We start from the raw sequence: 119,897 nt of genomic DNA on the forward strand, positions 1-119,897 counted from the left end.
AAGCCAAATGATGCAAGTCAAAGTGGTCGGTCCAACCACAAAAGGGTACGTTCATAAAAAGACCGCGTCAATGTTTGATCAGATGCTGCATATTAATTCTAGTTGTTGACTCACTCAAACCATCACGTGGTGCATGTGGACCGGTTCCAAGTAAGAGACTCATAACAAAGATAACAGCATGTACCATAAGCTCATAACTCACGTCTAATACTGTCATTAATTATCCCAAACCACTATCCTTTACATGATCATTGATGATCGTGCTGATTCCTGGCTGCTAATTATGCCCTTTAACTTTCGCTGTTTCTTTATGATATCCCCATATTTACGACTACAATGTTCCAAAGTTTCCTATACCGCTTTTGTCTCTTTCAACAAAGGATATTAGATATGATTTTTTTTCTCATAAGTAGTTAGTACTGTTTATTTTTATTTCTATAAATTTATTTTTCTAATTTTAATTCCTATAAATTAGTATTTTTTTTTTAATTTGATCTCTATAAGATATTTAGTTTATTTTTCATTTTATAAGTTTATATTTTTTTAATTTTAGTCCTTATAAGATTATAAATTTTTTTATTTATAATCTTTATAAGTTCGCATTTATAACAATTTAAATTTGAAAAAATATAAATTAAATGAATAAAATATTTTATAAAGATCAAAATTGAAAAGACATAAATTTATAAAGATTAAAATTTAAAAAAAATAAACCTATTGGAACCAAAAATTAAAATAAAATAAAAAAACCCTAAATGTATTTAAACTTTTAAGATAAACACCACAACCATTTTTCATCTCGACTAAGATGGGCTCTAATGGTAAGGTACTTAAGACGAGATCAGTTCACCACATAAATATGGACCAATAATCCCTTCCAAACGCAGCTGTAGTGGACAATGATCTTCACCGGTAATCTCTAACCCTATTAATAAGTGAATCTAGACCAACACCTTCTGTAATAAATATGTCACGAACTTCCCAGTTTTGTTGGTTAAGAAAATAAGTATTAATTGTTATAATCAATAGTCATCCCCGGCACTTGAATCAGATTTTCTTAGCTTAACAAGTGGTCTAGGTTTGGATCTGACTATATAAAGTTACACTTAAAAAGAAAATTGTTATCCTTCATAATAATTCTATCGTCTGAAACAAAAAAATTTCTGATAAAAGGTATTTCTGATTTAAAAATAATAATAATAACCAATAGTCAACTCTACAATATTGTATGTCCCAAAAAACCCATCGCTGGCTGAAGCAAGAAATTATGTTAACTTTGTGGTGGTTGAACGACCATGAATTATTAAGCCATTTACAAGAAAACTTTTAAAGTCAATGTTTTGAAATTTGGAGGGGACGACCAAGTCCAATTTCTAAAAAACCAAAAATGCACCCATCTCGTGCTGAAGCAGAAGCAGCATCACAACCGTGCTTTAATGGCTGTTTCCCATCTCCACTCCTTGCCTCTGAGAGGTCCCATAGAACTACTTCCAAGCCCAAAGTCAATAATGATGCAACTTCATCACACGATGACTTCGTCGCAGCCACATCTTCCACCCTTCACCCACACACAAATTTCACAAACCACGAGTCCCTCCCATCTTTGCAAGACTCATACATCAGCTTCACCAAAGTATTCCCTCAGTTCTCCACAACTTCTGAAGTTGATCGAATTCGAGCCCGAGAATACCATCACCTGAACCACTCCTCCAACTCTTGCTTCGACTACACTGGATATGGCCTTTTCTCCTACGATCAGCAACAAAGATCTTACTCTTACCCCACAGTTGCTTCTTCTTCTTCGTCATCATTGCCTTACTTTACATCAGATGCATCTTTCTTTGATATATCATACAAGTCAGTGAACTTGCAGTCACAGGTTCTATACGGTGGACACGAATCAGAACTAGAATCCAGAATCAGGAAGAGAATCATGTCTTTCATGAACGTCTCCGAGGCTGAATACACCCTTGTTTTCATTGCCAATGAGGTATCTGCTTTTAAAATTGTAGCTGATTCTTTCCAATTCCAAAACAATAGACAGCTCCTCACAGTGTATGACCACAGCAGCGAGGCACTGGATGTGATGATTGAGAGCTGCAAGAAGCAAGGGGTGCATGTCTTGTCAGCAGAATTCTCCTGGCCGAACCTCGGAATGGAGTGGAGGAAACTAAAGAAGATGGTAACGAAAAACAAAAGGGAAAAGAGAAAAGGAGGTTTATTTGTTTTTCCACTTCATTCGAGGGTCACAGGAGCACCATATTCCTATGTTTGGATGTCCATGGCACAAGAACATGGGTGGCGTGTTTTGCTTGATGTGTGTGGGCTCAAACCTAAGGAAATGGGCACCTTGGGTATGTCACTTTTTAAGCCTGATTTCATGGTTTGCTCGTTCTACAAGGTTTTTGGAGAAAACCCTTCAGGTTTTGGGTGCTTGTTTGTGAAAAAGTCTAGTGTATCTGCTTTGAAAGATCCTGGTAATGCCATAAGCATAGGAATCATAAGCCTTGTCCCAGCATTTAGACATGAGACCAATGAACAAGTAGTTATTGAAACTGAAACGGAACATCATCAGCAAGTAGAAATTGAGGAGCTAAGCATACCCTTTGACTCATCTACAGATAGAAACAGATTAGGTACTAAAAATGAAGGCTTAGAGATTCATTGTAGAGGATTAGATCATGCAGACTCGGTGGGGTTATTACTAATTAGTAGCAGGACCAAGTACTTGGTCAATTGGCTGGTTAATGCACTAATGAGTCTTAAACATCCACATCATGAAGATAGCATTTCCCTAATTAGGATTTATGGGCCTAAGATAAGTTCATTACGTGGACCCGCTGTGGCATTTAATATATTTGACTGGAAAGGGGAAAAAATTGATCCTGCACTTGTGCAGAAGCTTGCTGATAGGAACAACATCTCTTTAGGTAGCTCATATTTGAGAAATATAAGGTTCTCTGACAAGAATGAAGAGGAGAGACATTATTGGGCCTTGGAAACAAGAGGTGGTTCTGAGGTTGAAGGGTTGGGCCTGTCCAAGAAGACACGTAGCCAAGAGCCTGGGATTTTTGTTGTGACTGCTGCACTGGGCCTCTTGACAAACTTCGAAGATATCTACAGATTATGGGCTTTTCTTTCTAGGTTTCTGGATGCAGATTTTGTGGAGAAAGAGAGGTGGAGATACATGGCTCTAAATCAAAAGACTATTGAAGTATGAATGCGTTGCTTCGCATTGTTGATCACCTCGTTATTTTTCTCAATAATTAACATTTTTATAGTTACATTATTTTAGAATCATGTTGAGCATTTGTACCAAATTTTGTATGCTAAATTTATCTCTACATTCACTTTTTATCAAAGAATTTGTAAGATCAATATTTTTTTTTAATATTTCACGTAACTTGAGGGTATTGTTTCGTCTTTGGTCTTTATATTCTCTTATTTTTTCTGTACCAAAAATATAAGTTTGAAAATGCAATTTTTACAACAAAGTTATCAAACCCATTCACCCACTTGAAACTCGTGATCCCTTCGATGCCCATCTGCAACAACTTTCATATGTGTTTGGGCCTTCAGTAACTTCTGATGAAGTAAGGTGAATACAACCTCTCGTTGACTAAGCAAGTCATCAACTGCTTCCACCTTGACCGTGCCTGTGAGATATTGAGGGAAAGTGGGAGGTTTGCATCCAAACGTTACTTCGAAGGGTGTCATTCCCGTAGAGGAATGGACAGAAGTGTTATAGGACCACTCAGCCCATAACAAGAAGCAACCCAAGGAATTTGGTTTACGGTGAACGAAAGCTCTTAAGTATTGTTCAATGATCCTATTTGCCACCTCCATTTGGCCATCTGTTTGGGGATGGTAGGCAGAACTCATTCTTAGTTTAGTGCCACTCAAACAAAACAAAGCCTGCCAAAACTTGCTGACAAATAGCGGGTCACGATCAGAGACAATACTTCTGGGCATGCCATGGAGCTTGCCTACTAATTCCATGAAGAGCTGAGCAACGCTTTGTGCCGTATAATGGGAAGGAAGCATGCCGAGGTGTACCCCTTTCGAAAAGCGATCAACAATCACAAAGACACAGGTGTTGCCGCGATGAGCTAGAAGTCCCACGATGAAGTCCATGGAGAGGTCCTCCCATGGCTGCAATGGAACTGGTAACGGGCATAATAAACCCCAAGGTTTTGCAGGTTCATACTTCATGAGTTGACAATCTACACATTGGGCCACAAATTTACGAGTGTCACTACTCACGGTCTGCCACGTGAAGTTTTCTGCTACACGATTCAAGGTTTTTCAAAAACCCATATGGCCTCCTGTTAGTGTTTGATGAAATTCCGTGAGCAAAGCTGTGATGAAAGTACAGTCTGAGGGTAACCAAATATGCCCTTGATACAAAATAAAGTTGGGTGTTAACACATGATCAGGGTAGGTGGCTGGGTCTGCATGGACCTTCTCCCTTAAGGTTATAAATTCATTATGCGACTGTAATTCCTTAGACAAATCTTCAAGAAACGCAAAGTGAGGCATTGAGAGGATGAAAAATGAGGCACTTGGTTCCTCTGAACATCGTGATAACGTGTCTGCAACCATGTTAGTTTTGCCCGTTCTATATTGTATAGAGTAATCAAAACCCAACAAACGTGCCAAATATCGGTGTTGCTCTGGCATTTGAACAACCTGGTTCATTAATTCTTTTAAGCTTCAATGATCTGTCAAAATTACAAAGTGGTGCCCCAATAGGTATTGCCTCCGCTTCTTAACAACAGTGGTAATGGCAGCTAGTTCACAAACATAGGTGGAGGAGCTGAGTAACTTAGGGCAAAATTGTTTGCTGAAGAAGGCTACTGGGTGTCTTCCTTGTGATGGCACTGTGCCCATTCCCGAGCCAGAGGCGTTTGTTTCCACCACGAAGGGTTTGGTGAAATCAGGAAGTGATAATATTGGAGAATTAGTCACGACATTCTTCAAGTTTTGGAAGGCAACTGTAGCTTCAGGAGTCCATGCAAATCCTTCCTTAGTTAAAAGTCACAAGAGTGGTGCTGCTAAGGTAGCATAGCTTCTTACAAATCGTCGATAGAAGCCAGCGAGACCCAGAAACCCATGGAGTGCTCGCGCCGTGCGTGGCTGCGGCCACTGTTGAATGACTTGTACCTTATCCAATAAGGGTTGCACTCCTTGGCCAGAAACCACATGACCCAAATACTCGATTTGTTGCTAAGCAAAGGAACATTTGGAAAATTTCAATGTAAACTTTCCTTCCATTAAGACCCGAAATGCAACCTCCAAGTGTTCCAAGTGATCCCTGAAGGAACGACTGTAAATCAAGATATCATCGAAGAAGACGATGATATACTTGCGTAGATGCGGCTGGAACAAGCGGTTCATTGTTGCCTGAAACAAAGAAGGTGCGTTACAAAGTCCAAAGGGCATTACACGAAACTCATAGTGTTCGTGGTGAGTGCGGAAGGCTGTCTTGCTTGTATTGGATTCTTTCACCAAAATCTAATGATATCCTTGCATTAGTTCGAGCTTAGAAAACCACGTTGCTCCTCCCAGTTCGTCGAGTAATTCATCCACCGTAGGTATAGGAAAGCAACCACGCACCTTGATAGCATTCAATGCCCTATAATCCACGCAAAATCGCCATGTTCCGTCGCGTTTCTTGACTAATAAAACTGGTGACGAGAAGGGACTTGAGTTGTGTTGTATGTGCCCATTGCGAAGCATCGAAGCCACTTGTCTTTCAATCTCTTGTTTCTAAAAGTATGGGTAGCGGTAGGGTTTTACATTTACGGGTGTTGAGTTAGGAAGGAGGTTAATGGAATGGTTTGTGGCTCGTGATGGAGGAAGGGTCATTAATGGTTGGAAGAGAGAGGAATATTTGGTGAGTAAGGTTTGAATTACCGGTATCGGGTGAGTCAAGGGTAAGGGTTCGGGATGATGAGAGTCAAGCTGAATGTGAAAATAGGTACTAGTGTTACCTGTGTTCACAGGGCGTCGTAGTTGTGATGGTGATATCTGGTCAATATTGGTATCGCGATCACCCTTGAGCTCAATCAATTTATCATTATAAATGAATTTCATGGTGAGAGTTGCGTAGTTTGTTAGGACTGATCCTAGTGACTTTAGCCATTGTACTCCTAGCATTACATCAGCTCCACAAATTGGAAGAATATGGAAGTCAACCAAAAAGGTGTGTGCCTGAATGTGTCCCGCAACTTCCGAACAAACTTGGTTGCACTGTAATTCCTCGCCATTCCCCACTGTTACTCGTAGAGTAGAAGTTGTTTGTGGTTGCAAGTTTAATGTTGTAACCAACTCTTGCTGTAGGAAGTTGTGTGTGCTTCCTCCATCAATGAGAATCTGAACATGGTGGTTTTCAATGAGGCCCGTGACTCACAAGGTTTCCGGGGCTCCGTGATCGAAAAATGCATGAAGACTTATCTGAGCTGGTGATGCCTCCTGTGAAGCTATAAGAGCTGTTGGAGACGGAGGATTGGGATCAAAATCCTGCAGACACTCCTCATCCTCTATAACAAACAGGAACAAGGACGGGGTGCACTTATGGCCACGTGAGTACTTTTCGTCGCAATTAAAACATAATCCCTTCTCCCTTCGAATAGCTAATTCTTCTGGGGAAAGGCGTTTAAAAGGAATGGTGGTTGTGGCGGGTTTAGCTGGTGACAAAGTTAAGAGCAACTCAACTGGTTTAGTGACAACCGGTGGTGATACTCATGGCGGCAGACTGTACGACGAACTAGGGGAGTTTCAAACTGAAGATCGTCGCCCATCTAGCATCCTTTCCTCATGTAGTCTAGCAAAGGAGATTTCCTGAACCAATGAGTGAGGTTGCATAACTTGCACCTCCCGTCGAATCGCTGGATTCAGTCCTGACACAAAGCAGCTTAGCACAAACAGTGTCGGCAAACCAATTATACGGTTGGCAAGAGCTTCAAATTCCGAGAGGTAAGCGGAGACAGTTAATCGCTGCGTCAATTTATAGAGCAAACCTGTTAGATCTTCATAGGTTGAAGATGAGAATCTTGCGTGAATGGCGTGTAAAAAGGCGGACCACAAAGACAATTAACCATTCCTATGCATCCATTGAAACCAGGCTAATGTTGAGCCTTCCATGTAAAAAGATGCTACGGTGAGTCTTTCATGATCTGGAGTTGCATGATACTCGAAGAACTGTGTGATCTTGAATATCCAACCTTCTAGATCGGAGCCATCGAAGCGTGGAACTTCGAGCTTCATACAGTGAGTCGAGTGCATGGTTGTCACACCTAGAGACGACGATGACACTCGCGGCGAAGCGTGCGCTGTCTCTAACTAAGTCATACGGTGCAGGAGCTCGTCGAACTTGGAAGACATGGAAGACGAGAGTCCTGCAAATGCCTCTTCCCAGCGATCAACACTTGCCTTTGATCGAGTAGCTTCAGCCATGGCGTGAGCAATGAAAGCACCAATGATAGCATTTGGTATTCGAGGCCTAAACAGTCCTCTTGAGAAAAGGGATAGAGAGAGAGAAAGCTTGAGAACGAGAGAGAGAAGATATTTTTTCCTTCCTTTCCACAAAGCTTGTTTGTACATTTATAGCCACTCGTGGTGGTTACAACAAAAAACTAACTTCCTAACAGAAATCCTAACCTACTGATTTATTCTCCTTTATTCTTTATTCCTTCTAGAATATTCGAGCGCCCTCCTGCGCACGTTCATGTCTTCATGGCCTGTTTATTACGTAGTCTTTCAGATGCATGGGTGTGCTACTATGCCTTTTGGGCCTTGCTGCTTGCACCCCTACTCTGTTATTCGTATCATCATCTCATCTCTCTAATAAGTATAGTTTTCTCCATTGAAGGTTGGAGTCCTCAACAAGGATGCTTTTTTCTGGGATATGAGTTTATTCCATCATAAATCCTTTATAACCATATAAAGGATATGAGTTTCCTGCATTATACACAACAAAAATTTTCAATGTCATATTATTATTTTAATCTTCTACAGTCTTATATTCTTGATGTAGTTTTCACCTTACTGCTTGTATAACACTAGACATACCCACCAAAGCCAACTTGATGATATTTTGCTGTGTTTGCTTCTTTTGTGTTAAGTGTTAAATAAGACTTTGTTGTTGAGGACTAACTCTGTCATTTTCAATTTGACAGTAGTTTCTTCACTTCTTGAAAAGTATGCGATTGATCCTAAACAAATTGGTCGTCTGGAAGTAGGCAGTGAGACTGATTGACAAAAGCAAATCCATCAAAATTTCATCATGCAAATCTTTGAGGTATCCTTTCAGGGTCATACTTCATGGATAGATGATTCTCTTTGTCAAAGTAAACTGACTTTCTTCACAAGGTGATGGTAGTTTAAAAACTAAACTGATATAAATTTGTATTATGCAATTATACATATGGAATGATTAAACCTTAGATTCAAGTATTTTAATGTTGGATTGGAGGTCTTTAGCAGTCATTGTTGGGTATATGAAACAGAGTACAATTGAAGTGGTTCATAATTATCTGGACTCTTTTCATTTTTTATTCTATACCTGGATTGGATACTAGCTTCTTCACTGGAAAGTCATTAAGTAATGTTCCACTCTCTTAAATATAACAAGTATTGTTAAAAATCAGAATTGTTTGATTCTGTTAATGACTTTGAGGATCAAATTATCTATTTCTGTAGCTTTTGAATACAATATTCATTTACTTGTCTGAAACACGCAGAAATATGGAAATACCAATATTGAGGGCGTTGATTCAACTAATGCATGCTATGGAGGAACTGCTGCCTTGTTCAATTGTGTCAATTGGGTTGAGAGCAGCTCATGGGATGGACGCTATTGACTTCTTGTCTGCACTGACAGTGCTGAAAGATCATTTCCATATTCACGACCTTTGGATTATACATTTATGAACATTATTCACATTCCCTTTTAAATGTGCAATTCTAAGAACAACTACAAGTTATAAACTTTGATGCATATGCTAGATTTTGTTGTACAATGAGGTTAGTCTCAGCTCAAGCATGTGTCACTGATGGGTCCTTTCTCAGGTCTATGCTGAAGGACCTGCTCGGCATACTGGTGGAGCCGCTGCTGTTGCCATGCTAATTGGTCCCAATGCTCCCATTGCTTTTGAAAGCAAATTGAGGGGAAGTCAATGGCTCATGCCTATGATTTTTACAAGCCTAATCTTGCCAGTGAATATCCAGTAAGTTGTTCAGTCTCTTTGCATTTTGTGTCAGAGAACTTTTGACTGGATCCTATGTTTTGAAAGCTAACTTCCATTTCCCCCACTAATGTGAAAGCAATCATTGCAATTTTCTTTTGGTTTGAGAAAGTGTTGAGGGATAGCATTCGACAGTGTCCATTCTTTACTTTTGAGTTTTGACTAACTACAATTAATCCGCGTAATGTATGTTTTATAGGTTGTTGATGGGAAGCTTTCTCAAACTTGTTACCTTATGGCCCTTGATTCTTGCTATAATCACTTAAGTCACAAGTAGGCTTCTACTGTTAACTTAGTTTTCTGAAATTTGGTTTGTAAGTTTAAACCAGGCACCTTATGACATCGCTTAATTACAGATATGATATACAAGAGGGAATGCAATTTTCTATTTCTGATGCTGAATACTTTGTATTTCACTCTCCATATGACAAGGTAATTTAGGCTATAAGCATCTCGTTTTAATATGTTAACAACCCCCACCCCCCAGTTAAGAATGCTTTGTATAATAATCATTCATGAATGTATCTCCCTTAATTGATATCTACATGTGTATTTTTTCGTCTGTTTATATATATCTTTAATACTTTGAGTTACTGCAGCTTGTACAAAAAAGTTTTGCTCGTAGGTGTTCTATGACTTCTTGAAAAATCCCAGGTTCTTTATATTTTTTCCATTATCTGGAAACCTTTTCATTTTTAATTGTTTCATGTATTGGCATTTAAAAGTTTGTTATGATTACAGTTTTGTGGATGAGGCTGCCAAAGAAAAGCTGAAACCTTTTGCAACATTATCTGGTGATGAGCCGGGATCTAGAAAAGATTTGAGAGTAGAGTTCTAAGTATAGTTTTGGAAGTAAAACAATATTCTTCTGTTTCTTGTAGTCACTCATTTATTTTTCATTTTTCATTTGGGTCGGAGAGCAAAGATGCGATTTCCTATTTATGTAACTATTAAAAAATGGAAAATTTGAAACTTCTGCTAATGGTGTGAAGTAGTCTTGATTTGCAGGCATCCCAACAACTTGCAAAGCCTCAATACGATGCAAAGGTGCATCCAACCACCTTGATATACCGAAACAAGTTGGCAACATGTACACCGCATCTCTTTATGCAACCTTTATTTCACTTATTCACAACAAACATAGCACATTGGTGAATATTGTAAATACTATCTTACTCAATTATAATCTTCTTCTCAACAAAGGTTCATGTTTTCTTATAAACATTTACATTTTTCAATTTTCAGGATGGTAAGAGGGTAATATTGTTCTCGTATGGAAGTGGCTTAACTTCCACAATGTTCTCTTTGCAATTACGAGAAGGTCAACATCCATTCAGCTTGTCAAACATTGCTAAAGTGATGTTTCTAGCAAATTGAAGTCAAGGCTTGAGGTATTTATCTTTGAGAATCTTTCACTAATACAAGTATTCCATAGGTGCTGTCAGATTTAAGATTTACTTTGAATATATAGCTACATGCTCCAGCAATACATTAACGCATCTTTTATTGCCATAAAGATTAAAGCAAGCATATGATTTTTTTTATATAAATATTTGATCAACTAGTGTCTAAGTTGATAAAGATTCAATTTTTGGAAAATTTCTTTGTTTTGTTCTTCAATTCATTTTTTTTCGCAACATTCTTTTGTTCTTCATTTTAGTTGTGTTACTCGTGTACTCAAGTAATTTTAATGACTTGGGAATATTCATCTCTTTAAACCCCCTGGATTTTGGCTTGAGGATTAATAATGATAACATAATTACATATAAGCAACTGAAGTTTACCAATTTTTCTTTTTTACCATATTGTTTTAATGCTCAACAAGATGCTGAAAGCAGAACCCTTTGTGGGTTATACAATTTATTAGACTTTTGATAAGTGTAACTCTTTATGCAGTTTCCACCAGAGAAATTTGTTGAAACCATGAAGCCAGGAAGTCAACTGTGCTTAGCAACATTTAGAAGGTTGTTTTTGTTTGCAATAGTTTCTTCTTAAGGGAGGACAGATGAACAATTATGAAATCCGTAGAAGCCAGGTGTTGTTAGTTCAAATATTTTACGATGTAGTTACTCTTCAAGTTTAAATGATTCCATCAAAATTTGTTTCTAGCAACCATGTTTTTGAAAATGTATCACTGTGAAGGATTGGAAGTTATAAATTTGAGAACTCGGTATACTGTAAAATTAAAAAGGACATTTTTTAAAAAAAATTGAACGACTAAATAAGTAATTTTAAATTTGGAGGAAAAAAATGAAAATGACTTAAATTTAAGGATAAAAAACATAATTAAATATAATATTAACTATTACTTTTGGAATTATGTTATTATTCTTTTTTTATTTTATCAAAGTTATCTTTCTTAGTGTCAAACATTAAATATAAATATTTTTCTTAATAAAAATTTGAATTTTCGTTGACACGTCACGAGTGACCAATCTTTTTTACTAGATCTAATCTTGTTATTATTATTCCTATTTAATTGTTAAATACTTTACATAATTATTATAAATGGGAGAAAAAGAATAGTAATGAGAGTAAGAAATATTATATGTTCTTATAATTATTCTTAATTCTTTGTAAAATAAATATATTTAATACTTTAAAATATATTTTAAAAAAATAGTATTTTTTATTTAACAGTTTTCGAGTAACGAGATACTAACAAACTTAATTACACTAATTCTTTTATACTATTTAACAATTATTATATTAAAAAGTTAAAAATAATTTATTGTCAATTTTTTTTAGATTATTTATCTTTTCTGTGTATTTTCTTTTTAAGTGAAAAAAAAAATTAGAAATGCATGTTGCTAAGGCTCAACTCTTTTACATTAATTTTTGTACTTTTCTGATGGTGTATGAACCACATAAATCAGTAGTGCCTACCAATGAAAACCATTTATTAAGCAAGAAAGCCCAACTTTTCAAGGCCCTCCCTGACATCATCCTGTGGCCTTATTGGTCTAGAAATAAGACCACCCGTCCCAGTGGTCCACGAATGAGATGGGTGACAAATAGTGGAACCCACCATGCAGCTTTCAACACGTGTCACCTCATTATTTTACCTTGACCCATTTGATCTAGCTACAATCGTGTGATGATAAGGATAAGTTTCCCACTTGAACATTTATATACCTCGTCCCCACCCCCCCTCCAAAATTCTTAATTAATAAAGGTTATTGGTATAAACTATTCTTTAAAAAAATTTATAAATACGACGAATTATCAAAATTACACGTAACAAGAACTCCGGATGATCAACTAACAATTTGATGTTATCAATGATATTATAAAGTAGAAACTTTACGCTAATCAACAAACACATGAATATTATCTTTTAAATTTGTTTTTAGTGTAATTTATAAGTATAGTAAAAAAAATATTACACTGTTTATTAATTAGAAATTATGGTCAGTATGTTTTTAAAGTGATTATTATTAACATACAATTATTCTATTAAAAATATTTTTCATAAAAATACATTAGAGAGAGAGAGAGAAAAAAATGTAATATAAATTTACTGTTCGAATAAGAAGTAGTATCTTACCTTTTTATCCGTGTATTTAATAAGCATTATTTATATCACATTCCCTTTGTTGTATTGCACTTGGGTGTTCTAGCCAGCACACCGAAAAAAAAATTCTGGGCTCTTTCCTTGAATTTCACTGAAGCCATAAAACCAAACTCATTCACTAGACTTTTTATACACAAATCAAGAAAAAAGCAGTTCCAATTCCCTCTTGGTGCTTCGTGCTCCATCTCTTCCAATTGATGGATCAAGACGACGACGAAGCAGGAACAACGAACCTCAGCACCAGCGACGCCGACGTGGCAGAGAAAGAAACCACAAACAACCTCAATGGAGTCCCCAAACAGAACAACGCGTTTGAAGAAACAACAGGTTTTCAAGTCTTGCCGCTGAAAAAGGAGGAGCCAACATATTCGGACCCTGACACGGAGATTGTTCCGGTCAAACTGCCAAAGCGCTCCTCCACGAAGGACCGCCACACCAAAGTGGAAGGGCGCGGCCGCAGGATCCGAATACCCGCCACCTGCGCCGCGCGGATCTTCCAGCTCACCCGAGAGCTCGGCCACAAGTCCGACGGCGAGACCGTCCGGTGGCTCCTGGAGCACGCCGAGCCGGCCATCATCGAGGCCACCGGCACCGGCACAGTTCCGGCCATCGCGGTCTCCGTCGGCGGCGCGCTCAAAATCCCAACCACCTCATCCAACTCCAACGAGGAAGCCGCCGCCGCCGCCGCCTCCTCCAACAAGAAGCGGAAACGCCCCTCTAACAGCGAGTTCGTGGACATAAACATAAACATAAACGACGCCGTTTCAAAGTCGTCCGGTCTGGCCCCGGTTCATGTGCCGCAGGGCCTGGTCCCGGTCTGGGCCGTAAGTAACCCCAGCATGGTGATCCCCGCTAACACTTTCTGGATGATCCCTCAGGCCGCGACCACACCTAACCCCTCGGGTGGAGTAGCGGGCCCTGCAAGCCAGCAGCCTCAGTTATGGGCCTTATCTCCCTCCGTGTTCAACGTCGCCGCCAGGCCCATATCGCCTCTGGTTACAACCAATATTCCAGAAGCCCGGCCCGTTATGACGGCCTGCAGTAACGGTTCCAACTCCGCCGTTAGCACGAGCACGGTGGGGGCTAAGCTGGCAACGAAATCCAGCATGGCACCCAGTGTTAGTTCTAGCGGAACCAAGAGTGGCAAGACTCAAATGTTAAGGGATTTTTCGCTTGAAATTTGCGATAAACAAGAGTTACAGCTCTTGGGCCGCTCTGGGACTCACGCGCAGAGTTAGATGCTAATCCACGACTAGGAACCTTTGTTTTTTCTTTTTTTTTGTGACAAATTTCTCTCGAGTTGAATAAATGTGACGGTGTGCAAATAAACGAGAGTCACAATTGTTTGTGAAAAATTGTGCTGGATTTGCAACTTTGGTTCAATTTTTAAACTCGGTAGTCTACTTTGATTAGATTAATATACTCTTACCTGCTGCATATGGTTTTGTGTGAGAGATATGATATGATATGAAAAATGCGATAGATGTTGCGTATAATGTGATAATATCCGTTGGAAATGGAAATGAAATAGTATGAGTCCGCAACTGCTGTGGCTGAATATTTGCAGATTATGTACGTGTCTAGGATGTGGAATGGAATGGACGATTATTTAGGTTTATTAATCTTTCCACCACGTATAAGAGAATAACGAATGAATCGGAAAACGGAGGTTCCGGAACGGAATGGAAGAGAGTTGTTGGAAAGAATGTCTCGGTTCTGTTACGCGATAATATTTAAAAATAAAAAAAAGATAAGACGGTAAAATAGTCATTCAAACATAAAATATATAAATTTAATTCTAAATATAAAAAAAGTTTCATAAATTATTTTATCATTAAATTATAATATTTATAAATCAATTTGATGATAAATTATATTTTTAATGATGAATTTAATATTAAATTATAAATTTTAATAATTAAATTATCTTCAGATTAATTTTTCATACTTTTTATATATTTAAAGATTCAAAATAAATTTTTAATTTTAAAAAAATAATTTAATTAGTATCTTACACTTTGAACTTTCATGACTAAGGGAGTGGGAGTGGGAGTGGGAGTGGGAGGAGTACGGAGTACGGAGTGGAGAGTATGAGCTTTACGACACGTGAGTGGAAAGTGTGACACGTGTGGTGAGGGGGGAATGAGGGAGTGGGGAGTGTGGCCCACATAGAAATGGAGATGGTGGATGCCGGATGGATCTCCCCTCCCAAAAAAAGCACTTCTTCATATTTCACTGTATACATACATATAATAATAAGGCAATATGAATTTCCTCTTATTTCAGATTCCAGAATAGCGATGAAAATAAGAAAATTTATTTATCAATATATTTGCATTTTGAAAAGATTTTCAGATCTGGATTTATTTATCCATTAGGTATTGATATATTATTTGAATTTATTATTGATGTTTCATTTAATTTAAATATAGGTTGTGAAATTTTTATAAAATAAAAAAGTTATAGAAATGAATGGTGGGGTAGCCTTGAAGGTGTCATCTCCTGGATCACAAGAAACGGCGTTCTTTATGGACGACTAGGGTGGGGTCCAATCACCCCCAACTTAACTTCTGCTACCTCTTCGTTTTCTTTCATCATCATCATCCTCCACAATTTCCACACGCACTACACTATCAAATTAGCCAAAAAAAAATTATTTAAATCAAAGCACGCATGCAACTTGAAATAGATGAGCAGCATACCCAAATAATCACAATCAAGACATGAAATTCTTGGATCTGGATGTTTGAAATTTCAATCAACTTTTATTAAGCGCATTATATTCAAGTTTCCTTCTGTACTTTTTTTTATTATTATGAAATTTGTGCGGAATATTTACCACTAAAATTAGTGATTAATTTTTTTTCAAAAAATCTAATTGAGGACCTTTAACAGAATTTTTTCTTTTAATCATTTTTTTAGCCACATAACTTACTTAAATGTAAAATTTTACTTAGAGAAACCAAACTAAGACCACTCATACCAACTATTTGTTGGTATTTCCTTCTCTTTTTAATAGCAGAGAGAATCCTCTTAAGAAATTCTTGCATGTAAAAGTTAGTCTTCTTAAATTGATACGATAAACAAGTATTATTAATTTAGATTTATTTTTTGTAAAGTGAATAAATAAGTAAAATAAAAATTAAGAATGTATTCATGGCCGATTTTTTAATTAAATATAAATTAATGATAGATATAATTTATCTTTTTGTACATTTATTTATTCCGAAAAAGTTAAATCTTGTTAATTCACAAGACTCGTAAAATAGTTTCTTGTAAAACAAAACAGATTTTTTTTTTCTTACATATAGAAAAGGCGTGGATTTTTTTTCATCACTGACATGTTATTCTTTTTTTATTTTTTACGAGCAAAACTATTCTTACTAAACTTTTATTCAACAAATGTTTCTTCAACACAAATTAAAAGTACAAAATGTTGTCTATTTGATTTTATGATCATTTTTAAGATATTAAATACAGTTAAGATATAAAAAATAAGAAAAAAATAAAAATAGTTAAATATGTTATATATAATATCAATTTTTATAATAAAATAAGACTTTAAGTTTAATACATTATAAATATATAAAAAATTTAAAAAAAATAATTAAAATTATTACAAAAACTAACAATCATCCGAACAATATAATTCAATAAAAAAATGTAAAAAAAAAAACTTTACTTTCAATGTATTATAAAAAAGATTCATAAGGGAATGCAACTCGTTGTCCAATACACTGTTTGTTTTTTTTTTACAATACATACATCTTCCACCGTGTTAAAATTTTTCCTTTAAATATTTAAGATACCTATATATTTAATATTCAAACTCAAAACTATTCGTACCAGATTATTCACACATTTAATGGTCTAATCAACTATTTTATTCCTAAGAATCATGATTTTTGAGAATGTACAAAATACACTTAGTTTGCCTTAAAATGTTTACTGGGAATTAAAAATTTAAAACCTTTTCCACGTGAAAAAGTTGAATTCCTATATCTTTTTTGGGAATGTTTTAAAGTGAAATGAGTTAAAATTGATTCTAAAAATCATGATGTCTTGATAATTTTTTTTATTAATTACGTATTAAACATGAGAATCATAATTTTTTATTTTAAATTTTTGGAAAAAATAAAAACTTTTTGTCTATCAAATACCCCTAAATGTAATCAACCTAATTCCGATTATTAGAATCTTTTGTAATCAACCTAAATCTTTCGAAATTAGTTGGATTAATGCAAAAAGAAAATTAATTTGATTTCTCTTTTAAAAAAAAAGATAAATAGGATGTTTGATTTCATATATTAAATGTAAATTTTTACGTTTTAGAAGCTAATGATTATAACTTTCACGTCTCAAAGGTGATTTCTCAATTCCCAACATGTTTTTAAATATGTTAAAAATGAAGCTCTAGTTAATTGTATCTTAGAAGAAAAAGTTATTTTAAAGTAAAATTATTTGCTAAAAAATCTGTTAAAATTTGTTCTTTAGGTTAAAAGTTTTTGAGATGTAAATTTTGACAAGTGAACATCAAAACTAGCAATAAATTAAACAAATTAATACTATAATAATACTTAATTTTAATATAATTAACATTTTGACAAGTGTAACCTCTTTCAAACATGATAACATATTTGAAATCGAAACTTTTATTTACTCATGAACATGAGAAGAGAAGGTCAATATGAAAGGGAGCGGATTCGATGACTTAGTGGCGTGATCAAACTGCATCATGCAATTGAGAAGATTTGTGTCGTTCAATTAGTTTAATGACTCTGATTTTAACACATGGCTTTTAAAAGTTTGTCTTCTAAAACATCCATTTTTGCACGTAACGCTTTCACACTAGGCAAAAACATAGATGCCTCCATTCTCAACCATCACACTGTCTTCGTGTTTATCTGATTGATTTTAGACTGGCGTGCCTGCAGAGTAAAGAATAAGAATTGCGAGTTTTCTTGTTTCAATTCACAATGGTAGTTGATGTCCAAACTTTTGAAAACTTTTAAGCCCAACGAACTTGATGAAAGTGCGTGGTGAAACGTAAAAGATTTTGGAAACATGTGGAGTACATAAGTTTCGTTGTTATCATTTTTAAAATTTTTAAAAAAATCATTTAAGAACATGTGACAAAATCTAAGAGATTTACAAAATCAAACGGCTAAAATGTTCTTAAGTGCATGATGAAGTTAATATGCTCCCCAATATGAAATAGGGGATGCCTAAAAAACTTGGACCCACTCCTTCACCCTCTGCATTTATGAGAAGACCAAAATGAAATAAATCCAATGCCTAAACAAGTTTACTTACATTAATTATTTTTTTTAAAAAAAAAACACTAAAAGGAGGGGAAAGGGGCATAGCCCACGCCTGGACCACTATTAAAAATCACTACCGTTGGCATAGCAACTACGTTGTGGCTTTAAGGTTTTAGGAAAATAAAGTCAAAATATTGAGTTCAGGAGCCAAAGAAAAATAGGACCAGTCACTCACTTGACTTGTGCTAGCTGGGACCAAAACCCCTGCCAATCATCATAACTACAAACAATTCAAAGACAGGTCCTTCTTTACCCTGCTGCAAGAACGAGAGTACATTAATTTTACATTCAGTGAAGATGAACGCACGGTTGCAAATTACTGTATTAGACATTAACGGATTGTATTTTTTTGTTTAAAGGGTATTGTTATTTTCTATGTAACTATTAGGTATTTATGATTCACATTATACTTATTTAGTATTTCAATTGAGAATTCATGTAATGATTATAGGTTATTCTATATAAAGAGAGGATCAACTTACTATGTGCCTGTGTGGCAAAGTAATAGAATATATATATATATATATATATATATATATATTCTCTTTAATTTCTAAAAAGTGGTTACATAGTTTAGGATACGAGAATTGAGAGATATATTTAGTGAGTTATATATACTTATTGAGAGATGAAACAATGGTTTGAACTTTTTTCAATTTTTTTTGTCTTATAAATGAGAATTATTATGATTGGTGCACTATTAAAAAATAGTCTTATTACGACACTGGATCAAGGACGGTCCTTCCAAAATGTCGTTATCTTCAATAGGATGGTATTTTTGTAAATATAATAAATATTTTTAAGGCGGTTTGTACGAAAACCGTCTTTGTACAATTAAAATAACAAAACAAAGGTGATTTTGATATATGACCGGCGTTGTTATCAAATATTCAAAGACGGTCCATTTGAAAAACCGTCTTTGAATGAAAAGAATTTTTATTTTAATTTTAATGCTAGTTGTAGTACCGAAGGTTCTAGAGAGAGAGTACGAAGAGGAAAAGTCGTCGTACCTCCCCCTCTCCCTCTTAGTGTATCTGAGTAATAAGACGGTCCTTCTCCCTCTCCCTCACCCTCTCCCTTTTCGCTGGTCCGGCACTCCCAATTCCCTTTCGTGAGTTTCCACTCAAGGAGGTAGCTCCGCTTCTAAACGCGGCCTAGCCGGTGGTAGTACTGCTTCGACTTCAGGAACTGGTCCAGATCGGACTTCACCTTGTTCTTCAGCTCCGCGTCCATCGCCACTCACTGGCGTCGAAGTTCACGTACAGCTTGATATCCTTTTTTCTTCGTTGCTCAATCTCGTCAGCGACAGAGAGAATATGCTAGAAGTACTGCCGGAAGACTCTGTGCTTGTCTTTCTTCTTTAATCGAAGAACGAGCGCGTCGTCGGAGGCGTTGGTCCAGGAGAGCCTGGCGCCAAGGAAGGTGTCATGAACGGTGTGGTTAGGGTCGAGGTGGAGGAAGATGTCAAAGGGATTGGGGTAATCAGAATCTTCAACAGAGGGAAGAGAATCGAGGTAGGTGAGGATTTTCTGGTAGAGGCTATTGTCCTTATTGTTGTATGCTCTGTTATTTTTAGATTGTCTCTTTATTGAAGAATGACTATACATTTATCCAAGAGTTGTTTGCTAGGCTAAAATCACCAACCACCTCTCAAGAATCAAAGAAGAACTTGGTATCCAGGCTGCTTTTCTCTGTTTTATAATATTTATGTATTTATAATGATAATCATCATAAGTAAAGTTAATTATGACTAACATAACTGGGTTGGTATGTGGGAGGGAGTAGATGTTTTAATTTGTGTGAGCGTGTGTTTCTTAGCTGGCAATTGCCAAACTATAGGTACCAAAAATATTTTAGCTGGCATATTATTAATAAGAAAAGAATCTCAATACAAGCTTTATATATATATAAAAAACTCAGTACAATTTGTTGTTGAAAAAGTTATAAATTTCATTTTTCTTAGAATTGATAACTTGGCCACCACCAAGCCATAAACAATTTGTAGTACCATGTAAGCTTGACTAGAGGATACCACATTGCCACTTTTTGCTGATTAATTTTGTCTATTCTGCAACATTAACAATGCAGGGGTGAATTTGCTCGATTTGTTGCTAATAAAAAGATCCTCAAAAGCCTCAAGATGGAAGATTGTTCTAACCTGGGAGGTTTTGTTCTTTGTTCGTCTAGTCTTTTTACCCTTTGACTGTCTGTCTCTGTCTAAAATGGTGATTAACTTTTCAAAAGAACCATATATAGATGGTGAAACTTTTTAAATAATAAATATTGGAGTTCAATCCATATAATTAAATATAAGAGGTTTGGTGCTTGTAACCTCCTGATCTCGCTCAGTATTTAGTCAACTGAGTTATCTTACTAAAAAGGCAATGCTATTTTATGTTTTAGAGTTATGATGATAAAGGGCCTGCCATAGATGCTGTTGTCTGGTATGATGGAGAGGTTTGGAGGGTTGCTCTTGACACACACAGTCTTGATGATGATCCAGATTGTGGGAAGCTTGCTAACTTTATACCCTTAACCAATTATAGGTACATTTGGTTGTTGATGTTATTTCTTCTAAAATTTTAATCTCAGCCGATTGCTTTTGTGCAGAGAAATATTGTGAAATTGGTAGATACTCATTTTTGGTATATACTTATGTTTTTTTAGCTGCTATAAGTATAATTTAACTAAAGTTTTTATGGTCGTTAATTGATAGTTGACAAATAATAATAACAACAGTTTACATTTATGTGTATTGATAACAAGAGCCACGTGGTGATTGCAGTATAGGATATAATAGTTATAGCAGAAGTCTACTTCCTATGAATATATTATCTTTTTTGGCAAATGTCATTTGCGTATGATTCGGAGACCGAATAATATATTAACATAATTAGTATATGCTAATATATGTTATTTTTAATTATTTATATTTTTTCTGATGGGATATGAACCAGAAAAATATCAATAATTAAAAATAATATTGAATTCAAGGACGGTGTTTACATCAGTAACGTCTTTGAATGTCAGCATTTTAAGACGGTATTTACATCAGCACCGTCTTTGAATGTCAGTTTACTAAGACAGTGCTTACATCAGCAACGCCTTAGAATGTCTACATTCAAAGACGATGCTGAGGTAAACATCGTCTTTGAAAGTTGCTTACTTTTTAAGACGATGCTTTCATACACGTCATTGTAATTTATAACCTTCAACGACGTTACATTCTAAGACGGGCGAAAAACGTCGTTGTATCTCACTTTAGACCGTCGTTGAAGTCCTTTTTTATAGTAGTGGTGTGTTGTAGTATTACAAAAAAAAAAAATATAAAGTCTTACACTCCCTAAATTAGCTTTAGTTGAATCATTTATATATCAACTTATGATATAAACTTTAAAAATAATTAACATGAAAGTTTCACACACGTGAATTTGGGATTTTGATTTTGTCGATGTTAACAAATCACTAATTTATTTGACCACTTTATTACAATCATTTTGATTTTATTTACAATAATCACATTAAATTATCTTTATGTCTTTGTCTGTAACTGTTTGAGACACATTAAAAACTTCTCTTCTTTATTCTTTTTTATTTTCTTTCTTTGTTCTTGGATCCATGTTTGAGTCTTGATAGATCTGTAGCCTCAAGAATATTATTTTTTCTCATATCAAGAATATTTATTTATAAACATAAATTCCTAATCTTTTTTAAAAAGAGAAAACCAATTCATAATATATTTTTTATTCTAAATAATATCTTAAAAATTTCAAACAAATAACAAATTCTTAAAACATAAACTAAATTATTTTTTTTTAAACTAAAAATATCAAACATATTTTCAACACCTGCTCTTTAACCACAAATTTTATGGTCTGTACAATTAAAGAGTCTAAGTATTTAGATTCGATCTCCGAGGACCAATCATGGGTTCACTTTGTGCATATGAAAAAAGGCTCGAGAGAATACATGATAAGCCTTTGGAGCAAGTCCCCAGAGTCAAAGGGTAGATGAAAGAAAAATGAAAAAGAAAGAAATAAAAAAATCGTGGTCGTGAAAGAGGAAAAGAATGTGCGTGCCCAACCAAGAAAAGACCATGGCAATTTTAAGGAGTCAACAATCCATTAGAGGTCATGGAAAATGAAAGGCTATAAGCAATTTTAGTAGAATAAATGAAAATATTGATAAAATAATGTTAAATATTATATTTGTCATAAGTATGATCATTTTTGTAGGAGTGTAGAGCCAATATTGTCAATAACGAAGAAAGTGAAAAGCCAATACTATTACTAGCATTAATAATGAAGAGAATAATGATACTTGTTTATGGAATCTTAATTAACAATGCAACAAGTGATCACATGTGCAATTACAAGAAGAAAATTGTAGAACTTCAAGATAAGGTAAAGGTAAATGTTGTTTTGTGATGATTCTTCCAATGGACAAATAATCATACTTCTACTTATATTCATATAAATTAAAAAAAAATCCATTATTATATTATTTTATTTACAAGTAATTTGTTATTATATTTTACCTTTTATTATTATATTAGTGTAAACTTAAAACACATATTACAAAGTAATCATTTTAGAAAATTATATGAATATTTGTAAATAAAATTGCTTTCTGTTTTATTATTTTACTTGGCCTATTAAACTTTTGTAATTTATAAAATAAATTTTTAAGTAATTATTATTATTATTATAAAAATATAAAAATACAAACAAAAACAAAAGTAAATAATATTTTTTTGGGGTTAAATAATATGTGTTGTCATCGCTTATGTAGTCTTCAAGTTCAATTTCTGTCATATCAATATATATACCCATAGACCATAGTTATGCATAGAGAATATATTCTGTGGATATCCAAATTCTAAAATCATGCTTAGCGAATCCGATTTTTCTTTTTCTTTGAGGTACTCTCGATTATATGCTGTATTTCTGTTAATTATTGTGTAACGGAAGCATTGTCCATGTTTTTATACTCCACAGTCAATTGCAGTGACAATACTGAGCGTAATAAAATAACTCGTCCGCGTGTTTTTAAGTTGCTAATGGAAACTGGGCCCAATTGATGGGTTGTCTTCCTTCTCCTAAGGGGTGATGCTGGATGCAGCCGTTTTATTGCTTGTGCACTTAGCATTTTTTGTTAATTCCAAAATTATTCTATGATTGATCCGTATGATTTATACGGATAAACTTGATCCGTAAATATAATTTAAACATACGGATCAACTTGATTCGTATAAAATTCGTATGATTCATACGGATCAATATGATCCATATGAGTCGTACATATCAAGTTGATCCGTATGAGTATGGATTAAGTTGAACCATGTGATTCATACGGATCAAATTAATTTATATGACTCGTACGGATCAACTTGAGTGAAGAGCATTTTCGCCCATTCACTTAAAATGCTGGGTGCACCTAGTATCACCCTCTCCTAAGCCTAATATTGGGCTTCTCTCATAAATGAAAAAACGTTGTACTCTTTTATCCAAATCATCAATTTTTGGTCATTAACTTGTTGGGAATAAAAATATAATGCAACCACCATAGCTTGAAATCAAACTCAATTTCTGAGCTTTGTTTTTCCCATGAATAAAAAAACTCAATTTATGAAAAATATATATACATATAAGATATTTAAGCTTGACTTGTGCATTTAAATAAATTAAATTTATAGTTTGGGCTTGACTTATTGAAAAAAAAAATCTTTGATCTTAACTTGTTTATAACTAGATTATTTTTTTTCAATTATCAAATATACTATAGTTGAGTGTTTTTTTATTTTATTAATTTGATATTTAATAAACATTTTTATGATAGAAGGAAAGATAAAAGTAAAAAGAAAAGATAAAAGAATACTTGAATATAAAAATCATGTAATAACAATTTTTAAAATAAAACTATAGTTTACAAAGTATATCTTTCATATCTAAAATTACTTTGTTTTTTCATTGCACAAACAAAATTGTGAGTCCCGCATTTTATTTTAATGAATCTCTTTAATAATTTTGTAGTTTTAAATAATTTTTAATCAATAGGAGATGATGTACTTAAAAAAGGTGTTTGAGAGTGTGTTTCACTTCTTTTGTTTATGTAAGAAATCCTTTTTCTTAGGCTTCACGTAAGAATTTGATGTAATTTACACAACAAAATCCCCCTTTAAGCTAAGTTCTCCAGTATTAAACTTTATCTGGAAACTCTTTTTGGTCTTCTCATTATTTTATTCTTTACTCTTCTATGTTCATATAAATCCCTCCTGAAGTGGCTTCCAAATAGAGAATGTGCTTTTCGTGTGTTTAATAAATTATGTGTACTAATATATTTTTATTTAATAATTAATTTATATTGTTAATAAATTAAATTATATGATATAGGTTGGATTGGATTAAAAAAATAAAACTCATTATCCAATCCGTTCATGATTGGATCTTAATCAGTTTAAGTCAAATTTAATCCAAACATTTTAAAAAAATCCAAAATTCAACTGAATTATATTAAGGTGGATTGGATCATGGATTAAGTTTAAACCCATAACATTGGTATCCTTTAATTCCTTGGGTGATATACAAAAATGGAATGACTTCATAAAGGATAGAATAGAATCACCATTTTTTTTAATCCTTACAGGAGTAAAAATCTTTTAATGTGAATAAAGTAGCCAAGTATGCCTTCGTTTCGTCACATGGTTTTCGAGAGCATTTAATTGCATTTTTAAAGATGATTTTTTTTCTTTAATTTATTTTCAAACACGTGCATCATACATTCAAATATTAATACAAGCCAACAATTACAAGTGAGAAAAAAAAAAAAAAAAAGAAGATCTGCACAATGTTGAAAGTCAAAACTGGCGAACATATACGAATGTGTTTTGGTTGAAAAACAAAGTTTTCTGAAAGACGTGACCTTTGATTTGAGTTTAATATTCCTGCGTATAGAGAAACAAAAAATTTGGTGATGACCCTGATTTTAACTCCTTATGATACTGAAACATTAGTCTCTCTCACTATAGAAATATATTTGGGAGCGAAAAAAAACTAGAGTACATGTTTTAACTTAAACAGTACCAAAAATTGGTCTTTTTTCTTCGTCTTGATTCAGGAGTGGGAGTGCAGAAAGGGGTATGAATGCCCCCAAGTGAATTTAAATCAGGAAATGGCCGTAACCTTGCAAATGAGAATGTAAAAAGAATGAAGTGTGGATAAAATTAGGAACGAAAATCGTTGACTTATGGTGACGGGTTAAAGCATGTTATCATTGGCATTTGAAAATGGGCTTATTTGGCGTGAACTTTGAACTGATAAGTGATCCTGATAGCCAAATACAGTGAAAAGCACTATTGAACATTAAGGTGTGCAGGGCGCGACTTGGTTACTTTTTGAATGGTTTGTCCTTTCTCAGCAACAAACCCCGTGAGACTGTCCCAGCAAGCATCGTATCACCACCCTTATGGAACACAAAAGAATAAAAAGATCATAAGAATAGGTATTTTTCACTCGTCATGTTGTGTTATGGGACTGAAGATTTCCAAGTCTTACCGCAGAAAATCATATTCCACTTGGTTTATAAGCCTCAAGTTTTATGGGCATTATCAACTAATTGTTTTTCTATTTTTAAAGGCAGTAGCATCGTTCACTATGATTGCAATCCTTAAGTTTGTGTGTTTGACATCTACACAAAATCCACACACTTAAATCAATGAGGACAATGGTAATAATAAAAATGGGAACCTTAAACAGTTAGACCTTTACACTCAAGCTTTAACCTTCTGGTTTGGCTCGAAGACATACTTAATAAGAGAATCCTTAATAGACAACAGCTCTGGAAATTCCTTCTTCAATTTGGCTGCGTCAAGCTAATTAATTGTTGCTCCTGGGAGCAACAATCACCTTCGCCTGTTCCTCAAGAGTGAAGTTCTTCCAAGTGAAATTGGGGTCAACATAATCCCTGTACATCTCCAAGATTTCATTGTGACTAACCACTCCAGGGTTAGTAAAGTTCCAGATCCCAGTCAGATTCCTCTTCCCCATCTCAATGGAGATAGGAAGCAGTTCATCCAATATAGTCATCGAATTCGGAATGTCGGTTTCTTTGAAGCCGATTCCGGATCCAAGGGGGTGATCGGAGTCGTACTCGAAGATGCAGTCGGTGGCGTAGTTGATGAGAATGAGGCCGTGGTCGCGGCAGACGTCGGCGAGGGTGAGGGTTCCGATGACGTTGGTTCGGATGGTCTCGACTTTGTGGGATTCGCACCAATCGACGTTGGGGCGGCCCGTGACGCCGGCGGCGTTGAAGACGTGAGTGGGCTTGAGCTGGGCTATGTCGGCTTGGAGGGAGGCGCGGTTCTGGAGGCGGCCGGAGCCGTATTGGAAGGGGATGCCCTGGGCACGGCAGAGGGTGCCGAGGAGGCCGCCAATCCAGCCCGCGCGGCCGTAGATGAGGAAGTTGAGGGAATGGGCCGCGGAGGCGCCGTTGGCTGGGAAGTCCATGATGTCTCTCTCTCTCTGTGACAGTGAAAGAGAGAAAAAGAAAGAGCGAGAGAATACGCTAGATCTCTGCTATCTATCTAATAATACTAAAGATTCGTTTACTGGCTCAATTGAAAAATCATTACAATGAGATTTGATGAGGTGATACATATGAATGTCTGTGTCACTCTCAACAACAGGGAAAAGAAAGAAATTATATTTATATATAATAAGAAAGAAAACAAGTTTGACAATTAACAGAAAAAGAAAGAATAAAAGTCTAGAAAGTCTCATGCGTTTTGAATGTGATTGTTGAATGTGTATGGTATTTGTACATCTTACAAAAAAATTACACAAATTCCACTTAAATTCATCCTAAAAATAATTCATTGAAGTTTGTATATTTTGACTTATTGAGACTTGTTATAAGTTATAAAGAATTTTAATAAATATCATCATTTTTTTATCTAGTCCTAATTAAATACCACATAACTTCATTATAAAAATAAGTTTTTTTAAAATTATTTGAAATATTAATCCGGTACACAACCTAACATATATGTTATCTATCACCTATATCATCACTATACAAAGGAGATGCTTTTTATTTTACAACTTTATTAGACCCTTATTATACCTTTCAAATGTCTTCAAAAACTAGTTACTAAAATTATCTACTATTTCTTTACATTTTTTATTTTCAATTTAACCTCTACTCTCTCTTCCAATTTCATTTTATTTTATAAAAATATAGAAAAAAAGAAAGATAAACTCTAGTGAAACAAAATACCTAAATTGATAATCAATATTTGCATGTTTTTGTTTATTTGCCTTTTCCTTTTAATAATAATTCTGATGAAAGAATATTAAGAGACACAGTTTATCGTTTCTTTAAAAGAAAATCAAAATAAGAAAAGTTATATTTTACAAAAAAATTTCCAAAATAGGAAAATAAGAAATGATTTCTGTAAATATGCCTCATCACTTACGGCATATTTCCAGTTGAAAACGAGAATCAGCTGAGTAGGCGAGTAGCTTTACTAGTAAGCCAAAGAGGAATGACGATACACACAGTACACTGGTAATCTTTGTTTCAATTTTCTGGTTATGTGGATTTGAGGAAGGGGATGTAACAACTAGCTAGGGCTTGCAACTTCAGATATGTCGTAAGTTTATTTTAATTTGCTAGATGATACCAAAAGAAAAGAAAATTTGCTAGTGAAGGAAAATCATTGAGTGCTGATGTTAATTTTCCTGACTTACCAATTCACCCAAAGTAGCCTCAACCAGTCAACCTACAAGCACTTGCTTGGTCACTGTTAATGGCTCCTAATTTTGTCATTAATAATCATATTCATATATTTGAATAGTAGTTCTACTTTTTCTTTCACCTCATTTTTTTCTCTCTTATCTTTCTCATGTTACATCTCATTACCTGTTTATATTTCTCACTTTTTTCTCTTTTATATCTCTCTGTTGTTTTTACATCATGCATCAAACGATGGAGTGTTAAATCGACCAGTAATATATACACATCAAACATGTGTTTGTAATAGCAACAGTAAAATATACACATCAAACATCAACCACAGAATTAGGAACAAGTAGACCAAAGCAGCAGTGCCATAAACCTGAGAATCACATTCTGTTGTTTCCACCGACAAACCCCAGTGGTTGAAATTACTGTCATCAAATTGGGGCCATATATATCCCATCAAACGAAACATAAGAAAACCTGTTACCAGGCACAGTAATATATATTTATATTTTGGATCCACGTTATTATCTTTGTTTGTCTTTCTATCTCTTATTCGTTTTACATCTTGTATTCCATAGGAGATAGTTCTTTAACTTTTGTCACGAAAGAGGATCAAACTTGGTAAAAGTAATCTGCATTTCCACCTTTTAGATCTATGTTTACTGTCACTTGACTAACAATTTCCTGAATTTTAAAAGCAGAATATTCCATCTTTAAATTCTCAAATATCTTCTTTTTCACCCTCTAATTCTTCGTAAAAGTTTAACCATGCTTAATTGGTTGTCTTGGCTTTTTACATATCTGATAAATATCTGTATCTCAATGTAACAGCTGACCGGGGAAGCCGAAACACTTTGATTTCATTAGCCAATTCGTCCTTAAATTCCTTTTTGCATCCTTACAAATTACAGTTATCTCCTCCAAAGGATGGAGATGTTAGTACTTGTAAATTTAACTGATATCAAGTACAACACAAAATTTACATAATAGTACATGTAAGCAAATCAAGTATAGGAAACACTTGCAGCCTTTCAGCTGCTAAAAATACTTCTTCGGCCAGTCAAATCATAGCAAACAATTTACATATAAAAAACACTTGAAAGAAATGGAGGCAACCATGCACAACAAGAAGAATAGTTCGTATCCGTTATGTATTCCATGAATTTACAACCATCACTTTTGTAAGCCATCTTATGTTATAGTGCATCACCTATTATCTTCTGCACCAGACTGGAATCCTTAGTGGGCATACTCTCTGTCAGCAATTAGCATAAAGTAATTAAAAGTCCATAAACATATATAAATGTTGCTATATCTGTTCCAACCCGAAACTAAATCTCTCTACCTCTTGCGCTTGGACTTCAGAGAGGTAACTGATTGAGAGTTGCTGTGCCAGTTGCGTTTCCTTTGATTGATGAACCAATTATTGATTTGCTTCAGCTGCAACCCTGTCTCCTCCACAAGTTTTGCCTTGTCATCTTCCTGAAAGAATAAAAAATTTAGTGACAATCTAATTAAGCCAGAGCCCAGAAGTACCATATCATCAAATGATCAATGTGTTGCGAGCTAAAACCTAAAAGATACTATGATGTCGTTTGCACAATGTCAATAATATTAGTAACCTTCAATTATAAAGCATACATAGTCACACTAATTAGCTGGATCTTAATAGAATGAATTCTTCACAGCATAATTTATCGCTGGTTAGCTTACAAGAAACAACTCTGCATATGGTTTCATAGTCAGTCCCAAGCCCGGCTTAAGGAGAAGGGTTGATTTAGGCCCTTGACAACCACTATAAAATTTGGTCACGGTCAGCATGTTGAACATGAATCACCCACGACAGATTTTTACTAATTTTAGGTCATTACTTGGAAGTAAATCGTATGGCTCAAGTACAATGTCAAATGAGTTAGAGCTACCCCATCGGCTAGCTGACTTCACTCAGTGGGATAAGGATTTCGTTGTTGTTATTCTTGTTGTTAACTAACAATAAACATGCTTTTGTAAATATGTATGCAGCAGCAATAATAAACCTTAATAGTCTAGTTTTGGTTTCACCAAAACACAGAAATAAATTATAAGATTGATGAAACATAAAGGGACAGAAATTAGTTAATTTGCTTACACAATGAGTGATGCTCAATTGCTCACGAAGAAGATGGTTTACACATTACTTACAGTTGGGTAGGGCCACTTAGCATGTTGCTGCCACCAGGCCTTTAAAACCGATGTTGTGTCGCCTGGCAATTTCCCAGCTCTCCGTTTTCTTAATATTTCCTCCCTAACATCTTCAATTCTAGACTTAAAACCCTGCAGATATTAAATCTGGATTGTGATTCAAAGCCAAGGAAAAAAGAAATTGTCAATGACACACTTGCACTAACAGCATGCACATTGATTGTTGACTTTTTAAGAATAACCTGCTTGAGCTCAATCTTAAGCTCCTGACGAACTCTTTCCATCAGGGACCTTTCAGATTCTGTAGGAAGCAATGGACCAAATCCCATTAAGTCATGTCCCTCAGCGCTAGACTGGTCTAAAGAGCCATCCATCTGCAAATCATCTTCATCATCTGACATTGTTGCACCTGTTCCTTCTCCCAAACTGACTCCTGAATCACATAGTGAATCAGATAGAATGTGTTTGAAAAAGCTTAGGGGGAAAAGGTGTTTCATTTTTTATTAACTAGATTTGAGCACATACATACTTGTATGATTAGCATTAACTAGCCGTTGAATATTAAGGATGAATTATTGATGTAACTAATCTCAATACTAAAGATCCAGCTGCTAGTTCTGTGGTAATAAACACTACACATTGCACGAACTATAACAATTTCACCTCATTTTCTTTGCTTCTATCTTTATACTAGTATTAAAGACAGTGTAAAGAATGGTATGAAAGTTACAATCATTGTTACAAGTGAGACAACTCAGAAAGAGGTCTTCATAACGAGGTTTCAAACTACTCACGCTAAGAAAGAATCCAAAGAGGTTTTAAATACTCCTGCCAAACTATGAGTCAACTTTGAACCATTTATAACTTACTTTAATTTACATTGTCAATTAATTTTATTTAAAAATATTTAAAGGCAATTTTTGAGACGAAATTATCCTAATCTCTAATAGCCTTAAATGAGACTTGAGACTTCCTCGTATTCCTAGTAGTGGAAGCGACAATGATTGAAGACGTAAGTAGATGTTACCAGAGGCTTATGGGGTCATTGGGGTTGCCTATCTAGGGTACTAGTGACCTTATTATCAGTTATTACCTCAGACTTTTCCACATCTCACAAGAGTGAAGAGTCTCACGCTTCCTCCAACACTAGTCCCAATCAAACTAGTCTTCAAAGATTATTGAACAAGTGATGATGAAACTTCTTATAATAATAAAATGTATCAAACTTTTTCCATAAATTAAAATTAATTTACATGCCTTTAACTTTTTTAAATTATCTTATTCACACAAAGCAGTTTAATTTATTTTACCTACTTATTTTCTTCATGGATATTTGTTAAAAACTTTACCAAATTAAACCCATATCAATTAATATAAAATTATAATAATATTTTCTCTCATCCTATTTATAAGACAATTAACTAATTTATCGTAAGTAAAGTAATTAATTAATTTAATAATAATAAATGTCTTAAATTTATATTTTTTTCAAAATTATAATTATTATTAATACTCCCTTTTTTCCTCTCTCCTACTTGTTTGTCATTATAATTTTTTTTAACCGACGATATTTTAATTTAAAAATAATTAATGCAAGAGACATTATGAATTTGAAGTGAATCTAATAAAAAGAATCAAACATTACCTTTTAATTTTGGTCTTATAAATAAAATTCGAGGAAATAATAAACAAATCCAGTTCCAATTCTCAATGCAAGCTAATGAAATGTGTGTTAAGAAATTGGAAAATCTGATCTCATATTTTATTAAAATTATTAATACTACTTTCTTTTTTCTAATTTGTCACTTTTTATATCTTTATGAAAAAATTTAATATTTTTCAATTCTGTCTTTATCTGAAAAGAAAAAAAAATAGTGTATGAAAAGTTTCTCTAAATTAAACTTATATGAAATACAAAATTATAAATAACTTTAAAACAATAAAAAATTAATTATATTTTATCTATGTATTATATACATGAAGAAAGTGAGAAAATTAAGACTCAAACTAACATCTTACTTTAGACATTTGATTTTAATTCCACTAGCACCAACGTAATGTTGATGATTTTTTTATTATTAATGCAGTTCCTCCTGATTAGTAATATTTATCTTCGAGAAAAAAATAAAAGTTATAATTACTAAGAAAATATGTTGATTAACATATAAATAATCATAAACAAATATATTTTATTGCAATCTTAATTACAATATTTTAATTAATTATAATGACTTTATTATAAAATGAACAATTTCAAAATCTTCACACTCCAATTTTAGATTCCTTTTATATCATTTTCTATTGAGTAAACCACCATTTCCATTCTTAAAAATGTGAGGCCTCGCATAAAAGCATGAAAATGGCAAAAACATCCCCAAAATTACATTTTATCAGTCCAGTTAATCAATCGTAAGGATCTTAGTGTCTCTATTAACAAATGATGAGGTGACGTGTTAAGTGTTATGCCATGTACTTGTTGATCTGTCATGTTGCGATCACGTCAGCATAAATCAAAATAAAACTTTTAAAGTACAAAATGATAATAATATTTTATTTATTTATTTCCTCTCGCATCCCAAGATGACAGTGAAGAAAATAATTTTTTGAGACCGATAATTCTAACATACACTATTGACTTCAGATTATAAAGTACTGTTCAAATATGAAATTTAAATGCTATTCTAGACCAAAATCTGAAAATTACCAAAATTTCCCTCATGCATCAAACTATATTGAATCTCATTTTAAGACAAAATACAATTGGAAAAATTATAAAAGCTTTATTTTAAACTTAGAAAATTACTATAATATTTGAATTTTTTTCTACAACTATCTAGATTTTTGTTTAAAATTATCAAAATACCCTGAGCCTTTTGATCAAGAGTATTATTGTCTTTAGTTATTGTCGAAAATATTATCAATTGACAGTATAAGTTTAGTCACTATTTTGATTAAATATTATACTTTTTTTAAGGATTAATTATTATACTTTTATAACTTAATCCTTTTTATTATAAAATGAACAATTTTAAAATCTTCTCACTCCAATTTTATACTCACTTTATATTCTTAATAATATGTTGTATGAGCAGAACTAAACTGAAATTCCTTAAAAAGAAAGTCTTGATATTGGTATGAGTCTTGTGAATAAAAGAATTGATTGAGGGATTCCACTAAATCTTGCCACTGACTTTTTATCATTGTCTATTTTTGTTTCAGAAATCAAATCAGTATATATACTTTTTTATCTGTCTATGGGTTGTCAAAGAAAATATTTTTCCAGAATGAATTTGCTTGTGGCACTAGTTCCAAGTTTTTAATACTAGAAATTTTTCAGCAATATAACGGTTGAGTAATGCTATATTCTCTCAGGCTCCGTTCGGTAGTGAAAAGAAAAATAAAAGTCACATGAGATTAAAGTTTTTGAATTAAAATATAATATAAAAATATGAATGTTACATCACTTTATTATTTATTTATTTATTTTCTTTTTTCACCATTTTCTCTGCAGACAAAGGGGACTTTACTATCTTTTATGAAATAATGAATGAAAAATAAAAAATATTTAATGCTTTTAGAGATATAAAACACATCTAAAGCCTACTAGTAGGAGAATTTGTGCTTTTGTGGAAAGATGAAGTATGAGGATTTAGAATTATCCATAACGGTTGGATTTCTGAACCAACAAAGAAAAGTTACGGCATCAGAGGTTGTTGCCAATGGCAGCATGGTGGGCGAGAGTACCACCCTCCACCAAACAAACCCACTCTCTATATTCCTATTTCTGTATACTTCTCTAGACAACGTTAGTAGTAACACAACCACTCTCATTAGCCTTAACCGACCCAGAGAAAACACGCATCGGTTAATGCTATTCCTTTCTCTGAAATCGCTTCGAAGACAAGAAAAGAATTAATAACCAAAAGAAACCGCACCTCATACCAGAAATAGCTTACATGCCTAACGATTTTCTTTGCTTTTAATTAATACACAAGTGATGCCTTTCTCTTGTTCGCATAATAATAATTAAAGCCAACGAAAGAATCAGACAACAAATAAATTGAATTCCTGAGACGATGTTTAGAGAAGAAACCAACGAAGGAGAGAGTACCTGTCAGAGCTTGCAAGGTACTTTCAATATCACGGCAGGCCATCACAGCCTCCACGGCATGCACCCTCACATGTTGCTGAAGCTGCTCTTTAAATGTACACAACACAATCAAATACTGTGCCTGCATAAAATAATTAAATTGTCACACTAATCATAAAATTCACATCAATTCGCGAATTTTTATTATTGGCATAAACAAATAAATTCTTAAGAATTGAAGCTAAATATGAAAATGTACCTACAGAGATAATTGGCAATATTCTAAGTAATAATATTTTTTTATAATATCACATTTAATTCTTAGAATATTTCTTATATAAAATTAACTCATAAAATATTTTTTATACACAATTAAGTTTTTTTAAACAAAAAATTTAGGTGAATCAATTTAGAGTAAGTCTCAAGGTTCAAAAATGTTCATTCAATATTCTCAAATCGAAAAAATATTCAAATTCATTTTCTTATAAAATATGAGTCTAATATTTGTAAAGTATACTAATCATCATGCAAAAATAGTTTCTAAAATTTAGAAAATTTGATCGGTAAATATATAGAGTATAGACCAGATTTGCTCATATTTAAAAAAAAAAAATGAAATTAGAGTCTCAAACTTTATAATTTTATAAAAATTACAAATAGTAAGGACAAAAAGGAGATGAGAAATGGGAAAAGAAAATGTACCATGAAGTTGTCAAGTTCTTGTCGGTCATGGGGCGAGAGGGAATGGGAATGGTGTGAGGCATAAGAGCGGAGGAGATGGTGGGACTGCGATAACTGACCGTCGATGAGTGGCAACTGATCGATGGGTGTGGCCACGCGGAGGCATGACACGTGTGCAGACAGAAGCTGTTCATAGAGTGGATGGGTGGCTATCTCCGCCTTCACTTGACGGTGGTGGTGATGGTGGTCGCCGGCGGCGGACACTTCTCCGCTCACCATTCCCATTCCCAACCCTGCTTCTTGCATTCCCACTCACGCAAGGGGTGTTCGGAAGCAAAGAGCAGGCAAATTCAGAGATTATTTATGATTGTAATCTCTCGTTTTCGGCGTGTTTTATAACCCCCTGAGATAGGAACAACGATTTTACATAGACGGAGACATAGGGAAGCTAAAGCAATGAAAAGGATATCTCTTTCGGTAAGAGACGAGAGAAGGGGTATTTGATTTTGGGTAATGATGTTCTCACTCCGGTTAAATTAATTATTTGGTTTACTGGTGTCAATTTTGTCTCTGCATTTTAAAAACTACTAATTTAATTCACGTAAATAGTATGATAAAATTAGTTTTAAAGAGCATTAATTCTTTTAACATTAATGGTAATGTGATATGTCCTTGTTGACGAGAAAAATCATGTGTAGAAACTTGAACTACACATGTTGGATTAGGAAAACAATAAAAATGTTGTGAAATTTTAATCCAGAAAATTAATTTATTAAAGAATTTAAATTTTTTTATTCTAAACTTTATTATTTGGATGTTTTTTATGAATAATTTAATTTTTTTAGATTTTAAAATAGAATTTTAAATAATTAAAAATATATAATTTTAATTTTCTTCTAAAATATAAGAAATTGAATTTTTTTTTTTTATATTTCAAAACGTTCTTGTGTTTTCTTTATCACTTTCATCCTCTCTTCCACTTGAAAGTTTTCGAAATCTTATTTTCAAACTCGTAACTCTTTCCTCACTACATGATCCTTTTCTTTAAGAATTATCGTCCAAACTCGTGGAGGGTTGATCGGGTGCGGGTGTAGGGAGCACATAAAAATGCACCCGCCTGTTAGGGGATCAGTTGTCGCTGTCCATCATGCGACAGAGATACTCGTTGAGGCGGAGGACTTGGGTCATGTCTTGCGTCGTAGACTGAATGTTGTGGTCGAGAGTGTGGTGGTGTATGTTGTCGTGTCTTGGTTCCCTGTGACTCCCCATACCGCATTAATATTATCTTCTTTGAAAACACACCAATCATATATTTTTTTCTCTTTATATTCATTTTCTTTCACCCTCACATTTTTTATTTTTTTTATCCAAACACAAAAATTTGAAAATAAAATAATTTCAATTGAAATATTTAAAATTCTTAGAATTTAAAATTTATCATAATTTTAAATTCTCTCATCCAATCACACTCTAAATATTTTTTTTACCTTTTAAATTCTTAGAATTTAAAATTTTTCAGAATTTTGAATTCTCTCATAATTTTTTTCAACCTATTTCATCTCAATTTTATATGTATTTATTGTTTTGTGGGATCCACATTTAAAAAAAAAAAAACTTTCATATCATTTTCACCCTAACCAAACAAGTTTACTTTCATTCTTCACATTTTCACCCTAACCAAACATAGCGTAAATACTTATCTCTAGTGTTTAAAAAAAAAATTTGTCCTTTATAAGAAAAGTTATATAAGGAGATGTAACCTTCCAAAGTTAAAATTAGACATCAAAAAAATCTCAAACTTGCATAGAAATTTGATTAGATTATGAATATTATCCAATTTTAAATGTTGAGGAGAATGACAATAAGTATCTAACTATGTAGCTAGTATATTCCTCTATAATTTTTGTAAACATATATACAAACTATAAAGATTTTATTAATTGTTATATTTTTTATAATTTTAAAATATGAATTAATTAGTTTAATAATAATAATAATAATAATAATAATAATAATAATAATAATAATAATAATAGTGATAGTTATATAACAGACTTAAAAATACACATTTAATTAAAAATATAATTTAATTGATAACTTTATATTTTTAATTTATTCATATATTATTTGAATTAAAATAAAATTAATAACTTAATATATAATATATTAACTAAAATTGTAAGAAAATATTGAATAAAATTAATAGTAGAATACACAATATAAAAAACATGAAAATTAAAAATAGAAATATAGTTAAAAAATTTGGTCAATAAATAAAAAATTAAAGAGTTTAAAGTTAATTAAAAAATTAAAACTATAAGTATCCCAAAAATGTAATATAATTTTTCTATGGATGGCGTAAAGAACTTTTTTAAATTATAATATAGCATTAGAAGCAAACGACAAGTACTAAGGTGGCAACTAGTTTATTGATGAGGTATCCTATTTATTTGGTTTCATCTAAAACCATTTTGAGGACCTTAACTGTTGTTTTTGCTGGTGCATGTATTTTGTGAGATCCTAATTTATACTACAGTTTTTTTAACCCCTTTGTTGAGTGTAAATATGTGACATAGATTGCTAACAAAATTTTAATTAAGCAAAGTTTAGTATATATATTACAGTTTTTTTAGTTTATAGCTATTAATTATTACCAACTATGAAGTCGTGAAGATTTAAATGTAGACGATTGTGGTTCAAAAGTCAAAACAAATTAATCAATAAACTTTAAAGATTAGGTTTAGCATTAAGTATCTATATTATGGGTGAGCTATGAATCTATTGAGGATAAACTTGATGACCACATAATTTATTGATAGTTAGTTGCACCAAAAATAAAACACAGAGGTTTAGCGCGACTTGAATATAAAAATATTTTAAACATCCGCACCCAGCAATGCTTCCAGTTCCAAAGAATACGCTCTAACAAAATTATATAAAAAGAAAAGAGATCTTAACCATATAAGATGCACCACTGCACACCATTAATAAAATAGGATAAAGAAGATAATGATATGTAGTTTGATGGTTTTTTAGATAGTTGAGCTGTCAGTGTTTCATCTCACTTGTTGGTGCTTTTCAATTTTTCATGATCTTCTATTTATTTAATTAACTAATTATTCTGGTACCTAATTTTCAGTGCTCTTGTTATCAAATTTAGTATTTGGAGCTTACGTACTGCCATTATCTTGAGATGCATTTGGAAGGAAGGAAACCACGTTTTCTTTGCTTTTCTTCTCTCTCTCTCTCTCTTTAAAAAAAACACTATTGTATATCATCTTTGTCTTATATATCTCACATTAGTTATATCATATGATGAAATAAGAATATATATGTATGAAAAATGAGAAAAGACTAACCACAATTTAAAAATTATTTTGTATTGAAGAACTTATATGATAAACTTTGTTAGATTTTTTTCTATAGATTTTGTTAAGCTGTAAGTTAATATTGTGATTTCTTACGTGATACTTAAAGTTCTTTAATATTATGATTACTTGGTAATGAAATTTGAACATCTAATATTAACTTATATGGGAAATCTGTAGGTCTAAATGCTAAAATCATGATGAGAAGCGTCTAAGATAAATAAATGATATGACTAAATTTATTTTACCATCATAACTTTCAATTGCTCACTCTATGATTTGTCTCATTAATAACCTAGAAAATGAAGCCTGAGAATAGGCCGAGGAGGATTTAGCATCTTGATTCTAAGAAATCGTGCTAGGCGATTTCGAGTTTTTTTTTATTTTATTTCTTCAAGAATTAAATATTTTAATTGGTGTTTTAATTTCATATAAAATATGTTATTCCTGGAAGAATATTTTTTACATTTCGTATTAGAATCAATTCTATATGATTAATCACTTGATTGTTAAATATTTTTATGGATCCAAATTTTTGTTTATATTTGATATTTAACTAACAACAAGAGATTTAAATATTTTAAGGACTCAAAAGATATATATATATATATAAAATAAAATTTTTGTTTTATTAAGATCAACCTTAATTATTTTAATTAAGAATCCAAAATATTTTTTTTAATTTATTCTAAAGTCAAAATATATCTAAGTCTATTTTAATTTACCAAAGAAATGTTTGCTTTTTAATACCTTTGAAAAAAAAAAAAAGAAGAAATGTTAATGCGTCGAGGTAAACTAAAATTTTGTGGGCTGATATACTGTCGGCGCAGTCCAAGTGGGCCACAAGTTTGGAAAGCGGGGATGAAGAAGCTGACCGGCCCCAAATCTAGAAAAATAGAATCTTACTTGGCCCAAATGGTTGAGGAAGAGCCAAGAGCCCAAAGTGGTATTGGCAGCAAAATTTCAAAGTTAACAACAAAAAGAGAAAGGCTTGACATGCAGATTAAAATATGAAATATTGTTCTAGACTAAAATAAAATAAAAGTATTTTCACACATCTTGCTTACAAATATAAGAATTCCAAAGAAGGTAATAACGAGCGTGAACAGTGTTACGGAGTCCAATTTTTTATAGTATAAAATAAAAGTTAGCTTCTCTTTGTGCTAATGTGTTCTCTCATATGTCCACAACACTGAAAAATCAACAATTAATAAATATATGTATAGTGTTTACGGTTTCTCATAGGATTTTGTTCAATGGTACCCTACTGGGCCATCCTCCCAAGACAAAGAAAAAAAGGCGAGGGGACCAATTTCTCTGCTTCTTTTCATTGAAAAGCTGGGAGAGATTAAAAGGATCAAAATCTGGAGATTAGTTCCATTAATAAAATGTATGCTGTATATACATGTATTCCTCAATTCTCGTAAAAGGTTACAAGCAGTAGCAGGTTGTGGCAATTGGAAAAAGATGCATACAACAAGATGGCAATGTTTGTGACTCTGGGACTACAAGTTGTAATCTCGTATTGATAAAAAAAAATATACTTCAAAATAAGCTGCCTGGTTAGAAAACCTAAATCAATGTAACGTGAATTACAGTTTATATTTTTTTTAGATGAACTCGACTTATTTATTAAGTTATTTTTTTTTTTTTACCAAATTTGATGATTTTTAGAGACCACATGCATCTTTTGTAATTTTTTTTTAAGTATTTAACATAATTATATATTTAGAATTTAAACTTCAAATCATTAAGTAAGCTTGAATAATTTGTGTTAATTGATCTATGTGCTAATTTTATCAAATTTGGTGTTTAATTAAACTAATATGTATTTGAGAATCTTTGAATAATTTGATAACAATTACTTTTAAATGTAAAATTACTAAAAAAAATTATATATTAAATCTTGAGTTAAATTTAGCATATACTTATGTTGAAATAATTAAAGTTAAATTCTATGTTTAGACAGTGAATGCAGTAAAAACATGTTTAGATAGTGAATAATTTGGTTTTGATATGTTATCAATATAAAGTAATCTACCAATATTCAATTATGTATTGTTACATTATTTAAAAAGTTTCACTTCACTCATAATTAATCAGGGTCAAATTCATTAAATAGGTTAATAGTGAATAATTTTTTTAATAGGTCAATTTGATAAACCTAAAAGACTTTTTAAATGACTTAAGATCTGATATTTAACTAAAAAAAACTTTATTAAAAATTTAATCTTATTTAATTTCTAAAAAGATCCAACCTAGTCTGTAGATTAGATTATAAACTGTTGTCAAACGGCTGATCTATTTTTACACTTTAAACACAGCCTAATATATTTTTACACTTTAAACACAGCCTAATATATTTTTACACTTTTTAAATGACTTAAGAACTGAATGTGGTTCCCACAAACTAATAATACAATCTGGCTGTTAACAACAACAAAAAAAATACAATCTTAAAATAATAAATTCTTAATTCTGCTCCAGAACGAGTACTGGTGACACGTGACACATGTAGATGATCCCACTTCATGTGCTGGCAAATGTCTTATTGGCCACAAATTGCTAATTAAGTAGTACGAAAAGTCCAAATGTTTCATGTGAAAAGATATTTATATACTCTCCACCCTTTTAATATATATATATTTTTTATTTTTGTCATTAATTCTTTATATGAATTAGAAATACAAATGTTTTATTTTATTTTATTGGATCAAAAATTAATTTTACTTTTATTGTTGATTCAAAAAATCTTTTAAAAAATCAAATATAATTTTTTCTTCTAAATAAATCTTATTCGACGCAATGGATAAAAAATGATATGATGGATGAAAGTAATTTCAAATGATGGGAAGAGGAGAAGTTAATAAGGTGAAAATAGTTTTAAAAATAGTAAGATCTATTATATTATTTTTAATCATCTTTTTTTCTCTCTCTTTATTTTATTAAACAAATACTTTTAATTTTCACTTTATTTTTATCCATGTTCACTTATCCTTTTTTTATTTTTATAAACTATATTTCTCCCTTATTTACCAAATAGATACCCAAATTAAAGAGTATTGATATTCATCCACTCATTTTGAGGTAGATTGGTGGAAATAATAGATAAAGAGAAATAGAAAGAAAAAAAAGGAGGTGAGATAAAAGACAAAGTGTATATATGATAACTATTATCCTTAATTAAAATTTAGAATTTAACAAGCATTGGAATTTGGAAAGTCATTAGTTAAAAAAATTAAAAACACAATCACTATCAGAGTAATGAATGTTATCCGTATATTTTTATTGCAATTTTTAATAAAACTATCTGTTAATATCTGTTTTTAAAAATAAAAAATATTTATTAATTATTTTTAGGATAAAAATTAATAAAATAAACTAAAAATATTTCAAATTATATAAAAAAATGTATTCAAAATTACCGTAAAACATATTGATGATATTTTTCACTCTTGATTACTTTAGTGCATGTTTGGTTTAGATAAAAAATGAAAGAAAAGAAAAATAAAGAAAAAAAATAAAAAGATAGTTTTTTTATGAAATAGGAAAATAAAATAAATGAAACAAAGATAGTCTTTTTTCACTTATTTATTTGTATAAAAAATAAAAAAGATATATGTGTGTGTGAAATAAAAAATAAAATGTGATATAAATAAGAGTATATTTGTTAATATTTTCTTAAAATATATTAAAATAAATCACATTTAAAAAATGTGATATCAAATCGTGAGCTCAATTTTTTTAAAATAAATCACATTTATAACTTCTTAGTATATTGAAATTTTAATATTCACAATAAATCATATTTATAAAAAAAATCAAATTATACTCCATTACTTTTTTTCAATTAATTTAATTCCCTAAATGTTTAAATGTTATACTAACCTTCCCATATATATATTACACTAACTCTTTTTAATGTTGAAAAATATTACACTAATATACCACCTTATATATTACACTAAATAATGAGAGGTAATTTTTTCATTCTATTATAATTGTTATCCTATATTATTTTATATAGAACAAGAAAAATTAATAAATAAAATTTAAAAAAATAATAGTTTTATAAAATAAATTTTATTATCATTAATTTATTTTAAAGTTTTGTTATTCATATTAGTAATGTTATAGGAGATATAAGTGAAAAATAATAATTAATATTATATTAAAAAGATAAAATAATAATAATTTTAAAATAATTTTTTACACAATAATTATTATAGGACAGATGAAATATTACTGATAATTCAAATTAAGTCTCAAGAGATAATGTAATTTAAAAAAAATTAAATTCTTAATAAAAATATATAACTAAGTACTTTTCTTTCCCATTGCACTTGCATTCCTTTGTGACTGTTTGTCCGAAAGTAACTGGCAATTAAGTGGCAACCGACAGGTTTGTTTGCTGTTTACCATGGCAGCAATGAGCCTGTCCGTGTAAATGTCACCGGAGCCATGGGTTGTCGGTGTCTACGCCACGTGTCTTCAGAATACACGATAGCACTGAGGGTTTTGTGCCTCCAACGAGCAAACAAGCTTCATTCTTTTTTAGAAGTGGCCGAATAGTGTGGATTCACGTGCATTGGCAGCATTTATTCCCAGTTTTCTCAGATTGGGAAAGGCCCAATTTCATTTTTCTCGGGGTTACCCAAAAAAGAAAAATTATGATTCGGTTCTTTTCTAGGTCCTCCACCCTTTCAAGTTTCACCACCTTTATTATCTGTATTTGCAAGAATATTTTGCTTGGGATATATACTATACTCCATTATTATTATTAATATTATTAATAAGTAGCTGAGCATAGCTTAAGTGTGCATAATATATATAAATAATACAGCTACAGGGAATAGACCTAAGAGGAAGCTAGGTCATATAGGTGGAACCAGCAATCCATCAATTAGTCACCCACATTCTCTTTCTCTCTCTTCTGTTTTCCTTTTTCTCGAGAAAATTGTGTTAGGGTTTCTGTGATTGAGCCTGCAAACACTTCCTTGAGGGCACAAAAGATTCCATTGTTTGCTTCTTTCAGATTAATTTTTTTGTCAGGTTTGTTTGATTTCTATTTTTGGAACCTGTGTTCTAATCCTTGGATAACTAGATCTCGTTTTCCGTTTGTTTCAGTTCAGATCTTCAAGAAGAAGAATCCAGAGAAGCTATATATACATCATCGTTGTTCTTTGCCAAGACAAAGAAGAAAAATGGTGAGGGGGAAAACTCAGATGAAGCGCATAGAAAATGAGACGAGTAGGCAAGTAACGTTCTCCAAGAGAAGGAACGGGTTGCTCAAGAAGGCCTTTGAGCTTTCGGTGCTGTGTGATGCTGAAGTCGCACTCATCATCTTCTCTACCAGAGGGAGGCTTTATGAGTTCTCCAGTTCAAGGTATATGTTACTCACTAACTTGTTTTTCTACTTGTTTAAGTACTTACTTGATTAGTGTGTGTGCTATTTCAATGTTCGATTAATCCTTTTCTGGCAAAATCGTACTCATATTAATCATATCTAGCAATAAAGTAGCTAGTGCCGAATATGATGGCTACAAGCTATAGTTTTTGCTAGGCTCGTACCATGGAGCTCAGCCTCTTGTCGTTGGCGATATTTGATCTTCTTAATTAAGATTAATTATTATCGATTCTATAAATATCGCAGTTTTAATGGATCCTTTAAATGGCTAGCCTATTAATTCTTCCTGGTTTAATTAAGGAAGATACTATAAGAGAGAAATTCATTGTTCTATGCACATTGAATGTGAATTTTGAAACTGGAAAATAAATTAATAAACTAGATGTTAGATAACATAATCGATGGTTGTATACGGTATGAGGTGCGTAAGCTGTCTAAAAAGGAAGAGTTATATAACTATCATCACACTTACAAAAGGGTTAATGATGGAAGAAGATAAGTTTAACGGATTGTCAAAGGCCTCAATTCTAATTAAGAAAGGTGCAGTGAAAGGGATAGTCTGGTATTAACCTTGATTAAGGGTAACTTAGCCACACGTGTCAGTTTTTTTTTTGTCAAAAGGTTATTTTGGTACATTTCCCCCTCGAAGATAAACTTAATTGAAGTAATTAAGTTGTCCTCACCACTTATCTATTTGACTTAACACAAAGATTGATCCTATGTTTGGTTGGACAGCAACTCGAAAGGAAAAAAAAAATAGACTCAAAAGAAAGGAAATAGAGGAAAAAAATTCAGATAACAAAGTATTTTTGTTTGTTTGATGAGATAGAAAGTGGAAAGAAAATAAAGAAAAAAACTGACTTTTAGAAACATAATTTTAATTTTTTTTTCATTTGTTTAATTTAAATTATTATTATTTTCTTCCAACCAAATAGATCATGAGGTAAAGGAGAGAGAAGTATGAGTATAATACATGGGACATGTAATTAATAAGAAGATTTTTTTGAAATAAAAATAAAATAAAATGATAAATGTTAATGAGATATTAAGAAAGAATGAGTAGAGTTCATATATGATTACTCACCCCCTCTTTCTAAAACATAAAGTACTACCTGGTATAAAAGTATTTAGTTTATATTTGATAAAAAATGCCAATAACACAAGTATATCCTGTTAAAGCGGCTAAATTTTGTATTATAATAAATATTTATTAGTAATATGGTGTGATATAATTGATAAATAATTTTATTCTTTCAACATATGATAATTGTGTGTATGAAATAATATTTTTTTAAAAAAATGTTAGCTTCTTAAATGGGTCTAATTAGCACATTAAGAGATTAGTTTCTAGCTATTGGTCGGAGAATACTCTGATTCAAGAAAAAGAAATCTATTTAATTGGCTAAATCTCATTAGCCTTAATAAAAAAAAAACCCAATCAGACTTATATATATGCTAGCATAATCCCATATTCATCATCAAAATTGTTTGTATAATGCATAGGTTACTAAACATTAATAACTGATATAAAAGATTACTAAGCAATAAACAGAATAGCAGTTTACTATCACTGAACTGTATATTGGGTTATTTTACTTATGATGTGTTTCAATCTACATCAAACACACTCTTAATTTTCAAGACAACCTAATTTATCTATTTACTTTAGATACTTCACGTGTTATATATAATTAACTAGTTAACTACTATGGAGCTCACCACGAATCCAGCTTCATTACAATACAACTTTATTGCCATGCACACCTTAAGAAAAAACCGGGGGGAGGGGGTGCGTTATAAATATGCCACTTGACCATTTGTCATAGAGCCTCTCAAAAGCAGAGTGATCAGCAGTCAAAAAACAAAAAACCTGCTACTTCAAATAATAAAAGCATTACTTGTTGAAAATAGCCTATTTAAAAATATCACACTAAAATGTTTATTTTTTAACTTTCAGTCATTATTATATAAGGATATTTCAGTAAAAATATTATTTTAGTATAATATATAATTTATGGGATTAATAGTTCTTAAGATACCTATATTATGAATAATAAATAATTTAAAATGAAGATAGTATTTCTCTCAGAACAATTAGTTTTTTAATCGTAGGATAGGTTTGAGTATGATACAACGATCTTGGAATCTTAAATTTAGATAAACATCAAAATAAGAGCTGAACCTTGATTTACCAGAAATTACTATATTCAGATATGTTTCTCTTTTTTAAAAAAGAATTGTTTCTCCTTTTCCTCAGGCGCGAGTATAACGTATTGGTAAAAGTTATCCTTGTTAGTGGCATGTGTTAAACAAAATTTTGTGGTTTAATTGCATAGTTTTGCTTTTGATCCCCCCAATTATACTAATATTTATTGAAAACCTTTCTGCCAATATACTGGGGTTTTTGCCTTTTATGTCTGTCAAATGTTTGTTTGAGCCTTGAGGTGTGGACTGTCGTTATAGATACCTAAGGCATTGGTTTTTCTTTTTGATCTATCTAATATTACCATGTTGTAAATTTTGTCCGTTTTCTTTACAATTTGATGGTCTACTATTTTAATGGTGTAATTTTAGTTTATAAGTTAATGCACAATTTATATAGTAATGAATTAAATTCATGAAAAAATTGGGAAATCAAATTCATGAAATTTTATTTAGTCTAAATGTATTTTTTAAGGAAGATAATTTTGTTTGAATTTAATTAATAGTATTTCTATGGATGATAATTCTCCGCCAGTATTTATGTTAATGGTATACTCTAGGCTTGAACCCAAGATCATTTAATATGTTGAAATAATTCTATATCAATTAATAGTCAAAACTTTAAAATGTGAAATTAAGTACAATAAAAAAATAAAAAAAATGGTGTTCATTAGTTTTTCTTTAATGGAGGGTAGGATAAACTCTTTTGGAATAGAAAGAAGACGAAAATAAAATTAATTAAGAATAGATGAAGAAAAAAAAATAGATGTAATAAGTTGTACGATTAAAAATAGAACAAAAAGAAAGTGTAGAAAAAGAGTTGTATATTGAATATTTTCATTATTCATATCGACATGTTAAATGTCACAATTTTTTCCCTTGGACCAAAATAATTTCACATGTGGATACTATTTTCTTGTGAAATGTGCTTCACTAGTTCACTTCAATGATTATTCACCCTTCAAGTATTCTGTCATGCTATCGTATCAAATCAGAGGTGCCTAAGAAACTTTTCGTTGTCTATTGGAGATGCTCCAGTATAAACAAAACAGTTGAACGCTATCAAAGGAAGATCGAGGACCTGGGTGTCAGCAACAAAGGAATCCATGAAAATACACAGGTTAGCTCTCCTTATCTATATATATATATATATATAATTTGATGTTTTTAATAGAATAGATGTCAATGGTATCGTTGGAATTAATTATATAATTTTTTAGTAGCAAAATACTAGTACTTAATATAGGCGAGGGAAGAAATGTTGAATGCTAACATTGTCAATCCAAACATCATGCATGTTCTCTATTTTTGACCTTTCTAGAAACAAATGCATCTTCAAGAAGTTAATTTATGGTGTCACGAAAAATCTAAATTAAACTTCGATAGATGGATACGCATATGGTTGCTGTCAAATGCAGCAACTAATGCACTTTGAACATTGCTATATATATATATATATATATATATATATATATATATATTTTGGGACTGCTTTTGATGTTTGTGTAACCAGCCTCCTACAGTTTTTAGTTGTGTCTGTCATGAAATATACCGTAAATGGAAGTTGCATGCTGATATTCCTTATAAAGTAAATTGACTGTGCTTTTGATTTCCACCTTAAACACAATCAAGATATACATCAATTATGTTATAAGCAGTACTTTACCAACATATATGCCTGGATATTTTGACCCAAGTTATAGCTGACTACCTTAGTCTGAAGCCCTTCTGTGAAACACGACTGGGTTAGAAAACAAGCACAAATAAGTTGAAGAATTCTTTAATAAGGTTATCTTTTAGCCAAAGCCCTTTGGAGTTTGGACACGTAAGAAACAACATTTATGGGTTGAATACCAAATATCGACTTAAATTGTTCCATTTTTTCCCCTTTCAGTTTATTCTCATGATGCTTCTGGATTTTCATCTAGACTCAATCCTTCTGTATTGTGGCATGAATATGATTATCCAGCAAGGGTTTAACAAATCTTATACTCTAGCTTTTTATTTTCATCTAAGAATATTTAAAACGCAGCGAAAGGGAAGAAAAAGTAACGCTAGAATCACGTTTGGTTCATCAAACACATAGTATGATAGCTTATATTGGTGAGTGAATGAGCGGGAAATCATATTTGTGTCGTACATTCTTTGTTTACATGCAGCATCTGAAGGAAGTTGATATGAGCATGGCAAAGAAGATCGAGCATCTAGAAGATTCAAGAAGGTTTTCGGAACCAACTTTCACTAGTTTCATTCTGATTTGGCATTAGAAAAACACATAATTGACTATTCTCAACTTTGGAGATTCTTTCATCATGTAGAAAGCTTTTGGGAGATGAATTGGATAAATGCAGTATTGACGAGTTACAACAGCTAGAGAACCAGCTCGAACGCAGCCTGGACAAAATTAGGGCAACAAAGGTACTCTTCAATCGCACAATTTTCCAATGTTTTTATTGGACAAAGACAAGTGGTACAAGATTTTTTTTGTTTATGAAGGTTGAAATCAATTGGCTTTAAAGGGAAAACTAAAGAAAGATATTCATAAATGCGTGTGTGCACGTTTACATATAAAATAATCAAATTAGTCTTCCAAATATATATATGCAAAAAGTCTCCTAAGATTTTAGACACCAATTTAATCATTCATAGTATAATAGACATCAATGTAGATTCACATCCTAATCAAGGGAGAAGATAGCCCATACCTCTAACAACAAAAAAACGGTTGTAGTAAACACGAAGAGATTCTCACAAATGAATCATGACTCACAAGGTTTGGATTTATGAATATTTATTTATACACTATTCAATTTTTTCATTTATATTTAATGTAGGATTTCACCTTGATCACCATGCTTAGGATCTAACATCAATTCCTCTTACTCCTAGATAGGAGAAAGAAGAGTACTAACAACTCAGTCTCTAGCATCTTTTCAATTCACATTTTATTAGAAAGGGTATATTAAATAAAAAATAAAACTTATCAAATTTTGTAATTTTTAATAAATTTAATCAATAATGAAGAATATATTCAAAAAAGTATATTAAACCATGAATTACTAACATTTCTCTAACCAAAAAAAGTCTAGGATACAATTCTTTTCAACTCAGGGGAGACCTGCCTAACCAGGCATCTTCAAAATTGAATGCTATTTACCACATCCTAAAGCTCTTATTGATTGTATTGTTGAACCAACCGGCTATTGAATGTTCACTTTCCTCAATAAGATGAAGATTTTTTTGAGTTCCATAGCCTTGGACAGATCTGAACTAATTTTCCCTTAAATCAATTCCTCTATGTAACGAGCAGAGCATCTAACACTACAAAACAACTAATTATTATGACATAAGGATCTTTGATAAGTAAGACTCCTAATTATAATTAACATAGCAACTCTCTAAATCAATAATCAAGACTCCTAACATTGAAGAACTTGGTACTGCCTGTGATTCAGAATCAATTGTTCAGGAAGCGAATCGAGAAGCTAAAAGAAGAGGTAAAGTTTTATTTATGATTGAACGCATATTTTCTTTAATTAATTTGTTTTATATTGCTTCATTAATTAAAATTACCATGTCCTTTGGCTGACTTCAGGAAAAGTGCTTACTCGAAGTAAATAAACGCTTACGTGAGCAGGTTATTATCATTCTTCGTTCTTTCCATTCCTAAACCAGATTGTGCACCTCTTTTATTTCAACTTAAGCGTGCGATTCATTAAGTTTCAGACTGAAGTTTTATTTTCTTTAGACGAGTAAAGTTTTGTAGAAGGAATGGGAAATTTAAATAATAATATTCTCTAATAATTTGACTATTTTTAAAAATAAAAGAAATAAAATAATAAATTACTATAAATTTATTGTATTAGTCTTATTTATCTTATAAAAGTTATATAATTGTCTTCATTTTAAAAAAAAATTGTCATCTCGTTCCCGTCAAAACTCTAATCCTCAACATGTTCTGAAAGTTTCACATGAAGTATCAAATTAATGCAAAAAATATTTCTAAGTAACTCCTATCATAAGCTAAAAATCTATTTAATTAAAAAGATCAAGTCACTTTTTTTTATACTCTTCCATCTTGGTTCAAAGCTAAATATTCCCAACATCATTTCATTGTTGTAGTACCGGATTGAACGACAACGTTGTTTGAGTGATCAGGATGTCGAATTCGCCACAAAAAAGGAGGGAGAAGAGGTGGAGACGGAGTTATTCATAGGAAGACCTGAGAGAAGAATGCCGTTAAAGTTGAAACCTACAACATATAGTGCTCATGCATACATAGCGTAATCTAAAGATTAAAAATTACTAATGCCCATACAAACGCTGCTAGCTTCCTTGCAGACTGTTATATTCATGTCTTATTAAGATATGTAATTCTTGTTGTACCCCAAATCACAACGGCGGTTGTGAACGCCTACTTAAATAATTTATGTACAACAGTCATTATTTCAAAACTGTTCGTTAGAGTACTATATATATCAGTTTGGAATTTTTTTTATTTGGTTACAAGGTTGTGTCTAGTCTCTGCCATGTTGAAATGAAACAATTAAGGTTCCCTTCGGGGTGATTTCTTGTTTTTAATTTTAAAATTTTTAGAAATCAAAATCAGGTTTGAGTTTTTGTTTATTCTTTGTTTATAGTTTTTAGAAAGATATTATAAATTGAAGATAAATAAAATCAGTTAACTATTTTATCTTATCTTGTTTTATTATGAAATAATAACAGTCGCAGAGGTAGTGTAGTGAGAGTGACAATGATGATGATAATGGTGGTGGTGATAGTGATGATGTCGGTGGTGATGACCATGGTGGTGGGGTGAAATAGTTGCATCAATGATGGTGACAGTAGTAGCAGTGGAATAGTGATGCTGTGTTTTAAAATCCAAACTAATTTGGCCAATCAAACTAGTTTGACCACAACCCGGTGGTCTGTTCAGGTCAAGTTGTCTATCATATCGACCATGCATTGAATCTGGTGCAATTGTACGATCTTGTTGGGTTTGCAGTTAAACTGGTGACCTATTAACCCAGGTCGGATCATGCCCAAGGGAGAAAACACGCTGGATTATGTAGGTCAGTTAAGGTCAGGTATAAAGTTTTAATTTTTTAATAAAGACCGAATCATGTGGTTCAATTAGTGACCCATTGATTCAACCATTGGCCTAGTGATCTAATGCCTTGATTGGGTTAATCACCACTTTGTTTTTAAAATTATGGGTAATAGGGGGATGAAATAGTGGCAACAACGGTGACAACGACGATGAAGATGATAGAATGATGGTGGTAGTAGCGATAAATGGTGGTAGTTGCAGCGACAATGGTGGTGGGATGAAATAGTGGTAGTGACAACGACAACAACTATTAAGACACCAAAGTGGTGGTGACAACAATGGTGGTGGTAGAGGAGGCAATGACGAGGTGTGGTGGTAGTTGTTGTAGTGGAATGGTGGTGGTGGAGCAGTAGTGGCGGTGGTGACAATGGTGAGAGAAATGGGGGTGACAAGGGTGATGGTGGTTAGAATATGATTTTTAAAAATAAAGTCATATTCACAATTTTTTTTCTTAGTTTCTATATATAAATGTAAAACTGTTTTGAAATTGAGTTAAAAATTAATTCAACTCCATTTTTACCAAACACGTTTTATTTAAAAAATTACATTTGAAAATCAAAAATTAAAAACTCGCAACTACTCCGGACGGGAATCAAAAAATTAATGCAAAAAATAAAAATAAAAAGTGTTTGGTTGATGTTTGATTGAACACAAATTTGCTTAAAGACTCCAAAACTAGAACCTTCACAACATCCCTTACTTTCAGACTTGTTTCATTTGCTTATGTTGTAGCTAAAAGTGGAAATCTTGTTTATTGTTGTTAAAAGAAGAAGAAATGTCTTATATTCACCTAATTAAGGGCTATCAAAACAAGAAAGACATTGTCATGGCTGTTGAAATGAATACTCTTTGATGTCTTGTCTAAATGTTTGACACTTATCAACTTGGAAGCATCTGCACGGATGCTTCTGATGAATGTCGTGTCCACATGTTAGACACATTTATGATATCACACTCCCTAGACAACAGGTGAATACTGTGTTAGACACGTTTTTGTAGTGCCTATTTTTCTTTTCTTTTTAGCGCTTAGACACATCACATATATTTCTTCAAACAGTTGAATATGCAGTGAACACTTCTCTAGACACCCAACAGACACTTCTCTATTTTTTTAATCAAAATTCCTAAAAATCAGCCAAAAAGAGATTTTAAAAATTTATGTTTAAAACTAGCCTATTTTGATAACTTCTTCCATATAACGTTCTATCTTCTTCTCTTTTATTTACGTATGCGGTTTATCCCTTTTGCACGACACCATCCCTTCACATTCTCGAGTACGCCGGTGTCACTGGTTATTTTTCATTCACCATTGTCTCGCTGGCTTCACATTCATGGTTCCTTTGTTCGTCGCTGCGCCTTGTTTTTCTTTTCTAGTTCACCTATTTTTCTCTCCTTTTGCGTGTTTTTGATACATCTATTTGTCTTGAAATAAATCTTAATTATCAATTTTCATTTTTGTCTTGTTAATATATATATATATATATATATATATATATATATATATATAAAAGCCTATTATAAAGTTTAAAAATATTTTCAGTCCTTTAAATTTAGTCTATTGTCACTTTTGGTTTCTTAGGTTTTATTTTTTTTAGTCTCCTAATTTTAAAAAAATGATTTTTAGACCCTCCTATTGTAAAATATATAAATTAAATTTTGGAGACAAAATGCAAAAATAATCCAAATTTAAAGGATAGAAAACACAGAAGAATGATACTTCTACCACAACTGTTTTTAAAAAATTGCCGTTCGTAGACAAGTAAACGCGTTAAAGATAACTTTATAAAACCATTCTAAAAACACTCAAATTTAAAACAATTTTGGTGAAAATCATCTTAGATTGAACTTTAAAGATGATTTTACCTGTTGGGCATATTGAATGTAAAGAATTAAAATAGGGTAATTTTATTGATGTAAAATGATCCGTATAAAGAGGATATGATTCAAACGAAATCCGTATGATTCCCTTAAAGAGGAATTTGTCCTGCAAGATCCAGCCCCGCACCCACGACAATCAGCTCTCCTACGTCGTCGGCGACACCACGATCCTCGCCGTCGACCGCTCTGTTATGTTCCCCGCCTTCCTCTCCAAGCTCGCCGGCGAAGACCTCGACGCTCTCATCTCCGTCACCAACGACGACGACCTCGAACACATGATGCTCGAATACGAGAGACTCTATCGCCCTAACCTAAAACCTATTAGAATGAGACTCTTCCTTTTCACACTCTCTAATTAAAACCCTAATTCCTCTTTCTACTCCGAACGTGACCGTTTCGTTGAGGCATGGTTGATGGACGATAGCAATGAAAATCCAAGGCTTCCTCACCGTCGCAATCCCAACGAATCAGTTTCATTGGACCAATTAGCAGGTGAGCTCATCTCATCTCTCTCCCTCTCTAATTTTACTTCATTGTGACGTTTCTGGTGAATTTTGCAGATTTGGGGGTGTTATACTGGAAGCTCAATCCAACTACATGGAAATATTCTATTTATCTTTTAATTTTATTTTGCTTTCTGTAATTAGATAGTGCTTCAATTGTTACCTCTTCAGTCTTCATTGATTAACCCAGGATAGGAATAGTATTTAGAATTCCCAGCATACTATGAATTTGAACATACATAGAGCAGAGTTGCTACAGTAATCGGTGAAGTTCAGGAAATAAAATTAGAATTCTTGAAAAGATAATAAATCCTGCAAAATTTGTTAAAAAGAATTACTGAAAAGATAATACCTCGATTGAATGTTTCTTTTGATAGGTAAATACAACACTAAATATTTTGTGTTTAGGACTACATGGATTTTGTGCTCTGTTTCTTAAGAATTTTTCCAATGGTTAGAAGTTGCTTTTATTTCTATAGTCTTGTTTAGTATACCAATAGGATGGCCTTATGGCTAATCCCGTCCACAATTAGGTTGTATAGATTCTTTGGTAGACTATTCCTTCCAAGTTGTTTTTGAGTGACCTATTTAGCTGTTTCAGATTTTGCTTGTGTTAAACTTCATGACTATACCTCAATGTGATGTAGTGTGAGTGGTTTGCTGCAGTAGCTTCATCAAGGTATTATCCACATTCTTATGAGGTTTTCAAGGAAAAACTGATACTGATGTGAATGTGATAAACTGATTGTTGTCTTAATTGCACCAGTTAGTCTAGTTGTTGTCCTACTTATGCTACCTTGACTATATGAAGCAGATTCTGGATATATCATTGCACAGTCTCTCTCTACAATTAATTAAGATTTGGAAGTGAGTCAGGATTACACATTTTGTCTGATATTTTGTAAACCCATGCATACAAGATCATGTGAAGGAGCTGAGAATTGTTAATATACATTCTAGTTGATTTTGACTTCTCATATTTTGTAGTTGGATGAATTACAACCTATGATTATTGAAGGGAGACCTTGTTGAGTAATATCAAATATTCTTGACAGGATTCACCTTTGTAAGAAATTAATATGCAAGGGAATTTTCTTCCTTCCCGAAACTGAGCTGCAGATTCTTTTATGCAGGGAGGTGGTGAGCTTTGAATCCTTATTGGCCTTCCTAATTTCCAGCTTTCTATTTAAACTTTCATGTGCATAATGTTGAAGAGACTATACGATGATATTGTAGTAAAATTGCATTGGGACATCAAATGTGCAAATAGTTCGGTTATTATCCATGATTGATTTGTAGCATGTGGCTCACGTGAATTATCTTCCTCCTTAAACCTGACTTGGTCTAAGTAAATTACATATTATGTTGTTGGAGCCAAGTTTACCTTTATATTGAGACTTGATGTGAACATTGCATCCGCATGAATGACATTGGTTATGTATGTACTAACGTGGCTTGTAATTATAATATTAAGTTGACAAAAAAAAAACTTCGTACCCCATTGCCCAGAGGCTCTTCGCTATGCGAAGGTATGGGGGAGGGATGTTGTACGCAGCCGTACCCTTGCATATGCAAAGAGGCTGTTTCCGGATTCGAACCCATGACCAACAGGTCACCAAGGCACAACTTTACCGCTGCACCAGGACTCGCCCTCAGGTCTATAATATTAAGTTGACATATATTAATTTTTTTTCATATAGTTTTAGACTATTATAATAAAATTATGATTATAGTTAATTAATATTAATATTATTTTACATATGAAGAAACATTTGATTTAAACTTTAAACTATAAATTGAAAGGGAAAAATTGTCCTTTGTTTTGTTGTATTTATTTTAGCCAAGCGTGGTATTCAGCAAAATGAAGTTTATCTTTGGTTTCTATAATTTGTTTTATACATGTTCTTTCTAGTGTCTTTCTTATTTTTGCTTATGTTGTTCTACATGTTGGACTAATGGCGTTAAAAGCTGACTAAATAGTGATATCAGATGGACTAAAACAATTGACACCAGATATATTGTTGTGTATACAGAAGCATGACTCTCCTGATGCTTGTCAGAGTGGTGTATACAGAAGCATAGGTTGCCGAAGTTCATTGATTTATGATTAATGCAATCAGTGGTTTTAGTCAATTTGGAAAGTCCTGTGGCATATTTTTATAATCTCACCATCTTGAATCTGGTTAGTTTCTTGTCTTAGTTGCTTAGACATACATATTTGGAAGATTCTTTCAAATGCTCATTATTCAAATTTCTTGCACAGGTGCGATATCAAAGCCGGAAGAGATTGGCAGATCAGTGCCTTCGGGTGAAAGGGCAGTTTGTTCGCCAAGTACAAGATGATCATCCAGTAGCAGATGTGGGTGGTGGTTCTTGAAATTGTTTAGTTTCAAGTTACCTTCATCATTAAATTACAATCTGACTTCCAAAACTGATTTGCTTCTCTCGACAAGGATTAACTGTAGGGTCTAGTTTGTCTGGTGAAATTATGTTCTCCTCTTAGCGTTGTTAGTATTTTCTTCTGGCTTGTTATATTGGTTGTCTCTTAGAATGTAGGATTGTAAGTATTTAGTTGGATTGATTTGAAGTTTGGATTTTACCTCTTAGAATCTATTATTAAAAAGAAGGGAAGGAAATATTTAGTGAATGAGCATAGGGTACAATGTGTTTTACATCCATTAAGATTTGTCAAAATTGGTTTTAGTCCCTAGATTTTAAATATGATTTTTTTAAAATAATAATTATTTAAAAAAATCATATTTATTGGTAGAATATTTTAATTAAATTCTATTTTCATTCTTTAAAATAATTATTATAAAAATTAACAACTTTTAATTACGTGATAAATAAACATTAAAAAAATATCGGTTTTAAAAAAATCGTCTTAAAATGTATATAATTTCATATGATTTTCAGAAATGATTTTTAAAAAAATCGTTTTAGAAAGTTTATTTTTTAAGATGATTTTTAAAAAAATTGTCTGGAAATTTTTATTTATTTTAAATTTTTAAAATAAAAAAAAGATATTTTAAGATGATTTTTATGTCAACAAATGTAGAAATCAAGTTTTTAAGATAATTTAAAAACTGTTGTGGAAAGTAAATATTTTTCACAACAATAGATTAAAAAATGATTAAAATTATCATAAAAAATATTAAAAAACAAATATAGAAAATCTTTTTTTATAGTAGTATAAAATATAGGTTAAATATAATTTGATTCTCCTATTGTACAAAATCCTTAATTTCCATCCTCCTATTTTGAAATAGAGATATTTAATCTTCTTTTATTAAAAAATTCATAATTTTGAACATATGCTCAATTTTTCTTATATTTATTTCTTTTATTTTCTTTTATATTTTAATTAATTAAGTCATTTTTTAATAGTAGCTTAAATGAATATGTTATGTTTATGTTTCAATTAAAACAAAATAAAAAAATGAAACATAAACTTAAAATAGGAGAATAAAATATCTTTATTTTCAAATGAAGGATCAAATTATGTTACATATTAAGCAAAATAAGTATCTCAAAATTGTATGTAAACTTGAAATGTAAACCTATATTTCATTAAAAAAAATAGACATATAGTTTAAAAAAGAATTAAAAATGTTTTTTTGTCCCCACATTAACTTTTTTTGGATTCCCATTAATCATGGATTTCGTGCGGTCATCCCTATGGACAATCCTGTTCCCGTATGTTATGTTTTAGGCTTTAACCGTGTCTTGGTGTGTGTGTACGTGTTTGAGTCCATGAGGAAGAAATATCCAAGTAAAATCTTCAATTGTCTGTACAAGCCCAAACTTCTCGGTGGAGAATTTTCAGGTACTTTGATGTTCATTTTAGTGTTTGAGGAATTAAATTATGTGAAAATTAATTAGAGAGTTCATTTAGTGTTTGAGGAATTAAATTATGTGAAAATTAATTAGAGAGCCATACACGAGGACCAAGGGTTCATATTTGTATGGCTCTTCTTTGGGCCACAGTAGCATTTCTTACGTGATGAAATATGGGGTAACGCATGTTTTTGTTTTCTGTTTTTCCTAATTCTTATTTTACCAGCTTGATTTACATTCTTTACAAGTAAAAATATTAATTAAAATATGAAAATTAATTAATCAAAATTTCTGCATGTGTAAGTTTCAATTAATTCAACTGGAACTTATATTTTTATAAGCAAACTTAGACTATATATGCTTGAAATACACAATAAAGTATTTACTTATTTGTGTGATCAAATAGTCAAATATTTGAAAAAGATTAATATGATTAGTGATTAATAATTATAATTAACCTTGTGTAAAAAATTGTGAAGTGATTTCGACTGTGTAGAACAAAATATGATTGTCTGGCATCAAACGAGGCAATTCAATTCATAGCCAAATAATTGAGTTGTTATTTTTCCTATGGAACCCTAAAATTAAACTTTGCATAATTGAAGTTTTTGCTCACTTCAACTTCACTTAAATTGGTTCCTAAACATTACCATTTCTATTCTTTATTGTTAAAATTTGATCTGGCGTACGTTATTTTTTCCACTCAAAACACAATACCATAAATTCATAATTCTTCTTGTTCTTATTCTCTTTCTTTCCATTTATGCAACCGTTTCTTTTTCTTAACCGCCACCACGCTTTCCATTCCAAGGTTGCGCCACTCCTCCCCGCAAAGCCTTTTCGAAGTGTCATATCACATGCAAGCCACTCCCTGTGATCCCCTATCCTCTAACTTCACAACAAAAAATCCAAATTTGTTGAATTAATCACCTAAAGCCTTTTATCACCTTCACACGCATAGGGACATTGTGAGTAACTATGATTATTTTCATTCTTAATCATGTGTATGGTTTTGTTATATAGGATTGTGTTTTTAACACTCTTGAAATGTTTGATTAACTTTAGAAAAAGTTCAAAGTTCTTGCGAACACAAGGAGTTGTCATTGAACTTTCTCAGGTCTTATTTAGACAATGCTACTTTTTGGTTGTCAAATCCTGTGAAAGTTAGCCTAAGGCTAGAGGTCTCGATCGTGTTGGACATGATGACTATGTCCATTCCTGTACCTAGAGAGACATATTAGTTGATATTGCCATCACTAGTCACTACCATGTTTCTCATTATCTACATTGACTTCAAGGAGGCCTGATTTGCATCTACCTCTGGTTATTGTTGTTCCTCTTCACTCCTTCCCTATTCTTGTTGGTGGATGGGTTTGTTACCCTCTAATGTGACTCAAACACCTCGCTTCAGAAGGATTGTGAGGAAGGCCAATATCAAATGTTTTCCCACCTTTTGTGAAAAAATATGGTGTTGGACTTTCTCGTGCTCCTTGGAAAGTAAGCACAATTGCACAAAATGGACGACAACAACAATGGTGACAAGAAAGGTTATGAATGTAGCGGTATGCAGTGATAGTAGTAGTGTGGACCAATGTAGGGTAATGGTACCATCTATTTTTCTCTTTATCACAAATTAATGACCATTATATCATAGTTTATTCTTCCTAATTCTTACTACCGAGGGTAAAGGTCGGTGCATGATGATAATGTTTTGCGGCTTTGATTAGTTTGTGTACGTATATGGTTTGGGAATATATTGTCGAGATAAGACTCAACGATTTCATCACTACTTTGGCAGGTTTTGGTTTGTACATAGTTGGCTATACGTTTACAATTTATGATGCTTGAATAGATGATGTATTTAATATATGTTAAATTCAGTTATGTAAATGTTTTATGAACAAATATACATACACACTCATGTATTATATGATACTTTTTGAGAAAGAAAAAGAAAGAAATATAAATGATAAATAATATAATTTGATAGAAAGAAAAAAATAAAAAAAAAGTATCACCTAATTGTTTGAAATTCGGGAATGTCTATAAATATTGATATTTTATCTATGTGATGTTTATTAATTACCAACTGATATCACTTTGACATCTACAATAAAATAAGTTTTATTACCAACATAATGTTTGGTAGAGGGAAATGGATGGGAGAGAAAGAAAAGATTTTTTTTTTTTTACGCGAGACCACGGAGAGGCACACGAAAATATGTGTAATAAATAAATGAACGGACAAAGAAATAAAAAAAATAATATTATAAAAACGAACTATATAACTTAAAATGGTAGTTATTGAATAATTTGAGTTTTTCTTTCATATTATAAACAAATATAGAATACATAATTAGTAATATATATATATATATATATTGGGGGATGTGACTTCTCTATTATCTTTTTCGTACTGTTTTCGTATTATTTCTTCAAACGTCGTTTGACACTTCATAAAATTTGAACAATTAAGACTTTTTTTTTTTATCAAATGTCAACACGAATTAATGAGATAAAATTCAATTATTTTTATTAAAGAATAACATTAATTAAATTATCAGCTGGGACATATACATTCAATTCAAATTTTCTTTCGTCTCACTTTTTCTTCTTCCTACCTTTCTCTTTAAATTGTTTTACATAATTATCATATTTTATCTTTATTTTTTTCCCCTCATTACTTCTCTTAAAATCTCTATTTTTCCACTATGCAATGGTGTGTAAGAAGAAACAGTCGAGGCAAGTACAAAACAACATAAAGTGAAGCCTCTTGATTGGGTTCTTCAAACCAAGTTCATCTTTGAACTAGAGAGTACTCTTGAAGGATAAATGGCTACACTAACTACTGCTTTCCTTCCTTCTAAGCTTAAGCCTCATTCGGGGCACCAAGCCTATCCATTTACACACAGAAGAACACCACTCAGGAATAAAATTAACCGAGCAGTAATGCCTGTACGTATGTCATTTTTTCTTCTTCATATGTTTAGAAGTTAGAAGCTATGAAGCACCAACACGGACATTAGACACGACATAGACACGAATACGTGGACACCTGTAATGTCCAAAATATAAAATGTAGTACGGGTGTTGTGTCGTTGTCGAATACTGACACGGACGCGTGTCGGACACTAAACACGATAAGAGACTGGAGTGTCGTGCTTCATAAGTTAGAAGTAAATTAATTAATGTTGTAGGGGCAGAGAGTGGAGGTGTCAGGTGTGGGTTGTGATCCGAATGAAAAATATATAGTTAATGATGTTCTTTTTGTTTTTGTTACGTTACGTACATTGGTTTTGGTTGGATCAGGTTGCAAGGTTGTTCGGGCCAGCCATACACTACTAGAAAAATGACATTTTATGACACAGACTCTACGACGGTTATTGGGGAACCGCCTTAAAAAGATGTGCGGTGGCTTTTTTGTAATTATCTGAATAATAATAGGATTTTACGATATTAAATCTAAGACGGTTATTAAAACCGCCTTAGAATGTGCTTTTACAATTAAACTTACGACGGGTTTAATATGAAAACCGTCTTAATATATTTGGGTTAATAAATCCTTTCGCGCTTCCTCCTCTTTCCCCTTTCGCGCTGAAGTCTCTCTAACCCTCTCTTGTAACCCTTTCGCTCTTCCTCCTCTTTGCCCTTTCACCCTAGTCTTCGAACCTCTTGCTGTCCTGTTGCTTACCTTTCGAAACTCTAAGTTGTCTTGTTGCTTACCCTAATCTTCTAAGCTGTCAGCAAAGTGAGGCGCCCTTTCGAAGAACCTCCCCCGCCGCCGCTGAACACTTTCTTTCAGCTGCAAAGTGAACCTTTTAAAGGTTCAAAGAACCTCCCCCGCCGCCGCCGTGGAACCGTAGCCTCAGCTCCGTCGCCGCCTTTCGCCGGAGTATCACCCCAACGTCGTCGTCATTGGTGAGTTGTTCTTTCTCCTTACCACTTGCCCCTAAATGTTCTTCTTTCTCAGAAATTAGGGAACATTTTGCACAGAAGCCTCACCATAACCTGCATTTCTGAATAGTGCTTGCTTTATCTCTTCCTGGCTCATACAATTTCTCTGCTCTGCATTTTTTTATTTTGATTAACGTAGGAGCATCATTTGGATCTGGTTTCTTTCTGGGTTTTGAAATGACAAGCATTGGCCTCAGTTCTAGCAATGCATGTTTGGCTTTAACCTCCGCATATTCCCCCTCTTTAGAACCGTAATTTGTTCTTAATAAATTCACACGTCCTCGGCTTTTATACTGATAAGTGATAACACGGGTTTATTGGTGGAAAATTGAAACAAACAGTTAAGTTAAGTGATTACTTCTCAGTGATATGCATGAATGCTCTGAATTTTTCCCTTATGGCCATAGAATATAGATGGGTGTCCAATTAGTCACAATGCCCTCCCTAGTTTGTTAGTTTCGAAATTTCAAGTCATTTGTGGACCCTCAATAGGACCAGTACTTTAGAAATTTTCTTGTTTAGATAATTTTTAAGCACAAGGAATTCTCCTGTTGGATTTTCTGTTTAATTTCATGCTTGATAAATTATTGTAAAGGACTATCAATATTTGACGCTCCTCTCTTGGTTATTCTAGTGTGTCATTGCCATTCTCATTAATTTTTTGATGTTGAGAGAGAAATTTGGATCCTCTATAATGACAACTACCCAGTTCCTTTGTTAAACTTTTCATAAGTACTAGCAATAATACTTTTATTATTTACTTGGGAAGGAGTACGGGTATAGATGTTATCAAATCACTTTCATAAATCAACCAGTTCCAGAGCTTTTATATGTTGTTCCTTATTCCTAAGTTGTATTTTTCTACTTAGTGTATAGCATATTTTGATGCTACAAAGTTTGTTGCCCTATTTGAAACTATCTTCAGTTGTCCATGGTTGCAGAAGGAGAAACAGCTGATGGAGATTGTGAGTTTAGTTTTCTAGCTATATCCTATGTGTTTGATCCTTTTCTTTACATGTGAATGCCATGTTTGTTATAATGCTCATTTATTAAATGTTTATAGTTCGTAGAACTAAGCTTTAGTAAGTTCAAAACCAGAAGCACTGGACCTGCTTTAGTAAGTTAAGATAAACCAAATTTGTGTCTTGCATGTTTTAGAAAAAGTTTGTCAGTATTAATTATTTCTTCTGCTCATCTTCAGAGCAATCAAAAGTTATACAACTCTGCATAAGATCTCAGTGACTGAATTGTATTCTTTGGCAGTGACCACATTTTTGTCTCTTATAAATACCTGGGAGAACACCCCTCCTAATTGGGTGGGTTCAGATCCTTGTGATGATTGGGTTGGAATCAAGTGCAAGAATTCACACATTACATCAATGTAGCGTCTCTTACCTGATACGCTCGGTTGTTGTTTCATTCTCCAGAATTTGTTTTTGAGATATTAACTTGATTGCTAGTATTTCAGAACATTATCAAGCACCGGTTTGGCTGGTCAGCTTTCTGGAGATATTGGATCACTATCTGAATTAGAGACTTTGTAAGTATTTTATTTTGAGTATGTGCTTGTACCATATCAAATTTAAGTCACACCTGGAGGATGTCAAACACTGCTCAGTTTCCATCCTATTAACTGTGACCAGAAGGCAATGATCAAGCCATGAGTGTGTGTCATATACCTCAAGCGAGGACAATTTGCCACTGGGATTTGCATGATGCATCCAGAAAGTATTAGTGTTAAACTAACACTTGGGAAATGGCTTAAGACTTGTATATTATTTCCATGGTTTTTACGTATTTTATTATTTATCAAGAATTTATTTTTAAAAAATAGGGATACAGAAAACAAGGATCAGGAATCCTCAGAATCCATGTAATAAAATCAGCATATGTTGCATTTCATTCTATCCAAATGCATCTTTTGCATGCAAAAGGAGCATTACTCCATAACATCTAACCTTCTTTCTACCAGTACCCAAACATAAGGCACAGAAAAATGTCTAATACTTGCTACGAACCCAAAGAACCTACTTCCACTCACCACTGCTTAGAAATCTGACAATGCAGAAAGGGATGTTTGGCAGAAACTCCTGTGACATAGCACAAACATCTGATGACAAACACTTCGTGTGGACAATGTACTTGAACCAATAATATTAATTCCATTAATTATCTGTCTAAACTAAGCTCAGAGAGAAAGCAGTTTTTATGATTTGATCTCTTTTTTAATTCTTGATTTTTCTTTTTCTGCTTTAAGTAACTACCGATTTTTCTCTTATAGGGATCTATCTTACAACAAGGACTTGACTGGACCACTTCCAGAATCCATTGGGGAATTGAAGAAGCTGGCAACCTTGTAATGCAGAATAGATTGCTACTAACTCAAATCTGAATTAGTTTTGATAAAAAAATCCTAACAAACCAGATGTTTTCTCGTTTGTCAACAGAATTCTTGTTGGTTGTAGCTTCAAGGGTCCTATTCCAGACAACATAGGAAATATGCAGGAGATTTTATATGCTGTTTCTTATTCCTAAGGTGTGTATTTTTTTACTTAGTATATTGCATACTTTGATGTCACAAAAATTTGTTGCCCTATATAAAATTATCTTCAATTGTCCACAGACCACTAATTCCATTGCATATTGACAAAAGAGCATATGCTTCTAAGTTAAGCAGAACCCAATTTTGATGCATAATGCATTTATCTTCTGATAGATATGACACGGACAGTTCATTCCATTGCATGTCTTGAAAGTTCAAAAATATCTAGAGCCATATGAATTTTTTTTCTTCTGAGAAATCTGAGAAAACTCATTACCCATAACTAATGACCCAGAAGAACCAGCTTCTGTTGTTGGTAAGCAGTATGAGAAAACTCCTCCAAATGTGGCATTAGTTTGAGATACCAATGAGAGGTAACTTCTTCCCAACCCCATAAGGCCAGAGACTCCTCCAAATAGACCTTTGTTGTTCCTACCACAACCAAATACAAAATCACTCACTGAAACACCTCCAAAACTAAGTGCTTCAACACCTAGGTCACCATTAGTGTAAGATCCATCACCATAGTTAACCACATAGTTACAAGTTGATGGATTACTACTTCCACAGGCTCCTGTGTTTCCTGTGGCAAATTGAAGAGATTGGCAGGTTGATGAATTGCATGAAACTGATTGATAGGAAGAGGAGGTAGAAGGTTTGAATATTGGTCCTTGTTGATTATAACATGACATGCAAGGCTCACATTGGACCCATGTCAAGTCGCTTCTAGTGTCAATTATCACAGTCATATTCTTGCTACCCAATCCCATTGTCACTATGTAGTTTAAGGTTTGCAAGTTTATACCAGAAGATAATGGAATTTGGGTTTGTGAAGCTTCTACATTATGGGTGGAGGCTACTCTTCGAATCCTGTTTTGCATTGAACGAACGCGAAGATCATCTAATATAAGCTGCTTCTGAAGCCTTCTGTTCCAATCAATTTTCTTCTCTGAGCAATGTCCTCTGTCCTTCATTTCCAGTACAATAGCACCTTTCTCCTTTCCTGAGAATTCATATTAAAAGGGATTTCATTTCTGAACTAATAAAACCATAGAGGCTTAAACTTTTAATTTGAAGCACACTATTAATACAAGGCATAATATACTATAATCCAAAGTGATGTTAAAGCAAGACATGCTTTGTCAAAGGCAGTAATCTCTTGTTTAAGACTTTGACAAAGAGAGAGAGAGAGAGACCAAATAATGAGGTTTTTCTTTTACTTAGATTCTAACAGTAAAAAGGAAGAGTGGTTAATGGAAATGCAGGTGTCCGACAAGACAAAATGGGGTTTACTTTGGTTGACCTTCAAAGGATTGGTTATAAGGACGAGCCATTCATCCTGGCAGCACAAGCAAGACAGGTGTTCTATGTTGAAGATCCCAACGACTCAAGATGGTCAGTTGTTCTTCAGGGGAAAACAATTGGTATATCTCCCGATATTGATGCTTCAACCCTTGATGTTAATGACATGCCGACCTTCTCCACAGAAATGCCTCCCGTAAATGATGAAAATGAGGAGGATGATGTATATGCGAATCGTATCGATCATGACGAAGGTTTATGGGAAAATACATCTACTTGAATGTGGTATATAACACCATTTTGTTTACCTTATCCATTGTCATTTTAAATTTCTTATTATTTGTATTTCATTACCATTTGATGCATTTATGTTGTGGTAATTTAGTTGGCTTAATTTATTTCCGTATTTCTATGCAGGCATGGCAACACCCCCGAGGTCCCCTCCACCAGCAGATTCTCCTACGGAAACCACAAAAAAGAAGACTAGACAAACTACCAGGATGCGAAGGTTGACTGCCAAAAGCTTAGATCAACCACGACCAACTGTCCACGTCAACCCTTCTACTGGTAGAGGATCTGGTCCTCATAAAGAAAAATTTCATAGTTACTTGGGGGTAGTGGCACGGGAGAAAATCCCTATCGTTCATACAACTTGGAAGGATGTCCCAGAAACTCTAAAATTTCTTGTATGGGATGACATTTTGGTAAGTACGCTAAACTGGTAACTATATGTGTCCCAGAATCTGCATGCTGTTTATGAAACTACAATGGCTTTGAATTTGGGATCCATAACTGTGGTTTGTAGTTCTGGAAGGTTTTGTGGCTGTATTAGCCACATTTGCCTGAAATTTCAGTAACCATGACTGTGATTGCAACTGTAATTTAAATCCTTGGATACTAGCAACTGAAAATATTTGTGAAGATGTTTTATGAATTAGATTGTTCTGCTCAATGGGATGAGTAAACATGAATTGGATTGATATGCAGATAGAAGTATGAGAGGTTGTACTTATTGATTTAGATGTCAGAATAGGAGTTCTGGTTGTCTAGATTTTAGAACATGTTTGTACTGTTTTTTTATGGCATAATTACATGGACAGTCGTTTTTGTTTGATCTGTTAGACATAAATTATGGGAATCTTGCCTCTTAACTTAGGTTTATTCTGTCTCAATCTCACTTGTAACATTGGACATACTTATTATTTTTTTTTTCATTTAGGTTCTTATGGTGACCATATAAATTGCCTCTTTGACCCATAAATGGTTGTTATTAGTAGTTGCTCTGGTTTTTGGTGTGGTATGTGTCTCATTCTTTAAACAAAACTTCATTAGGACTGAATAAAAAGCAAAAGGGTAATTTGAATGCATTGTTGACCTGATAATCACCTTATTATTTCTGACTTGGATGCCTCCTGGCTTGATGGGCCCAAATTTCTTAAACTCCAGTTCCAACTGAGCAGCCGTCACATTAAAGGCAAATTTCGAATGTAAATGGAGTGCCCCTCAACTGTTAGAAGAATTTGTTTATTAGAAGCACAAATATGTTTAAGAAAAATATTTGGCTGAGTTACAAGCAGCCAACTTAATGACTTACAAAAATAAAATGATATATTGCTTTAAAATTCATTTTCTCCTGACTTTGAAACACAATACCAAAGCATGACATATGTGAAAATTGAAACAAAGAACATGTACCTTCCTCATGAGCATCACTACTTTCAGGGTTGTTAACACTATCCAAAGCTGCTTCAGACACTTCAGTAGATTCTACTGACTCAACTACCTTGTTCTCAGTTTTGTTAGGCCCTGACTTTAGTGTATTAGTTTGCACATACACTTTAGTTGCAACTAAACCCTCTTTTTGGACTTTCACCTACAACAAATCTAATAAGCTTCGAAAACTTAATAACAACAGTGCTTGTAAGTGAAAGGTTTCTAGCAATACTCACAATAGATGCATAAGACTTCTTCTCTTGAGCTGAAGAAGCCAATTCTGTGGCCTGAGAATCATCATTACCATTTGACTGAAAATGTGGTTCTACATTGTCGACATTCTCAATAGGTATGTGTCTCTCATGATGATTAGATGGCTCATAAGCATTCTCAGCAACAGTTTGACCTTTGTTCACATGAGAATTTGTGGGGTCTGGTGCAGAAGAATTAGCAAAATGACTGGGTTCTGTAAAGAAGGAGAACAACATGAATCCAACTCCTGAATAAATTTTGAAAGAGAAGATAAAAAAATTTTGAATTATAATCTTGCCTGTTTCTGGTGTTACTGTAACAGCAGCTGCATCACCATCTCCAGTAACTGGAGGCAGTTCTGATGGTTCATGGTCTTCTACATACCTAAAAACATCATTCAGAACAAAATAGCCATTGTCTTGTGGAGCAAGAAAGAATGACTGTGCAAATTTTCTTCTTAAGTTATCCTTGCCAGTCAAGCATCCAGTCACCATGAAATGGAAAGCGGGCAAGGGCGCAGTAAAACAGTATTGCTGGAAGCATAAAATGAAGTGTAATAGATCCCACATACAAAAATAAAATGAATTACCCTTCAGGATGATAATTTAAGCCATAATTATGAAATCAAAAAACGGGGAAGCTTGACTTAAACCACCACCCACACACACTATAAAAGCCTTGATGTAAGTATATTGTAAACACATTTGGTTTTATGCATGTTAAAGTGTAAATTTGCTGGCTGTGTGTATAGGGATTAAATATAATTAGTTTTCTTTTAATTTCCTGTTGTTTATAAATGTAAATGTAAATTATGCATAGGATTTAAATTATTGTGTATATCTTTTCTCAGTTTATTGCTTATAAGTTTATTTCTTACAAATTTAACTTTGTCTATTTATTATTTTAGGCCAAATTTGACATACCTGAAGGTTTAACTGCGAAGAAGAAGGTTATGTCCACCGTTGGGACCAGATGGAGGCAATTTAAGTCCTCCCTGACGACCAGATATGTATATGCTGAGAATGACGATGAACAAAACAAGGATCCATCTGCTAAGTATGGTATTGATCGAAATACATGGGAAGAATTTGCAAAGACTCGACAGACCCCTACTTGGAAGGTTTAAATTTCAATCTTTTTACATAACATTTTAGTTACGTAATTTAGTTGTTAATGTCAAACATGTTTGAGTTGTATTTGAAAATGCTGACAGGGAATACGCAAAAAAGCACAGGAAATTCAAAAATTCAATGAATCTCCCCATGTACTCTCTCGTGGAGGCTACGATGTGCTTGAAAAAAAATTAATGGCCGAGAAAACCAAGTCAAGACTGAATGAAGGTGACAATAGTCAAAATGCAGATATGGTCGTCGACCCTCCATCCCCTATTGCGAGACATGAGAAGTGGAAAAAGGCTAGGACAAACAAATTTGGACAAATGACATCTGCAGCAGCTCAAGAAATCGCAGACAAAATTGTAAGTCTAATATATGCCACAATTATAAATTGTAATTTGTAACCATAACCACAAGTGAATTTGTTGTCAATGTCATAGGATGAATTACAAGGACAAGCTAAACAGGGAGCTTTTGTCCCACATGGTCGTCAAGACATCCTAAACACTGCCATTGGTCGTCCAGAGCATCCTGGACGTGTTCGTGTCGGTGGACATGGTGTGACCATAACCAGCTACTTTGGACATGCTTCCTGTGGGTCCCACAGTTCTTCGCCTGCGATCACCGCCGAAAGATTGGTTGAAATCATACAAACTATAAAGCAAGAGGTGAAGAAAGAGGTAGAAGACGAGAACAAAGATCGTATGGACAAGATGAAAATGGAGTTGGATGCGATCAAGAGTGAATTATCCCAAATTCATACGCAACAGTCAGCTCCCCCAAGACCGTCTAACCCTGACGTATTTGTTGCACGTGTTAGCACGAAAGAAAGTTGTGCTGAAGCTGCTAATAATGTTGTTGGTAACGAGCGGTCTACATTTGATACATGTAGTATGGGCTTCTACATTGTTTGTGGTGACAGTACACAGCTGGTGGCAGGGGGAAAGGTCTTTGGAGTAGGTGGCATGATACAAACTGTTGCTTATGGAGATGATGTAGTAAGGGTGTGTGTTGACACTGTATACGATGGTGAAGCCATTGTCCCGTTACCCACTTCAGAGATTCAGTATGTCAGGGACGCCATGAACTCATTCATTGGATGGCCCAGACATCTAGTGAAACCTTTATCTTATGTAAGTAATATAATAATCCCCCTGCCAAATTGTCATTTGAATACACACTTGTAATATTTGTTAAGTTGTTGATTAAATTTAATACTTATTTTTTTGTACCACTTAGGATTCTGACCTTAATGTGCGGAAGCCAGTTGAACATAGTAGTGATGCAAAGCTTGCAGGTGAATCCGATCCATTGGGAGAGTTGATGAAGATATTGTTTTATGTGTACCAGAATCCAGTGGAAGTGCCGTGGGAGGCGAACCAATTTGGACTTCCTGAGATTGGGGCAAAATTTTACATCACACATGCAGATCTAGCGGAAATAATATCAGGTGACAAGTGTTTAAACATAGCGATACTACAATTGTGGATCATGTAAGTCATTTTCCTACAACCTTTATGTTTGATTACCTGATAACCAATATTTTTACATTCAAACATTTAAAATAATCATGATTTGTCTTCGAAATAGATTTATGAATGAGTGCGGTAGAAGCAAAGCTGATCAGTCACTATATGGTTTGTTGGAGCCTCAATCTATACAAAATGCTAAGGAAAGACGGCAACAATGCCAACAATACATTGAAACATGGGTCAAGGAATCACAAAGGCAGTTGTATTTAGGAGCTTACTTGAATCAGTAAGTTCAGTTGTTCTTTGAATTTAATTTTTTTTTTTGTTGTACAATTTTGTTATTATAATTGTCCAATTCAGGGCACATTGGCAACTATTTGTTCTCCACCCAAGGGAAAACACGGTCGTTTGGTTTTGTTCTCTGAGGAAGAAGCCTGATATTAGCATCAAAGGCGCAATTAACAGGTTCTATTCAAATATACAAATCATGGCATCATTTAGTTGGTAATTGTTGTTACATATACAGCAAAAATGGTTGTCATATATATGCTATTTTCTTTAACTAGTGCAATGAAGACAATAACCAGTTCTTTTGAAGGCATGTCTAATCAAGGTGCACCTCGGTGGGTTGAACCCAAGGTAATCAATACTTGTTTGTAATGAACCGTTTGCACATCTTTAAGTGTTGAATGTTAAGTAACCATTAAAAATGTTATATGTAGACTAATGTGCAAAGCGGAGGGTTTGAGTGCGGATATTATGTCATGCACTGGATGTGGTGCATCGTGACTGCCGGTTTGAAGGATGACTGGCACAAGGTAAACATAATGCATGGAGTTACAATTGTAACTTTGGTTAATATTTGTTAAGTTACTAATAATTTTATCTAATGTTAATTTTGTAGTGGTTCTCTGATGGCTCATCGTTAGACGTGGAGGCCATCACATCAGTTCGACAGAAATGGGCAACTTACTTTTTATCTTTTAGGAAAAGCAGTTGCTAAATTTGATTTGTATTATGTACAAGTACATTTGTATGTTGGATACATTAGAGGATCATTAATTCAAAAAAAGGTATTCAATTTGCATGACTACAATTGTTGGCTACAATTATGTCATTTGATGCTATTGTTCAGATTTCATTTGATGCTATTATTTAATTTGCATGGTCTGATATAATTTATAGGTACCAGAGATCAATGTAAAAAAAATGCATCAATAAAACGAAATAAAAAAAAATTATACATACAAAGACGGTTCCCGAAAACGTCGTAAAATTACAACATAATGTAGAACTACAAAGTCGGTTTCCATAACCGTCGTAAATTGACATAACATACAAAGACGTTTCCCCTAAAACGTCTTCGTATGCAGTCTTGACATACCATCTAAGACGGTCACAAAGACCGTCGTAAATGGGCATAACAACAAAGACGGTCATCAAAACCGTCTTAAAAATGTAGACGATGGGCACCTACTAAGACGGTCATCACAACCGTCTTTATAACCCAAAATTATCTGTGCACTTTAAGACGGTTATCGAAGAAACGTTGTAATATTTGGCGCATTCTAAGACGGTTATATATAACCGTCGTAGTATTGAAACCTTACAACGACGGTCCCATAACCGTCGTAAAATAGCTTACACATTTTACGACGTTGGCATTAACGACGGTTGAAAACCGTCGTGACATGGGCATAAGAACCGACTTAAAATCCAATTTTTCTAGTAGTGATATTTGATGCGTCGAAGCTGAAGGTTTTATTCTTAGGAGTGGACCAAAAGAAACACCCCTCATATCTTCCAAGAACTTACACGCTAACCCATTGTGACATTACCTCTAAAATCACCCTCTCCATCTCGCAGACCATAAACAAAACTCAGGTATTTCTTCAATGCTTTGTTTTGAGTTGGTGAATGATGTTATGACTTATGATCGTTAGAAAGAGATAACACTTGGATAGTTGAAAGGTGGTGGATCAAATTTCATCAAGTTTAAAGAAGAAGAAATATATTTGATTTAAATCACTCTAATCGTTCCTTAATACTTAATCAGTTTGATTTTATATTCAACTTAATAAGATCAAGTCCAATTTATTCTGATTTTGGATTGCATTGTTTTTCAGATTTTGAAAAAGAGTCTGTCGCACGTGCGATTTTTAATCATATTTTTTTTCCTATCATTTAATAAAAATATTATTAAAACCTTTTACAGCATTTAAAAAAGAATTTCACCAAATATAAATAAATGTTATTAATAAATTTTCCAAGTTCAAACTTCTAGCCACATGAAGCACAACATTTAATCAAATGTGATAAAACATATCAGTAACATTTAATTATATTTGATGACATTTTTTAAATGATGTTAAAAAAATTTAGAACACTTTTATTAAATATTAAACGAAAAAAATAAGCTATTAAAAATCACATGTGTAGTTTGCAACTAATCAATGATTTTTTTTTCTTTCAATTATATCAAACTACTTTCATTTTTATTTTATACGTGTATTTAATATTATTTATTTTCTATTATGTTAAATTTATCACCTTTTATTTTTAAATCAAAATAAATTTTAACTATAATGCATTATTTTATTTAAAAATATTTATTTTTATGAATTTTAGTTATATAAAATAAAGGCTTAAATCCCTATAAAATAAGGTTTTTTTTTAATGTTTTAGTCTTTTAAAGATTTTTTTATCTTAGTTTTTCTATTTTTTTTGTTCCTTTTATTAAATAATAATATAAATTAATGATGCAACAATAGTAATAATGTTCACCGTTCATTACTCGTCGCATGCTAAATTAATGATAAAAATAAGAATGATAACCACAGTTCCAAACAAATTCTGATACGAGTATGGCGTGGGCTACTTTACTTTTTAACTTTAAAATATGATAAATACCAATAAGAATATATATTGGTTAAAAATTTAAAGTAAAAATATTTTTATTTAAAGGTGAAAATTTGTGTTCATGATTTTTATATTCTTTTATGATTTTGATAATAATTTTTTTAATTTCTCAATTAATGTTTTAAGGATTATTTTTAAATAATAATAATAATAATAATGTGTCATGAATTTGAAAATATGAGGTTGGGATTGTGTATGCCAAAAATGATGGGTGCGTGCGTGCCTGGGTCACTGGGTGGGACTGTGGCTCGTGCGTACTGACATAGCTTGTGCAAATGGTTACTACCACAGGCTGGCACAACGCTAACATGTGGATGGAAAATGAGCAAATGACAGATATTTAATACATATATGATAACTGATGTAATAAGGAAATAAAATAGAAAATAAATATATAATAATAAAATCTAATGTGAATTACGTGTTCAAAAGTTAAGTTTTGTTCATATTATTAACATTAATAGTCACATGACTGAAAAATTGTCGTTAATCTTGCTATGTCAAATTGTCATAATTTTTAGCGGGTTAAAACCATCACAAAAAACCATCACAAAATGAAGGTGTGGATTTTTTTTACAGCCATTATCGTCAGCAAGGTTTTGTTGTGATTTTGCAATGTGATTGGTCACATCACATCACAATTAGTGTTAAAGATAGAAATTAAAATATACAATTTTCTAGTATAAAAATTAAAATTTAAAATGAGATGAAAGGAGTGAAAGTGGAAGAAAAAAAATGCAAATAATAATATCATTTTGTTTAAAAAAATAAAAAAAATTGAATTCCAGAAAAAAAAAATTTTGAAAAAAATTCTTTTACTTTTTCTTCAATTAAATTTCAAAAGTTTTTTTTTTCGGATTTTCTTTCCTCCCCTACCAAATATTGGAATAGTGAGCAAGTTAATTTATTCTTACCCGGTCATAAGATGATTTGATACTTGAAAAGGGTCAGAATTAGAATGATGAGAAAGTGATAATTAGAATCTTTGGTTAACATAACATTTTAATTATTCACATTTGTCTGTAAACAAAAAATAGGAAATTCACTTTAACATTTAAAATAGAGTGCAATGGATACTCCAACGTGGTATTAAAAGATTGATTTTATAAAGGATTTTTCTAATGTTTGTAATGCACAATGAAAAAAGTGAAAATAGAATTTTTATTAAAAATATTTATTATATAAAAATACAAAGTTATTCAATAGTTTTTTTTTATAAATAGAGCACTAATTTTACTCATTTGGTCTATTACTTTAAAATAAAAGAATGATATTTTTACATTTCTTGATAAAAAACAATTCTTTACACGATAAATTAAAATAAATACGCAGTTAATAAAATATATTTAACAAACAAATTCTTTTTGTAAAACACGTACAGTTGCAAGGGTGGTACAACAAATTACAAAGGGATGAAGTGGTGGCACATTGGAGGAAAATTAATGGGAAAATTTCTAACAGAAAATGGCCATTTTCTGTTAGATAGTAAGCAACTTTTCTTATCATGAATTTGAATAATCTCTCTCACTATCCAATTTAATGACTGTAACTATATTTCATTGCATATATATATATATATATATATATATATATATATATATATATATATATATATATATATATATATATATATACGGTGATAAAAACTTGTTTAAGGACTACCCAGAGTTGCATGAAGCATTGGTTTGGGTTTACTTTCACGCAAATAATTCAAAATTCAACAAGGTAGAATGTTTGGGCCCACTGAAAGATGTATGCGCATACTCAAATGGGTCCCATGTGAACGTGCGCTCATGCATGAGCTCAATCACGTGGTCTCTTAAGAGTTAGTCAAGAGCTTCTTATGTCGCAAACCTAAAATGATTGGAGCTGAATTATTTTTCTCATTTAGTATGCAGGGAGAACTTTTGGCAATTAAATTGGACTGTCGTCGTGTGTAAGTATTCAGCGTTAGAAAAAAAAATGAAATTGAATTCAATGTAAATACATATTATGATATTTGCCTGTGTTTTTGTTAGCACTACAACAATGTGATCATGACTTAATTTAGACTGTGACCGATGCATGGATTATTATCTTAATCTAGTAAGCCTTAATTATGTTCATTAGTTTGGTAGAAGTGAGCATAATATCACTTTATAAATTATATACTTTAGGATTCTTTACCGAAACTTTGATGATAAGTTGTAGGTTTAGGAAATTACGAAATGCAAACAATCTAACCTTATTATTAGCTGCAAGAATTATATGGTTGTTGAATTGGAACAATTAAAAACTCAATTTTCCAATTGCAAATTTAAATTACAAAAAATTCTAGAAGATTAGTCAGGAAAAATATTAAGAAAAAATTCAACAACTAAAATCACATAAAAAGAAATGGGATTTTTATAGAAGATTCAAGTTAAGGTTCATCCTAACCTAATCCTAAGAAATTTAGAAAATCATAATGATAAAAAGAAAAACCATGAAAGATGAAGAGATATCCATGAATATTCAAGAATGGTCCTTGTCAATTCTTCAAACTTCAAAGGTAGATGATAAATCTTCAACATCTATTTTACTTCTATAGTCATAGGAAAAATCAAAATAGAATAACTTAATAACCTTTTTTTTTTTTTCTGAATCGTACCCCTTTAATCCCTTTGGTCGTATGACGGACAATCATTTTCTTGAATTTAGTTCCTTTATTCTTACGCATTCGAGACTATGAGATGGTGTATCCCTTCAGTTCTCTCGATCGTATGATGGACAATCATTTTCTTGAACTTAGTCTATGCATACTTACACACTTGAGACTGCGAGATTGTGTATTCCTTTGCTCCCACTCAGTTCTATGATGAACGACCATTTCCTTGAATTTAGTCTCTTCGTGCTTACACACTCGAGTCTATGTACTCCTTCAACCCCCTTAATCGTATGATGAACAACCATTCTCTTGAATTTAATCTCTTCATGTTTACACACTTAAGATTATGGGATTGTGTAAGCAACCTTAACCGCTTGCAATACGTGTTCAAGGATTTCGAAGCAAAAGATAAGGTTACCTACAATATACTCTTGTGAAAATATTGAATCGATCAGTTGTGATACATTCATATATAAATCCCAAAGTTTGACCTAGAGAGATATATTACGTTTTACACTTGAATGCTCTTAGATTAGGTCTTCTTTCCTAAAGGCACGATCTAGCTACAAGAACATGAATAGAAACCAACTTTGGATCATTTGGACTGCAAGAAGGTAGTAGGCACCACTTTTGCAACCCATTTTGAAAATAAGGATGTGTTGGTTCTAAGTGCGAGTCTTATTGGTGTTGGGTCTCAATCTTTTAGACGTTATCTCTACTAAGCATAATTTTTTGTTTGTCAGGCATTGACAGGCTAAACTAGTTTTTAATTTCTTCATGAAAATTGTAGATAATTTTGTTGTGAAATTTTGGTATTAATATCACGTCGTTTTGATATATACAGCTCAAGTATACTCAAAACAATTCACCTAAGCTAGGCTGCTAAGATAGCACATCAAATTAATTCAAGCCCTATTTCATCTATGTTCCACACTGAATATGATCAAACTCTCTTTATGAGAAGTGTATATCTATGTTTAATCTTTTTTCATCACTAAGATCATTCTAATGGCTTAACGAGAGTCTGGGTTGTGACTAAAGGTGACAAATTGGGCTGTCTGACCTATGCCCACTAAACTAGAGCCTAATCTACCATGTACCGGACTAGCAGGTGAACAGGTCTAATTAGTCATTCATAAAAGTAAATATACTTAATATACAAAATCCTAATACTATAATATACTAATACTTTATCAATTTAATACATCAAAACATGTAAAGAAAAAGCTATATAAATCTACACTCGTAGTAAATTATGAATCCTAAAATCCATAATTTCTTCCATTATTATTTTCTATGCTAGCTTGTCATTTAGTAGCACTTGAGTTTTACTAAATCGAAGAATGCAACACCACATGATTTCCAATAATATTTGTTTAACTTGATTTATGAAAATTACAAGTGAAAACTATAAAATTTAATTAAATGATTTTTTATGAATTTCTATTAAAGTTTCAACACAATTAATTCAATGAAAACTAGTCAATGATGTAAAATAGACGGTAAAAGCTTCTACTATTTTCTATGAGTATACAGCCAAATATTTTATATAAATTATTATGATTAATCATTATTAATTATAATTAAGATTTTGTAAAATTTTATATTATTTTTTTGATATTGCAGATGAAAATAATATTATTTCATCAAGTGTCAAATGTGTGCTTTATGACAAACTTTTTCGAATGAGAAAAAATACACAAGACTGATTCCCATCCATGTTTCATGACTAATTAGTCCTTTCATGTCATTGAACCATAAGAAACTTCAATATTCATTTTGAAAACTTTCACCAAAACGATAATGTTTTCCCTTCTTACAATCTCTTACATACATCATGAGAAACGAAAATTTCCAAATTATTGAACTGGACCATGCTATTGATGAGAAGAGAAATACTAAGAATATATTTTTTGAAATATACTTTTTTTTATTGATTAAAATTTATTAAAAGTCATAAAATTTTATATATTTCATATTTTATTTAATTTCTCTGATGATTTTATAATTTTAAATAAACTTTAACCAATAAAAAAAAGTGGTTAAAAATAATGTGTTCCTAAACCTCTTACTAGAATCCAAAAAGAGGAAAGGAAGGAAGCCTAAACTAAGTGTTAAATTGTTTACACTTCTATTCTCCCTCATTTTCACTTTATGCCTCCAAAACACTCCCCTAATTGATCTGGAAATCCACAGCCCATCTCCCCATTTTTCCTGCATTTTTTAGTGCTTTAAAGTTCCAACTCCAAGGTTCTCTATCCATTCAAGACCATTGTTCCTCCATTCAAGAACAAGAAGCCTATTACTTGAGAGGAGTAAGGTGGGGTGATATATGTGAACTGCTGCTGGATTCAGTTGTGTCTCTGGTGGTTACGTACCGCATATTTCAGCAATATGTTTGAAGGATGGACTTTTTTGGGTTTTGTAGTGGTTATATTAGAATTGTCAATTATATTAGTAAAATCGCTACTGTCCTTATGAACTATTTTGTAGTATCTTTTAAACACTTTTTGAGAAGGATAGTGATGTGTTCTAATAAAATCTTTTCATCTGCCTTTTTTTAAAAAAATAAAAATAAATAAAGATTACTTGACAATCAATTTTGACATTTTCATCTTCTTTTCAGAACGCAAACCCTCTAGTGTGGGTAAATCTCCTCATCCTTGGCAATATATATATTTTTTAAAACCAATGTTTTTCCTTCCCTTATCTTCTCCTTCCCCACAATCAGAAGTAAAAGCGACAGGGTTAATAAATGGAGGAAAGTATCAAAACTCCTAAAAAATTAATAATTATATACAACAGATGATACAAGCTTGCTAAGGATGTTCTCTGTATACTCATCTTGAATATATAACATCGGAGAGAACTATTGTAAAAAAGAAAAGAATCGAAGGAGAGCTACAACTCCATTAACATGTATAAATCTCCGACGGACAATAAAATAAAATGACCTTGTTGTAAATAAGAAATGAGACTCCACACGAATCGCATGAATGTCTACGTCTTTGGCAGCCATCATGTAACTTTCTTAGCTCCCTGCAATGCTCTCTAATCGGTAAAGCATGCCATTGTTATGTTATTTTTTCACATGATAAGTTTTTTCACCATGGTGCTCTCTACTCTGATATTTCTTTCTGCTCTTTCTGCACAGCAACCCAAACTTTGAAATATGCCACATTGATTGAATCAAAATGCCAGGAGCAATCACCTAATAATTGTTCTTCCAAAAGATGATGCTCCGATTTCACTATCAGTATTCTGCATCAATGGTCACGTTCAGTTTGTCAATCATTAACACATACAGTAAACAATAAGATAAAGGGAGCGGATTCTCTCATGTTAAATTTTCACTTGATCATATCATGTGGAAATTGTCTCTCTCTTCATAGAAATTAAATGTGAGGTCATATTAAAATTTGTGTAAATTTAAGAAGAGAGAGATAGACACAATTTTTTACAAACACTCATGCAAAAATTTAACATTAAAGGATCCATTCCCATCATTAGATGAGATTAACCATCAAACTGATTTAATCACTAAAAATCACTTTACTGAGGTTGGTAGGGGTAACTAGTTGATTAACCATCTATATATTTAAGTATTTAACCAAAATATATAACTGATGAATTAAAAAGGATTGGCATGATAATTGTTATTCAAATTTGTGGCAATTAGTAGGTATATTATTGGTTAGATCATTTTTTAATCCCATGTGTATAGGATATGCCAAGCATTTTTCATGCACAAAAATAATATTTCTCTTGTATACTCAGCCTCTTTCATGGCACTAACATAAAATCCATAAATAAAAACAAGGAATGACACACAAGTCATTTTCATAAAAGCAAAACAACTTGAGATTTAAAAATCTTTCTCAAAGGAAGAAAAAAAAAGGACAAGAAACCAAAGGTGCTGCTCAGTTATAAAACTATTTAAAGTGAATTTAATGTATCTCCAGTCATATTCATAGGAAGAGGGACACAGTTCCAAGTACGATGAAACATAATATATTCACAAATGTAAATAAGCAGCAGGGCTGTCCACAGCACAAATTTTTTATCCATCTTTCATTGAATAATTTACCTGTGATTTAGGGGAAGGGAATACGTTCCAGAACCTAAGTGTTTCATCACCAGCTCCAGTTACAATAGTCTGAAACAGTATAACTCATCACAACCAGAAACATAGTACATATGATAAAACGGAAAGAAATCATTTTCTTAAACATAGACATAGACACAGTAATATATAAAGATGAATAGGTAAAAGAACTGAAATACCTGTCCATCCGGAGAAATGGCAAGATAAAGAACTCTGTAGGTATGACCCGTAAGAGTGGCCAACTGAATCGAAGGACCAAAAATGATGGTAAGACATGTTAAAATTAAGTAAAAATAAAAGAGATTCGGCTTATCACAGTAGATATAGTGTACCTTTGACATGGAGGGGTATCTCCAAACAATTATCTGGTTCTGGGAATAGCCATGCGTGCTTACTAGTTCATTGACATTTTTGGACCAGACAAGATTGCAAACCTGCCGTATATGAAGGTTGAACATCATTTTGTGTTAAGAAAGAGAAAAGGCAGAGCAGAAAGGCTCTTTAGTCATTCTCTCAGTATGTGAAGGGGCAAATGCCACAAGTTCTTAAAACAACTTATAAATTGCAAGAAACTTAAAGTATCAAACTTACACAGCTATGAATGATCAACTAAAATGACATTTAATCTAGCATTATTTAGGTAATTTTTACAACTTTAGAATAGTAAAAGACTAAAGAACTATTAATTCATACACCTTCAACTTGTAGCCTAAGCTTTTAAGAGAGATGGTTTATTGCAAATAGTGAATGTTATAACTTGTCAGTTACCATAACCTATTTGCTATTTGTTGTGGATCTGTCGTAGCTAATTATTCAGCTACTATGATGTATTTGAGATAATTCTGTGTTTTTGGGCTTTAAGACATCAAGTCTTATCGTTCAACATTAACCATACTCATTGCAATAACAGAGAGTAATGTCCATCTTGAGGTCCAATGTTGCTGTACCATGCCCTTTTCTAATCCTTTCTTGAACATCTATATCTTTTTTCAACAGTGTATTTTGAATCATTTTTCAAGTGCTAATTTTATTCTTTTCATTTTCCATTTTGTAGATTTTGGTTCAGCAATTTAAATGAGTTATCAAAATTACCCTTCAACAGAAGGAACACATATTTTAGCAACTAATCTTTGTAGTACCAACAAATAACCACTCTTGTATTAGAGCAATTATTAAAATGTAGTGAATTTGATATGAAGTATAAACAGGTTGCACAAGTATTTTTACCTGACTTCCCGTGTCCATGCAGCTTAAATGTGAGTTTGTGGTTGTATTCCAGAAACGTATGCATCGGTCTGCAGTTCCTCCCCCAGATGCAAGAAGTCCGTGAAGATGAGGAGACCATGCAATAGCTTTAACAGCTGCTGTATGCTCACAGTACTTCAGGACAGGCTGAGTTGAGTGTTGATTCCAAACAAACAACTGCAAACACAAGAAATAAATTATTAGTACTTATGCAGGAAAACTAAAGAATTATAGTGCAGTTGGATAGTTCAGAAGAATGATTAAGTTAGCACTTGCATACTCTGTTGTCATTTCCTCCAGATGCCAACTCACGGTTATCATAAGACCACTTCAGTCCACAAACCTTTGAAAAACCAAAAAGGAAAATCAAAATCTTGCTGAATACCTTGAATAGTAGTTTGGTTAGACAAGACGAAACTGAAGGAAATAAAAACAAGCCTGACCTCTGATTTGTGCCCTGACAATTTACTGACAAAATCTTCTTGTGCACGGATATCTCTTTGATAAATATTCTTATCCCTGCCGCCAGAAGACAAAAGAGATGAACTCCAAGCCAAGGTCCCAACCCGTAACCGATGACCCTCCATAGATCTTATCTTCTTGCATCGAGATGCATCCCAAATCTACATGTATAATAATCAGACCCACGCATAGGTTAATTGGTGGCTTAGTAACAGAACATAATTGGTGGCTAGGTAACTGAACTAGCAAGTTTCAGGGATGCAATGGAGAAAAAAGGCATATCTTGATCATGTGAAACAGTTAAGCAGAGATCAACTTGACACCAATTTTTCTAAGGAAAGCTGATCTCAAGGAAAATGTTTAAGGTAGAAGTGATGCACTAGATATCTAACTTAAAAGGAAACTGAGCAACCAATATCTACCCCGCCCAAATTTAGCTCAATCAAGAACAAATTCTTGCCATTTACTCACCCTTGAGGGTAAAGGATTATGGACTACAGAACTGGTGTTTTAAGATTCAATCAAGCAAGCAAACTAAGTTTCTATATTAAAAGTCTAATACATGAGATGTCTGTGAGCTATATCAATATATGATAGAACCAAAAACTAAATAACCCATTTAGTAAGTGTGTGTTTGTATAAATGTTTTGGCCTCCATTGAACAGGATTTCACATACTCCCAAGCACCAAATGTGACTGTAAAAATTGGCTTAATTATCAATTTGGTTCCTTCATTTATTTAGAATTTCAATTAGGTCCTTCTATTTTTGAAAATTTCAATCGGGTCCTTTAAAAAATAAAGGGACCTAATTGAACATTCCAAATAAATAAAAGGACCAAATTGATATTTAAGTCATAAAAATTTGAAGCTTTTATGTTGAATGGCCGTTCAATGTGTATTCAAACACACCTTAAATGATTCACCGACACAAGAACAACCCACGTTGACAATGAAACAAGACAGTACAGAATACGACACAACACAACACGACAAGGTCTACAATACAAGATTTAGGAACGGCATAAACATATTAAAAAATTATATCAATAAACATAATTGCATATCCAAACATGAAAACATCATTAAATGTATTAAATATACCCAAATATGCCTATGAGCTAAAACATTTATAAGGTATTTAAGTGTCTCTGCTTCATAAAAAGAAAGCAAAGGGAGTGATTTGTTCCCCAAGAAAGCTTTTTAGCAAAGTGATTGAAAGGAAGGGGAACAAAAAGATATCACTGAAATTTTCTAACCTTCCAATTTTAGGCATCATCAATAAAAATGAAATAAAATAATTGATAATATGGAAAAGCAGTACAGAAAATCCTTATTTTTTATTCTAACTAATCCCAAACAAACATATCTATATTCCAATTATTTTTCAAAGATGAACCATGTTATTAATGAAAAAATCATCAGAATATTTTCCATGATATTGCCTTCAGTAATGACTAATAAAATCATTTGCATTCAATTCTGTATAATCTAGACAGATAAACTGTTAGTGGCAGTGTGGCACACAATTTGATACTTGTCACTTTAAAGCTAATAGTCCACACACGCACTCTGTCCTCTAGAAAGGCTCAGGTCACCTACTGGAAGTCTAGCAACTAATTGACTACCCTCGAAAGCTATCTTCAATTGTTTCCCCTCTACTCTAGCAAGTTCTTATTAGTTACTTTCTATTATTTTTTCTCTCCAACCAAAACGAAGGACCGCATCGTCGTCTTGACACTTTACCCCAATGCTCACTTCTTTTTGCCATGTTTCTTTCATCGTCTTTGCGAAAACAAGCTTAGAGCTTACAAAATGCATTAGGGCTTCAGCATCAACAACAGCTATTGATCCCCCACATCGACGACGCTGAATGGTTAAAGAGCATCACTAGGCTGAAGGTGATCAAACGTGATTGCATTCCTACACAAATCAATTGCCATGACTAAAGCTTTTAAAAAACGATTCACAACCACAATTGCGGCCATAACACGTCAAGGCTTGTAGGGTCTACATGACAACATCACATCCACAATTACAGCCGCATTTTTTGCAGTACCAGGATCACAAGAAAACAGAAACCGCAACCACAATTTAAAAACATGCCCATCATATGAATCCGTAAACTCTTACCTGAACTTTACCATTGCTAGTTCCAACAGCAAGGTGTGTACCACGCTGAGCCCAGCCAACCGAACAAACGAGGTCATCAATCCCCAAGTCACATAATTTAGTAACCTGCACAATCACATCAAGACAGAACAAATTACAAAAGACGAATCTCTCAATTCGCATAAACACGACACCAGCTAACTCACATCACTACCACAGAGGAATTAAAGTTCCAAATTAATCCTATGCATTACATTCCTCAAATCAAATAATAAAAAACGAAAAAACTCACCTTGCTGCTACAAGCATTCCAGAGATAAACACAGTTTCCCAGACCAACAGCCAACACATTATGCGAAGACCAATCCACAAGATTCAGGTAAAAATCATCTTGCAGCGCAGGCGCATCCAGAACCTACCACGCAACACACTCTCACATCACAATCTCCATAAACTGAAAAAAATAAGAAAAATTTAACCAAATTAAGTTAAATTTACCTTAAAAGGCGACCTCGGAACCTTCCTCGGAGCCTTGACCGGGCCGTGGACAACGCCGGGGACCGAATCGTCGCACAAGAACGGCGAGTGCGAGTGCATGGACTGGCGCGTCTCGGTTTTGTAACGGAAGATATTCCGGCTGGGGAGAGTCATCGCCGGCGAGTGCGGCGGCTCGATGTCGGGGCCGAAGAGCGCGGTGCGGAGGAGCGTGGTGTAGGCGCTGGAGCTGTCGTCGCCGCCCCCGGGAGGCCAGGCGATGTCGAAGAGCGCGAATTTCGAGGCAGATCTGCTGGGAATGAAGCGGTCGGAGTAGATTGTTCTGGAAGGCGAGGTGTAGTGGTTGGAGTTGATCATGCGGTCAACGTGCCGGAGAGTCGCCGCCGCGGCGGCCGGAGGAATATTCAGGTGGCCGGACGAGTCCTCCATGGCGGTTCCGGTGGTGAGATCTGAGAAAGAACGAACGAACTGCGGCAGAGGCTGTTATTATTTTCCCGGGAAAAAAACCCTGTAAAAAAGTTGCAGCTGTTTTTTCTGTTTGTTTTACTTTATTTGAAGTTTTAATATATATAAATGGCGATGGAAGCCTTGCTTATCGTGCTCACTCTGGCTCCACCAGCTGACCGAATAACTCTCTTCGACTCTTCTTATATATGCGCTTTTTACATGCAATGCAAGGAAAGAATATCACACTCACTCAATTTAAAAAAATAATTGTTACGTTAAATAAGTTTTTTTTAAAATTAAAGAATCAATGATATTTTTTCAGTAACTTTAGTTATTTATTAAGTTAAATAATTTAATAAAAATAACATGATATTTTTATTAGTAAAAAAAATAAACTTAAAAAATATGATTCTCACCCCCTCAAAGAAAATATTTTTGTGAAAATGTAAATTAAAAATGATTTCTGAAAATCATAATATTTTGGAAATATTTTTTTTGAAAATTTGTACCAAACGTGTCATGGCAGTATCATTTTGCTTTCTTGTTTTTCATATAAGAAATTTGTTTTCTTGTTATTATAAAAAAATTGTATTAATTTACCGGGGCCACTCTTCGATTTATCTTAAATAAAAATCTTAGATTCTTAATAATTGTAAAATTTACTCTGAGTGCATACTTTTGTGTAAGATTAAGATTATGCCTTATTGCTTTTAGCATGGGAATATCTCTTTTTTTTTAATAATAATAATAATAATTTTGGTTTTAGTTTAATTTCAGATTGCTTGTGTGTAAGGATCACCTTGGATGAGATATTAAGATGTCATTTAAATAGGCTTCTTTTAGTTTCCTTTTCTTTTCACTTTTGTTGACTAAAACATAAATATAAAAATATTTATATTTAAATACTAACTAGTAAATTTCAAAAGAATTAGAAAGTTTCTTATATATTTAATCATATATAGCCAACAGCTCTTCCTTTGGTTTTCATATTTTTATATTTCATGACGTTGATTTCAATATGAGTATTTAGGCGTTTTGTATTAGCTGTTAGTTATTTTATTTAATAAATAAATATGTATGTATATTGCTTGTGTTTATACTTTATACCCATATTGCAAAAAAAAATGATAGCAATAAATACTAACACATAATTCAGTAATGATATAAAATTGAAAAAAATATTATTATTTACTGTAATTCTTCCCGATCTTCGTAGTGGTTAAACAACGTTATTTACATGAACTGGAAGGAGCTCACTGCACGCATCATGCAAATTTACCTCCGGTTAATAACATTTTTTTTTTTTGGTGGAAGAAATATCATGCGATAAATAAAGAGCAAGACCTTCTTACTAACAGAGTTTCAGAGCAGGCTACTTTGAGTATTTTTTATTTATTTATAGAAAAGTACTCTTGAAAAAACAATTAAAAACTTGAAGAAAAAAATATATATCACACAATTAATTTTTTTTAATAACTACGTATTTACTTTTTAATTTTAATTAAATAGATCCTTAAATTTTAATTATCCACTTCACCCTTTTTTGATTTGTAAGTTGGTTATTTCGCGTGTGCATCGACATAAAACCTTTACGTAGAAATGCACAACTTAAATGCAATAATGAGTTTTTATTATGAATGATCATGGGTAACCTAAAAAAAATGAATGATCATGGGTCAGGTTGACGTGAGTGAAATTTGATTTAAAATTAAATTTAAACAGATGAAAATTTGACTAGATTGACTGATTGAGTGTCAAAATAATAATAATTACATTCAGACTAATTTAATCAAATTTTAGTTTGATTGAATTGGGTTGATTATCAAGTTATTAAAAACTAATTATATTTAAATTTTTAAATAATTTTAAAAGAACATAATAAAATTTCATAATATGCATATATATATATATATATGTGTGTGTGTTTTTAAATAATATTAATAAGGAATTGAAATTAAAAGAGAGCATGAGAGAGAGCAGGTTGAATTGATTGAGTTTACAAATTACATTCATGGTTATCTCTAATTCTAGTTCTGATATAACAATTATATTTGGTTAAGTTGTTTAATTTATAGTATTAAAAAAATCCTTAATAAGACAAAGAAACTATGTTCAATATGGTAAAAAATCATTTTTAATCGAGGGAGAGAACAAAAAAAGTATGGAAAAGAGAGAATTAAAAAAAGTGTCAAATGAATATTGATAAGAAAAAAAAAATCATATAACATGTTGATGGCTATATACATGGGAGGGGGGACCTCCATAGATTAATAAATGAGAGGATATTATTTTCTTAAAAAATAAATAAATGTTATGAAAGTGATATATTTTTTTAAAAAAAATATAGTTCATACCCAACCATCATAGCACGGTTTATGTCAAAACTATTGTCATTAATATGTTCACAAGTAATCCAGTATACGCAAAACTTAAAGAATATTAAAATTTGTGCACGCATTACTTCTCTCACATGGGATTTATTAGTTTGGTCTAAATTTATTGAAATATGTCTTGCTATTTAAATCGTAGTATAGCAAAATAAGAATTTTGATAGATACATATATGACGTGAAATGTGCAATAATGAGGAATGTGGAAAAAAAAAAACAGATTGATATATCATATATGGCACATTTAGTAAGCAATCTTTCTTTTCTTGTTTTAAGCCGGAGGAATTAATGAAAGTTTTAATAATCCAATCTAATCTAGTATTTTTATTTTTTATGTTTATAAGAAAGCATTCAAATTATAATAAAAAAAATGGAAAAGAGTGACGGTTAAGGCTGTTAAGCTATGGTATTAATTCTTCTGAATAAATATATTCCATTACCCTTATAATATGACAACTACTGCATCATTTTTATAAATGGAAAACAGTCTTGCTATTTTTTCGTAGTAGGCAGCAAAGTATGTGTGGTATTGAGATAAGAAATATAAAATATTGAACAATAAAATGGCATGACGGTTTGGAGCCATTGCTGAAGTCCTGCCCAAGCTGCCTAGTGTCTGGTAAGAAAACAACAATGTCCAGCCTATGTACCTTCCAAGATTTAAAACAGATAGTGTCTCTATTTTGTATTTACATACTAGAAAATAAATCAGATTTAGATCTTTTTTTTTTTTGTTTTTTTCAAGGTCAGATTGGATCTTTCAATTAGCATGCATGGTAGTAAGAATTTTTTTTTTTTTTACAAATCTGATTTTTTTCCCTTTTAAAAAAAATGAAAAACAGAATAAATTTATTCTGCCTCTATCATTCATTAGCAACTATTATATTATCTTTCACAAGAAGAAAATTAGTAGACTGCATTTTGTCTGCATTTAAATTTCATCAGTATAAAAAATTTCACCCAAACATTTAATAAAGTATCATCACATTATTATAAAAAAATAGATTTTTGAGAAAATAATTATAAAAATATATTTTTTAATGTTATAAAATTTAAGCTTATGATAATTTAAATTAAATTTATCTAAAAATAGAAGAAAAAATTACAAATGGAAGACTGTGTTTGTATATACATAAAAAACAATAACCAATTAGGTTTTAATATAAACATAATAAATCTAGTGATTAGATATAAGTGATTAATGTGTTCAAGTTAAAGTTTAATTATTTATATAGTATCCGAATTTGATCTTGACAAAAATAATTTTTTATCAGATTTTATTTATCTTTGGATCAAACTCTAAATTAATTAAAATCCTTTTCTCCTTATAAAACAAATGCTTAAGACAAAATAAACATAATAACTCATTATCATTGACTTAGTGATGTCGGGTGAGTGACGAGGGATTAAGATAGATTATATAAAATTATAAGTTTAAATTTCAATGTCACTATTATGGATTTTTTTTTGAAGGATTTCTTTTTAATTTGATGCACGTTATGAAGTGTTGATTGCTTTAAGTAAATATATCTCTTAAATTTGAAAAATTTATAATTATATATAAAGAGGATATGAGGTTTTTTCTATAAAAGAAAAGAAAAGATATGAGGTTTTGGTGTACTCTCAAAACTACTCAATAACTGTTATATAACCTCTAATAAGCACACTCTCCAAACCACCTACACCCTTTAATTGTATTTCACAAACCACTTGTGCTATTACTTAATTTCCATTATTTTTCTCATTTATTTTATTTTTATTATTTTAAAAGATACAAAGAGGCATGGAATGCCTCTTGTCGCTCAGTGGATATAAAAGTTTTTCTTGATTATTATATATGAACAAGTTAACAATATTAATTGACGCCGACAATAGAAAACAATAATTAATCCACAAAATTAACATTTTTGTCTTTTAACTTTAATTTATATTTATTTTAGTCTTCTAACTTCTTAATTATGTATAATTTGGTTACTTAACTTTTGATTCCGTGTCAAATTAATTCCTTAAACTTACTTTGGTCTTCAATAATTACTTCTAGTTTGGAACTTAACATAACTTATCATAATAGGTTAATTAGAATGTCCAAAATGTTCACGTGGTGTTTTTAAAATAAATAAATAATAAATAGATAAATAAATAAATAAAACTAATTTTACACACAAAGTTATGACGTACTTCTTACTTAGTCATATATAACTCCACTATACAGAGTGTCATGGTGGTATAGCAAATGTCATGGTCAGATTCAAGATCCTAAGTTAATGAGCGCAAATTATAAAAAATAAAATCAATGGGTTCATTTATATAAATAAAATAAAATATAAAAATATAAAATTTTATTTATAAATTTAATGAATTTTAAAAAATAAAGGGATACAAGTACACACCCTCACTTACATATAAGTCCGTCACTAGTCATGACCAGCATTGACCAAACCTTTCCTTCACCACCAACACAAATAATAATTGTTGCACCACCATCAGCAATGCAAATTTGCAATCATAACTAACACAGTAATACCATAACTTTGGTAATTAACTCACATATTAACCATAAGGTCAAATTATTAAGGTGAAACTTTAATTTTAATTAAATAGTATCATTCTAAACTCTTAAGTTTTGCCCATTGTTTAATTTGGCCGTAAATTATTGCGAGTTGAATACCAAAAGTAATTAATATCAAATGACGTTTGCTCAAAAGAAATAAAAAAATCTTTTATGTAAGATCAGAAAAAGAAAGTACCAGTCAACAAGTAAGACGTGAAAACTAAACAAAATATATGGAGTGTTGCTTGTTTAGTACAGCCATACAGCATATATGTTTATGAATAAGTTAAATTACTTTCAATTTTGTATGATTCTAAATAGAATCTATATTTAACCAATGGAAAGGTTGAATGACAACCGATTGTGCCAAGTGCCAATTGGGTGTACATTTCAGCATAATTTGTTAAACTAACAAAAGTAGGAAGTCTCTTGACAATGATCATCATTTGCTTCATTTATGGAACATTCCTCACAACAAATAAAAATACAATGGAATTAAATAAGTAAATGAAAAGGAACATGAGTCATGAGGTGATGTAGTACTTTAATTGAAGTTGACATTGGATGAATAAGTTATTCCTACGCCCCAGTGGGTAGGAGCAACATTCCATGCTATAATAGTCTCTTTGGTTGCGTAGGAAGTAACCTTAAAAGGAAAGTACTTGGCCACCCAATGTTGCAAATGCCTGGTAAGAAGCCCCCCAATTGTGACTCATGCTAATCCATTCTGTTCCACTCCCCTTCACCCACATGTTAGCAATGTCTCCTCCACCTCCCACATTCATTACGTACACCAATAACCAATACCCATTTCCTTGGAAAGAGAATCGTAGCCCCCCACTCCTAACCCAAGGTACTCTCAAACATTGTTTAACACTAATATGATAATCAAGAATAAAGGGGATTTGATATAATGATATTTACTATTTGCACACCACTTTTTGTAGTGTAAAGTTTCCAATATTCAACTTTCTAGACAATGATTGATCAAATTCTTAAAGTAGCACAATGATTAAAAAAAGAGCTAGAAAGAATTTGCATGTTATGTTATTCTGTTCTTTTTCATTAAGGAACATAAGAGTAAATTACTATTAATAGTCTTTAAAATTAGAAAAATGTCTATAAATTTCTAAAATTGAAATTATTTTTATTTTAGTTCTGGTTGTGCATTGCTTATATTTTATGGACGAACAGATACGGTACAAATATGATACTGTAAATCTGTATCATAACTTTATTTTAAATATATTGATATAACCCTATTTGTTTATCAATATAATAAAAATAGTCACTCTGTTCTCAAGACGTGACGCTTGCTAAACCTGTGTTCGTTGTTTGCTCTATTTAAATTTCGATTACTATTGCTAGTATATATAGAGTTGTTGATGTATACAACTTATTATCATTATAATCCGTAAATTATATAAATTTATTATATTTTAGTCTTTAACTGAATTAATGACAAGGACTAATAAGCAAACAGATTTCAATTAAAAAAATGAAATTTTTTTTAATTTAAAAAACTATTAGTCTCCCACAATTTTAAGGACTAAAATAGTAGTTTACTGAGAAAATAAACTTTCTTAAATTACCTACCTGCGGTACATAACAGGAATGATTCCAGCTTGCCACTGAGCAATTTTCATGAAAGCGGGCTTGGACATGTGAAGATGAGACTGATGCTAGGTGCATCCAACATTATTGCTAGTACACTTTCTTCACATTTGTGCTAGGTGTGCGTGAGAGTGATCCGTAAATTGTATGGATCGAGTTGATCCGTAAGATTAATATAAATTAAGTTGATTCGTATGTTGATATTAAGCATTTGATCCGTAAAAGACTTATGAATCAGAGATATTTTAGTCTTTTCTCTTTAAGTGCTGGATGCACCAGCAATAATGCTGGTGCACCTAGCATCAGCCTCAAAATGAGTACGAGGTGGGTTGCACCAGCCTCCGTCATCAGAGGCCTCAGCCCAATTAGGAGGGCAAGATTCGTGGCAGTCACTGTAGTGTAAAGCACATTGGAATAGCATGCACTCGATTGAACACACTGTATCTGATAACATGTTCCACATGCATAACCGTTGTTGAACAATGTCGAGCTCAAAGCTGCTGTGTCTTTACCGTAACCGTTTATGAACAAATTTCCGTACCCACATGCTCCTCCTTCAATTAATTAAGTACAAAGACATGTTAATACAAAGCGACATTGGTTTATGCAAGATGGTTAGTGCTAATTAGTGACATAACTTTGATTATTGATATAGGCATTTACTTACACTAACTGTTGAATGATTTATTATTAAGGAATATTAATTGTGATAACATACCCATAGTGGCAGAAGCAGACTCATCACCATAAAATGTGGCATGGGATAGTGTCCATTGACTAGGTTGAAATGTGCCCACTACTATTGCTGGCTTTCCGATGATTATGAACATTATCCATGTAAATGTAATCAACAAGAAGCTACAATGTTGAAGAGTCGCAGCCATTGTTTAATTTTTGGATTGCGTTGTTTTCTCTACCGAAGAATTTATGCTAAGGGGTGCCTACACACGTATCCTTATATATATAACGTCCAATGGACCAATTCCAATAGCACGTCGCTCATTGAAAGAAATTTGTCTTCGTGATCCCCACGCAGATAACATCTCTTAATCTCTTAAGTCAAACATTATTACTCATTTGTTCTTTCTTTTTTTAATGACTTCAAATAATATTGCATGCCAATGATGTAGGAATTGATCCAGGAATATTACATCATTATATGAAAACGTGCGGACATGTTTCCGAGCTAGGTCTTGCATGTCCTTCATTTCATCCACCACAAGCAGAAATTACAAAAATTATTCATTTTCATAATAATAATCCCTTCAGCTTAAGGGTCGTTAGTTGCTAAGTTCATATGCGAAGTAACTGTTGTAGCCTATCCAACAAGTCCACACTCAGGCTATGGCCGCAATAAATAAGTGTTTTGGCGTTGGATGATGGTTATACAATTACTCCATGTGATTTCAGCAGCAATGCAACGGTACCTTAACGATTAAGGTCTGGTTATACAATAACTCCGTCTGATAAGCAGTCATACAGTAGGACATCAACCTCAAGTGGTGGTTAACCAATAAGTACATCCGATGTTAGTAGGAACGTTTTAAGTCTTCAACCTCCACGTAGTACTCAATTGTTCATGTATTAAAACAATTAAGGCTTAATTGCATTCCAGGTTAATCTATCATAATTATGTAATTTTGAACTTTAGATTCTAATTGCACAAATTAATTCTTTTAACTATTGTTTATTTTGGTTCCTCCGTCTTCTTTTATTAAATATGTAGTAGTTTTTTTTACGCGTCTGACACATCTATAATACTAATTAAGTTGACATAATTTTACAACGAAAATAAAGAAAGATTAACTTTAAACACATTGGTTTTTAACCTTTCCATTCATCATAAGAAAGGGATTATGATTAATCCAAAGTTCGGTAGAAAGATAAATAAAGTTCGACCAATTATTTCTGCTAAGGATTAAACTTGGATATTATTCGAACGATTCAATCTTAATTTCAGTACATTAACCTATGGTTTTGAAACCCGAACCTGACTAGCCACTTTGATCGAGAACCGATAAGGTGTCTAGTCCAACACTCCCTAAAAATCAGTGCGCCCTTAAACCGGTTCAAAACTGCTAAACCGGTCAAAAATCGATAAAACCCGGTGGATTAACCGATTTCATTGGTTTCGCTTAAAATTATTTTTTTTAAAACCTTTCAAAATAAAGCCGTTTTGATTTAAAAAAGAAGAAGAAATATTATGATTTATGACATTTTAAAGTTAAGTTTACTTTTTATTATTATCAATTTACACATATTATATTATTTTTTATTCAATCTTACTAGAATATTATATTAAAAAATTAAAAAATTATTTTATTATAATTAGTTTGATCTGGATTGAACTATTGATCCTTAAACAAGTATTTTCACCTATTCGATGACCGATCCAATTTTGAGAACATTTTATTAATCACTTGTGTTCAATCATTTGATTCTTTAAACACATATATGATATTAAAGGAATCTAATTCAATTGGTTGAGTAAAATAAGTGAGTTATTGTACATCTTCTAGTACTTGTCTTCCATCCCTATATGATAAAAAAAAATCTCTCATACAAATTAAGTTAACGTAATTTTGCAATATTCGTAAAGTTTGATTGGAATCAAAGTTCTCTCGAGTTGCATAAAAAATATTATAAAAAATGATGGAGTAAATAGAAATAGTTTGAAATTATTAGAGCACAATCAAATTCACCTAATCTAGCTAGGCTCGGAAATATGATGGCCTCTAGTACAAATTGGTAGTTTTATCGTTCAATGTAGCAAATTTACAATATAAAAGAAGATTAATTTATCATGGACATATAATATATATGATTACAATTACTGTCATTAGAAAATGCAACACATTTTACACTTGTAGGGTAACATGAGTAACAGCTGGTTCCCAAAAACAAACATGAATAAATGTTTAAACATTCACGTATTACGTATATATGAGATATCCATGTTTATCATATTTCTTAGAAAAAATAAAAAATATTTTCAAAAATAAAATATGTTTAAGAATACTAATTAATGAATAAGTAAAAATATTTTTTTCTACTTTCGCATGTGGAATAAATCTTTCCCATGTTAATTGAGTGTAAAATAATTAAGTTTTTTTTAAAAAAATTAATGATAAATACGTTATTCTTAAGAAATTTGAGTAGCAATTACTCAAACACATTTTATAAATTTTCTCGACAATCATAATTCTATAAATTTCACTTTTGGTTGATAATCAAAATATCAACTTAGATTCATAGATTGAAGTGGAGCGACAAAGATTTCTAAGAATTATTTTTCTTTTTAAAATTCTTATAATTGCAACTTGTAATGCTATTTCTAGACGCAAATTTCTTGATCTTTCGGCTATCTTGTAGACGTATTTAATTTTTGGTATAACTAAAAAGTATTTGAAGCTTCTATTTAATTAACATTCAACTAATTCTCATTCCACTCATTTGGAAGTAAAGTGCTACTTTTAGTAAACATATTTCTTTATTCTTTTATTATTTTTCTCCTCTAAGAAGTAATAGAAAAGTGTGTGAATTTTAAATAGAAAAGTTTTATTTTTTATTATTATTCAATTGGACCATGCATACAGGTCGTTCTGAATTTTTCATCAACTCTAGGAGAAATTATTAAGTGATCTTGAACAATTGTTATTATTTCAATTAGTAGGTCCGAACTAATTTTCAAAACATTGATCGCGTGTCTATTCATTTTCTGTAAAGCTCAAAGGACCAAAATTGAATGCATGAAATACTATTGTCAGTTAGCTTTAATTATTTAAATATTCTCAATTTTCCTTATTGTTGTTGGTGTTCATAGGATCTGGCCTAGGCAATAGAAAGAAAATTTTGCAAAAGTGTGCAATAAAAACACGTTATTCTAGGTTAGACTCATCGATGGTGTTAAGCACCCTCATAACTCAACTCTTCAAGTAGAGGCAATCCAGTGTATGCTATACAAAGTCCATATTACTTACAAGTATACAAAGCCCATATACTTACAAGTAGGATGGTGACACATAAATTGAGATGACACCAATTGTGTGTGATAGTGATTACATATGACTTCAAGATCATTTGTGGAAGAACATCACAATTTGCTAAATGATAAATTTGTCACTCTCACAAGAACTGCTATTAATGATCTCCCATTGCTGGAACAATAAATATGATTTTCAGGCATACCTGTATGTAGACACAAATTTAATATGTAAATGATCTGGGTGTCATTATAGATTGCCTTGCACAGTTAAAGTCATCATAATGGATCACTAATTATAATAAAGTTCGGCACTTGGCACCCATTAGAGATAGAACAGATTTAATGCTAAACGTTGCAGAGTCAATCCAGTTTAGAATTTCTCAAGGGATGAAGAAACTTTCAAAATCAGTTAGTGCACAAACATATAAACACATGAAGGCTTGTCAGGTATATATAGTGACTAGTGAGTAATGGAGGAATGAAAATTAATGAGGAATATGGACATAGTAGAAGTCTAGACTCATCCCTATGACAAGCTTTACCTAGACATGTACAGTGAAGAATAGGTTGAATTATAGAGGAAAATGTAAATATAAAAATGAAAAGAAAGGTCACCATTCAATTGCATTTCTTCAAAGCAACAAATCTCTTAAAAAAAAACTCACTTCTAGGATTTATAACTAGATACAAAACAAAATTAAACATTATTGTGCTACATATGCAGAAAATATGCACAATGATAGAGTTAGAAGAGAGGTTCAAGGGTGGTATACGTAGGAATGTACCTCAACTCAGGCGTTACTTCCTTCCGGTAACGTAATCAATCTTGTAGTTGAATCATATTCCATTGCAGTTCCACAGCTGAGTCAAAAAGTTGCATTTGATTGTTAAATTAATGTCATATCATAAATTAAATATCAATTTGGTGATGAGAATGTGAATCATGTGAAGCGACAATGGTTAATTATTAAGCAGTATTTTTAAACTTACTTGGAGCATTTGACAGTGTTGGTGGAACCACCATTTGAAATTGAGAGTATAGTCCCAAAGAAAGAGGTATTTTCAGTACCGCAGTTCGGACAAGGACCCTTTAGAAATTAATTATGTCAGTAATATGTAGCAGCTAAGTATAACCTGCAAGAGACTCTGCTAGTAAAATTTATACCTTTAAAATCACAAAGTCTTTTACAATGGCATTTGTTAGTGACAGAGCTATCCACACAATGAGGGGAACAGCAGCAAACCAAGTGAAAATGAAACTAAAAGGCTCCGGCAGCTGCACTCAACAATTCATAACATCTGTTATAATTGCATTAATTGTAATAATATTCTTTAATGTTTAAGAAACTATTTCATTTCTATGTGATGTGAAGAATCAATCTCATCATGTTAGCTTTGGTTTTCAGTTACCCCTCATCTCTGATTTCTCATAGAAGAAGCTTGTTTCATTGACGATCCAAATTTCAAACTAGTTATGCCGAGTTTTTCAGGGTTGGTGGCCAGGCAAGGTACTTATAAAGAGGAATATGGTCAGTTGGTAATCTTAGTTACAATATCAAGCCAACACATTACATTGTACCTCTTCAGATCTTAGTTAATCTCTTTTTTGTTTGACTACAGAGAGTTTGGATCCTCTAAAGTGTACCACCAGCTTAGACTTTAGCCAGTGAAGTGCAAGATGGCAACCACTGATGAGAAAATCGAATAAGATTTTACAAATCTATGAATTGTTACAAGGTGATCTGTTTTCCACTTTGCACTCTAAAGTTCACTCTACATTTTAAACCATCTTTTTTCTAACTTGAAGATATAAACAATCAAATAATATACACTTAAACAGCATCCTGAAATTAAGGGAATGGAACATAATGAAAGGAAAGGACCATAAAAATGTAAAATTACTATCAGATGCTATGACATTCAGGAATCAAACTGCATCCAAACGATCAGTTTGCTATGCTAGATGCATGATAAAATGAGGGGAACATACCTCTAGTAGATATGTGATCTCAAATCCAGTCAGATCATCAAGGAAGAAGAACCTAATGAATGAGCAGGAAAAGAATTAAAATTAAAGGCAAAAAAGTCAAGACAAATCATATGCAAACAGTAACTTCAATCTATCGTTTAGGATGAAAAAACTTTTATAAGAAAGACAAATAATAAAAAGTAAAAGTGGATACTGATATGAAAATTATAAAATATGTGGGAGCAGACAGAATATGAACCTATTGACTCAATAAAAATTTAGGGAAAGGAGAGAAAGGAGAACTACTTACAATCCTAATGCAATCACAGTAGCCGGGACGTTCAGCAGCAACATCTTTAAATAATCAACAGATAGGTCACTGTAAACCTATAAATTGACTGTAATTAGTAAAGAATATAGATTAAAAAGAGCAGATCCAAGTATTCATGAATCCCAAATGATTTGATAAAATCCTTAAGCTGAATTCTAATGACTAAGAAGCATTTGATTTGACAAGTAAAGATCATCCTATATCTCTTGTCAGTACTTCGTGATACAACAGATCTTATATTTGATTGATCAGTTCTTCAAGGGATTGATCAGATTTAATTCAAAAACAAATCTCTTTATAATGAAACAAGAAAAATTACCTACTCCTTCCTCTAAATAATAATTGCAAGAATGATTTAATCAAAGAACAACTACACATAAAACTGTAAGTCTACAACTGACAAGTAAAACTGAAATCAAAGAATAGATTGAAAATTAACACTCACCTTTCTACTACGAAGGCTGCACCTTGGACCCTCAGCTACAATTTCACTCCCTTCTATCTGGAAAACAGTTACGAGATCAGTAAATAATACCAGAAGGAGGGAGATATTCAGCTACTAAAGCAATTCCAATTTCAGTGATCAATACAACAACTAGGAGTGTTATTTCATTTCATATGTAAGCTTTCCAAAATGAAACCCATGTGGTAAAAAAATTCATGAACTGTAGTACCAGTTGTCCTTTTAGGTAAACACGTGTTAAGGCAACCCAGGTCCAACACAATTGATAGATAGTTAGATTCCTTAAGCATGTTACCAAGGATTCAATTTCTAGTCATGTGTATGAGAAGACTTTGTTGGAAGAGGCAAAATGTATTTCAGTGATCTTTATGCCTTGAAATGAATTAGTCTCCGATTATCCGTTGGGGGTATTCTTGGTGCAAACAAAAACAGAATAGTGTTATAGTATCTACTCAAAGTTTTTAACCATTGATTTAGTCTAGAAGATATATCTTTACCTCTTTTTTTCCCTTCAATTATTAGTGAGATGATGATCTATTTACACATGTTCAAAGATGCACCATCTGCTACAAAACGACTTTCAAATTTTCATTGATGAAAAGAAAATAGCAAACCTTTAGCCTCAGTTTCAACTCATCAAACTCTTTGTCACTCATAATTGGTTTTCCAGACACATAAGCCATCGAAGCTTCCAGGAATTTTTGCTCATCAGAACCTGTACAATCAACCAACAAAGACTTAAAAAAGATAAATACACCCGCGTTAACACAAATTCAATGACAACAACAGCTGCAGCTACTGAGAGTGAAGTTGCCTCATACTTAGCATGACAACGCTGCTTCCTTCCCACATGAGTTCTTCCTTGAGATTATCAAACTCTTCATTTGACATGATAGCCTTTCCCTCATAATAGAATGCCTGTTGAATAGAAAAAACAAAACCTCAAAAAAATTAAAATTCACATACACAAAAAGTTAATTTCTGTTTTCTGCATGATCATCAGTTGATCACACGTAACATATATAAGTCTATTAAGACATCAGAAAAAATTTAAAACTTCTGGTGGGGGGGGGGGGGGGGGGGGGTGGCATACTTGCAGTGCTTGGAGGAATTCCTGCTCAAGTTCACCAATTGATTTCTTCTCTTTTTTGTCTATGCTACAATATGGGAGAATTTTACTATCAACAGTATTTGAATCATCTTCAAATTCTTCAACTTTCCCTGAAAGGAAAAAGAAAAAAGAAAAAAAAAACAAGTTGACAAAGAGAGGAGCTTTTGTTAGAAGTTGGCCAACGAAGATGATTCTTTTAGAGATATGATGTTATTGTTAAGACCTTGTTGATCTGCAGTGGCCATAGGAGAAAGTAGAAACAGCCTTTGGCGGAGGCATAAGTGCCTGCCATTGAACTGAATGAGGTGAACACCAGAAGCTGAAGAGATTGGTGTCAAGGGTGCAGTGCATGGACGAGGTGGTGTTAATGTGAAGGCTAGTTTACTAGCCGTGAACATGGTGATGGTGGTTATTTGGAATCAAAGTGGTGGTAGTGTAACTGGGAAAGTTCAAGGTGGTGGTGGTAATGGTTGCTTTTGTTTGTTTGGAGGGAAAGGAAGAGTGAAGAGAAAAGGCTGAGGTGGTAGATAAGGTAACTGGAACGTGTGGAGGGAATTGCAACGGCTTATTCTCCTTCCTTCTCTTCATTCGTTGTTTCACTAATTGACAACCTCATCATATCGCTTACTACGTTCGTTTCTTACATGTCTCTCATGACGTGTCCCCTAAAAATCTTCCGTGGGCCCCTTATTGTGTTGCGTTGGCTTTAAGCTCGCCACGGTTTTCAAGGATGGCCCACAAAAAATGTGGTATCAATACTAACTAATTTTGAAGAGTATATATATATCATCAATTTTTTTTAAAGATAAAGTTATGTTTTATTTACTCATTTTGGAACTTAACTCAGAATCTTGATTTTATTTTTGAGCAATAGTTTCAATTTGGTCTGTTTTTGCACTACGAGTGACATGGAAAAATACTTAGGGTGACCCTTCTGCATTCAAGGAAAATTAAGGATAAGTACTTTTATATCCTAGACAAATCCTATAGACTTGTTTCCTGGAAGGCAAACTCCTTGGCCTTTGCTAGGAGGGTGACCTTAGCTCAGTTTGTTATTTAGGTGATTCCTATATGCAATCTATTTTGATTCCTAAGTATATTTGCATTGAAGTGGAGAGGCTGCAGAGGCATTTCATTTGGATTGATCATGAGACTAGTATGGGTTGGCATATTGTGGCTTGGGAGATCTTAACTCAGCCCAATACGCTTTATGCAGTATCTTCCACAGTGGGTTTGATATGAAATCCAAGAGGGGCCTGACGATGGGAAAGATTCTCCTTCCTGGGGCCCTAGCCCTAACAGGCAGTTCTCTATTAAATCTGCTTTCTAGGTGCTGTCTGGGACAGTGTTTGAGACATGATCTAGTTTAAACTCAGCATGGTGGAAGTGCATTTGAAAGTGGAGAGGTCCTCGTTGAGTTAAGTTCTTGTTGTGACTCATTATGCATAACGACCTTAAAACAAATGTTAAGAGATGTCTTTGTGGGATTTTAGATTATGATACTTGTCCTATCTGTTTTGAGGAGCCTGAAATGGATTTGCATCTCTTAAGGGACTGTGGGCAGTCTAGGCATGTGAGGCAAGATCTTCTACTCGAGTTTCCTAGTATGCTTTAGGGTTTCTTTTTGGGGTCACTGCATCAATGGATTGCAAAGAACCTTGAAAGGGGTCCTCCTCACTGGAAAACCCTATTCGGAGGTTACTATTTAGTCGATTTGGCAAGCTCAAAATAATTGTGTTTTTAATGAGAAGGAGTGGGACCCTGTTGCGATTTCTAACAAAACTAAGTTTATTTATTTGGTTCATGTAAAAAGTGGAGCAAACTGGTCCAGTTCGCTGTCAATGCGGATTTATGCAGATGGACCTTATGTGGGGTGCATCAGTCCGCTTACCCACCCCTACTTCTCTCCTCAAGTGGAGACCTCCACCTAGTGGGTAGGTGAAGTATATAATGTAGACGTGTTTATGCTTAATGGTGGTCTTTCAACGGGTTGTGGAGGGGTTCTTTGAGACTCTTCAAGAGCCTAGTTGTCCGACTTTTTCAAGAAGCTTAGGGGTTGCTTGGTGTTGTCCTCTAAGGTTTGGGCGATCTTGGCAGCTTTGGAGCATGCTTGGAGTTTGAGGCATCTTTGTGTCTAGATTGAAAACGACTATTTGGAAGATGTCAATTTGTTTAATTGTAATGTTTTGCAGGGGATTGAGACTATGTTTAGGGACTGGACTGTGAAGATTTCACATATGCATCGCTAGGCAAACATGGTTGTTGACTGGATGGCCCATCGGGCTCATAATCTTGTTCAACCTAGTATGATTTTTGGTTCCCCTCCTGTGGGATGCATGCCACTTCTATGACAAAATTTTGTTGGGATTTTCTCCCAACTATGGGTAATACGTAATGCCTTGGGCTCCCTTTGATAAAAAAAAAGAAAAAAGACCCAACTCATACCAAATTGTTGTTGAAAGATTTGAAGGTGATGTAAACACTATGGAATCTATCACAATTAACTTTGTTGTATTTACAACACACTCTAAAAACGCACCAGTCCACTATAACTCGTGGTTAATTTTCTATAATGACAATTAGACAAAAATACTTAATTAAAAAAAAAGTTCTTTGACTAAATGAAAAGAATAAAAACTTAGAAGCCTAATTAAAAATTTGGTAAAAAAATAAAAACTCAAAAGAATTAAACCTTATTTTTTCAATCTTTATACAATGCTTTCAGATCATTGAAAAGCTTCACAAACCATCACACATAAAAATAAGATTTGGATAAAGTAGCATCAATTATTCAATCAATATATTATATAAAACACAAATATTAATTGTACTTGTTAGTACACGTGTGTTACGCTCTGGTAAAAGGATGATCCACTTTTTTTTAAGTTTAAAATTATGATAAAAAGGAAGGAGAATATTTTTGATTCATGCCAATTATATTGATATAATCATTTATGTAAATAAAAATAGTAACAAAAATTAAATGTGCATTTATGATAATTAAAGAAACCAAGCAGAAAATTTTAAATTACATTTAATTATTTAATTTATTATTATTATATTATATAAATGCTTATTTGAAACTTTGTAAATGCTTTTCTAAAATTTAAATTCTTAAAAATTCCCTCTTGAAACTAAAATTATTAAGATTAAACAATTAAATTGAATTTCATAAATTTCATAATTTTCATTATTTAATTTTTTATTAATATCTTCTTTAAATTAAAAATATTACAGGTTAAATTAATAATTTAATATTTACTTACTTTAATTATTTATCATGATTATAAAAATATTTTTTTAAAATTCGAAACTTTATAAAATGCTATGACAGGTTCCTTGAAATTGAGAGTAGTTAGAATTTAAATTAATAATTTCAATTATCTTAAAATCATTATAAATGCTTTCCTAAAATTTTAAAAATACTATAAATACATTTTTAAAACTAAGAATAGTTGTGTGTAGATTAGTAATTTCAAATTAAGTGACTTTAATTATTTAAAAATTGTTATAAATTTCTAAAAGATGTTATAAATGTTTAATTGAAATTAAGAATATTTGAAATTAAATAATTAAATTCATATTTACTAACTTTCACTATATAAAAATTGTTAAAATTATTTTTCTTAGAAATAGTTTTTATCAAATAATGAATGTGATGTATGATCAAATTTAACAAAAATTAACGTGAATATAATATTATGTTGATTTTTAATCATTTAAGTATGTGTTATGAGATTTACATTTCTTTCATTCATTTACTTAATTTTGTTTTCAATATTTTTTTATACTGGATGTAAAATTGTATATTTTCATAAAAATGATATTAATGGAATAACCTGGGTTATTTTGATAAAAAAAATAATTTGGATTTTTTTATGTAGTCCATTTGTTTATACAATTTTTTTTTTCAATATTACCAAAATTAAATTTATAGTTGTAAGAGTATTCAGATTCATTTATCTTCTATTGTTTCTTATTAATAAATAAGTGACATATGTTAAACATTTGAATTGATTTACAAAAATTTAGGAAATTAATAAAATTGTTAATATAATTTTTTATAAAATCTAAAAAATCTCCTTTCATATTTACCTGTAGATCGCACAAGTACTATTCAGTTACTATATATAATAAAAAAAGATTTTATCACCTGACATCATCATATTCATTTTTTTCTTACTTTAATACCTTAATTTTTCTGTTTTTTAATTCATAAAGATATATTATTATATTTAATTATGACGATTAATGTGATTCCCATAAGTATATATTTTGGTTATATTAATCAGTTAAATAATTAAGTTTTAAATTTATTTTGATTTTATATAATATGGTAACTAATATATTAAATTTATGATTTTATCATTATTTTATAATAATTTACCGTAAATATGTATTATAATGATCAAAATAATAATTTATAAATAATAATAAAATTTACGGTCATGCTTTATATTTATTTTCATTATTTTATTTTATAAAAAATATGTGGCAATGCCATATTAATTATTTTTTCATCAAAATATCTTTGAAATTTTTATTTAATTTTTTTATTTATTAAAAATATATAAATGTAGAAATTAAGGTAATTAAAATAAATATATATTCTTTTTTAGAATAATTGAATTTATTATGATGAACACGTATATGTTTTAATTAAGGTAATCATAGAATCATTACTAATATCGATAATCAATAATGTTTTAATTTGCTACGAATTTTAACTTTCTTGTGTTATGCTACACACTTTAACTGCTTTGTTACACAATTTATTATGCAACACACTTTACCTGCACTTGCATTCAAACTTTAGGTTTTCTTTTTACCAACATCTTATAATCATAATTCATTCTTGTTACAACACTTTTGCTCCTAATACGAACATTTCTTATAAAAATATTTTGATGAATATTAAATTTATGATGGAAAAAAATAGAAAAAACAAGTCATCCTCCATATCGTTGAGTTTTTAAGACACATGCCAAATCTAGGACCAACCACAATAATCAAAATAATTTGAACTAGCTTTTAAATTTGACAGCTTCAGAGACAATCCTCTTGATCATGAAAGGTCAGAATGAAAACCTTTGGGATGGTCTTAAAGCTGATGCCATCATCATTTGAAGAGATGATTCAGGCCCCATCATCATTCCAGTTTTAGAAGGGGAGAGAAATTAGACATGTCGCATGTTATATTTGAATCTGACTGCAACTGACAACATTCACGTTCCGAGGAGGACTCCATGATCACAAGAGGCTGTAGATATATTCTATCCAATAATCCAAACTTTTCATGTCAAGTTTGTTAGGAGACAAGCTAATGATCTGGTTGCTCAAGCTAGGCTAACCACAAATAGTCCTGAAATTTATTATTTTTTACCTTGTATTGATGGCATCATTCTTCGTGAAATGATATGAGCCATTTTTTTTAATACTAATAATTATAAAATATAATATATAATATATTTTTTATTATTAAAATTTATTAACGAATATTCAAATTCCGATTATTCAATTGATAATGTAATAATCTTTATCAAAATATATTCAATTATTCCTCGTGTATTTCCTCCTGATTCCCCGTTTCTTAATTCCCATTCTTTTAATTTTAGGTTTTTATATCAAATGAATTGATAGAAAAAATTAGTTAATCACACTTTTCATGGCTGTCCATTACTTTCAACACCATATTAAATTATTCATGTTGATTGTGATTTGTAATTGTCAGTAACACTGTAACAATGTGGCGAATTTTTAGAGCTTCGTTTAGTGGCCCGACCTTGAGTTTTTCTTAATTTCATAACTAACATAAGGTTGCGTGTCACTAATACTGAATTCAATAATTTATCACAGGAAGAGTTAGGACAACATATTGCCTCATTTGTGAAGCAGTCAGTGGCACTCAATCGTGCCGGAGCAGAAAATATGAAACCTAGACAACTTTCTGATGCTATACATGAAGAAGTTGGGTGAGTTACCCCCTCCTTTAGCTATTATGTAATTCTAAATTGCGTTTTTAAGGTGTGTCGTGTCTCTATGTGTACTTATTGTGGCAGTTTTATTTTGATTTGTTTGTTTTGTGACCAGTGATAAAGTAATGAGCCAGATATCTGATAGTTTATGGCAAATAATCCGATGGGGGTGATGACATGAAAAGTGAAATCATGGAAGCAGTGCAATCTGTCTTGGACAAACTGGCAAACCCAAAAGGGAAGATGGGGCTATGCTGTCCACATCTGATGTAATGCCAATTCAGAGACAAGGGGAAACAGCTTCAGTTGCTGAGATTGATGATACATTGCATGAAAATGAGCCTGATTTCCAGTTCACAAGGCAGAGGAGTGATGGACAGAGCCTCTGTGAACTGCTGGTCTGCTGCAACTTAACCACGACATGTCTCAAATATCTTTGTTTTTTTAATGTTGGGTAGTGTATTCTTCACACTTTATTGTTGCAGCTCAGTTTTGTCTATAAATTTCAACATCTTCCTTTATTTTTAAACTTCATTCCTATTTTGGTGTGTTGGACACTACTCGGACATGACTCTTGTCGAATACTCCTTGAACTCATGTTAGGAAGCCCTCCATGGTGTTGCAACTACAAAATCATTTTTTGGGGTCAGACACCTCTCCAACATGGCTTGGACACGGGCCAAGAGAATGAGCCAACACCTACTCCTGGCTGGACACTTATCAGACACTGATTCTTATTGTGGGATTTTTTTTTTGTAAATATTGCATTGTGAAATGAGTCCGCTTTGTATTCTTTTTGTAAGCTTCATTATCATATGAAAATTATAAATTTTAACAACTTTGTTTTAGAAGGTGAATATATAAATCTTAATAATCAATTTAAATTTTTGAAATGTTGATTTATATATATATATATAATATGCAGTGTCCCAATGATCAGTTTTCATAGTTGTTAATCATAGCCTAAATTAATGGTGAATATTAGACTATGACTTTTGATTGTCAATTATGAATATATTTTAATTTTGGGTATTCTTTTTTAAAGCATTTATGTTTATAGCATAAAATATAAATAATTTATCTTGTATCTATAATCTTTGAATAGGGGCCGTTTTGCTAAAGTTTGGGGTTGATCAATCTATGCTTGAAAACTATGTCTAAGTACTTCAAATGAGTGTAAACATCTTTATAATTGATGATCTACATAAATTTGTCAATTAGCTAGTTAGTCTTGTATAATTGGCTGCTACTTGGAAAGTTTCAGTTGAAAGAAATATCTGGCCCATAATTGCATTTTCTATTAAGCATGGTTATTTAACTCCCTAGTATTTTTTTAATTTATTAATGTTGTATCATCTGTTCATAAGTTAACTAATATTTCATTCATATTCTTAACAAAATAATGTTTCATTCTTTGGTTGGCTGACACTTTTTTTTTATCTATAAAGAGAATTTATTTTTCTATTTCATTTTTCACATTCATGACTGAACTTAAAATGAACATTCAAACTCTTTTGGAGATCTAATTCAAATTTTCCATATTGCATAGGTGGAATGAAAATGGAATAGAAAATGCTGTGGTACAGTTGAGATTTGCCACTTAACGCCTATTGTGCCTCTGACCATAACACTGGTCCCATTGTAGTATTGCTTGGTGTAACATTATTGTCTTATACAAAGTCGACCAAGATAGGGCTCCTTACAGTGTGTTTGGCAGAGACCCATTGTAAAAATCCTTGAGCATATTCGGCAGTTTCATTACCAGACTCTATGCGGCTGAAGGACACTGAATATGTCTCTTTCTGGTTTGCTTCTGAAAAGGTAAGGTTATTTGGTCGGACCTTCACTTCAACCCCTTCTGGTGCCATAACCATGACAACATAAGATGAGTTGGCCTCACCCACATTTGTCACAGTCCTTGTGAATGTCTGTGGGGAACCAAGCACAACAGAAAATGAGGGATAGTTGAGCTCTCCTTCGGGAATGCTTGAAGTCTCAGAGCACGTAATTGTTTTGTGTGCAATGATCCCAACTTCAGTATCACCATAGCCTAGACCACACAGATAAGGTATATAATCATCAGGTTGAATATCATAAACTAATCCGGGATCATTTGCTCTTGATGGATTCACATGACCAGAACCTGTGGCAAAGACATCTGCAGGGTAAAGTGTTTCATCAACAATGAGTTTGTGTTCAAAATTGATTATGTCTGCAGAAGTCATTATGGCAGATTTTATGGCAGCTGGTGACCAGTGAGGATGAGAGCTTTTGAGCAAAGCAGCTACGCCACTAAGATGTGGGCATGACATTGATGTGCCAGACATAATGTTGAAAGTGGATTTTGAATCAGTATCGTTATTCAGGGGGAATGGCCAGGCAGCTAGGATGTTCACGCCTGGTCCTATGATGTCTGGTTTCAAAATACCAGGACTTGGCAAGTTGGGACCTCTTGAAGAGAAGGATGTAACAGCAGGAGCTAAGGAGTTTCCAATTATAGTTCCCTTGAATAAAATGGTGGCTGTAGGTATTGCAGTGGAATTTATATAGGCTTTAATCTTCAGTCCAGAATCGTAGCTTAAATGTGTTGCAGGTAGAACATGCACATCAGCTAAGACACTGAAGCCATTGCTTTCATCATTCATGAGAATCATGGCTGCACCACCTACTCTTTTTACTTCCTCTCCTTTGGCAATTCTTCCTATACCTCCTCCTCTCTCACACAAAACAACCTTGCCTCTGAAATCACAATCATTCAAGGACCCATTAGCACAAAATGCAGCTTCTTGTTTGCCATTCTTTCCAGCATATGCCAAGGGTAGCAATGTTGGAGAAAAATCAGAAGGCTGGAAAACAGATTCCCCATCAAATTCTTGCCCATTTCCCAGCTTCGCTGTTGCTGCAATGCTTCTGTCAATATTGCTTGCTCCAACTGTGAGGACCCAAGGGGCTCCGTTAACTAAGGAGCCATGGAAAGGGCCAGAGTTTCCTGCTGCACAACTTACAAAGATTCCCTTCTGCATTGCTGCAAATGCACCTATTGCAATGCTATCATTGAAAAATGGAGGTGGCTCACTTAGGCCGAGGGATATTGATATTACATCCACGCCATCCTCCACAGCTGCATCCAATGCCGCCAATATATCACTCTCAGCGCAGTCTTCTCCAAAGCATACTCTGTACATTGCCAGGTGAGCGTAAGGGGCAATCCCAGCTGCTGTTCCTTTGGCATTTCCTAGTACTTCTGCATGATCAACAAAAGCACCGGCAGCTGTGCTTGATGTGTGCGTCCCATGTCCATCCTCATCAATTGGTGAATCTGCTCCTTTCATTGCCGTCGCAGCCAGGTTGAAAGATCTTGCTCCAATTAGTTTGTTGTTACAAAATGTTGCATTAAGTTCGCATCTCCCTTTCCATTTGAGTGGTGGTGGTGGCATTCCTGCATCACTGAATGAAGGATGATCAGGCTCGATTCCAGAGTCCACCACCCCAACAATTACTCCCTTTCCGAAGTTTGATTCCTTCCAAAATCCCATGTCTTGCTGCAACCCCAAAAATTGTGGGGTATGTGTGGTTTGACGATGCAGCATCCTTTCGGGATGCGCAGAAATAAAGCCATTCTTCTTTTGCACTGATCTCAGCTCTTCTTCAGTGAGTCTTGCAGCAAAACCACTCATCACATTCCGGTATGAATAAATCATTCGTGGCTGTTCCTCAGAGCTCATAATAGTAGGTGGCATGAATGAACGATACCAGCTCTCTAAATCTTCGGATTGAGCAAGTGTCTTACCCTGTGGCCCCGTCACATGGATAATATATGTTTTTGAACTGCTTGTGGCAGAATTCAGTTCATTTCCATGAGCAAAATGAATGTGGAAGCTCAACACAAAAGTGAAAGCAATGAAAAAGAAAGAATCCATGTTCAGCAGAAGCTTTCTGCTGGAGGGTGAAGAAGAATGAAAGGCAAAGATTCTTTGGTTTGTTGTGCTTTAAAAACACCAACAATATCAATATATATAAGGAAGCTAGATGTTGTACAGTCTCAACAGATTGTACAAGGCCGGCATATGCATGTGAGGACCTGATAACATTTAGTGAGTAACGTGTTACTGATGGCATGTAATGAGCTTGGCCGGCATGGTTATATATGCCGTGTACTGTGATTCTATTTATTCTGCATCGTTGACTATTAATTGGTATTGTGCAAGTGCAACCATTAGTAATGTGTAAGGCGGGCATGAGCGGCATAGCTCTACATTATGTTAAATAGCTGTTTTCCCTCCTTCTAAATTAAATAACCTTTCAAGGGTTTCTTTTTGTTCAAAACTCATTTCACTGGCCTATGCGATATACTAGTTAAACATTCCACACCGAAGTTCTACAACAAGAACATTAATAATTTATTTGATTTTTCTGATCTTTCTAGAGCTCTGCAGCAGGAATAGTGGCGATTACAGTTTCCAAAATCTAACAACCCTTCAAGTAGAAAGAAATTTAAAAAAATGTGGAAATAGTTTAGTTAGAATGAAGTGATAATATATAAAGATTTTTATACACTACTGTTCAATTATGCATTGTCATGTACAGTAAGATTGTTGTTTTTTTGTGAGAAGACAGATCAAAACAAGGCTAGGCCTCGACCGGCAACATATTATCTTCACCATATTATCTTTGAGTATATAGCAAATATTTAATTTTAAACATAAGGGTCATTAAACTTGCACCATATGTATGATTATGCTAATAATATTATATGTGGCTTGTCAATTAGCGTATTCAGCTCTTAATACCAAAGAGGTCACTGTTGTTATTATTATCTTCATTACCATATATAAACCTCCTCTGTTGAGTTATAGAAGAGAGAAGTGCAAACATCAATTACGGCTTCACATTCAAATTGATAGAAAAATAAAGAGTCACTTGTACGATAGCCTGTTAAACCCCAGCTTAATTAATGAAGAGAGGATCTAGAATAGAGGATTAAAGGGGCAGTTAAAAAGGAAGACATATTGTAAAGAGGATTAATTGGGAGAACTATCAGTTGAACCGAGTCTTGGAACGCAACAGTGAAGAGAAAACCCGCGTGGAAAAGCATTCTCCTTATAATTCTACCGTTTCTTAACAATAATGCACATTTCTCTATTTATTCTCTTGTTTCCTTTCTCTCGTTAATATGTTTTCAGGCATATTCTCTGTGTTGTTTTGTCTTCTTAGAGCACTAACACAGCCCTTACTATCTCATTAACTTTTTTTACGCACACTAAAACTGGGAGTTGTGCTTAAATGTAAGGTTTTAAGTCATGCAACTGCAATGGCATAAATTTCTCTCGTTAAATGTTGTTTTTAGTAGTTTTGGGTTGTTTTAATCAGCATTGATGAGTGATGGGACATAATAATAACAATCTCATTTTAAGAAAGTCAAAAAATAATAACTCCTAACGATATACGTGAAATATTAAGATTAAAAATTAGTCACTGAAAATGAAAAAGTAATGTATATTTATATTTTTGTTATATTATATATATATATATATATATATATATATGGATTTTTTAATTTATACATATTTTTTTTAGCAGGAGTATATGTTTATCTTAAAATACACTTAAAGTGTACCTTTCTAATTTACTCTTGAAAAATAAGTGAGTGTATATTAATAAATGTGTGTAAGTTTACTAATTTATATTCACCTATTTTTTTTAGAAAGAGTAAGTTTGTAAGCTATAACTATTCATTTTTTAAAAATACACTCAAAGTATAACTAAGGTTTACTAATTTTTTAAAATAAATAAGTGTAAGTTAACAGCGTCTTGATAGAAATGTGTCTTATGACTTGGAAGAAAATCTCATCCTAATCAATCCACTTTTGTTGTGCATATCCCTTTATTACTAGGCGAGCCTTAAATTTTTCTCATTCTTTTTCTGATATTGAAGGTTTCTTCTAGTACACCCATTTGCACCCTATGACTTTCTTGCCCATAGGAAGCTCAACTAGCTCCTATATTTGATTCTTCTGTAAAGACTCCATCTCCTCCACCATAACACCCATCCATCTATCTTTCTCCCGGTTGTTCATAGCCTCTTGAAAGGTAGAAGGATTTCCAACACTAGTTAGAAGTGCAAAAGAAGCCAACTCTTCAAACCCATAATGGACATAGTGTTTAATGATGCGACGATCTCTATTTTTGACAAGATTGTACTCCTAATTCGGTCCACTTAGACTCACAGGTCTATGCTCAAGTGTCAGTGTCACCTCAGGTCTTGGATTGCATAGTTCTACCCTCTCAAGAATCACCGACAGGTGTTGCAGGTCCACCTAAACCTCCATGGAGATAGGGGAAGCTCCATCAAACACTGGCATAGTTGTATCAACTATCTCTAGCAACATGGACTGCTAATCAAATATTGTATCCCTACTGATCACCATTTTCTTTGAAACTGAATCTCAAAACTTGAATCCCTTCACACCTTTGGAATAACCTATGAAAAACACTTTTTTGACTTTGGATCAAGTTTAGATCTCTCATCACTAGTTATATGCATAAAGCATGACATCCAAATATTCTCAAATTATTAAAATCAACTGGGTTACTTGCCCAAACTTCCTTTGCAACTTTCTCATCCAATGATGCTCGTGGTGATCAATCGAGTAGGTAGCATGCCATATTCATCGCTTGTGCTCAAAGGCCTTTAGAAAGGTCAGTGTTAATCGTTATTTATGGCTAACTTTTGTATTAAATAGTTACATGAAATTAGTCTCTTTCCCCTAATTTATGGTTCTTTTTGTAGGAATTGTACATATTTTCATGTTTAGTTTGATTTTATATAGTAGATACTCTCATTTTGTGAATTAATGTTGAAACCACTTCAATTTCAGGCTAAAAGAAGAGAAGGTTCAAGCAGTAGGTGTCTCGCCAAGCGAGACATATGTACTTAGCGAGTGGCATCCGCTAAGCGAGGCACACAGCTCGCTTAGCATGTCGGAAACCCTATAAAAGGACCAGTCATAGATGTGCTCACCCAGCGAGTTGTTTATCTTTTCTCGCGCCCAGCTCGCTAAGCCAAAATTCACTTACTCTCACTTAGCAAGCCAATCTCGCTAAGCAAGTCTTCAGAATCTGAAACGTCAATGAGTCTTTAAAACACTGAAGTTAGTGAAAACTAGAGAGAGGAGTCGAAAAATAGAGCCAAGGGAGAAGCTAGAGTGACATAAACGAAGCCACCAAGAGAGTCTAGGTTAGAGGAGTGAGATTAGGGTTGTAGAGGTTGAAGGAGACATCCTCAACCATTCTTAGCCATTTTCTTCCCTCAAAATCTATCCTTTGTATTGAAAGCTCATTACGTATAATGGAAGGCTAAATCTCTTGGTTGGGGATTTCTGCTGAACCTTTGATGTAATATTCTTTCACTATCTATTTAATGTTGTTTTTATGTGTTCATTGCTTCTATCCATGCTTATTTTTACATGCTTGTGACTTGATCACCCATTTGTATGTATAGTTAGGATTTTTAGCATTGAAAAGTGCTTTAAAGCCTTAGAACTTGATAGAGCAAGCTAGAAAACTGCATGTCTAGGAACGGAGTGCAGTGATCTAGTAGACTTAATGCAACTCTTTTAGGCTGAGTTTGTTGAGGGATCAAGGACGAGGTTTAAAGAGAGTTAGGCCCATTCACTCGAGGGATCTTGGTTTGGGTAATTTCTCAACATAAAAACACTAAGATAACATTAAATAGAGAAAAATATATAGCAACATCAAGGTAGATTCAGTAGAACAACACAACGCTTTTTACTTGACTGTTTTTACTTCTTAAACCATAGATATTTAGTTTATAGTTAACTAGATTTCCACACAAAAACCCAACTTGATATTTACTTTGCTTTTGATTTACACAAAATGTTTGCTCATTGAATATACATTTTCTGAGTGAAACAAATTTCCTGTGGATACAATACTCGGTTCTTACTGTTTTATATTACTTGCGTGACTCGATGCACTTGCCAACTAGCATCACAGACCAAGCATACAGTCAGCCTGCAACCTTAGACTTTGGGCCCTTTCAATAAGGGACCTATTCATTCTCTCTACATCACCATTATGTTGTGGTGTTTTCTACACTAAGAAATGTCTCTTAATGCCATGTTCCTCACAAAATTTCTAGAACCATGAGTCTGTGCATTCCGTATAATTATCAGACCTCAAGTACCTGATGTCCTGATCTTTCTGTTTGTCTGGTTCTCCACCTAAGCCTTCCACAATTTGAACTTTTCAAAGACTTCATATTTCTATTTTATGAAGTACACCCAAACCTTGCGAGAAAAATATCAATGAATGTCTCAAAATAGTGAGAACCACCCAAGGAAGAATCTCTAGTAGGACCCCACACATTAGTATGCACATAATCTATAATGCCCTTGGTGGTATGTTTTACAGCTTTAAATTGTACTCAGATATGTTTCCCAAGCACATAGTTCTCACACAAGTCTAACTTGCAACTCTGAACTCCTTTCAAAAGTCCTCGCTTATGAAGATTTGTCATCCCATGATCACTAAGATGACCTAAACGCAAGTGCCAAAATTTAGTAACATCATTATCAGACTCAACAAATGCAACTCGGCCTATAACTGTGCTCCCCAACAATCTGTAAATGTTTCCTACAGTCCGTTGTGCTTTCATCACAATCTACACCCCCTTACACACTCCGAGAGTATCTCGATCTCCATTAGTTTTGTAACTGAAAACATTGGCCTGTAAGGTACCAAGCGAGATCAAATTCTTCCTTAATTCAAGGATATGTCAAACGTCACATAACATTTTCACTCCATCATCATCCATATCAATTTGTACATGTCCTATTCCACAACAATACATGCTTTGTCGTTACCCATATAAACATTACCAAAATTGTCTATATGGGTAACGACAAAGCGTGAACCAAAGAGAACATCTCCCCCATTATAATAAGAACATCCAGAATCAAGAATTTATGCATTTGTCAACTAACTGGATGAACCAAAAAGAACATCTCCCCCATTGTAATAGACATCTCCTTCAATGTAGTAGTATGAATCATTAGTCTTTGCCACATATGCTGAGCGAGATGTCCCTTCACTAGATTTCTTCAACTCTGGCTAATCCCTCTTGAAATGCCCCTTCAAGTTGCATTTGTAGCACTCCATTGTTTTTTGTGTTCTCTAGACTTGACCTTTTCCCTCTGTCTACCACTAGAACCCTTGCCTTGTGTCCTTTAACATTCTCATTTCCTCTTCACATATAGACCATCGCCTTGCAAAATCCACACTGCATTCTATCTCCGTTGAGAGTGAGACATAAGTGCAACCTATATCACCTCCAGACTGATTGAGTCTTTCGTGTACGTTAAGGTTGCCACCAAATGTTCATAAGAATAAGGCAAAGAAAATATCAGAATATATGCCTTATCCTCGTCCTCCACCTTTACATCATGCCTTTCCAGATCATTGATCATCTGATTAAAGGCATTCACGTGTTGTTGGAGATTTGAACCCTCATGCATCTTTAGCCCATACAATTTTTGCTTTAGATATAGTTTGTTTGCCACAATTTCAACATGTATTGACTCTCCAATTTCTTTCATACCTCCCCTGGAGACTTCAACTCCATCACATGATAGAGAACCTCATTTGCCAAACACAAGCGTATGATTGCCACAACCCTTTCTTGCAATTCCTTACAACCCAAAGTCTTTGTATTATTAGGTTGTGATTTGCGCAGTGCCTTCAGAAGACCTTGTTGTTCCAACAAATCCTTAACTCGCCTTTGCTACAATTCAAAATTCTTAATTCCATCAAACTTCCCCACTCTGAATTTGGCCCCAAAGTTAAGCGTCATCTGATACCAGTTGTTAGCAATAACAATCGATATTCTAAAGGGTATGAGAGAAATCACACATACATATGCAAACACAAGAGATTTAACGAGGTTCGATAGATATGCGTGCATCCTCGAGAGTAGAGTGATTGTTTCTATTTCTTATTCATAAACAATATGGTTACATCACAACATATAATATTCATAAACAATAACAACCGACATTCTAAAAGATATGAGAGAAATCACACACACATATGCAAACACAAGAGATTTAACGAGGTTCGACAAGTATGCCTACATCCTCAAGAGTAGAGCGATTGTTTCTATTTCTTATTCATAAACAATAGGGTTACATCACAACATATAATATTACACATACCGCGAGCTTTACTCGCACCCCCAACCCACTTTGTAACCCAACAACAGGTAGCCTTTACGCTCTACTCTATCATTTTGTGTGGGCCATAAATTTGTCCAATCCATAAAATATGAGCCATGGACAACAGAACCTAAAAGACCAGTTGTATTCTCAAATAGTTAAGTTTATTAAAAAAACAATATAGGTAATTAAAAAAAGAATTTAAATATTTTTATGGTTTTGGTCTTTTTAAGAAAGCAACTAAATGAATATAAAGAGAGGTTTAAGTGATGATAAGAATGACGATGGTTATGACTTACTAGTACTAATTTTCCCCCAATCCTAATCCTAATGAAATTTCTTCCCTAGTTAAGTACCGATTCCCAAAATCAACTAAAGCCTATGATTAAGGTCAAGGCATCTTCGCCTTAAATCAATATCGTAATGATCATGGATCTATCAATTTAAGTCAAATGAAAAAATCAATTCTAGGAATGATTAATTAAAGATTAACTAATCTATCGGAGATTACCCAAACAATTTGATCATGCAATCTCTACTTATATCTACCAATTACATGTAGATGGTCACTACTATGCAATCAATTGAGTATTAGAATGCCCGGTTCCAATAAACATTAAAATAAGGAAGAAAATTAATTATCATAAAACAATGAGGAATTCCATTAAGAATAAGGAAATGAGTACAAATGGGTAATTATGTCATAACCTCCAAACTAGGGGGACTAGGAGAGCAAAATTAGCAAATCCTATAAAAAGTAAACATAAACATACTAACAGGTAGGAAAGATTACCACGATTTGTCCTAGCAATGTTGTTCATGTTCTTCAGCTTTCAAAAGCCCTCAAGATCCCCTCTAATTTGTAAAAGGATAAGAATAAAAATCTAAAATGAATTTTTACAGAGATAGAGACCTCTATATGTAGCTTATTCCAAAAGATAGTTGCATGAAAAGGCACACTACAATCGTGGTCAATAGTGACACTCAAGCCTTGGGTCATTATGGATTGATTATGACCCTCTTTGTTTACCATAATCCACATGAGTTGACTACGACCCTTCTGAATTGATTCGTTTTGGTTGACCATGCTCCTCATGAGTTGACCACAACTATTGTCGGATCTTGACGTTGTTTTGGAGGGTTGTTACCACTTTATTATGGTTGTGATAATTATCATAGCCTTGGTTAATGTATCACAATCATGATCAAGTGTAGAGTCTTCGAATCTTCATAAATTTGTATATTTTTTAACTTTTTCACTCAATTGAGTGGTTGTGCTTCTGTAATATAAAATTAGTGTTCAAACATGAGTTTTACTTTTCTCAATAAAATGCATGCAAAATGGTATAAAAGATTATACAAAATATCACTCAAAAAGTGATTTATCACAGTTATTAGTCTAGAAATTTTCTTATTTTTTCCTAATTTTAAAACTAATTTGATCTTTTTTAATTTAAAAAACTAACAAATTATACGATCAACTTATAAAATTTTATATTAATTATCTTAAAGTCATATCTAAAACAATTTTTAATTAATTGATAATAATGTAAAAATCTTAATTCTATAATATATATATTATTTATTTTTAATTAAAAAAACACTTTACACCCAATAGTTTGAGAAGGAAGGCGCCCTAGAGCAAATGCCCAATCGCTAAAGTAGTAAAAAAGTAAATTACATTCACACTCACCACATTTGTTTCAAATTGCATCCGATAATCTTCATTTTTTGCACCCTACAAAAAACCCCTTAATTGTTTAGTTCTCATTACACTCAGACTCCTCCCTCCTTAACACCGTTTAATAATTTAACAAAAAATAGACACATATTGGTCACATGATTTTTAATGAAAATTTATATCTAAAATAATGTCATCTTATTCCTCTTAACTCCATACAAGACACATCATTTTTAACCTGAAAATATTTTAGCACTCTTTCCTTTTTTTTTTTTTCTAATTGGACGTGAATTCAACTTTTTGTTGGTATGCATGTGTTAACATCCTTCTTCTTCTTCTTCTTAGTTCAATTATTTTGATGCGTGTTGGGTCGTTTGATTGCTACGTTTTTGCTAGATGTGTTCCCAACAATGCCTATTCATTGAATATGGTCTTTTATTTCAAATTTTAGTGTTTTGCTTTTGTGTTTGTGTTTATAACTCGTTTCTTTGAAATATTTATTTTTTATAACTAGGTGTTTGATATAATGTCTGAATCAAGAACTTCATCTTCTTCAAGTGTTAGCAATAATGAAGTAAGAGTCAAATATTAAAGGAAATTTTTTTATTGCCTTAAGAAAGGTCCATCCACAGGATCAATTATTAATTTGTCATTGACTATTTAACAAAATGTTAGGACAATTTTGTGTGCTCATATATTTCAATTGATGTTAGTTAACAACATTAATAGAAGAAAATATAAAGTAATGTAACAAAAAAAGGAGTATCGGGTACAATTTAACAAAAACACAATGAGTGCAAGTGTAATTTACTCAAGAGCAAAACATTCGTTCTCCGGTCCAATTAATGTCCTTTTAGAATTCTTCATCCATGCTCAGATCAAAAAGTGGATTTTCGAATTTTTTTTCCTCCTTAGCCTTCTTCCACATTAAAATACAAAATCAACCGTAAAATAAGGAAACTTGCAGCTATAACAATACCAACTTCTATCCCCATCTATAAACCTTTGTTGCCCTCTTGCTTAAGGCTAATGTTAGCAGTGAGAATTGGTGAAGGACAAGGATTTGGGATTGGTGAGGCTGCCTTCAAGGTATCTTGTTTGTAAACTAAAATTGAATGATCAAGACTGCAGAATGGCAAGGTAAGACAAATTGATTTTGATTTTGATTTTTTTATTGTTAATCGTAGTTTAAATTAATGGTGAACGTGTATTTGAGTATTTTGTTTTTGTTGAAATTGCTACAAATTTCTAGAATATTCTTAAATATAATATGTATGAATATGATAGAACAATCTAAAACTATAGTGTGTATGAATATGGTAGAACAATCTAGAACTATAAGTGTATGTATAAGATAGAAGAATCTAGAACTATCATGATACTAATCTATCATGAAAACTCTAGAAAAACCTAAAGTAATGTAGAAACATTCACCACCATTGAAAGGTTGGTGACTTGAGCCTATAAATAGGCAATTGGTATGTTGTAATTGATCAATCCAAGAAATCAATGACATAGCCTTCTTTCTAAAACAATTCCCTAAAACTATCAACTATCAACTATCAACTATCATCTAATTAACTACCAACAGTGGTATCAGAGCTACGTTCGGTCATACATTGGGCGTAGTTACATTACCTACCTACCATTCCAAAATCCTCCCAACTACTTCAAAAATTTCCTTTGTACTATTAACCCACTCCAATAATATTTTTTTCTAAGCTATGGATAATACTACTCAATCGTCAACTATTTATGTCCCTATCTTCCATGGTGAAAATTATGATTTCTAGCGTGTTAAAATGGAAACATATTTTTCATCTCAAGATTTATGGGACATAATAGAAGAAGGCTTCACCATTCCCGCGGATACTTCAACTCTTAATGCATCTCAAGAAAAAGAGTTGAAGAAAAATAAACAGAAAAATTCAAAGGCATTGTTCACCTTGCAACAAGCGGTGACTGATCCAATTTTTCCAAGAATTATGGGAGCTAAGACTGCCAAAGAAGCGTGGAACACATTGCAGGAGGAGTTTCAAGGGAGTGTTAAGGTACGTGCCGTTAAACTTCAATCTCTAAGAAGAGATTTTGAACTATTGAAGATGAAGGAGTCTGAGACAATTAAAGATTACTATTCTAAAGTTAATGAAATAGTTAATCAAATGAGAGCTTTTGGGGAAGATATTCTTGGCAAGAAAATTGTTGAGAAAATTCTAATTACTATGCCCCAAAAGTTTGACCCAATTGTGACAACGATTGAGGAAACCAAAGATCTGTCCACTCTATCAGAGACAGAACTTGTGGGCTCTCTTGAAGCATATGAGCAAAGACTGTATAGGCATAAAGAAGATACAATTGAAAATGTCTTCTAGTCAACGTTTAAATTTCAGCCCCAAAACAAAGAAAATAGAGGAAAGAAAAATTATGGAGAAACTTCCAGAAGAAGAGAAGGTTCTAGGAATTTCCTTAAGAACAAAATAGATAAAAATCCTCCATGCAATATATGCAAAAGGCAAGGCCATGCAGAGAAAAATTGTTGGTTCCGTAATATGCCACAATGCAACCATTGCAAGAAGTTCGGGCATGTAGAGCAAAATTGTCGCAACAAAAATAGGCATCAAGCCAATATCGCAGAGGAGCATGATCAAGAACAATGTATGTTCTACGCCACTCAAGACTCAATAAAAGAAAAGGGAGGAAGCTAGTACTTGGATAGTGGATGTAGCAATCACATGGCCAAGGATGAGACTATTTTCAAAAGTATTGATGAGTCTGTCAAAGTCAAAGTTCGACTGGGAAATGGAAGTGTGGTTGAATCAAAAGGCAAAGGCACTGTCATGGTGGAGACAGATAAAGGTACGCTACTCATCCATGATGTCTTACTAGTTCCCAGCCTAAAAGAAAATCTTCTAAGCATTGGCCAAATGATGGAGAGAGGCTAAACACTTCACTTTGAAGGAGGTGTATGCAAAATCTTAGACAACAAAAATAAAAGGTCTGAGATAGACCAAGTAAAGATGAATAAGAGCAATAGAAGCTTCCCTCTAAATTTAAAATATGCAACAAACATTGCCATGAAGGTACAAGTTGATGATTCATGGCTATGGCATCGAAGATTTGGCCACTTCAACACACATTCCTTGAAGTTGTTACATGAGAAGAACATGATGAGAGATCTTCCAAGCATAAAGGAGAACAATGAAGTGTGTGAAGGATGTCTCCTTGGTAAGCAACACCGATTTCCTTTCTCAACAAGCGGAGCATGGAGAGCGAAAGATCTATTGGAGCTGATACATACGGACGTTTGTGGACCAATGAGGACGCCATCACATGGGAACAACAGGTACTTCATACTCTTCATTGATGACTTCTCTAGAATAACATGGGTATATTTTCTAAAAGAAAAATCAGAAGTCTTTGGAGTATTCAAAAAGTTCAAGGCCCTTGCTGAAAATCAAAGTGGAATAAGAAGTGATCGCGGCAAAGAGTACACCTCTCGCGAGTTTGAAAGATTTTATGAGGATGAAGGCATTGAGCGACAACTTACAGTCGCATATTCTCCTCAACAAAATGGAGTATCCGAGAGAAAGAATCGCATAGTTATGGAGATGGCTAGATCGATGCTCAAGGAGAAGGGACTGCCTAACACATTTTGGGCTGAAGCAGTCTACACTGCTGTTTACATACTCAACAAAT

At 32.8% G+C, this 119,897-nt stretch overlaps 10 protein-coding genes, 1 long non-coding RNA gene, 1 other non-coding gene and 4 pseudogenes across 17 annotated transcripts; 7 read left to right on the forward strand and 9 right to left on the reverse strand.

Annotated features, from left to right (window-relative positions):
- Positions 1-1,387: 1,387 nt before the first annotated feature.
- Positions 1,388-3,220, forward strand: LOC100796219 (molybdenum cofactor sulfurase). Its single transcript, XM_014775478.2, has one exon. It carries the CDS (start codon positions 1,388-1,390, stop codon positions 3,218-3,220), a length of 1,833 nt encoding a protein of 610 aa, XP_014630964.1.
- A 5,528-nt stretch (positions 3,221-8,748) lies between these two features.
- LOC100797276 (hydroxymethylglutaryl-CoA synthase-like) lies at positions 8,749-10,086 on the forward strand (annotated as a pseudogene).
- A 2,746-nt stretch (positions 10,087-12,832) lies between these two features.
- On the forward strand, positions 12,833-14,393 carry LOC100797827 (transcription factor TCP9). The gene has a single exon (XM_003525496.5). It carries the CDS (start codon positions 13,020-13,022, stop codon positions 14,058-14,060), a length of 1,041 nt encoding a protein of 346 aa, XP_003525544.1. The 5' UTR covers positions 12,833-13,019; the 3' UTR covers positions 14,061-14,393.
- An 11,476-nt stretch (positions 14,394-25,869) lies between these two features.
- On the reverse strand, positions 25,870-26,827 carry LOC100801553 (bifunctional dTDP-4-dehydrorhamnose 3,5-epimerase/dTDP-4-dehydrorhamnose reductase). The gene is given in 2 exon segments (XM_006579545.4): positions 25,870-26,019; positions 26,021-26,827. Coding segments are annotated over 2 exon segments (735 nt in total). The 5' UTR covers positions 26,648-26,827; the 3' UTR covers positions 25,870-25,911.
- Positions 26,828-28,830: 2,003 nt separating this feature from the next.
- Positions 28,831-35,337, reverse strand: LOC100803130 (homeobox protein HD1). Its single transcript, XM_003525691.4, has 6 exons — positions 34,858-35,337; positions 34,177-34,297; positions 30,308-30,498; positions 30,066-30,197; positions 29,230-29,366; positions 28,831-29,139 (listed from the first exon to the last, which is right to left on the reverse strand). The coding sequence occupies exons 1-6, from the start codon at positions 35,140-35,142 to the stop codon at positions 29,124-29,126; spliced, it is 882 nt and encodes a 293-aa protein (XP_003525739.1). The 5' UTR covers positions 35,143-35,337; the 3' UTR covers positions 28,831-29,123.
- A 7,497-nt stretch (positions 35,338-42,834) lies between these two features.
- LOC100805260 (agamous-like MADS-box protein AGL19-like) lies at positions 42,835-50,311 on the forward strand. Of its 5 annotated transcripts, none has more exons than XM_006579376.4 (8): positions 42,835-43,256; positions 43,332-43,590; positions 46,852-46,933; positions 47,973-48,034; positions 48,132-48,231; positions 49,269-49,310; positions 49,409-49,450; positions 49,936-50,311. In XM_006579376.4, the coding sequence occupies exons 2-8, from the start codon at positions 43,409-43,411 to the stop codon at positions 50,098-50,100; spliced, it is 675 nt and encodes a 224-aa protein (XP_006579439.1). In that variant the 5' UTR covers positions 42,835-43,256; positions 43,332-43,408; the 3' UTR covers positions 50,101-50,311. The 5 variants fall into 5 exon arrangements, with proteins under 5 accessions (XP_006579439.1, XP_040871164.1, XP_006579437.1 ...); XM_041015230.1 differs by having other exon boundaries at positions 42,852-43,256; positions 43,337-43,590; positions 46,809-46,933; XM_006579374.4 differs by having other exon boundaries at positions 42,861-43,256; positions 46,843-46,933.
- Positions 50,312-52,681: 2,370 nt separating this feature from the next.
- Positions 52,682-55,951, forward strand: LOC100798356 (uncharacterized). Its single transcript, XR_414198.4, has 4 exons — positions 52,682-53,293; positions 53,362-54,960; positions 55,338-55,486; positions 55,568-55,951. It is a non-coding gene; the product is annotated as an uncharacterized lncRNA (long non-coding RNA).
- Positions 55,952-62,025: 6,074 nt separating this feature from the next.
- On the forward strand, positions 62,026-63,630 carry LOC102668593 (leucine-rich repeat receptor protein kinase HPCA1-like). Its single transcript, XM_014775927.2, has 5 exons — positions 62,026-62,060; positions 62,359-62,476; positions 62,564-62,635; positions 63,377-63,451; positions 63,543-63,630. Exons 1-5 carry the CDS (start codon positions 62,027-62,029, stop codon positions 63,628-63,630), a joined length of 387 nt encoding a protein of 128 aa, XP_014631413.1. The 5' UTR covers position 62,026.
- A 222-nt stretch (positions 63,631-63,852) lies between these two features.
- LOC100799405 (aspartyl protease family protein At5g10770) lies at positions 63,853-64,653 on the reverse strand (the record flags this gene model as incomplete). Its single annotated transcript, XM_003525499.4, has 1 exon — positions 63,853-64,653. A coding segment is annotated over one exon (801 nt), but the record flags the coding sequence as incomplete, so codon positions are not given.
- Positions 64,654-66,154: 1,501 nt separating this feature from the next.
- On the reverse strand, positions 66,155-67,398 carry LOC100799940 (nuclear transport factor 2-like; annotated as a pseudogene).
- A 10,404-nt stretch (positions 67,399-77,802) lies between these two features.
- On the reverse strand, positions 77,803-84,075 carry LOC100800467 (protein FIZZY-RELATED 2). Its single transcript, XM_003525501.5, has 10 exons — positions 83,457-84,075; positions 83,251-83,373; positions 82,980-83,084; positions 80,830-81,009; positions 80,667-80,729; positions 80,369-80,563; positions 79,474-79,575; positions 79,321-79,383; positions 79,124-79,192; positions 77,803-78,297 (listed from the first exon to the last, which is right to left on the reverse strand). Exons 1-10 carry the CDS (start codon positions 83,880-83,882, stop codon positions 78,244-78,246), a joined length of 1,380 nt encoding a protein of 459 aa, XP_003525549.1. The 5' UTR covers positions 83,883-84,075; the 3' UTR covers positions 77,803-78,243.
- A 6,233-nt stretch (positions 84,076-90,308) lies between these two features.
- LOC100801009 (putative expansin-A30) lies at positions 90,309-91,362 on the reverse strand (annotated as a pseudogene). Its single transcript, XR_005891740.1, has 2 exons — positions 91,173-91,362; positions 90,309-91,008 (listed from the first exon to the last, which is right to left on the reverse strand). The product of XR_005891740.1 is annotated as a putative expansin-A30 (transcript).
- On the reverse strand, positions 90,517-90,761 carry MIR5777 (microRNA MIR5777). The gene has a single exon (NR_126635.1). It is a non-coding gene; the product is annotated as a microRNA MIR5777 (primary transcript).
- A 3,028-nt stretch (positions 91,363-94,390) lies between the features above and the next one.
- LOC100810598 (PGR5-like protein 1A, chloroplastic) lies at positions 94,391-98,925 on the reverse strand. Its single transcript, XM_003525698.5, has 11 exons — positions 98,537-98,925; positions 98,296-98,423; positions 98,024-98,120; positions 97,817-97,917; positions 97,185-97,241; positions 96,719-96,795; positions 96,430-96,481; positions 95,605-95,715; positions 95,430-95,527; positions 95,225-95,300; positions 94,391-94,642 (listed from the first exon to the last, which is right to left on the reverse strand). The coding sequence occupies exons 1-10, from the start codon at positions 98,709-98,711 to the stop codon at positions 95,231-95,233; spliced, it is 966 nt and encodes a 321-aa protein (XP_003525746.1). The 5' UTR covers positions 98,712-98,925; the 3' UTR covers positions 94,391-94,642; positions 95,225-95,230.
- On the forward strand, positions 98,710-104,764 carry LOC100801550 (uncharacterized; annotated as a pseudogene).
- A 962-nt stretch (positions 104,765-105,726) lies between these two features.
- On the reverse strand, positions 105,727-108,456 carry LOC100812208 (subtilisin-like protease 4). The gene has a single exon (XM_003525699.5). The coding sequence runs from the start codon at positions 108,206-108,208 to the stop codon at positions 105,959-105,961; it is 2,250 nt and encodes a 749-aa protein (XP_003525747.1). The 5' UTR covers positions 108,209-108,456; the 3' UTR covers positions 105,727-105,958.
- Between the last annotated feature and the right edge of the window lie 11,441 nt (positions 108,457-119,897).

The sequence above is a fragment of the Glycine max genome, chromosome 5, assembly GCF_000004515.6.
Source record: "Glycine max cultivar Williams 82 chromosome 5, Glycine_max_v4.0, whole genome shotgun sequence".
NCBI classification, from domain to species: Eukaryota; Viridiplantae; Streptophyta; class Magnoliopsida; order Fabales; family Fabaceae; genus Glycine; species Glycine max.

Coding starts and splice junctions, on each gene's coding strand:
- LOC100796219 (XM_014775478.2), top strand. CDS start 1,388: ATGCACCCATCTCGTGCTGAAGCAGAAGCAGCATCACAACCGTGCTTT.
- LOC100797827 (XM_003525496.5), top strand. CDS start 13,020: ATGGATCAAGACGACGACGAAGCAGGAACAACGAACCTCAGCACCAGC.
- LOC100803130 (XM_003525691.4), bottom strand. CDS start 35,142: ATGCAAGAAGCAGGGTTGGGAATGGGAATGGTGAGCGGAGAAGTGTCC. Junction 34,298..34,857: donor AAGAACTTGACAACTTCATG/GTACATTTTCTT, acceptor TATTTTATGCAG/GCACAGTATTTGATTGTGTT. Junction 30,499..34,176: donor TACCTTGCAAGCTCTGACAG/GTACTCTCTCCT, acceptor TATGTGATTCAG/GAGTCAGTTTGGGAGAAGGA.
- LOC100805260 (XM_006579374.4), top strand. CDS start 43,409: ATGGTGAGGGGGAAAACTCAGATGAAGCGCATAGAAAATGAGACGAGT. Junction 48,232..49,268: donor ACAAAATTAGGGCAACAAAG/GTACTCTTCAAT, acceptor CCTGTGATTCAG/AATCAATTGTTCAGGAAGCG. Junction 49,311..49,408: donor TCGAGAAGCTAAAAGAAGAG/GTAAAGTTTTAT, acceptor GGCTGACTTCAG/GAAAAGTGCTTACTCGAAGT.
- LOC102668593 (XM_014775927.2), top strand. CDS start 62,027: ATGGTTGCAGAAGGAGAAACAGCTGATGGAGATT. Junction 62,636..63,376: donor CTATCTGAATTAGAGACTTT/GTAAGTATTTTA, acceptor TTTCTCTTATAG/GGATCTATCTTACAACAAGG. Junction 63,452..63,542: donor TTGAAGAAGCTGGCAACCTT/GTAATGCAGAAT, acceptor GTTTGTCAACAG/AATTCTTGTTGGTTGTAGCT.
- LOC100800467 (XM_003525501.5), bottom strand. CDS start 83,882: ATGGAGGACTCGTCCGGCCACCTGAATATTCCTCCGGCCGCCGCGGCG. Junction 81,010..82,979: donor CTAGCAATGGTAAAGTTCAG/GTAAGAGTTTAC, acceptor TTATACATGTAG/ATTTGGGATGCATCTCGATG. Junction 80,564..80,666: donor CTGGAGGAAATGACAACAGA/GTATGCAAGTGC, acceptor TTGTGTTTGCAG/TTGTTTGTTTGGAATCAACA.
- LOC100810598 (XM_003525698.5), bottom strand. CDS start 98,711: ATGTTCACGGCTAGTAAACTAGCCTTCACATTAACACCACCTCGTCCA. Junction 98,121..98,295: donor AATTCCTCCAAGCACTGCAA/GTATGCCACCCC, acceptor TCTATTCAACAG/GCATTCTATTATGAGGGAAA. Junction 95,716..96,429: donor AGATCACATATCTACTAGAG/GTATGTTCCCCT, acceptor TGTTGAGTGCAG/CTGCCGGAGCCTTTTAGTTT.
- LOC100812208 (XM_003525699.5), bottom strand. CDS start 108,208: ATGGATTCTTTCTTTTTCATTGCTTTCACTTTTGTGTTGAGCTTCCAC.